General features: G+C 34.1%; 15 protein-coding genes, 1 non-coding gene and 2 pseudogenes across 19 annotated transcripts; 5 read left to right on the top strand and 13 right to left on the bottom strand.

Annotated features, from left to right (window-relative positions):
• Positions 1-21,188: 21,188 nt before the first annotated feature.
• Positions 21,189-22,670, bottom strand: LOC107405748 (polygalacturonase). Its single transcript, XM_016012836.3, has 4 exons — positions 22,233-22,670; positions 21,858-22,147; positions 21,531-21,759; positions 21,189-21,407 (listed from the first exon to the last, which is right to left on the bottom strand). Exons 1-4 carry the CDS (start codon positions 22,668-22,670, stop codon positions 21,189-21,191), a joined length of 1,176 nt encoding a protein of 391 aa, XP_015868322.3.
• A 3,273-nt stretch (positions 22,671-25,943) lies between these two features.
• On the top strand, positions 25,944-30,932 carry LOC107430950 (26S proteasome non-ATPase regulatory subunit 13 homolog A). The gene is made up of 6 exons (XM_016041824.4): positions 25,944-26,230; positions 27,645-28,091; positions 28,714-28,794; positions 29,521-29,717; positions 29,798-29,897; positions 30,362-30,932. The coding sequence occupies exons 1-6, from the start codon at positions 26,081-26,083 to the stop codon at positions 30,545-30,547; spliced, it is 1,161 nt and encodes a 386-aa protein (XP_015897310.1). The 5' UTR covers positions 25,944-26,080; the 3' UTR covers positions 30,548-30,932.
• An 862-nt stretch (positions 30,933-31,794) lies between these two features.
• Positions 31,795-31,866, top strand: TRNAC-GCA (transfer RNA cysteine (anticodon GCA)). The gene has a single exon. It is a non-coding gene; the product is annotated as a tRNA-Cys (tRNA).
• Positions 31,867-32,139: 273 nt separating this feature from the next.
• LOC107430957 (extra-large guanine nucleotide-binding protein 3) lies at positions 32,140-38,652 on the bottom strand. 2 transcript variants are annotated; one of them, XM_060818459.1, is made up of 9 exons: positions 38,129-38,652; positions 36,318-37,812; positions 36,043-36,180; positions 35,599-35,703; positions 35,325-35,504; positions 34,896-35,073; positions 34,118-34,365; positions 33,430-33,602; positions 32,140-33,043 (listed from the first exon to the last, which is right to left on the bottom strand). In XM_060818459.1, the coding sequence occupies exons 2-9, from the start codon at positions 37,290-37,292 to the stop codon at positions 32,443-32,445; spliced, it is 2,598 nt and encodes an 865-aa protein (XP_060674442.1). In that variant the 5' UTR covers positions 37,293-37,812; positions 38,129-38,652; the 3' UTR covers positions 32,140-32,442. The 2 variants fall into 2 exon arrangements, with proteins under 2 accessions (XP_060674442.1, XP_015897315.3); XM_016041829.4 differs by having other exon boundaries at positions 36,318-37,467.
• Positions 38,653-43,005: 4,353 nt separating this feature from the next.
• Positions 43,006-45,383, top strand: LOC107405750 (pentatricopeptide repeat-containing protein At1g31920). The gene has a single exon (XM_016012838.4). It carries the CDS (start codon positions 43,473-43,475, stop codon positions 45,318-45,320), a length of 1,848 nt encoding a protein of 615 aa, XP_015868324.3. The 5' UTR covers positions 43,006-43,472; the 3' UTR covers positions 45,321-45,383.
• Positions 45,384-46,132: 749 nt separating this feature from the next.
• On the bottom strand, positions 46,133-51,596 carry LOC107430958 (phosphomevalonate kinase, peroxisomal). Of its 2 annotated transcripts, XM_016041830.4 has the most exons (10): positions 51,383-51,592; positions 51,108-51,258; positions 50,438-50,535; positions 50,062-50,171; positions 49,912-49,964; positions 49,203-49,583; positions 48,227-48,331; positions 47,715-47,942; positions 47,113-47,235; positions 46,133-46,630 (listed from the first exon to the last, which is right to left on the bottom strand). In XM_016041830.4, exons 1-10 carry the CDS (start codon positions 51,388-51,390, stop codon positions 46,364-46,366), a joined length of 1,524 nt encoding a protein of 507 aa, XP_015897316.2. In that variant the 5' UTR covers positions 51,391-51,592; the 3' UTR covers positions 46,133-46,363. The 2 variants fall into 2 exon arrangements, with proteins under 2 accessions (XP_015897316.2, XP_048319868.2); XM_048463911.2 differs by lacking the exon at positions 47,113-47,235 and having other exon boundaries at positions 51,383-51,596.
• Positions 51,597-52,489: 893 nt separating this feature from the next.
• Positions 52,490-55,913, top strand: LOC107430959 (vacuolar protein sorting-associated protein 25). Its single transcript, XM_016041831.4, has 7 exons — positions 52,490-52,757; positions 52,994-53,067; positions 53,241-53,380; positions 54,280-54,333; positions 54,425-54,513; positions 54,607-54,682; positions 55,680-55,913. The coding sequence occupies exons 2-7, from the start codon at positions 53,009-53,011 to the stop codon at positions 55,799-55,801; spliced, it is 540 nt and encodes a 179-aa protein (XP_015897317.2). The 5' UTR covers positions 52,490-52,757; positions 52,994-53,008; the 3' UTR covers positions 55,802-55,913.
• Positions 55,914-58,906: 2,993 nt separating this feature from the next.
• Positions 58,907-60,929, bottom strand: LOC107405753 (methanol O-anthraniloyltransferase-like). Its single transcript, XM_016012841.4, has 2 exons — positions 60,358-60,929; positions 58,907-60,034 (listed from the first exon to the last, which is right to left on the bottom strand). Exons 1-2 carry the CDS (start codon positions 60,811-60,813, stop codon positions 59,099-59,101), a joined length of 1,392 nt encoding a protein of 463 aa, XP_015868327.3. The 5' UTR covers positions 60,814-60,929; the 3' UTR covers positions 58,907-59,098.
• A 1,432-nt stretch (positions 60,930-62,361) lies between these two features.
• On the bottom strand, positions 62,362-65,094 carry LOC107430956 (methanol O-anthraniloyltransferase-like). The gene is made up of 2 exons (XM_016041828.4): positions 64,513-65,094; positions 62,362-63,730 (listed from the first exon to the last, which is right to left on the bottom strand). Exons 1-2 carry the CDS (start codon positions 64,969-64,971, stop codon positions 63,017-63,019), a joined length of 1,173 nt encoding a protein of 390 aa, XP_015897314.3. The 5' UTR covers positions 64,972-65,094; the 3' UTR covers positions 62,362-63,016.
• A 1,649-nt stretch (positions 65,095-66,743) lies between these two features.
• On the top strand, positions 66,744-68,800 carry LOC125421169 (chaperone protein dnaJ 15-like). Of its 2 annotated transcripts, XR_009639436.1 has the most exons (5): positions 66,744-66,944; positions 67,078-67,172; positions 67,248-67,352; positions 67,502-67,552; positions 68,295-68,800. XR_009639436.1 is itself a non-coding variant. In XM_060818511.1 (4 exons), the coding sequence occupies exons 2-4, from the start codon at positions 67,119-67,121 to the stop codon at positions 68,304-68,306; spliced, it is 297 nt and encodes a 98-aa protein (XP_060674494.1). In that variant the 5' UTR covers positions 66,747-66,944; positions 67,078-67,118; the 3' UTR covers positions 68,307-68,800. The 2 variants fall into 2 exon arrangements, 1 of the variants encoding a protein (XP_060674494.1); XM_060818511.1 differs by having other exon boundaries at positions 66,747-66,944; positions 67,078-67,352.
• Positions 68,801-78,206: 9,406 nt separating this feature from the next.
• On the bottom strand, positions 78,207-79,792 carry LOC132803981 (uncharacterized). The gene is made up of 6 exons (XM_060817854.1): positions 79,752-79,792; positions 79,567-79,662; positions 78,886-79,440; positions 78,679-78,774; positions 78,470-78,598; positions 78,207-78,389 (listed from the first exon to the last, which is right to left on the bottom strand). Exons 3-6 carry the CDS (start codon positions 78,946-78,948, stop codon positions 78,207-78,209), a joined length of 471 nt encoding a protein of 156 aa, XP_060673837.1. The 5' UTR covers positions 78,949-79,440; positions 79,567-79,662; positions 79,752-79,792.
• Positions 79,793-80,336: 544 nt separating this feature from the next.
• Positions 80,337-81,506, bottom strand: LOC132804345 (uncharacterized). The gene is made up of 3 exons (XM_060818627.1): positions 81,303-81,506; positions 80,935-80,986; positions 80,337-80,663 (listed from the first exon to the last, which is right to left on the bottom strand). The coding sequence occupies exons 1-3, from the start codon at positions 81,495-81,497 to the stop codon at positions 80,602-80,604; spliced, it is 309 nt and encodes a 102-aa protein (XP_060674610.1). The 5' UTR covers positions 81,498-81,506; the 3' UTR covers positions 80,337-80,601.
• Positions 81,507-82,971: 1,465 nt separating this feature from the next.
• LOC132804277 (alcohol acyl transferase 1 allele RGa-like) lies at positions 82,972-85,193 on the bottom strand. The gene is made up of 2 exons (XM_060818450.1): positions 84,621-85,193; positions 82,972-84,161 (listed from the first exon to the last, which is right to left on the bottom strand). The coding sequence occupies exons 1-2, from the start codon at positions 85,074-85,076 to the stop codon at positions 83,241-83,243; spliced, it is 1,377 nt and encodes a 458-aa protein (XP_060674433.1). The 5' UTR covers positions 85,077-85,193; the 3' UTR covers positions 82,972-83,240.
• Positions 85,194-86,630: 1,437 nt separating this feature from the next.
• On the bottom strand, positions 86,631-89,331 carry LOC132804274 (methanol O-anthraniloyltransferase-like; annotated as a pseudogene).
• A 1,759-nt stretch (positions 89,332-91,090) lies between these two features.
• On the bottom strand, positions 91,091-93,276 carry LOC107430942 (alcohol acyl transferase 1 allele RGa-like). Its single transcript, XM_016041816.4, has 2 exons — positions 92,676-93,276; positions 91,091-92,217 (listed from the first exon to the last, which is right to left on the bottom strand). The coding sequence occupies exons 1-2, from the start codon at positions 93,135-93,137 to the stop codon at positions 91,297-91,299; spliced, it is 1,383 nt and encodes a 460-aa protein (XP_015897302.3). The 5' UTR covers positions 93,138-93,276; the 3' UTR covers positions 91,091-91,296.
• A 2,321-nt stretch (positions 93,277-95,597) lies between these two features.
• On the bottom strand, positions 95,598-97,632 carry LOC107430955 (alcohol acyl transferase 1 allele RGa-like). The gene is made up of 2 exons (XM_016041827.4): positions 97,046-97,632; positions 95,598-96,745 (listed from the first exon to the last, which is right to left on the bottom strand). The coding sequence occupies exons 1-2, from the start codon at positions 97,502-97,504 to the stop codon at positions 95,822-95,824; spliced, it is 1,383 nt and encodes a 460-aa protein (XP_015897313.3). The 5' UTR covers positions 97,505-97,632; the 3' UTR covers positions 95,598-95,821.
• A 10,151-nt stretch (positions 97,633-107,783) lies between these two features.
• LOC107430940 (alcohol acyl transferase 1 allele RGa-like) lies at positions 107,784-109,736 on the bottom strand. Its single transcript, XM_016041813.3, has 2 exons — positions 109,225-109,736; positions 107,784-108,960 (listed from the first exon to the last, which is right to left on the bottom strand). The coding sequence occupies exons 1-2, from the start codon at positions 109,681-109,683 to the stop codon at positions 108,037-108,039; spliced, it is 1,383 nt and encodes a 460-aa protein (XP_015897299.3). The 5' UTR covers positions 109,684-109,736; the 3' UTR covers positions 107,784-108,036.
• A 3,660-nt stretch (positions 109,737-113,396) lies between these two features.
• LOC107430951 (methanol O-anthraniloyltransferase-like) lies at positions 113,397-115,332 on the bottom strand (annotated as a pseudogene).
• Between the last annotated feature and the right edge of the window lie 11,050 nt (positions 115,333-126,382).

The raw sequence follows: 126,382 nt of genomic DNA, 5'->3' as shown, positions 1-126,382 counted from the left end.
TGGATAAAGATTAATGTATTTTTATAGTTTTAAGGTTAAGGAAGCATATACATACATTGAAATATGTATTAAATTGTGTATATATATAATGCACATACATGGATGACCAAACTAAGGCATGCTGCGGTAGAGCCAAAGCTAGTGGTTTGAATTCTACTCTTTTATGTGTTCCTGTTTCTCGTTGTAAGTATAACAATTCTCACTTTTATGTGATTAGTCAACCTCTTATAACATGCATTATAATTCACACATCATATATTCCTTTTTTATTTATTTATTTTACATAATAACTAGGTGATCACAACCATATTATAAAAAATAAGGTAGCTAAAACGATATGATTAATGAAAACATGTCATTTTAAATAAAATTTTGGCATTGGTAGAATGACAATGCTTCATTTTGACATTGGTAGAATGACAATGTTTGCTGGGTTATCAAAGTAATGTAATGGCTCTATTGCCACGTCAACAGAGTTTTTTGGGATCACTTAAAAGAGGCGGCATCGTATTAGTTGGTTTATACTGTTTGTAGCAGATTTCAAAGTCAAAATGGTGTGTTTTTTTGTTTCTTGCTTTGGACCATGCATGGCGCTACAAAACACAAACCAAAATCCTCGAATATTGACCCCTAATTGCTCCGATGGTCAGCCTGTTAGGATTCTTTTTCACGCTTTCTCAACATGTATAAAAATACTCGCTTATTAGTTTTTTTTTTTTTTTTCAAAGTGTTTGTGATCATTTTTGGTGGTAGGATAGAGAATGATAAAGAGAGTACCGTATTTTCATTATAGTTGACTTATCACTGATTCCCAAAGCTTATACTGATGGAAAGTGAGATTTTTTATTTCATTTATATTTTTCCCTAACATTCCCCCTCAAATGTATGCTCACCTCTTTCTTTATCCTTATATGTGTCCTCACATATAGTTTGTCAGGACCCGTCCAGAATTCCTTCCCCAGAACCCTAGACAAGCCCTGATCCCAGGGAAATACCACCGAACCTTCCAACGGAAAATCCGGCAGCACCTCCCCTAAGGGTAGGACTAACCAAAAAATTACCTGCACTGAAAACACACTTCTAATATCACCCCCTTATTCCTCCCACAAAACTACAAGTTGTTCCACAAATTTCAGCACTTCTCAATATAACAACAGTCCAGTGCATAAATAAAACATAAGTGTCCCAATAGTATACAGAGCTTTAAGAAGTGCTAATCAACAGAAATACAACAAGGATGAAAGAAATAATACACTGAAATGAAAGAGTACAAAAGTACTTCTCGAAACATGATAGCAGCGAAAAATTTGGTTCGCTCCGGAAGAACGCCTACCACCACTTGCACCTAAGGAAACGGAACTTAAAAACGTGAGATGCTGATCATCTCAATAAGTGACCCTAACTACTGAACACTTTTAATGATAATAAAATAATAATAATAACAATTAAGGGAATTGAATAAATACCAACAATAAGTAAATAAATAATAATAACTGTTGGAAATAATAATTTCCCTCAAAACTCTCACCAATCACTCCGTTTGAAATGTTCCCTTTTTAAAACAATTTCACAAAATCCGATGTACATACTTCCCGAAAACCAAAGGATTAACCCATTTGATAAACAATAAATAAATAAGTATATACGCCAATATATACTTTAAATTGTAATAATTTATAATAAATAATTTTTGAACACCTTTGGGGTCTGAACCATTATTTGAAAATTACACTTGACTTGACGCACCACACCATATACCAGTGATGCCCTCCGATACCCAGCGTTCTGAGCATCGACTGGCGGGGGGATTAAAGAGAGAAACTTGCAAACGGCACTTCGGCGTCCCGACAGTACCGCTGCTGAAACCATCATCCCTGCCAAGGAGGGGGGCGGCTGTGTGCAGTATATAAGACTTGCCTGCCCACGGTCCAATGGCAACTCACGGATGAAATAATACTTGCGCGCTAAACCACATATACATATACCAGAACACCAATACTGTGTGAATACGTCTAAAACAATTATTAAACCAATCGTGCAGTTTTCCAAAACTACCATGGGAAATATACCAAATTTTTCACAAAATACCATCCCACATATTTTTATTTAACAACCGGTACGAAACATCGATAATCAATAAACCACAATTTTCTCGTAACACGAGGTGCAACAATTAAAATACCGCGGGCATAATTTATAAAATTAAACCACCAACTTACACAAATATTTTTATAAAATATTTACCCAATTATGCCCGGAAAATAACACTTAAAACCACGTACGATTATTACTGAAACATACTTTGCTCATGCACAAATAATAAATTAAACCACAATAAAACCATAATTAAATTGTATCACATGAGCATAATTTAAATACCAAATAAACATAATTAATTGCCCAAAATATTTTTGAAGGTGGGTCACTCACCTTAAGCGCGTAAATCAGCTAAGATCCTCTGCAGGATCAACTCCACTACTCGTACGTGCACCTAAAACAACCACAGTGTACCAACCAAAAATATTAATATTTTATTCGGGTAATTCCCAAATGGGTACCCGGGGAGCGAACACCAAAACGATATCTAAAAGTTACGAGTTATATACCAAATCGAAGCTCGAGTGATGAGGATCACGGATTCGGTCTTACTTTCCGGTGATCGGACCCGACGGGATCGGAATCTCGTCGGAAAGCTTTTCGGGTTTCGACTCCGCAATTTTCCTAAACCGTCGCGAATTGGTGGAAACGGATGCCGGATTGGGTTCAGGAGGTCGAACACAGTGGACTGGGGCCGACAGGGAGACTAGGTACTCGCCGGAACAGTAACTTCCGGCAAGCCGCCGCGGTCACCGGCAACCGTCGCCGGCGGCGGCGCATGCGGTGGCCGTTGGCTGTGATTTTTTGTAGATTTGTAGATCGAGGGGAGAGCAATCCAACGGGACCGGCGGTGAGGCAAACGGAGGCCGGACGGCGAAGAAATCACGGTTTGAAGAATTTCGGCCCCTCGCCGGAAAAAGCTCCGATCCCGGTGCGTCGGTGGTCCGGTGGCCGTGAAATTTGGTGGGTCGGCCGGACTTGAGGAGGTGGTGATGGCTAGCTGGCGCGTGTGGCCGGAAAATGGCCAGAAATGGGTCAATCGGCGGTGGCCAGCGGTGGAGGGAAAAAGTCGCCGCCGATCTTCGCCGCCGATCTTCGCCGCCTCGATCCGGGCGCGTCCGGCGGCCAATGGCAGTGAAATTTTGGGGTTTTGCCGGAAATTGGGAGGGGCTTCTTGCTGGCCGGTGCGTATACAGTGAATCGGCTGGAAAATTTGAAAAACCCCGGTGGCCGGTCGGACTCTCTCTCTCTTTCTCTCTCCTCTCTCTTTCTCTCTCTTCCCCGAGATTTTTGTCAAATAAAAGCCACAGTGATGACATTGTTCATCCACGTGGACCAATCAGGTGACGACACGTGATATTTTACTGTTCATCGACTCAAAAACATTAAAATATTACGGTATCCGGCAAACTTCACGCGTTCATAACTTTTTAATCGGATGTCCGTTTTAAACGTGCCGCTAGTCTGTGAACTCATATCGACGAGCACTTCACAACCATGCATGAGTTAAAGCTCATTTCCCCATAAATAAAAAGTCAACTCCGGCCTCAACTTGTTCTGCTCATAACTTTCACAGCGTAGCTCCGTTTTCAACATGCTACTAGTCTACGAACTCAGGGCATCGTGCACTTCGCCACGGTACCCTGGTCAACTCGAAATTTCAACTGGAACAAAAAGTCAACTTTTGACCCGCTCGGTCAACGATCAACCTCGGTCAACGTGCACGATTTCCGATGTGATTTGGGATGGGGTGTTACATAGTTCCACCTCCTTTTAGGTTTTTACATGTATTTCTATTTTTTATTTTTTTATTTTTTGGATGAAGTTGTTGACTTTTGGATCCTTACACGTGTTTCTATGTAAGCCTGTGTTTTTTCTAAGTCCTTAGTTGTGTTTCTATTTTTATTTTATTTTATTTTTGGATGGAAACATGTAGGCCCGCCTCTTTATGGCATCTTTTTCAATCCTTACATGTGTTTCTATCTTTTTTATTTTTCATTTTATTTTATTTATTTTTGGGTGGAGTTTTTAACTTTTGGATCCTTACATGTGTTTCTATGGAAGCCCATCTCTTTTTAGGTCCTTACATTTGTTTTTATTTTTTATTTTGTTTTATTTTTGAGTGGAAACATGGAGGTCTGTCTCTTGTTTCTATGTAAGCCATCTCTTTTTGAGTCCTTATATGTGTTTCTATTTTTCATTTTATTTTTGGGTGGAAACATGTAGGCCACCTTTTTCTAGGTTCTTACATGTGTTTTTCTTTTTTATTTTATTTTATTTTTGGGTGGAGTTGTTGAGTTTTGGAAAGTGAATTTTTTGTGTCATTTATATTTTTCATTGACACTCTCCCTTATATGTAGGACTAGACCTTTTGGATCTTTAAAACTGATGAAAAGTAGACTTTTTTATTTCATTTATATTTTTTAAAGATATAAAAAGAGATAGAGAGAGAGTTGTTTTGCATTGATTTTCCAACTCACAGAGAGAGAGAGTTAGTTGGTCTACGGGAATGAAGGAGAACCTAGCAGCTCCTTCATTTTCCAGTTCTTCATCTTCCGGTGACACAAGTGAAGGATGCAAGAATCTCTTATGCATCGCCAACAATCCAGCTGGGCCACCACCCCCAATAGTAGCGCAACAATATCATGAAGCCTCTTCCAGTGAACTTATGGCGTAGACATTCTCAGGGAGTGGAGTTCTGGCTATAATCCAGCAGCATCATCGATTGAAGTTCAAGAAGAAGAAATATTGGATGTTGAAGGTGGCAATCAAGAACAAGGTCAATACGTGTTAGTGGGTGCGAATAATAATCAAGAACAAGATCAAGAAGAAGCCAAAAATGAGTTGGTACGAATAATAATCAAGAACAAGATCAAGAAGAAGCCAAAAATGAGTTGGTAGAAGTGCCAATTGTATACACGCGGCAAGAATCTCTTTCGCATCACCAAAAATCCAATTGGGCCACCACCTCCGACGGTAGTGCAACAATATTGTGAAGCCTCTTCCAATGAACTTATGGCATAGACATTCTCAAGGAGTGGAGTTCTGGCTATAATCAAGTAGCATCGTTGGTTGAAGTTCAAGAAGAACAAATCTTGGATGTGTGCGAAGAAGCCGAAAATGAGTTGGTAGAAGTGCCAGTTGTATACAAGCAGCAAGAATCTCTTACGCATCACCAACAATCCAGTTGGTCCGATGAACTTATGGCGTAGACATTCTTAGGGAGTGGAGTTCTGGCTATAATCAAGCAGCATTGTCGATTGAAGTTCAAGAAAAAGAAATCTTGGATGTCAAAGGTAGCAATCAAGAACAAGATCAACAAGTGTTGGTGGGTGCGAATAATAGTCAGGAACAAGATCAAGAAGAAGCCAAAAATGAGTTGGTAGAAGTGCCAGTTGTATACTAGCAGCATGTCAAAGGTGGCAATCAAGTACAAGATCAACAAGTGCCAGTTGTATACTAGCAGGATGTCAAAGGTGGCAATCAAGAACAAGATCAACACGTGGTGGTGGGTGTGGCAATCAAGAACAAGATCAACAAATGGTGGTGGGTGTGAATAATAATCAAGAACAAGATCAAGAAGAAGCCAAAAATGAGTTGGTAGAAGTGCCAGTTGTATACTAGCGGCAATGCGGGTGTCATTGAGTTGCACAACTGTTGAATTACCACTAATCCAGATTTATTGTATTTTTTGTCCTTACAAGTGTCAATTTCTTAAATGGGTGGTAATATGATAGTGGTGGGATTCGAACCTAGGTTTTTAGGATTTTGTGCTCTGATACTATATTGAATTACCACTAATCCCAAAAGCTTAAGCTCGTAGGATGTGGGTTTATTGTGTATATCAAGCATTTTGTGTCTGACAACAACAATGACAATGACATGCTGCTACTGCTTTGGAGGTGGTGTTGTTCGCCGACAATAACATCGTGGTGGAAGTTCCAATTGTGTTCCAACAGCACCTGCCTCCTGATGTTATTGCACAAGGACCTCCATCATTGGTCGATGCCAACCAAGAATTGGTTGACATACATGTCGCATTTGCTCCACTGTTGTCTATCCCCAATCATGAGCAGTTGGTCGATGTTCCTCTGGTGTATGACCAACACATGCCTCTGATCCACCAACAGGTGCATGTTCCAGCTAAAGAACTTGAATTAGCTCACAATGAAGGTGATCCTTTGGTGGAAGGACAAGCGCAAAATAATGAAAATGTTGCTGATTAGGTCAAAGCTATCAAACAACAAGTGGAAGAAAATCAAGGAGTACAAGTACAGCAAATACAGAAGAATACCATAGGGGTTCTTGGAAAGAGAAGGAGGGTTTGAAGAACTTTATGCGAGGTATACCATATATGAAATTGTGATATTAAGATTTGCTTTGGTTTGAAATGCTTGGAACTTTCTTTAGTTTGGTGCATGTGATGATATATGAAGGGCAATATTGTTCATCGTTTTTGTTTTTAAGAGGTTTGAAAAGTGTGCTACTTTTTTGTAATTTTTGCTGATATTGTGGAATATAAAAGTGGTATATGAATGCCTGTTATTATTATTATTATTTTTTTAAAAAAAACTGTGCTAATTTATTGAGAATTAGTTTTTTTTGAAAATTAATATGCAATGAATTATTTTTAGAGTGTTTGTGAATATTTAGGATCTATAAATAATTAATTAATTTGTGCTTTAAAAGTTGAGGATAATTTTTTAATTAAATATATAAAACTATTTTCCTCAAAAAATTCTAAATAACACTTTTTTTGAGTGATTGTGCATGGTCACCCATGTATAAATTGTGCATGGTCCGCTTCCAACTATCATGCCTTTCTGAGCATCAGAAATATATAGAACAAGTGAGTTTTTGAATGAGCCGAGAGAAAGAATTTCTTTCTCATCATCATATACTACTGGCATCTGTAGTTGCCTAAATTTTTCATCACTAAAATCAAACCATATCATCATCAATGTTGAACTAGTACTAGATGTCCTTAATGGTATCCAATAGAGTGCTCCATTAAAATATGTATGGCAGCGAGAAGGAAATATAGAAGGATGATACTTCTCTCTAATCACTTTCCAAGAATTAGTTTTTAGAGAGTAAACCTGATGTTTTATAACATAATCTTCTTGCTTTCTTAATTTCACACGGACAATGTGAAACACCTTGTAGTCATTAGTTTGTCTATCAAAATCAAATGAAGAAATACAAAAAGTGCGTTCAATGATCTCATTATGTTCAAAATGGTGGGTGGTATCTGGAAGCTTGTTCAATGATCTAATGGAAGGATTCCAAAGATATGTAGAGGGAAAGAGTTTACCTTTATTAAGGCAGTGTCTCAAGCAAAGCAAACCATCAATGGAACCAACTAAGCTAAATTTATATTGATTGTTGTGGATTGGAAATTCCATTCTTTCTAAGAAATTAAACCCCTTATCCAAGTGTGAGATTTGGCAATTAAATATCCATTATGATTCTTAGCAAACAACTCTGCATGCATAGAAATAAAGCGAGTACTGGTGACGATTTGATACCAGATTTTGCATACACATCTAAGTTGGAGAATAGTTTTCGCCGAAAGTCTGCAAAAGATGTTCTCTAAGAGCTATGTTTGTAAATGACACAACCTTGTTCTCTGTCTATGTCGTTTCCTTTACACAACCTTGTTCTCTGTCTATGTCGTTTCCTTTACACAACCTTGTTCTCTGTCTATGTCGTTTCCTTTCTTCTATAGAGAGTATCAGTGCAGATTGAGATTTATACCGGAATTAATATTGGCATTTACATACACCATACGTATTGACTAATTTGGCAGCGAGCAAACTCACCAAAGTATCAAACACTTATTTTCCTAATGCAACTCATATTCTTTTAGAATTCTTCTTTTGGATAGAGCCTCGAGTAGATTATCCACATCTTTCAGCATATTATCCTATCAAAAAACTAGGGGATACACATAATAAAGTGATTGTTAAAGAATATTCAATCAATCCCCTAAAATCAGCCTGTAATTGTGAATATTATTCATTGTGTAGTTGACCGGTTGTATTGTAAGGAAAGAACAAAAACAAATCTCTATAAATTTAAAATTCCAATAAATTTGTGAATACTATTCGTTGTATGGTTGACTGGTTATATTGTAAGGAAAGAATAAAAAACATATCTCAATAAATGGGCATTGTCAATTATATAGTTTTTTATTGATCAGAAACTATAATATATATTCTAAACTAGAAGAAAAGAGAAGAACGTAGAGGAGTGATTGAATATACTGTAACTCTAACAATAATAGGTTGGAAACTTGCTGAGTTGTCTCATTTGGGTTTGTACATGGCTTGTTGGTTGAGTTGAGACGTAACAATCAATAAGGCCCAAAGAAAACACTCTGGCAAAGTTTGGAAAAACACAGGCAGCATTTCCTTAACGGCCTAATATGCGTCCTGGTACCATAAGGTATCGGTCTTTTTTATCCTTTTTTTTTAAGATTAAGGTTTTTTTTTTTTTTTTTAAATGAGATTAATAAGAAACTAGAAAAAAATGAAAAAGAAATAATTACTGTTAAAAAAAAGCCCAAAAAAAAAAAAATATATATATATATATATATTTGGCAAATAACTTAATCACCGGTATGGTTTGCCTTTTTCAAAAGGAAAAATTAATAAATTATAAACATTTCGAATGAATTTGAGTCTGTTTAGAAAAGCGTGAGTTTGATTATGGTTACATCTAAATTCTATATTATATGAATTATTAAGTAATTGTAGACTTATGTAAGTATATATGAGAATTTTTTTTTTTTTTTTGTTTGGAAACTTAAAAATATGAAGTTTCCATAAATATATTAAAAATTTTTATCGAAAACTTGAAATATACAAAATTTTAATGAGTTATTATGAATAGATATTTGCACATTAATTGCATGTTTTTTATAGTGAATTATTATGAATAGATATTTACAAATTAATTGCATGTTTTTTTATAGTGATATAGACTTGTATATTTTTTATATAATCAAAATAATTATAAAAATAGCAAAACGCCTTATTATGTTTAGGCCTTGCTTAGGCACACCTAAACTCGTAAGATTTGAGGTTTACCTTTGCTGTCTTGCCACTCCTTAACTCTGATATTTGGTCCATCAGTTAGAGATGTTTGTTTACATACGGAGTTCTTGGTGAGAAGATAAAAAAATATATAATAATAAAAAATAAAAAAATGAATGATTGTATTTAGTAATTTAGATTTCTTCATTCATAGTGAACACATTTATCTCTCCCTAGAGTGCTGAGAATGTATCTCTCCCTAGAGTGGATGTAGGGTTCTAGCCCTCTAGGACGTTAGCCAATTTATATTTGCTTTTAACCTAATTTATATTTGCTTTTTAGTTTTCAATATGTTCTTTTCCTCTTTCTTATCTCCTCTTCTCCTTTTGGTGTATTCATCTTTTAAATTTTCTTTTTCCTGTTTTGTGTGTGATTCTTTTGTGTACAATCTTGATTGGTTATTGAGAAAATTTCACAATGGGCTTGCTTTATTTTGTAATTCTCTCTTTTTTTTCAACCTTTTGAATTTCAACCACAATGCATATATATATATATATATATATAGACACACACACACACACACACATATATATAATCAACGATGGGTGTATAAATTATATATACACACAAAGAATAATATATTACATACATATATATATATATATATGCGCATTAAATTTCCTCATTCTAGCTCTTAATTACAAACAATTATTTGGTTGAACAATGCCAAATGCTTTTCCATTCGCATTGACATAGGATATATGATTGAGCTCTTGCTTATTGTATGTTAGCTTTACATCTTCTAATATTGTCTAGAGCATGGATTTGTAGTACTGCAATCGAATTTTATTGCAACCGATGTAGCCGATGTTCCTCGAATGTTTTTGTATATCACATTGCTAATTTTCACACCCAATGCCTAATGATCATAAATTTAACTTTGCCATATAAAAATGAAATTAAATAACAAGATGAGAAAAAAATTTCTCATCTGACCCGGACAATTGATGTTGCGTGGACAATAATTTTGATCGATTATAATGGGATTTTGTACATTTTACATAAAGGCATAAATGATTTGTACCCCTTGGACAAATCCTTTGCTAGATCTTGTCCATGACTTTATTCTAAAACCATTTTCTGTCCCAATAAAAACAGCCCTCTTTACTGTCACATTTTGGACCCTTTCCTTTTCTAAGTCCTGTCCTAGACTTACAATGCTGCAATTCAATGTTGTGGTTCTCTGACCACTTTAGAGAAAAAAAAAAAAAAGAATTCTATTTCTCTCTTGGAAATAGAATACAAAACACAAAACTTCTTTCTCTCGGATTCTCACATGGAATCTCTCTCTATTTACTATCAAACTCTCTCTGAAGTTTTAACTCTTCTCTCAAGCTCTCTCTGGAGCCTTTACAATGCTCTCAATGCTCCTCTCTTGGGATTGAATTGAGATTTCTTGGCTTTTAGATGCAACGAGATGGAGCCTATTTATAGGCTCACAAGGTCGGTTGCATGGCTAGCATTTTCAACTGACTCTAACAGTTGCCCACAATTGTTAAGCAAGTTATTTTTTGGTGTTAAATGCAGCAAACATTGTCAACAATGGTGAGCTCATGGCAGTGCAGCTGGTTTCACATTGTTGGTGTAGTGTGGTGCGGCTGGACTTCACAATTCTCCCCCTCCAGCCGCATTTAAACTGATGGTCATCTGCCATCCATTCCAGTTATGTCTCTGCACAGTTTCTCTTGAGCAACGACTTTTGTTAGCATATCTGCTGGATTCTCTTTTGTATGGATCTTCATCAGTTTCAGCAACTGTTGCTCTATTACTTCGCGTATCCAATAATAGCGGATGTCAATGTGCTTTGTACAGGACTGATACATTGAGTTCTTACTCAAATCTATGGCACTTTGGTTATCATAATGTATCTTGTAGTCTTCTTGCTTAATGCCCAATTCTGTGAGAAAACGCTTTAACCACAACATTTCCTTACCCGCTTCCATTGCGGCAATGTATTCTGCCTCGGTAATGGATAAAGCAAGACACTTCTGCAATCTTGACTGCCATGACACAGCTCCCCCCGCAAAAGCGTAGAGATAACATGATGTAGACTTTCTATTATTAGTGTCTCCGGCCATATCTACATCTGTATAGCCTTCTAAGACTGAGCCACCTCCCCCGTAGCACAAATATAGCTTTAATGTACCTTTAAGATACCTGAGATTTGACTTCTTTCCAGTGTTCCTTTCCAGAATTTGAAAGAAATCTGCTCACAACGCCTACTGCATGAGCAATGTCTAATCTGGTACATACTATAGCATACATCAGACTTCCTACTGCTGAAAAATATGGTACTAAAGCCATCTCCTCTATCTTTTCTTTGGGTGAGGGGCACAATCTCTTGCTCAACTTGAAATAATTTACAAGTGGAATGCTAACCAGTTTGGCTTTATCCATGTTGAATCTCTTTATCACCTATTCAACATACTTCTCTTGAGATAACCATAACCTTCTATTCTTCCTTTCTCGGATTATTTGCATTCCCAAAATTTATTGAGCTGGTCCTAATCTTTCATATCAAAGGACTTAGACAATTCTTCTTCAGCTGACTAATCTTCATTGCATCTTGTCCAACGATCAACATGTCGTCCACATATAGCAAAAGTGCAATGAAGTTTCCATCTAGAAATTTTTGAATATAAACACACTAGTCTGCTGCAGTCTACTTATAGCCTTGACTCACCATAAATGAGTCAAACTTCTTCTACCATTGTCTTGGTGCTTGCTTGAGGCCATATAAACTCTTCTTCAGCTTGCATACGAGGTTTTCTTTCCCTAAAATCTCAAATCCTTCTGGTTGCTTCATGTAGATTTCCTCATGTAAATCACCATGAAGAAATGCTATCTTCACATCCATCTATTCAAGCTTCAGGTTTAAACTTGCTACTAAACAAAAAATGACTCGAATCGAAGTCATTTTTACCACTGGTGAGAAAATCTCGTCAAAGTCAATTCCTTTCTTCTGAAGAAATCCTTTGACCACCAATCGAGCTTTGTGTTTCACCACCCTTCCGCTGCCATCTTTCTTGAGCTTGAACACCCATTTATTCTTTAATGCTTTCTTACCTATTGGAAGCTCAACCAACTCATAAGTATGATTTTTCTACAAGGATTCCATCTCATCTTACATTAATTGAAGCCATTTTTCCTTATCTTGATGAGAAACATCTTCTTGAAAACTCTCTGGCTCCCCCTCTTCAATAAGCAGAATATACTCAGACTCTGGAAATCTGGGCTTTCCAGATTTCGACAGTAGAACTACAATTAAGAGACATTCTGGGCTTTTCGATGTCTTCCATTGTCTAGTTTGCTATGTTTTTGGGTCCCATAACCTGTATCTGAATTCTTCATATCCATATCCTATAAAGATGCATGGAGTAGATCTTACATCGAGCTCCTCTTTGAGCTCTTTGGATACATGTGCATAAGCTAAACAACCAAACACTCTTAAATGATAGTAGGAGGGAATCTTACTCGACCACACTTTCTCCAAAATATCAAAAATCAATGGTGCGGATGGTGATCTATTGATTAAATAGCAGGCGACACGAACAGTTTCTCCCCAGAATGGCTTTGGCAGCTTAGCCATACTGATCATACTTCTGACCTTTTCCATAATGGTTCGGTTCATCCTCTCAGCTACTCCATTATGTTGTGGGGTGTGAGGGACCATCTTCTCATGTCGAATGTCGTGTCTTCTGTAGTAGGCATCGAACTCCTTCGAAGTATACTCACCTCCATTATCTGAGAGGAGACATTTTAGCTTCTTTCCTGTTTCACGCTCTACCATGGTATGAAACAATTTGAAGTAATCCAATACCTGGTCCTTTGTCTTCAAGAAATATACCCACACCTTTAGAGAAGCATCATCAATGAAGGTCAGGAAATACCTATTGCCACCTAATGATGCCACCTCCATGGGACCACAAACATCAGAGTGCCCCAGACTAAGCAACTCTGATATTCTCGATGCAGAGGAACTGAAAGAGACTCTATGTTGCTTACCAAACAAGCAGTGACTACAAGGATCTAGCGCAGCATCCTTACAGACAGTGATAAGCTTCTTCTTTCCCAAAGTAGACAATCCTTTTTCACTCATGTGATCGAGTCTCTAATGCCATAGATTTTGAGATGCCTCACTTTCCGCAATGTTGAGGCTATCCATACATATCTTCACATGAGTCTTGTACAGTGTTCCACAATTATTTCCTCAGGCGACAACTATGGCACATTTCGTCATTTTTCATGTGCCTTTGCTGAAATGGTTGTCATAGCCTTGCTTGTCTAAAGCTTCTCTCGAAAGTAGATTAAGCCTAAGGTCTGGAACATGATGAACATCTGTCAAAGTAATTGTACAACCAACATTTGTTTTTACCTGAATATCACTAGTTCCCACAATCTTTACGAAACTGAAATTTCCCAACTTTATCGTACCAAAGTCTCCTGCTTTGTACGTTTTGAAGAAATCTCTGTGTGGAGTGACATGGTAGAATGCTGTAGTATCAACTATCTACTCAACATCTTGGGATGATACATGAAGGCATGTCTCTTCTTCGGTGGAGCAGAGCGCCACTTCTCCTGTAATAGTGACTAGTGTCTCTCCATCCTTCTTCGGCTGAGTACCTTGGAGTCTCTGCTCTCTCAACAACTTTTTGCAGTTCTTCTTCATGTGACCTTCCAGGCTACAATTGTAACACCCCGTCCCAAAGTACAATGGAAATTTTCCAACTTTGATCGAGGTTGACCGTTGACTATTGACTTTAATCGTTGACCGTTGACCAAAGGGATCAAAAGTTGACTTTTTGACTCAGATGGAATTCTAGGTTGACTGAGGTACCGTTACGAAGTACACATTAGCACGAGTTTGTAGACTAGTAGCACATCAAAAACGGAGCTACGGTTTGAAAGTTATAAGCAAAACAAGTTGAGGTCCAAATTGTCCAAGGGTGCCGAAGTTGACTTTTTATTTATGGGGAAATGAGCTTTGACTCATACATGGTTGTAAAGTGCTCGTCAATACGAGTTCTTAAACTAGTGGCACGTCCGATTTGGAAATGTGGTTTGAAAGTTATGGACCTGCAAAGTTTTAAAATACCGTATTATTTTAATATTATTTTTAAACGTGTAACAATGTGGCACGTGTGACTTAATAAATGTGACCATGTGTCACCATATTGAGATGCCACATGTCAACCATGCTTAATACCATATTATTTTATTATTGTTATTTTATATAATAATATTATTTTTAATATTATTTAATTATTTTTATTTTATTTTCTTTTTATTTCTTTTTCTTTTCTTTTTTCTTTTTTTTTTCCTTTCCCCCATGTGGGAAAAAAGGCCATGGGCCCCTCTTTTCTTTCTTCTTCTTCTTCTTCCTTCTTCTCCTTCTTTCTTCATTTTCTCCTTCCCGCTGATATATCTCTCTCCCTGCTGCACATTTTCCGGCCACCACCTTGTTACACGCGTCGGCCAGAGAGGAGCAAAGGGAGGAGGCGAGCTCGGCCCTAAAATTTTCCGGCCACCAGACGCCGGACGCGCCCAGATCAAGCAGGCGAAGCTCGATGGCCGGAGTTTTTCTCTCTCCTCGATTTGTGTGTTTTCCAACCAACCCAGCTCACCCCATACCTCTATCCCACCATTTTTGACCCCTCTGAGTCCATTTCCGGGGTTAGATTGTTCAAAATCCCCACCGTTTGAGAGATCCCTCAAGTTTAAACTCGGCCGAAGCTTTCCGGCCAAATTCCGACCACCGCCGGTTGAATTGAGCTCAACGGAGGTTGGTAATGTGATCCTCATCTCACAAGCTTTCCATAGACATATAATTTGTCAATTTTGGTTAACGTTTGTGTTAGACCCCTGGGTACTGGTATTATTTACCCGAATAAAATATTATTTTATTTGACTGTGTGTGAATTGTTGTTCTAGGAGCACGTGTGCGTCGTGGAATTGATCCCATGGAAGATCTTAGGTTAATTGCGTGCTCCAGGTGAGTGACCCACCTTTAAACCTATTTTGGGATAATTAATTATATTTATGTGGTGTTAAATTAATATCTGGAATTTATGCTCATGTGGTGGAATTTGAATATAATCGGGAAAAAAGATTATTTTATATATATATATTTACCCATTGATGCTAAACAGAATTTTGGGTTACTAAGAATTTCCCGATTATTATTTTATTGTGATTCAATTGTATTTATTACACATGAGCAAAGCATTTTCATTAATTAATTGTATTTGGATTTTAATATTATTTTTGGGCATAATTGGTTTAAATATTTTAAGGAAATTATTTGTTTAAATTGGTGGTTTAAATTTTATAATTATGCCCGTAGAATATTATTTGTTGAACCTCGCGTTATGAGAAAAATTATTTTTATATCGTTATCGATGGTTTCGTACCGGAAATGTTAAAGGAAAATGTGGGATGGTGAATTTGAAAACTAGTATATTTCCCACGGTGATTTTGAAAAATCGGTACGGTAGTAATTAATTTAATAACTATTTTAGACGTACTCATACAATATTGGTATTCTGGTTGTATATGTGGTTAGCGCGCAAGTTATTATGTCTCCCGTGAGTTGCCATTGGACCGAGGGCAGGCAAGTTTTATATAGTGCACGTAGCCGCCCCCCTCCGTGGCTGAGATGACGGTTTCAGCGGGAGTACTGTCGGGACGCCGAAGTGCCGTATGCAAGTTTCTCTCTTTAATCTCCCTGTCAGTCGGTGCTCGGGATGCTGGGTATTGGAGGGCATCACTGGTATATGGTGTGGTGCGTCAAGTATAAATTTTCAGATAGAAACTTCAAACCCCAAAGTGTTCAAAAATTAATTATTATATTTTATTACATTTTATTTATATTTGGGGTATTTATCTATTGTTTATTAAATTAATTGATCCTTTGGTTTTCGGGAAATACGAATATCGGGTTTTGTGAAAATGTTTTAAAAATGGAACATTTCCAACGGAGTGAATAGTGAGGGTTTTGAGTGAAATTATTACCTTCAATTGTTTATTATTTATTTATTCATTTAATTGTTATATTATTAATATTAAAAGTGTACAGTAGATAGGGTCACTCACTGAGATGATTAGCATCTCATATTTTTAAATTCCGTTCCCTTAGGTGCCAGGGGTGGTAGACGTTCTTCCGGAGTGAACCAAATCTCCGTCGCTGTCGTAGTTCGAGAAGTACCTTTGTCTTCATTTATTTCAGTTGTAATATTTCTCTCATCCTTGCTGTATTCTATTCTTAATAGCACTTCATGAAGCTCTGTATACTGTCTTGGACACTTATGTATTATTTATGCACTGGATTACTGTTATTCTTTTGGAGTGCTGTAAATTTGTCGAATCAATTTGTAGTATTGTGGGAGGAATAAGGGGATGAATATAGAAGTGTGTTTTCAGTGCAGGAAATTTGTGGTAAGTCCAACCCGTAGGGGAGGTTCTGCCGGATTTTCCACTGGAGGGTCCGGTAGGGTTTCCCTGGGATCAGGGCTTGTCTAGGGTTCCGATGAGGAATTTTGGACGGGTCCTGACAACAATGATAGCACTTATATGATGATTTCCCACCGTCTGTAGATCTGCCTCTACTTTTACTCCTGCCTCTCCCCCTATCTCGACCATCTCTTTGCTGTCTTCCTCTCTCCGTGATGAGGGCATGTGACTGGTCTATGCCAATGTCTTTTCTCCTAGCCTCTTCATTAAATAGGACATCCTTAACCATAGACATAGTAAGTTTGCCATTCGGGGCCGAATTACTAAGAGAGACTACCAGCATCTCCCAGCTATCTGGAAGAGAGCCTAGAAGTAGGAGAGCCTGATCTTCATCCCCTAGTTGGTAATCCACAACAGATAGTTGATTTACCAAGCTCTGAAACTCACTGGTATGCTCATCTACAGAAGTTCCACTCTGTAATTTTAGATTTACCAATCGCTTAAGCAACAGGATTTTGTTCCGAGCAGTCTTGGCCTGGTACATGTCCTCCAATTTTGTCCAGAGGGCATATGCATCCGTTTCCTTCACTACATGATAGAAGACACTATGGTTGATCCATTGCCTGATCTGACCGATCGTTTTCTTGTTTGATTTCTTCCATTTTGCTTTTTTGCTGGGATCGGGGTTTACTCCTTTAGCTTCTATAAGATCAAACAAATCCTTACAATTAAGGAGATCTTCCATCCGAGGTCTCCAAAATGTATAATTTGTGGCAGTGAGCTTAACCATAGCTCTCGAAGATGATTCTTCCATTGACATTATGTCTTGACAAAAAACGGAGCTGAATTTAGCAAAACGGAGTTAATCATTGCGTCCAGAACGGCCGAAAATGGTGGACTTGACTCTTTTGGAGTCAAAATATAATTACTAGAAATTTTGGGGAAAAAAGCAATTTCCCAACATTTTGGGGTCAAACTGTAAATACAGAAACTATAGGGATCAGTCTGTAATATCGGTAAATACAGGGGCTGTTCCGCAATTTTAGAAACTTTTGATGACATGGCAGAATGTGATGACGTGTAAACACATCGCAGATGATATGGCGATTATGTGGCTAAAGACGTGTCGGGTCGTGTGGCGGATGATGTGGCTGCCTGTGGTGATGTGGCAGATGACATGGTTGTCTTCAATCTCCAGAAGGCGTACACGGCGCATGATGTGCATGATCTACTGCAGAAAACTTTGTGTGGCGCATGAGGGCGCATTCGGAGTCGCGTTTCTCTCTGGTGAACTTGGTTTTTCTCATGTCGTCGAGTTATTTCACCTGGTATCCTCAAATTGTTGATTTAAGTAACTTTCCGAAATACCAACTTGAAGAACAGTAGCTCTATTTCTTCAAATTTGGAACCCAATCTCTCAACCTGGAGCTTTAACCACTTTAGAGAAGAAATATGAGAAGAAAAAAATAAAAAGAATTATGTTACTCTCTTGGAAATAGAATACAAAACACAAAACTTCTCTCTCGGATTCTCACATGAAATCTCTCTCTATTTACTATCAAACTCTCTCTAGAGTTTTAACTCTTCTCTCAAGCTTTCTCTGGAGCCTTTACAATGCTCTCAACACTCCTCTCTTGGGATTGAATTGAGATTGCTCGGCTTGGCTTTTAGATGCAACGGGATGGAGCCTATTTATAGGCTCACAAGGTCGGTTGCATGGCCACCATTTTCAACTGGTTCTGACAGTTGCCCACAATTGTTGAGCAAGTTGTTTTTTGGTGTTAAATGTAGCAACCATTGTCAACAATTGTAAGCTCGTGGCAGTGCGGCCGGTTTCACACTGTCAATGCAGTGTGGTGCAGCTGGACTTCACATTCAACATATTCCTCATCTAAGCTTTAAGAAATTATACGTGTCATGAAAACCAATTACAAAACTTAATGCCTGAAATCACACACATATAATTAACATAGATCTTATTAAGAAAAACAAACCAATAAAATATATCGAAGAAGAAAGTATATATAGCTTATAGCAACTTACGGTTGCTCCACTTGGACAGTCTTTGCCAGAAGCTTTGCAAGGCCACAAGGCATTTCCTTTGACATCTTAACCAATTTAGGGTTAAAGAAAAGTGTAAATGCATGTTCATGAAGATGCCTAAAATAAGAAATTAAGCTACGGTAGAGATAATTAAGATCACCAGTTTGAGAGCTACTCTTTTTTTCATGTTACTTAATCATGAGCTATATTTCTATAATATTAAATGCGGTTTCACTTTTTACTTCATGGTTTGATTATTTTGATCATAATTAATAAAAACAATTTCATGTCACTCTTTCCACATGTAATTGATTTTTTTTTTAATTAGCAATATTTTATTTGGGGAAAACAGATCTTGCAGAAAGTAGTTTGTATTAGTATTATTAGTATTTTTTACTACTCGTGGCTCGCGATTAGAAAAGAAAAATGATAATATTAAGCTTTTCTAATTTTATTTAAATGTATCGCAAAGAACATGAATTGGTTTAAGACAATATTATTATTCAACCAAAAACACATTTGGCAAAATTATAGTGTGGTTTTTCCACAGGCATCCCACCAGCCCCATATATTGTTGCATGGTGTTTCATAAATTATAGTGCGAAGCAATTCATGATTAATAAAGTTCATTAATTATCAATCTAAAAAGTCATCAAGCTGGTCAACCCCTTATCATAATATATTTATAAGGTAATAATATGGTGATGACACTTTTTCTTGTGCTCTAAATGCTTTGACTGCAATCACAACTATTCAAGAAATTAATTTTCAAGGGAAAGTAAATAATTATGAATTACCTACTAATTACTTAATAAGTAAGAAAATTCCCAATCACCAATGTTGGATTTATATTACATATATATTAACTATAACTAATTCTTTTCAGGAAAAAAGAAAAAAAAAAAAAAAGCAACAATAACAAAAACAAGTAATTCGCTTAGCTTAGTTTGGATGTATTACTAGGGACAATATATTTATATATCATGTTGCTAGTTTTACACTTAAATCCCGCACAACTTTTTGGCCGCACTGGATGCGTATTAATTCATTTTGGTAGTCAAAATGGATTGCTTCTAATGAATCGAGCTTTAAAACAAAAATCGTTGTCAGATTATGCTTATTTTAAAGAAGTTTCTATTTCCATTTAATAAAAAAGGGAAAAAAAATAGAAAATATAAATTAACTTTCCGGTTGACTTGGCTACATAATTAAACCAAACTAATACCAATGAGGACACTAGGAAGAACAAGAATTGTCAATCTCAAAAAAACATATTACAAATTAGAGAATAACATACACATATAAAACATATATAAAGCGACATTATCTAAAATAACGATCATAATCTGTTTGCCTTATTTGACTAGAATGACAAGGATGGTGATAAGGTAGAGAAGCATTTTAATAAACAGCTAACTCCAACTACCACTCATTCAGAATGAATACTGCTAAATAGACAAACTAACCTATCAAGATATTTATCAAAATTATGCGGTAAAATGTCATTCTTTTAATTTGTTTTTTTGGTTGAAATTTTAACATTTCTGGGATAAGTAAATCTTTTTAAAAAATAAAGCATGAGTACTACTAAATATAAATCAATAACATAATTGGCACTTATCACTTCGTAAACCTCTTGGTAGATTAGGCACACCTCTAACATTATTCATTAAGAATTGGATTAATATGAATTACTATGTCTTCAAGGAAATTAAGTAATAGTTTTTATATACATTCAAATTTTTTTTCTTTTTTTCTTTTTTTTTTCTTTTTTATAGCTACATGCATTCAAATGTTAACTACTATTCTAAGAATTGAATATAATAGGGAAGACTTTAACATTTAAAATGAACTGAAATAAAAATAACGAATTCTTATGTTCCACCATACGTGTAAATGATGATCAAAATAATTTAAAATAATAATAATAAAAGAAGCCCAAAAAATAATATATCAGCTGCCACATAGGAAATAACTAATTGTTGGGAGGGCATTAAGCCTATTGTTTTGGCCAGTAATTAAAGATGACCATAGAGAGTTATTGGAGAGTATCAAAACTGACTCTTGAAACTCGTTGAGTGAGGGTGAGGAAAAAACAGCGAGTGATTGTACTTAGATTCGTTTTCTTAGTGAACACTTTTATCCTTCTAATGGTGGATGTACAATGATTTTATATCACTAAAACCACCAAGATCTTGGTGTGTTCTTCCTATTAATTTTACTGATTTTCTGTGTTGTTTGTGTTCTTTTTGTGTACAATCTTGATTGGTTGCTGAGAAAATTTAACAATGAGCTTGCTCTGTTTTGAAATCCTCTGTTTTTGCAACTTTTTGAATTTCAACTATAATGCATATATATATATATATATGATCAAAGATGGGTTTACAAATTATATACAGAAAGAATAATAAATACATAAAGAGATGTATATGTGTGTATACATATATATATATATATATATATATATATGCATACGTCCTGTATCTATATTCTAGTTCTTGATTACAAACAATTGTTTGGTTGAACAATACCAAAGGCTTTTCCTTTTGCATTGACACAGGATGATTGAGCTTCTTGCTTTTTGTATGTTAACTTTACATCTTCAAGTCTTATCCCCGAGCATGGATTCGTAGCACTGCAGTCGAGTTTTATTGCAACCGAAGTAGCAGATGTTCCTCGAATGTTTTTGTATATTACATCACTGATTTTCAAACCCGATGTCTAATGACCATAAATTGAAACGCCAAAAAAAAAAAAAAAAATGTTTTTAGCCACATACTTTTCTAACTTCACCATGTAAATGTGTAACTAATACTAAGATTAGAAAAAAAAAAAATTTCTCACCTGACCAGGGCAATTGATGTTGTGTGGACAATAATTTTGGTCGATTATAATGGGATTTTGTACATTTTGCATAATAGCATCAATGAATTGTACCCCTTGGACAAATCCTTTGCTAGGTCTTGCCCATGACTTTATTCTAAGTCCATTTTGTGTACCTATAAAAATTGCCTTTGTTACTGTCACATTCTGGACCCCATCCTCTTCCAAGTCCTTTGCTAGACTTCCAATGCTGCAATTTAACGTATGTCCCCATATCTTAGATTTAGAAATTATATGCATAGTAAAAACTTGTTACAAAATTTATAAAATGGGAAAATTAAACCTCACCTAATGCCATGGCCAGGACCGCATACTATGCGTTCAATCCACAAGTTCTTGGTGCCAGGGCCAATGGACACACAATCATCCCCAGTTCTAATAGACGTGTTAACGATTGCAACATTTCTTGATAGCTGAACATGTATTCCATCAGTGTTCGGGCTGTTACCATTAGCTATGATCTTCACTCCTTGAATATGCACATTTTGGCACCGATTAATAACAATGTGGAACATCTGGCTGTTTAGTGACATTAATCCGTCAATCCTAATGTCGCTGGAGTCTGTAAAGCTCAGCGTCTGAAATCAGACACATAACAAATCCATGATATTAATATAAGAAAAAAAAATTAATAGCATATGTAGATGAAAACAAAGTACTTACAGTTGCTCCACTTGGACAGCCTTTGCCAGAAGCTTTGCAAGCCCACAAGGCAGGTCCTTTTGCGTCTAAAGCCCCTCCAACAATAGAAACTCGGCTAACTCCTTCGAAACTGAACCAGTTTTCAAACTGGCCTAGAATTCGATAATCAGCCGGGGCAACTAGCGTTCCATCAATCTGAAAAGTGATATGGAGGCTTTTACAGTCACCTTTGAAGGACATGGAACTAAGCAAATACCTCCCTTTCGGTACTACAATAACAGTCGAATCACTAGAAGAACACGCTGCGGACCATGCATTTAGGAAAGCTTGAGTAGAGTCTTTTAAACCGTTTGGTTTTGCTCCAAAACTCAGGACATTATATGTTGTTGTTGCAGTTGCAGGAGAGGATAGGCTTAGCATACACAGAATGATGGAAATAGATGTGCAAAACTTGGCCATTTTTGTGTTTGTTCTTTCTTTTTTTTCCGTAGAGGAATGAATGTTTTTGTGTGATTGTGGTTTTGGTGGTTAAATGGTACTAAATGATTGAGCAGTTGATGAAGAATTGTGGGAAGGAAAGATTGATGTGGAGAAGCAGAGTGATTGGGAGCTTTTATAGTAGTGTTTCCAAGTTATGCAGGATGGGTGAGATTAATGTATTTTTATTGATTGGGGTTTAAGAAAGCACATAGTTGCCGAAAATATATATAATATATGTGCATATAATGCACATACATTGATGGTCAAACTAAGAAAAGCTGCGGCAGAGCTAAAACCAGTAGATTCAATCCTACTCTTCTCCGTGTTCCTGTTTCCTATTATAAATATCACTCTTTTCCTCCATATATATATATATATATATATATATATATATATATATATATATATATATATATATATATATATGTATAGATTGTTTGAATTCTCACTTACCAATCTTTGTAGATACATCTGAAATTTTGGTTTGAAGTAATTGATTATGATTAGTGAACCTCATATAATATATATTATTCTTCATCTATCATATATTATTTTATTATTATTATTATTATTTACAATATCATATATGAATAAATAATATATATTAATAAAATGGCAAGGAATCAAAGCTCACAATTTTTTGTGGTTTAAAAGCTTTGACGGCGATCAATTTTCAAGCCATTAATTTTCAAGGGAAAGCAATGAATTAGATATATATTTATATATATTATATGTCACTTAGTAAGTAAGAAATTGGAAGCACCACTTTTGGAATTGGAATGTACGATAATGTATTAGTGTATTATACATTACCTATGACTAATTAACATGACTGCATGGCATATCCAATTTTGACCATTACTTCTTTATATATTGCTTGAGATATGCCACAAGTACTCGTTCTTACAACAAATGCATCACACATAGTCATTTTAGCAGCCAAAGACATTTTATGTTTCGATTTTTTATTCTTATATATATAAGGTGGCTAGTCATTTCCAAGATATCAATCTTGTGTCTATGCATCGAAATTCTTTCTCACTCTATTTTGTTTGCTTCTATTATTCTTTTTAATTATTTTTTTCTTATCTCTGGATCTGCAGAAATAATTATTTTGCTTTATTATTTAATGAATTTAATCATTTAATTAGAACTTGTTCCAGAACTTATACTCTGAGAAGGGACAACTTTCTAACTAAAGAACCACATAGAAAATATTTAAAATTGAACATAAGAACAAAATACGCAGTAATTTGACTATAATTCAGTTAAATTGACAAAACAACCATAGTATTTTCAACTTGCATGATTGGTACTGTGACTGTCTCTTTCTCAGTCTTATGTATCTTTAAGTAAACACAATGTTTTGCACCCGAATTGAAGGTAAATATAAATGTATACTCTACATATTTCTCAATTGTACGTAATGGAACATTTTACTTTCCTAAATTCGAATGATTACCAAAGGATTTATACAGAGAAAGCAAAAATAAAGTATAAAAAATAATAAAAGTGTTCTTGTCTAGTTGTTCAAATATTTAAAAAAATAAATAACAAAAACATAATATTCACTAGGAATCCATCTCCATCTCCATCTCTGCCATTTTTTGTAGCAGCTTACAGTGAAGAGCAGCGACATTGTTGTTGAAATCATGGACTTGCAGTCCATGCTCCATTTTTAAGCGAATTTCCCAAAGCTCGAAATATAAAACATACGCTCAACCATCCAAAGCGGGTTAATGGAAAGTATGTTCAAAATCATGAATAATATATACGTGTATATATATATATATATATATATATCATAGTCATCAAATTTGTTCTCATATTGTTCTCACCCAAGGCTAAACTTGGTTTGGAAATTTCTGAGTTTTGTAGAGATTGAACACAAACCGACCATCATCATTTATAGTCTCTAACAAAAAATATAATTTTGCATGGATTTTTGAGAAATTTGAAATAAAATAATTATTTATTTAGTCCTAGCATTTGTTTTTAGTTGAATAACAAGGTATATTTTATGGATTTTTTTTTTTTTTGGTGATTTAAATATTTTGGTTAGATAAGTAAGGTGGCTTTTTAAGCTTTGAATCGCTTATTGATGGTCAAATTCACGAACCTTTCGAATCGATCTTAAGAAATTTAATTAGTTTTTTTTTTTAATTTTAAAAAGAAGAGTTGAATTTTGCTTGTTATTTATTTTTTGTTTTTTTTTTTCCCCCTAATTCGACCGAATTATTTTTTTCTATTGTTTATTATATTTTTTTAAATGGATTTAGCAACTCTTGATGACAAGGGTAGTTTTTTTTTTGTTTTTTTTTTTTTTTTTGGGTCCCTCTCCTAGACATAACATGTTAAGCCCTTTTGGATTTAGGATTACCTTTAATTTTTAGCAAGAAAAAATGATCACCCTCATGTTTACTACTGCACTATATGTTTTATTAAATTAAATAATCCTAATAACCATTATTGATATTGAATTATTTTTTTATTCACTTATTTATTTAAAAGTTTATTTATCCATATTTAAATTTTATATATAGATATCAACTAATAAAATATAAACGCACATCATTTAGTAAATATTTTGATATTTATACTATAACACAAAATATTAAATGCTTAAAATTTTTATAGAATTTTTTTTTTGCTCCTTGTTTTTTTATCTATTTTTTTTCAATACTTTTCTTTTAATACTATTATCTTATTATTCCCAAACACCTTACCTATTCTAAAATTTATAATTTATTTATTTATCTTTTTAAGAGAATATTATTAAAGGAAAAAGATTCATACAAATAATTTGTAAAAAATTTTACAAGCGAGAATCAAAAATTCAAAAAGATAACAAAAAAATTTCTGAAATCTTCTCGATCATTAAATTTTGAAATGGGTATATATTTATTATTGATATTAATTTTTTTTTCCCCCTAGTGCGTATATAGTACCATATTGGATAAAAACGAAAAAAACTAAAAACTAAAAACAAAAACAATACAAAATGAAAATTACAATACGGGCCTAGGCAAAGAAAAGTAATGAGTCCAGGGAAAATGTAGATTTGGGCTTTTAGTATTGAAGTTGATTTGGGCCATTAAATTCAAAAGTTGGGTCTCATGAAAGGATCCTCCGAACCGGCCCGCCGATCATAACAAATTTAAAAAAATGCGAAAAAAAAAATTAAAATAAAATAAAATAAATATACGAAGCCAAAATTAATCGACCCCGTTTCGATTCTTTTCTTTGGGCACAAGTCAAAAGAGAAGGTATTTTCCAGATTCGTATAAATAGAAACAAACAAGGCCTTGCCTTGGAACTCTCTCTCTCTCTCTCTCTCTCAAACAACTCTCTCTCTCTCTCTCCTCTCCTCTTTCTCTCTGTAATCAGCCATGGCCGCTCTGCAATACCTGGAATCGCTGCGCAACGCGCATCCGGAGCTTTCCGATTGGTACAATTCGCTAGCAGATCTGTACGAGAAGAAGCTCTGGCACCAACTCACCCTCAAGCTCGAGCAGTTCGTAGCTCTCGCTGTCTTCCAGGTCTGTTTTTCCGTACCAATTACTCCTTTTGAATGCTTTGAATGTGTTTTGGTGTGTATGTGTAGGTGAAAGTTAAAGAACTTTTGGTGAATTATTCTGGAATGTTAGGGTTTGTGAATCTCGAAAATTTTGCTGTTTGATGGGCGCCCTTTTTGAATTAGATGGCGTAATTGGGGTTTTTTTAGGTGGGGAGAGGATTTGGGAAATAGGGTTTTGGTTAGAGGGACTAGGGTTTTGTGGTGGGATTAGGGTTTTATGTGTATTGTGTACTGAAACACTGAGGAGATATTAGTATATATTTGTTGTACCCTTAATTTTGTTTGCGAGATAATGAAAAAGGGAGCAAAAGGAATAGAAAGTTTGGATCTCGTGCTTTAAACTTTATTAGGCATGGAGTTAGTGAGGAAAATATATCTGTGAGTTCCGTGGGCGATAATGTTCATATGTCTCAATACACATTAGACTTGTATTCTGATCATATATCACTTTATTTTGACAAGTGTTAACAATTGGTGATGTTAACATTATGCTTTCTACTTGCTGCTTGGTATTTATGATTTATGGTGTGTTTGTGTAGTACATACTTGTGGTTGTGGTTTTTAAGGTCTTTATTATCTTATGAAGTTCACATAGTGAGTTTTTTGGTTAAGTTGTATCTCATGAAATGGCCAATTTAGTTTCTTTTTCCCTCCATTTGCAATCCAATGCTTTGTTAACTGTTGTATACTGCCATTCTGATTCCTTTTGTTGGTGGCCTTTAAATTAGACATGGATTGTTCTTTTTCATGTTTGAAGACCGGGAGTATGTGGTTTGTTGATGAAGACTATGCATAATATAAGTCTAGATTACTGTGTTAATGTTAGCACTTCATAATCAAGACCATATGAGACTGTTGAACAACTTAGATGAAACAAGAAATGGCAATTTATATATTAGTATCATCCAGTTGACAAAGATGATCCTTTTTTATTAAGATGTGTATCCTATGATGATACTTACTGATAGCATAATACTATGCCTGTTAATACAGTAGCAATAAAGCTTTCTTAATCTATGTGCTGTCGGGTGTTGTAGCTTTGTTAAATTCAATTCATATTTTTCAGCATGTTATTAGCTTGTTGGTCTTGTTACATTTCCCAAATTTTTGCCTGTTTTATTTAGGCTGCTCGTAATTTAAATGGGAATAGAAATGTAAACTTCTTTGCTTAGAATCGGTCTCTATTGTTTACATTCTTTTTTTGCTGTTGCTAATTATGCATGATACTTATCTCACTTTTTTGTTATTTATTTATTTTATTTATTTATTATTATTATTATTTTTTTTTACATATAAAGTGGCAAGTAGATATATCTTTATAATATTTTCTTTCTATCTGCATCTGACATTTTAGCTTTTATCCTTTTAAATTACAGGCTGGTGATGCTTTGATACAGTTATATCATAATTTCATCACTGACTTTGAGACTAAAATCAACCTTCTCAAGCTCGCACACTTTGCAGTTATCGTTTCTCGACAGTATTCAGAGAAAGATGCAGCCATTAGTTATCTTGATGGGGTGATTGAGAAGCTTAGAGCCACTAGAGAGCAGCGCATAGAGGAGCCAATCCTTTATATTAAGATGCAAATAGCCATATTCAAACTTGAGCAAGGTGACCAAAAAGAGTGCAAGAAACTTCTAGAAGATGGAAAAACTACACTTGATAGCATGACAGATATTGATCCATCTGTATATGCTAACTTTTATTGGGTATCATCACAATACCATAAATTTCGACAAGAATTCGCTGAGTTCTACAAAAGTGCTCTTCTTTATTTGGCATACACCTCAGTGGAGTCTCTTTCTGATTCATTTAAGCTGGTACGTGCTATACTTGTATAGGATAACTATCATGTTTGTTTAGCAGCTATTGTATTCTGTAATAGATCATGTTTTACTCTTATTCAGTGAGATTGTTTGAGGTGGCATACCAATATAAGGCCAAATTATCATTTGTTAATATAACCTATTAAAATTCCCAAGTTCAATGATAGTTGATTCAAATGATCATGTATGCCATGAATGCTATTAGTCCTTCCCAGGATTTTCCTTGGTAATGCACGTCTCTTAGCACCTTGCATTGAAAGTTTTAAATATTTTTGAGATGATGACATCTGAATACAACTCAACTGCTTGGCTGAAATGTCTGTTATGACATGCTATGACACTGCTATGAAATTAGAGCTATTCTTTTAATTCGTCATTGTGTAACTAGAGAAGTTTATTCGAGTTTCTTCAATTATTTTGATTTAGATAGGATTTTTTGAGGTACTTGTAATTGTAATTAGGATACATATAATAGCACATTTATTGACAGTAATTTTAAGTTGCAAATATTTATGAATTTATTTTACACGGTTCAGTCATTTTTACTGCTATTTGACTCAGAATTTTTCCTTTGTATGATTCCTTGTGTGACTTAAGACTTTCTAATTTTGTTTAGGATTTGGCTTTTGACTTATCTCTCTCTGCACTTCTGGGGGATAACATCTACAACTTTGGAGAGCTTCTTGCCCATCCTATAGTAAGAATATCTTGCCATTTCTTATTACTATATTATCTTTTCACTGTAAGCTTGTATTAATTAAAATTTTGTTGAGTTTTATTTTTACATTAGTGTGTCTATCAGTGTGAAGTTGCATGAGCTAGTTTGCATTAAAAGCTTAGGTGGTGGTTAAATTAAGTGGTAAATTTCAGATGATGCTAGCCAGTGAACAGCAATAAATGTTATATGCTTATCAGGACTAGGCTAACCTTAGTTTGTGAGAACTGACCATATACATCCTGTTGCAGATTTGACCTAGTATTTTACTTTCATTTTGAATATGCATTTGGTTTTGATTAACATCTCTGCAAGAGTGGAAGGGTTTTACTGTTTCTCACTCTTCACTGATATCCATGAGATGTATAGGGTTTGCCAAATAAAGAGTTTCAAAACCTTTGATGACTACATGTGTGCATTACGCAATTATTATTATTAATAATTTTTACATAAATTGCCATTATAATTTAATGGGATCCGGAACCTTTTGGTCTAATTGATCAGATTTTTCTCTGCCTGGTACAGCAGGTTGGCTGCACTCTCACATCCACTAGTGTGTTTATATTCTGTCTTCTATATGTGTTTTAAGATCAAAATTCTAATTTTCTAGGCTGTGTGAATTTTGGCATCACGGTTTATGTTGCATTCACACTAAATTCTTGTATTGCTCCTATTTTTTGGTTTGATAACATCTTTTGGCAACTACAGATTAAGTCTCTTCTGGGAACGAAGGTTGAGTGGCTCTACTATATACTACAAGCATTCAACTCTGGTGATTTAGTTCGCTATCAAGAATTATGTCGTGTGCACAATTCTGCTCTTAGGGCTCAACCAGCACTGGTTGAAAATGAGAAGAAGCTGTTGGAAAAGATCAATATTCTATGCTTGATGGAAATTATCTTCAGGTTTGTAGTGCATGGCGGTGTCTTTTCCCAGATTATAGCTATAATCTGTTATTTCACTAACTTGTTATGTTCTCTTGCAGCCGATCATCTGAAGATAGAACTATACCATTGAGTATCATTGCAGAGCGTACTAAACTTTCTATTGAGGATGTGGAGCATCTTCTTATGAAGAGCCTTTCTGTAAGTCCACTTGCAATCTTGAAACATAAATTAATCAAAATTCTTTGCCACTAGTAATTACCAGTTGAACCTCATCTCTGTCTGTATGATGTACGAGTTAGACATAGTAAAAATGATGTTAGTTTTTTTACCTTGCCTGATCATAGTGTAATAACAAGGAAGGTACTAGTTATCCTCACATATGACTGGATCCAACAGTTGTATTACTGGAAAGCTCAGGCTTTGTGAGAAACTTACCTTAGAGGGTGTTAGTTTGGAATTAACCGAGAACAAAGCCCAGTAGTTGTTTTCTTTAGATAATTATATTTAAGAAAATAGTTGGCTTACTTTTGCATGGATGATATTCTTTCTTTCTTTACTTAGGGCCTAGTTTCACTACATTCGAGCACCTGATTTTTTGTTTATGAAGAAGTCATCTTTGAAACTGTCTATCCAATAAAATACCGGGTGGAATTTGGGTGCAGGTTCATCTGATTGAGGGCATAATCGATCAAGTTGAGGGGACGGTACATGTTTCCTGGGTGCAGCCTAGAGTTTTGGGAATACCACAGATCAAATCCTTGCGAGATCGGCTGGACAATTGGTTGGGTAAAGTGCATACTGCCTTGTTATCCATTGAGGCAGAAACACCCGATCTGGTTGCATCATGAGTTCTTTTCTGTTCTGTTTCTTATTTTGTTTTTCTGCCCATTGTAACATTTTCTTGAGGAAAAAAGAAAGGGGGTAAAAAGACAAGGGCAGCCGGAAAAGAAACCCATCTCATTCGCTTGGGCACTTGGGCCAACTTTGTATGCTGCTGTTTTTTCATATTTCCCGCTTTTTATTGAATCATTTTTATGAAAGGAGCAGCCTCTTGTACTCCACTTTGGAGTAGTCAAATTCTATATGGTGGCATGCCTACTAGGACATGATGATGATGAATTAAAATTAAAAAGACATCTGTTTTTATTACTCTTTTAGCGTGGTTATTGAAGTATGTATTCGGAATTTTTTCTCAAATAGTTAAACAGTTATGTGATCCACTTTTTTTATTTATTTATGCAGAGCAAACCTTTAATTTGTTTTTTTTTTTTTCCTCTTTGCATGTGGAAACCTTCTTCCTATTTTACTGTCATATGATCATATACAGGCATTATTTACACTCGTTAATGTGTAATTTTACTTTGTGCACCACTTGCTGTTTTTAAGACTTGTTTTGAATGTTCATATTTTGAGCCGTTAGAATTGTTTTACCTTTGTTTTGGTGCCTGAAAATCGGAAGAAATATTTTGTCTTTTTTTATTGAATGGGAGCTACCTGCGCATGGACGGATAAATTACATAAATAAGCTACTTGATAAAATTTTTATTCGGTAAAAACGCATAATCTCTTTAAGATTTTGAGGTAACCCACAAAGGGATATTTGATTAAAGAAAAATATTTGGTATATTTTGAAATATGTTTGGATGCAACAATAAACAAGGTTTTTTTTTTTTTTTTTTTTTTTTTTTTTTGGGTTTGAATCAATAAATGAGTTCTTGGGTAAAGTTTTGGATCGTTGAATGGCATTAATTGAGGAGAGAGGTTGATCCAAGCTCCATCATTGTGTAGGATATTCATGTCCCTACCAATCATAACACTAGTAAATGTTTGTTTTTAAGGCACGCACTCCACTTTTTTTTCCCTTCTATTTTTTTTTTTTTTTTTTTTTTTTTTGAATTTAGGTTCAAGTTTTTTTTATAGTTTGATAGCACTTCATTGTCTAATGTAGGAAAAACATCATATTGCTTTAACTGTAAATTGTCAAGTCGAATGAACTTACCAAATTAAACATCAACAAAGTTGAAGATTTAAATCGCAGTAAGGACAGTAATTGCTACGTATTTGAATTATGATTTTTTAATATTGCACCTGTACAGGGTCCATAGCTCAGTGGTAGAGCATTTGACTGCAGATCAAGAGGTCACCGGTTCGAACCCGGTTGGGCCCTTTTTGTTCATCAGAACTCGAATCAAAACTTTCTTTTGTACATATATTATTTTTATTTCGTCAAACCAAAAAATAAACCTTCATTTCATACGAACACAGTCTTGGTAAAACGTTTAGATGGAAATTTGCTTACTTCTGTTCTCGTTCATTATATCATTATTGTGTTTCTTATTACTGTAAATCAAGACCCAGAAACTGAATACCATTTAGATGCTGTACAAGCTTCATTTACTTTGCTATTATTCATAAATAGACAAATCTAAAGATCAAATCAGAAAAAATTAGCTTGATTTTTTACTAATTCAACCTCTCAATCTCAAAGCAAATCCCCATAATTCTAGTCTACCATTTGCCTAGACCGCAAATTGGCACAGTAAAAAGTACCTACCTGCTCATACAAGTTAACTTTGGATACACCCATCCCCACCATCAATAACATTGTAATTGATGTACAGAAAATTAAATAACACAAGCAGACCTTATTTGAATGAGCAGTGGACCACTGAGCATGTTATATTTTTTACCCCCTTAAAATTTTTCAGTTTGTGTAAAAGGAGTATTAACTACAAGATCAATACTACACAGCATCTTGCCTGACAAATGGTGAGGAGCTCATATCTGTACTATAAAATGAATCCTCTGCTCCTGCATAGTAGTTGTCCTCTTTCTCCTCATCCCATTTGAGAACTTCCCTTATGAACTTGAATGCTTCATCGATTGTCACCCGATCCCTAGCCCGAGCTTGCCACACGAAAAGCTTGCGATCTGTCATGGAATAATACAGGTCCTTGAACTTCATTGCAACATAGAAATATGCCTGATGGGCCAGTGACTGATTGTTGTGGTGGGGTCGTACTGGACTAAAATCATTGAACCATTCACAAGTGCTCAATGGCACCCGGTTAACTTTTTCTTCAAATAGATCATACTTGTTTAGTATCAAGACAAATGGGGTATCTTTAAAGCATGGGTGTCTGATCATACTCTCAAAAAGTTCCTTGCTTTGCATCATCTTGTTTTGAAGTAGGGTTCCACTACCATTACTTTCTGGTGCAACCCAAATCTGATCATAGTCACTAAGAGAAACACAGAAAACTACAACACGCACATCTTCAAACATTTCAACCCATTTACAGCCCTCATTCATCCCCTTGGCATTTACCCTTATAAGTTGGTATCTGTACCAATAAAGTAGAAGTAAAGGCTCAGAATCAAAGATAACGGATCAGAACCAGAAAGAGTAGATGACCAACTCAAAATAATGGAAAATGAAATAATAATTTTGACCCTACTTTTGTGATGAATTGATCAGATAGGTGGTAATTGGATTGGATTTGAAAATCTGTCTAAATCTTACTTGTTAAAAGATAAAAGAGTGGGGTGGGTGATGTTTGTGCCTAATTGATCTCTGCAAGTAGAGATGGAAACCTTTCATGCAATGCTTTCAATCCTATGCATAGTATCAAAGCAAAACAATTCTTTTTCATATAATAAAAGCTAACACAATAGAAATTTAGAAGGGTTAGGTGGGGGACTTTATATACAAGAAAATAAATGTTATTACTTGGTTAGAGGCGGTGGTGGAGCATCTAGGTTGTCTGTGTAGGTTTCAGACATAGGACTTCGATCATCAAGTGAGAATTCAATGAAAGCCAAACCATTTCCTTGAGTGACCCCTTCTGCATATAGTATGTCTCGTTCTGAAGGTTCATATTCATTGCTTGATATCTCAACAGCCTGAAGAATAATAAAACATAAAAAAATAAGAAACCAAAAAGTAAAAAAAGAGGACAAAACTAAGCAATCACACAGGCACACAAACTGTTCTTCATCTGCCTGATGGCCACTCCAAATTCCCCAACATTGACCCATGCAGAGAGGAAACACCAAGAACCAAGGTTGAGACATATATATATATATATATATATATGAGGGCATGTTATTCTGTTAATGTTAATGAGCTTAACTAGTCCTGCCCCAATACCAAGGATGCATAATTGCTTTATTCTCTTGTAGTGTCTTTAAATGATTATGCAGATCCTCATCAATAGAGAAAAATGCTTTATAGAGCTGCATATGTTTATTTTACGCAGATAATGATTAATAGAAGGAACTCAAGTAGTACAATAACAACAACAACAATAGCGGTAACAAGTTGGAAAAAGAGTTCCAACTGATACCCAAGAATGCATTCAAATGGCAATGATAAGGTGGATTAAAAATGGATCATGTTGTGATGAAAAAGGAAATACCCGGCTTAAAAAGTATTCTGAAACATCTGGGAGGAAATGAAGCTCGTCTTTTCTTCTATATGTTTCCTGGATAGCAGGATCCTTCCACACCTCTTCTACCAATGGAGCATACTCACGTGTTGCAGCAGGGAAGAATGCATCCAAATCTCCAGTGGCTATAATGTCCAAAAGCCAGTCAGAGAAATGCTTCAACCTCGGGTTGATGGAATACTCACATGGAGTTGTTTCACTGACATCAACTTCTCCACCTGAAACAACACTGCAATCAGATATTGCATACATGGACCTGCTTTAATGCAGTCAAACAAAACCTTCCTTAGCTTTGCAAGCAGGCTAATAACCATCTCAAATATTCAGAAAACATTTCTATAGCCTTCCAAAATTAACATCTAATTTTAGAAGCTTTAAAATTTATCATATTGCAATATATAATCACATAAGATCTGTTATGAAACTTTCAGTATGATATCACATAGCTTCTTTTCTAACTCCTGCTCTTCAACTAATTATTTATTGAAAGTGAAATAAACTCTGTTAAGTGATTTCAATTTTAGAAAGAAAGAATCTCCTGGGTCAAAATCTCCCAGTGAATGATATAAAAATAACAATAGAAGAAAATAAATACGAATATTTTATAGCTAGCAAAACTCATGACACAATTAGGTGGATACTCACTTTGTAGAAACTCTAAACTTTATGGTTATACATTCCATATCAAACAAGCAAAAATGAAAAAGCAGCCACAATGACTCACTTGACCGTTTTTGTGTTTGTTTACCTGGTTCAGAGGCTTGATCATTGGAACCTAGTGCTTTCATCCTAGCCACCGCCTCCTCCTCAAAGCGCTCTCGTCCATCAAGTAAAATGCTAAGGTATTTGTACATGTTACTCTGGATCATTAACTTGATATCCAGAAGTTCTTCTGCAGTGAACCTGTTCCCATATAAAAACTTGGCCTACAAAGTAGTGACAGGAAAATATTGAGCACCAAGAGTAAAGAAAAGCAGTAATAAAATAGTCCTGAACTCATAAACCATCAATGACTGACCAGATACAAAACTAAAAAGGGTACTAAAAAATATGGTCAGTGTTCAGTATCATACAGCTCCTTATAACTCTCAGGGCACACTTTCAACCACTCAATCAAAGCACTATAGTTTTTATAGAAGCTACAGCCTAACTGATGTATGTATAGAAGAGGCCACACCTGCTTGAAGATAGTGCTGGTTCCAGAGCCTTGAAGTCCCAGAAGAAGAAGTTTCTGAATCTTTTTCGGCTCCAGATAATTTGGGACAGTAGTATAATTGCTAGCTTCATCCCTTGGACCATTAGGTTGACCATGGGGCACCGGCAACGAAAATAGGGAACAAACAAACCTTGTTGTCGCCTGTTAGCGAAACCCAATTAAGACTTTTTGCATGAAAATATCAAGAATTTAATATGGATTAGAAGTTTCCAGCTAAGATTTTCTGATCACATACCTTCTCCCAAATATTTCCTCTAATATTGTTCTGACCTTCTTCCTCATAACGACCATCATCATAGACCCAAAAATGAGTGTCACGTGGACATTGCACCTTTGCCAGCTGACATATTAGGAACTATGTTAGTAAACAAGTCAGGTTGAGATTGACTACATCAAAGAATAGGAACAGACTACATCAAAGACTAGGAACAGACACAGGATCAGAGGAACTCAACATTATTATGTAAAAGCTTGATCCCACTCAAACTACGTTAATACGATAAAACTATAATCTTGGTATATGGAAAGTGGGTTGCAGAAAGATCAGTCAATGCAATATATGTAAGGCGTGCAAATAAAGAATATTACTGGTAATTGGCATATTATCTAATATTTTATATCACGAAGAAAAGATGAAACTACAAGATGAGATTCCATATTACAATGTCAAGAGGCTTACCCTTAGCACCCTCAATTCAAGTTTTGTAATTTCTCGGCCATTGATATAAACTTCAGTATTCCCATTGCTTGCACGAGGGCTAAGTTTCCCAGTGAAATTCAAGTTTGAACTTATGACTATATCTGGTTTTTCTCCCTCCTGCCAGATTGCAGATAGAGCAGTTTATAATGATTGGTTAGGATTAAAGAGAGGTTAAAAGATCTGTCACATGTTGGCACATAAAAGAACAAGGAAAAAGAACTTGATTGAGAAACCACTATCAAATATGAACTCACCTTTCCCCAGAGACCGGATTCTTTATCATACCAATATCTACCAGGCTTCAACTTCCGTGGAGGTAAAGCACATCCAAGTAGTTCTGCCATTTCTTCTGGTTTCAGAGGGAATCCATTCACTATCAGCTGCTCTGGCCGAAGCTGATTAGCAGAACATTCCTTTTCTGCTTTCATAATCTGCTTCACTTCCAAAGGACTGAGTAACCTGGACAAGACTCTTGAATGCTTACCCAATTTTAGTCGCTTTGACTCATCAATCGGCTGACCTATGCATGTAACACATTTACGCCCCTCGGGCATGGATCCCATTGCCCTTAGCACACAATTGCTGCAATATTTAGCATCACAAACCAAGCAAGACTCTTTAGTTTCCCACTTTCCCTTTCCACACCGATAACAAACTCTACTCTTTTTCTTCTTCTTTTCCTTAAAGACCCCAACATACTCAGGATAAACAGGCTTCTCTATCTCAGCCTCTTTTTTCTCCGACCTTTCAACGGTATTAAAAGTGACAACCGGTGCTCTCTTCACCTCATTAACTCCGCATTGAGGAGGATGATTATTTGGAGGATTATGGACTGAAACAGGAGAAGCCGAAGGTGAAGCTGAAGAAGAATCAGGGTTTTGCAAAACAGACACCACAGATTCCGAACTTCCTGATACCCTGGCACTTTGTGTAGGTGAACCTGTTACACCACCAGCAATACAAGACACAGGCAGAGGAATGGGATCAATTACCTGCGGACCCATATTACCAACCGACCTCCGTGATTCAGATAGCGGTTCAGCAGTTGGGATGGAACGTGAATTAACATCAAGAGGTTCAACTCTAGGTACATCATAAGCTACAGGTGGCCCTTCATACTCCATCGCTATGGAGTAATCAAGATAAGAAGCATCCTCAGGGAGAGAAGCACCTGGTGGGAGCATCTGTCTCACCAATTCCCTCCAGCTCTCTCCCTCGTTTTTCTCCATTTCTTCCAAGAATAGTATCAAATTATATCATCAAAAGGCAAGGCAGACTCCTTAAAGTATCAACAACACCATAACAACTTAATATCGTCCAAACTCCAAAGTAAGGACCTTAATTTCGTTGTAACTTGATCAATAGGACACCATTAACAGATAAACGCAGTACCGTTTCGATCACCTAGAGATGCACCAAGAAGAATCAGCAAAACCAAGTTTTTAAGTTTTTGACTTATATCGGATCTAGACGATGCGAACTAGCTTTTAGAAACTTGAATGGTCACCGAAGCAGCCGCAATAGAATGGTCGTACTTTAAAATCATTCAAATGGGAGAAAATAAATTAAAAACTAATCATAGTTTTGAGCTAACTGCAAACAAAATTCAACCTTTTTTTTTTTGAGAGTTTGATGCGAAACTTTCAAGCCAGCCAGACGAAACCCATGTAAGATTGGATCGGGTTGCAGTCAAAAACAGCACCCATCTTTGAAATCACGAAACTTCATAGAGTTTGGAAACTGTAGGAACTATGAAGACCATTTTTTTGGATTTTTTGGTAGTGTTTCAAAGTGTTGAAAAAATCAGAGTCAAAACATATTGCAAGCAAAAAAATACAAAAAGATAAGTCCCAGCATACCCACCATAAACGTGAACACAGAGACTGATTCAAAGCAAAAAATTACCTCACCAAACACAAACACAAAATAAATAAATAAAAAGAATACGATAAATTAACTTTTAAGAAATATTCGTGGAGGAAAAAAAGAATAGCTTTAGAGGAGAGGAAAAAGAGAGAGAGAGAGAGAGAGAGAGAGAGTAAAAAATAAATAAATAAATAAATACCTGGAAAGGGACAGCAAATGAAAGAGAATCTGAGCTTAAATCTATGAAGCATTTGCTTTTTGAGCTTCAAGCTTAAAAGCTAAAGCTTTCTTCTGCAAATCGACCCAGTACTTAAAGAGAGAGAGAGAGAGAGAGAGAGAGAGAGAGAGAGAGAGAGAGAGAAATGGTGAAAACCAAGCAAAGACAGAAACTTGGAGTGTTTATCTGAGACAGCCATGGTAGAGAAAAGTGGGTCCCACAGTCGTATGTGTCTCAGGCATATTTAAACTGTGCAGAGTGAAAGAGGAAGAAGAGAGAGGTGGCGAGATGACAAACAAGAAGACAGGCTTGCCCGTGGGGAGGAGAGAGAGAGGGAGACTTTTTATTTTTCTTTTCGTGATTTCCACGCGTCCATTCGGCGAGTTGTAAGAGCTAAATACCCCCACGAGGCCTTCATTTTCTTTTTCGTTTTTCGTTTCTATTTTTTATTTTTGTTTTGTTTTACTGTTTCTTTCCACGCGCTCTCTTTCCCACTTAGCAAAATCCTCCTCTTTCTTAGCTGTTAACTCCTCTCCTAACTGTGGGCCCATTACAAAAAAACAAGATATTATTGCCAATCGGACCAACATGGACCTAATTATTTATTGTTATAATTAATAAAATAGTCCTTTCTTATATAAATTCTAGACTCTTTCTTTTTAGGTTATTTCCACAATTTTAAAATAGTAAATTTTACTATTTAAATATATAAAATAATTTTATATAATATTTTTAATATATAAAATATTCACATTCTATTTCATCTAATTAAATTAAAAATACAGTTGTTTTAATAAATTAAACACAATTTCATGAGAATTAGTATTAGAATCAAAATGCTTTTTAACAAAACATATAGTTACGAAAATATATGAATTTTTTTTTTCTAGTTAGAATGATTTGGAATAATGGAAAGATATATTCATTAAAATATTCTATTTCAAATCATAAATATATTTAAAGATATTCATTGTTGATTTTTGAATACATTTAAGATGTTCTTGTCTAAAAATATTTTGTTTCATGTTTCTGAATATATTTAAGATATTTAATTCAATATTTCTGAATACATTTTAATATATTCAATCATATACTTCTAATATAAATATAATTAATTATTAAATATCTTTAATAAAATTTATAAATGAGAATAAAAATATAACTTTATAATGAGATTGCATAGAATTTGCTTGGTAGTATAACTAATTTTTCTGTTTTTATTGGAATAATTCTTTGAAGAATTACTTCTTCCATTTTTAAAATACGGTTCCTAAAATTTTGACTGAGGCAGGACATTTATCAAAGCCTTTTGCTATTTGTCACTATGGAATATGGTTATCAGTAATAGCTAATTATTAATTAAAGCATTTTAATTTTTTATTTTAAAAATTTAATATAGAAGAATAAATATTTTAATAATAATCAATTATATTGTTACCTAGCATATAAATCTCATTAGTGTTTCGTTACCAATTGAGATAAATAACATTTTTCTTTATGATTTTGCTTTTTTTGTAATTAAATAAAAGTTGGTTTTACTTTTCTAATAACACATTGGATTGTTTTATGATAGATAATTTTACACGTTACTTTAATTATATAATTGTACATACATCTCCGACAATACTCAGTATACCACATGCATATAATTGAAATGCCTATAATTATTTATAGAAAATAATAGACACAATAAATTAATGTTTGATTAACACCTTGTCTATTATGGAATAAGCAATTTGATCTATTATTAGTATCTTTTACTTCATTTAACCTAAAAATTTTCAAAATATTAAATTGAAGGTTTTTGAAAAAATGAAAAACATATATTATTTAGTATATTTCTAATCAAATCAAGATAAAAATTGAAACTACATAATGAGAATACTTTAAAAAAATATATATATGAGTTTTGAAATGGTGCACGCGCTTTGAAGTTGCAAGTGGGTTTAGATTTTGATGTTTCAGGATGGTTAAAGGGTAAATCACAAAACAATTTGGAACATTTTCTTATTTTGGCCCTTAAAAAAATATATAATAAATTTATTTGAACCTCCCATAGACAATTCAAAGGATTTAGTGGCGGTAAAAACTTAAAAGGTAAAAATTTTCATTACGCTTAAAAAAAGGAAAAAAAAAAAAAAAAGGATTAATATTATATTATGTGTTGTAAAGTGTAAACCAGTGTGTGGTATATGTGAAACCCATTACGTGGAGATATCGGATTGAAGAACCTTTTATCATCTAGTTCTGGGCTGTCTATAAGTTTCCACGTATTAAAAAGTTTTTTATTTTTATATATGAAAATTAAAAAATAAATAAATAAATAAAGTTTGCAGATTTCAAGGTGAGTTTGGGTAAGTGAGCAAAACATGGAGAGGACAGTGGGTTTAATGAGAAGTGGGGCCCACTTAATTGTGGTCCGAAACCCGAATAAGACACTCAATAAAACCTGGTTTCTTGTGGAGGTGGTGCACTTGTTGCGTCCCCATACTTTTTTTTTTTTTTTTCTTCTCTAATTTATTAATTAATTAATTCATTCATTCCTGTTTTTTTTCCTTGTACAATAAAAAAATATACATTCATGCATATATTTTTCAAAACAAATATTATTTATGCTATTAATTTGGTCATTATTGTTACTTAACGATATAAAAAAATAAAACTTTATAGTTAAGTAAATTAATAACGAGTAACAATGATTTTGCCTTCACTAAAAAGGAAGAAAGTGTTGAATTTGTTGAGGATTAAAACAAAAAATTGGCAAAATCTTTTTATATTTAAGTATGTGATAAAAATGGAAAGAGAGAGAGAGTGAATGAGTGGTATGATTGAATTGCTTTTGATTCAAAGTGAGTGGTTTTGTAATTGGATTAGTTTTGTTTGGGTCAAAGCAAAGCCAAGCAATTAATTTATGAAGATTATCTGTATGGGAGTGCATGTTGTGTTGTATAGATTGGTTTTGGTGGGAAATTGACCACCACTTTTTTTTTTGGGTAATAGGAAAATGACCACCCATATTCATAATGAATAGGTGGTGAAATTTCCTGTTTCTTCATTTTATTTTTAAATTTATACCTTGAAAGAGATCATTGGGCATTTTTTCATTTCTCATTCATTATTTTTGGGGCTTTATTCTTCTTTTGTTCTTTTTTTTGGGATAAATTTTCGGGGCTTTATAATAATTTGTTAGTAAAATATAATTTTTAGCAACTTAATTTATTATTTGGAATTTTTAATAGTGATAGTCAAACATTTTATTAATATAAAGCTTTCTCTTTTGCATGACCGGATTAAAATTGATTTGAGAGTAGGTGCAAAATTATTGTAACCAACATTTGTTTATGTATTACCAATGGCCCCTTTTTTTTCCCATCTTATTATCAGTAGCTTTTTTAAATTGCTTGAATTTATGTTGCATACAGTTATGTAAAAAAAGTTGATATGCTTTAATGTTGTAGTACCTCAGGGTTGATATGGATATTCTAAGGCAGTAAGGGTTTTTTTTCCTACATTTTTTATAGTGGTGCAAGAATATTGAATAGTTTCAATTTGTTACATAACTTTTTGAGAGAACAACAATGGAACTGAAAATTAATAAATGCTAACTAATAGTGGATATAAAGCATGACATTGAAATTCATGACCCAAATTTGTCCTTTGCAACCCATATTTCTTAGGCAACCTGTGGTATAGCTTTTCCTTCTGTTTATGTTTTTCTTTTCTATTTTTTTTTTTTAAAAGTATCATGAGAAGTTATTTTATATTGACTTTTGTTAGAAGCTTCTTTTTTTTTTTGTTTATTTATTTATTTATTTTTTAAAGATTTGAAACATTTTTGAAAAATTGTCTAAACATTTTGAGAATCACTTTTAAATCATAAAAGCCAAAATATAGCTTTTTAAACACTATACCAAAACAGGATTTAAATCTACCCTATCCACAAAATACATACATTCATCTAACCAAAAAAACAAAAAAAAAAAGGAGTAAAAAGAAAGTAATGGGAATATGCCCTTTTCATCGACAATAAAAAATATATGGAAATAAAATTGCATAATTGGGTTTGGGTATTTTGTATTTAGGTAAGAAAGCAGTAGAGGGAGGGAAGTGAGTTGACAAGTAAAAAAGCAAAGGGAGGAAGTGAAGCATTTGCTGTGATTGCAATGATGGATGTAGAGACTTTGGGCATGTAATAATTATTTATTAAAGGGGGGCCCTTTTAATTTCTAAGATATGCATATATTACAAAAAATTAAATGTGTCAACTGCTTTTATTTTGACCAGTCAACTAAATGTGGCTGCTAAAACTTGATGGAACTACTCAACTTTTTTTAATGTCAGCTTCAAGTTTACCTAAATAAATTCCAGTTTACAAAATGGTTGGACTTGGGCTCATCATGTAGGCTTAAATGTCCATTTCTTAGGCCTTAAAAAACCCAATGTTTTTATAGAGCACTTTACTTTAATCTCTTTTTATTTGTTATTTTATTCTTATACCAATTTCTATATGCTAAGAAAAATGGTCTTCAAAATATTTGAGAATTGTATATTGTGGTGGCAAACAGCTTGTATTGTCTTTTGTAAGGACACTTTAATGGCAAAAATTATTATTTTTTTTTTAGCAATAAAAAAATTACTTGCTTTGTCCATGGCCTAGGAGTTGGAAATGAATGCTATATTAAAAATTCTAAATTTTCTTATCACGTGCAATGAATATGAAATCTATACATGAATGGCATATGATAAGCTCCTTATTCATTTATTTATATATTTATTTTTGCTCTTGTTATCAAGAATAAAAAAATCCAGTAGAAAATCTAGGAACACCACTAAGGCTGACATGGCGAGATATGAGAGGCTAAAATTCTAAAAGGAGGAATCTCATTTAGCCGGGCCATTCCTAGACATTATCCTATCCAGAATCTGGTTGTCCCATAACTGTGACATAGCTTTTTTCTGGTTCAAATTCTCTTTCCAAATTCATGGATGAGATTCAAATCCTCCAAAAGAATACTTCCCTAACTATTTCCTACCTCAACTATCAAAATGTTTCAGAAAAGCAAATACTTTTCAGTTTTCACATTCCTTTCCATCTCACTAAACATCCCAGCTGGGTTTCACAGATGAAGAAGATTTGTACATGCCCAGCTTCACAATTTTCTTGCTTTGTTGCCCATCTGGTTGGTTCAGTTTATCCACCGTCTTCCTTAAGCATCCTTTTGTTTCCATGGTTCCGTTTTCTTTCACTTAACTTTCTCTATATTTTGGAAGGAAAAATTGATAGTTTTGGCAAATGAAAAATAGTGGGTTTCTTCCATGTTGATTTATGTTTAGCAATCATGGTGGTGATGGCAGAATGATTGGGACAACAGTCCTTAACCAAACCCATCTTTTGTTACCCACAAAAGATCCACCTCAAAACCCAGAATTCAATTTGAGCTTGAAAGAGCAAGAATGTTTGTCATTGTTGAAAAGATGCAAGAGCATAGAAGAATTCAAGAGAGTTCATGTCCATTTCATAAAGTTTGGTCTCTTTTGGGGTTCTTTTTGTGAAGGCAATCTTGTAGCCACTTGTGCTCTCTCGGATTGGGGTAGCTTGGACTATGCCTGCTCAATTTTCCAACAAATCGACGAACCTGATACTTTTCTATACAACACCATGATCAGAGGACATGTCAAGGGTATGAACTGGGGTCAAGCTTTGCTTCTTTATCATGAAATGCTTGAGAGAGGGGTCGAACCTGATAACTTCACATATCCAGCTCTTCTGAAAGCATGTTCTCTGTTAAGGTTTCTTGAGGATGGAAAGCAAATTCATGGACATATTTTTAAGCTTGGGCTTCAAGATGATGTTTTTGTGCAGAACAGCTTGATAAACATGTATGGAAAATGCAAGGAAACAGATCTTTCTTGTGCTGTTTTTGAGCAGATGAATCAAAAGACTATTGCTTCTTGGAGTGCTATTATTGCAGCTCATGCCAGTTTGGGCATGTGGAGTGAGTGTTTGATTCTGTTTGGAGATATGAGGAGCGAGGGATTTTGGAGGCCTGAAGAGAGTATATTGGTTAGTGTTCTCTCGGCTTGTACCCATTTGGGTGCACTTGATTTGGGTAAGTGCACTCATGCGTCTTTGTTGAGGAATATTAATGGACTCAATTTAATAGTGAAGACTTCCTTAATTGATATGTATGTGAAATGTGGGTGCTTGGAGAAAGGGTTGTGTCTCTTCCAAAAGATGAACAAGAAGAACCAATTGTCCTACTCTGTGATTATATCTGGTCTGGCTATGCATGGACATGGCAGAGAAGCATTGGAGGTGTTCAAAGAAATGCTCAAGGAAGGTTTGGCACCGGATGATGTTGTCTATGTGGGTGTGTTGAGTGCTTGTGGTCATGCCGGCCTTGTTGATGAAGGTCTCCAGTTTTTCAATAGGATGCAATATAAACATGGGATTGAGCCCACAGTTCAACATTATGGTTGCCTGGTCGACCTCATGGGTCGAGCAGGGAAGCTTGATGAAGCCAAGGAGATAATTGACAGCATGCCAATCAGACCCAATGATGTAATATGGAGGAGCCTTCTTAGTGCCTGTAGAGTTCATCAAAACATGGAAATAGGTGAGATTGCTGCAAAAAACCTATTCCATTTGAACTCACAAAATCCTAGTGACTATTTGGTGCTATCAAATATGTATGCACGAGCACGAAAGTGGGACGATTTTGCCAGGATTCGCACAGAATTGATTTCCAAAGGCTTGAATCAAACTCCTGGATTTAGCTTGGTTGAGGTACAGAGAAAGGTGTACAAGTTTGTTTCACAGGATATGTCACACCCACAGTGTGATGAGGTCTATGAAATGATACACCAGATGGAATGGCAATTGAGATTTGAAGGCTATGCCCCTGACACATCACAAGTTTTGCTTGATGTAGATGAAGAAGAGAAGAGAGAGAGGTTGAAGCATCATAGCCAGAAGTTAGCAATTGCTTTTGCACTTATAAATACTTCTCAGGGGTCTCCCATAAGAATAGCTAGAAACATCAGAATGTGCAGTGACTGTCATACATACACAAAATTTATTTCAACGATCTACAAACGAGAAATTATTGTGAGAGATCGAAATCGGTTCCACCATTTTAAAGATGGAATTTGCTCTTGTAGGGACTATTGGTAAATCAATTACTTCTCTTTCACAGTATTCTGATTTATGGGGAAATTTCTTCCCTCTTTTCTCTAATGATTCTTTTCCAGTACATACTGATATAATCATAGAACTGAAACTGTTTTTTGAAGAAATATACACTGCAGTTGTTAAACCATATATCGTTTTGTCAAATGCTGTGCATAGTGATCATAAGTATAGCTATTATTGTGAGTGAAATATATTGGAAAATATGCTTGATATACATTATTGTGCCTGCTTCCTAGTATCTATAACTTTTGGGATACTAGCTTACATAATTTCTGAGCTAGGTTACCTATAGGTCTTGTGTTCCTACTAGCTATGGCTTTTATAATAGATGGTAATTTAACAAAATATAGTGGCCTCAACAAGATATTTTAAGCTATGATCATATATTTTCTTCCTCATTCCTCTTATTCTTTAATAATATAGGCAGGGCCTAAACATAGGTACCATCCAATTTTCTAGGGAATGTACATTTTGCAATCACCAGGCAACGGTAAAAAGCATACAAAAGTTCATAAGATTTTCTTTGACGGTAAGCTCTATAAAAGGTTTTAAAAAGATAGTACTACATCAAGAGATAAATGCACATTAAGATCTGAGCTGAAAGAAAATATGCTGCTGAGTTTCAAATTTGTTTCACATTGACAAGTTTATGATTAGATCCAAATGAACAATCTGACATAATATTGCAGAGGCTTCAAAATGCATTTATTTACCCTTCACTAGAATAAATCAAACAGCAAGAAGAAGAAGACATAAAAACGCCTGGGTCTAGAAGTTAAAGATAATGGTGCTCGTGCAGAAAAAACTTGGAATTGGCAACTTTATTGAAAAAAAATTCAAGGAGATTATAACAGGTGAAAACCTGTTTCCATTGTCCAGTGAAAGTATTTCCACTTTTTTCCCTCACACATTCACTAATTTATTAGTCTTTTCTACTTTTTTCCCTCACACATTCACCAATTTATTACTCTTCAAAAGAAAATAAAAAAAATCTAACTTCTAAGAAATAATTGAAGGATAAAAGTTTATTCAATTTTAACTTCAGAAATGGATGAAGTAATTTCCTTTGCTCGTGGATCAGCACTCTCTAAAGAAACGCCACGAGGATCTTCTCTAACTAACATGGCTAGAACGTTGCGGGCACTCCATGATTTTATCAAATGGCTGCTAGAATCTCCAAATGTAACAGCAAATATTGCATCAAAACCACCTGCTCCTGGAACTCCAGCCAACAATACCCCTTCCATATTCATAGTAGCATCCAAAAGTTGTGTTTGTGAATGTGGTTCAATCTGAAAATTTGGAATCCAAATAACATATTAGCATTATCATTAACTAAACTCTATCATCATACTTCATGATGAAATATGGAGATCCACTATAAATCTACTATATACTTTCATAAATTGCAGACCAAATTCGCATTTTCACAATAAATATACCATGGCCAGCAATATAACAAGCTAAAAGAGAGTTAATGAAATACTCAACGGTGATTAAATTTTAAGATCAATACTCAACCCAGAAAAGACAAAATTAGAAGCACTTGCTCTACATAAAGACCTACGCCTGAATTTCATGACTCTGAAAACCGAGTTTATCAGCTCTTGAAGTAGTTCACGTAGCCAGTAAACTTGTCGAGTTAATATTTATCTATTTTTTGAAAAATTTAGTGTCATAATAATATCTTTTTTTCTTCCATTTAATGTATCTATGTTAAAAGAAAAAAATATGTAACACAAACATTCATCTGACCAAGGAAAAAGGAACATACAGGAACACCTGCAGCCTCGCCCATCAAACGCATATGATACCGGATCCTAAGCATAGCATCTCTTGCTCCTAATAATGCTTTAGTGATTGCCTCTTGGCTTTGTTCAGTGGCTTGCTCCACCCACTGTCCATACATTTCATAAAATGGTCTCAAACATTAAGTTAGGAAAAATGTTTATGAAACTTGACCAGTAGAAGTATCAATAAAACCAGTAGAAGTATCAATAAAACTAAGGTTTTAAATCACATTAGTTTGCATAAAAGCAATGTATAGCTGGATGCAATCCTCATGGATGTGAATCTTTTCACCACTTTCTAAACCTACTGAATTCAGGAACTAGTCCTGGGGACACGTGACCTCATACATGCTCAGGTTTCACTTCCCATTATTTGTAAACTAAATTGATTTACATAAATACCACAGATTGTCAAATTATGGGCAAAAATCAAGATGAAAACCAAGGCAATTAGCCAACCGCAGGGTGTCACAAGGATGCAGTCCATGGGAAATTCTCGGATTCTGTTTCTATATGGGAGAATAGCTAATATCTGGTTTCTGCTATTTACTCCACAAATTTATGCAAAAGTGAACTAAAGAAATACCTTCTCTGGTTTAAGCGTGCTATAACGGTTTATTATGCTTTTATATTGATCCCAGTGTTTTTCTGCCAATTTACTTAATGTGTTGAGTTGCGTTTCCAGATCTGAATTAGCCTCTGACAGCTTTTTCCATGTGTCCAAGGATTTTTGAGGGTCAGCCTTCTGCCATTTTTTGACAGCACCTACCATTGATGGTGTGGATGATCCTCCAGTTCCTGGTTCTCCCAGTATCTGCAAAAGCACCATAATCACTAACGAGAATTTCCATCCCTTTTGTGAATAAAAATAGACTGACAAAATTACACCAAAATTCTTTTTTACTTCAAAAAAATAAAAAGATGAAACCAGAATTAACAGAGAAAGACAAAAGGACAGAGTATGTTGTGAATTACGATTGATAGAACTGATATAAAGATGACTAAAATGTGAAATATCATTTTATGCATGCATAGAAAATCATTCTAACAGACAAATAGATATTAAGTGGCAATAATAACAAATGCCATTATCCTTACAAGATTCATCAATGGTGGCAAGGAAAACTTAGTCCTCTCATGATCCCACTTTCCTTTTAGGATTTCAAGAATGACTTCTTGCAGGGGAGCTCCCTTTATTGCAACCTGAAATATAATACAGAACCTTCTACATGTGATTTATATAATTTTGAAAGGAGAACATACCAAGGCAAGCCACTGATACTTGTGTCAAAGAGGCAAAATATTATTTCTTAAAAATTGAGAACTATAAGACAATCTTAAAACTATAATTAATTACTCCAATCTCAAAACACAAATTGAAGAAAATGAAAAATGATAAAAGAGAAAAAGCATGGTCTGGGGGAAGCAGGTCGCAAACAGTTTAGACCACCACCAAAGACATTTTGGACAGTTGCAGATTGCTCTACCAGCATGACAGGCCTGTTACATTGGCAGTCATGAGTATTTTCGGCAGGGCCACTAAATCTGCCTGATTGCGGACTCAGTCTGGATCATTATCAAAATGTGGCATTAAGTCCACGAAAAGCCTCAGTTTAAAACCTTGGATTGGAGAATAAGACACTAAGTAGCATTTTGCCATGAAAATGCAAAAAGCATCACAATCAACCTCAACATATAATGCATATATATATATATATATATAATTTTATCATATACAATAATTTCCCTCCTCGCTCCAAAGTTTCGAACCCACAATCTCGCAGTTGTAGATATGAGTGACTTACCAACTAAGCCAACATCACTTGACAATCAACCTCAACATATTGAAAGGTAGAAATGGAATCCATAAATGGACAGAACATGATTAAAATAGTAAATGGTAAAAGCCAAGGAAGTTTTTAGCCATTTCCTAAGCATTCATGCAAGCCAGAAGAACTTATACCAAACTCTTTTAGTTAGCAGTTAAAATATGGACAAATATGAATAATCGGGGATTCCCCTGATACATTAAATGAGTAGCAATGGGATGCAATAACCAAGCTGCAAGAGATACCTGAGCAGATGAGATCACTTCTGGTGAAAACCGAACATAACGTTGGCTACCATAAACAGCAGAGGCAACATCAAATCCACTGCCAACCTTCCCTTGTGCAATGCAGTGAGCAGTTTGAGCTATAATATGCACTGTATCCAGATCCCCAGTATCATTTTCTTGTTGTTGATCCTTAGGTGACGAAAGGTCAACAACACCCAAGTAATGAAGCAAAGCAGCAACAACAGCCGTTGTCATAGCTGCAGATGAACCCAATCCAGTTTTTGCAACTTCAGGCTTACAATTTTCACCATTTGATTCCTCAGCATTAAAGGTAATTGACGCAAAAGGAGGAAGAGCAGCCAATGCATCTGGCGTCAAAGGGAGGCCACGTGCTTCAATCTATGAGGAGCACAAGTCATCAACCTTTGAATACGCAATTCATAATGAAACTAACTGAATGAGAACTCTAAAGTTTTAGCAAAATCTCCTTGAAAGGAAATGCTTATATATATTATTGGATGCATAAAAAAATAAATAAATAAAAGAAAAACAAGGGAAAAAAAAATCTATTAAAATTTAGAGCATATTATGTTCAAATTCACGTGTAAACTGAACCAGAAGGCTAGAAAACGTCTTTTATAGTAAAGAAAGCACAAAGACACCTGTAAAACATCGCCCACCTAAAATGCAAAAAATATTTAATATAAACAACTAAAAGGGTAGATACCTGATTCCGATATGAATAAAAGTCATTGCTACCTAAAATGGTGATATCAAGACCTGCATGAACAATTCTGATGAAACATCAGGTTTTTGAGTTTCAATTTTTCTTTCCTATTGAAAAAGAACGAGAAGCACATGACAAATCAAACATTACCTTGCAATAGTAGTTTGTGTAATGAATCCTTCTTGCTCTCATCAAATGTTGCATGTGCTGCTGCGACAGAGTATTGCACTACTTGTTCCACAAAAGGGTTCCTTGACTCACTGAAATTTGAAATCAATTACAGTAGAAGATATCTTAATGATATATTTAGGTGAACGTTTCATCAATCATTAAACCATCAGTTATAAAGTAAAGAATGTCATTCAAATCTGGCATCGCTGAACCAGTCAAAGCTTTCTATACAATTCCAGAATGAGTTAAATCATGATGATAAATACTGGCAGGTTCAAGTCAATGAAATTGATTATACAAATTCTTGGGGACTATGCATTAGAAAACACACAAGGGATAACAAAGAAAAACTTACCTTGAAGAGGCAGGTTGAAGCGTAAAATTTTTCAGTGACAGTTTAAACATGCTTTCTCTGGAGAGCTGAGGAGATGTTAGTTTCACGTCTGTCCATGCCTGAAGGTGGCACATAAACAAGGGTCAAGGAACTCACGTTACAATTAAAACACTTCCCAAGAAAACAAGCTACTCATGGTGAACAAACTATGAATGTGTTTAAGCTAGTATAAGCCCAGAAAGATTACACAGATGCAGAATAATAACATACAATGGTTCTTAGTTTCCTAAAAAGGAAAAGAGAAAAAAGGAAAATGGATTGTAGAACAAAATATATAATCATTTGGACAAGTTCAAAAGTCTTTCATATTATCATTTCCAAATCTAATAAAAAATGTCACCCTTCGTCAGCCAATTTGATTCGTTTTCAGTCAAACTTTTATAGATTTAGAACCAAAACTGCCAATATATGTGCTTTTTCCATGCTCAAGGTGCACATACCCAACTAAACCAACCCAACTAAAGATCAAATAGCCATATATTACCAAGTTAAACACTTAGTGAAAAAGTTCACCAGGTAGCAACAAAGTCATAATAGTCTTCAAAGTTGGATAGATGGATTCTAGATAGTGTATACTAAAGAACAAAACAAGGAAAACAAGTTCACCGCAAAAATACTAAAATTCACTGACCCAGGCCCAGCTATCGGGCTTGATATCATCGTAAAGAGGTTTAACAATGGCGTAAAAGCGAGCGTTTGTACTGAGCACAAGCCCAGCATTCGGTCTCTCCAAAATCAGATAGCCTCCGGTCATCAAAACCTTCCCTGGAGCTGAAGCAACCCTGCAAAACCAACATATTCCGGTAAAAAAGGAAATTCCAACGAAATATTTCCAAAAAGAAAAATCACCCAGTTATTAAAATTCCAAAATCTTGATGAACAGGAAATGAAGTAGAGATGACTTACACTGCCATTGCTTTTTTTTTTTCTCTGCAAAATCTGTATGGAGTTTGGTTGTGAGTGAGAGACTTCAATGGGGTCAAAACTCGCCCAATTAGATTTAGCAGACTCAGCTGACACTAAGGAACCCCACCAATTTATATGTGTTACCGACTCAGTTGTCTTGTTTTGACGTTGGAGTTTTCAACCCACCTACCCAACCTCCATGTTTGGACTCCAATGCTTGACCCTTTTTTATTTTTTATTTTTAATTTTATTTTATACTATTATTATTATTATTATTTTCTTCTTCTTTACCAATAATAATGAAAAATAAATAATTTTACCAAAAAATAATGACAATAAATTAATATTTATTTATTTATTTTTTGTCAAAGGAAAGCAACTAAATTAGTATTTAGCAACAATATCTTTACACTAAAAATAACTATAGTAGTGATGATTATCTTTTATTTTTTTTGAAGAAAAAGAAAATTAGAATTCAAAGTGATATATTGATATTCTAATAACCCCTTAAAATTATAATGTGTTTTTTTCGGTTCTCAAATTTTAAAAGTGATATTGTTATTCTAATAACCCCTTAAAATTATAATGTGTTTTTTTTCCGTTCTCAAATTTTATCATTTGAGTCAAATTGATAAATGGATGTCCAATAAAATAATTAACAGAAATTGAAAAGGAAAAATGGCCATAATAAAAAAAAAAAAAATTGGACAGAAAGGATGTCCATTTCGGTTCTCACATGTGACAAAAAATAATATTGACAAATATATATTTTATTTAATTATTTTATTTATTAAAAAAATTTAAAATTGAATCTTATTTCTTTAACTTTATCAATTTAAAAATTAAAAAGTAAAAATTTTATTATTTAATAATATGGACTTTATAAATTTTATTATGTAAGACCTATAGAAAAAAAAAAAAAAAATACTAATTAGAACTTTTTATGTCAAATTTAACATTAAAATTTTTTATGCAATATTCCATACAAGCTCACAAGGAGCACAACTATCCTAAAAAGTGTGTTTAACGCCAAAAGTCACATTTTTTAATAAAATTTATTACAACTGTAATTGAAAATTACTGTCTGTTTTCATTTGAAATGCAGAGAAACTAATCAGCCTCTAGGGGTTATTCGGATCATTTATCAGAAAGACCATCGAAAACCCATCATACAATACAAAATTCCACTTCTCCACAACATATTCAGAGGATGATCGGAGAACTAAGTTGACGACGACATTGGACATATAAAGAGAGAAAACCCATTTCTTGTGACAGTCGCTTGAGAAGAAAAAACTGAAGCTTTGAGGGTTGTTGAAGCTCCTTCCAATTGCAGCTTGAAAGGGTTCCTTTTTCACGGATTTGTAGACAGAAGGTTTGGGTTTCGTTTAAATTTTACAGTTTGGTTTTGCATTTATTGTATCGGATTCATTTTGATGCAACTTTTATTCAAATATTCCACTTTTAGGCTCGAAACCTATTGTTGATGATAACCTTTAATAGCTATATGCATCTCAATATCAAAACGAGAAGGAAAATTCAGTTTATGAAAAGCGATGCAGAATTTTATTTTTTTCAGTCATGGAGTAATTTTTTGTTTCGTGCTCTCAGAGGAGGACTATAGAGATGCAGAAATTGGGTGATTTTAAGCTGCCCCATTTCTTCAATTACCCACCTTACTTCACGTAATCTCTTGCTGTCTTTGAACTTTATTTGGCTTTTTATTTCTTGCTATAATCTGTTTTCCAGCATAGGTGGGTGTGAGATTTTTCAGTATGATCTTTCTGTGTCTTTGTTCTTTAAAGTCTTATCAGTATGAATATTGATCGTTTGGAAAATGAACGGTTTCTATTTTCAGTTTGCAGCCAGTAAGAGACACCCGTGAGAAGCAAGTACAGCTTTGGAAAGAGCTTATTCTTGATTATTGCAGGACCCAAAAAATATTTGTCATTGGTTTGGAAGAAGAATTTCCTCTATTTTCAAATCCTGTTATTGAAAGTAGGTTTCATTTTCTAGTTCGGTTCTAGTTATAGAGTTGAATTTTGACTGAACAATAACATTTTCGATAAATTCTGGTGGTAATGTATAGATGCTTTGCAAATGAGCTTAACGATTGGTGTACAGGAAGATAGTGTAATTGGTTTAAGGGCATGTTCATAATTCATAGTTAGGGCCTGCCTTCCTGTTATCTGAATTACCACAAGAACGTATGAATGAATGCATGTACATTCTTAATTCTGTTTCGTGATTGTCTCTTCACTTGCTGATATTTTGAAATTTAATCTATGCACCTGCTACTTTAAGAAACAACCCGCTTTGTTAGATGTGAGAAGACAGTAGAATTAGGTATAAGGGTGAATATTTGAGAAGTTGGATGCTTTATCTGTAAATCATTTAGGTTTCTCTGAATTTTCTGTTTGCATGTTTTGTTCTATGAAGTTCGCTTTATTCTAAGGAGTACACAAAAAAAAAAAAAAAAAAAAAAAAAAAAAAAAAAAAAAAAACTGAAAGTTGGTTGCATATACTTTCCATGAGAAATGGAATAAAATTAGGTTGCATTTGGGCTCAGAGACTGATTATTCATCAGTATTTCAATATTTTATGAATGGAAAGTAAGTTTGGTCTTAAAGGTAATTTGTTTTTGTCTGCAGTGGGTTTTATTACATTTTGGTTTGTTAGTTAGGAATATCAAGAAACAACTGTTCATTAAATTAACAGAATTTGACTTTTTAGTAAACAGTCCTTCAATTACTAATATTACAGTGAAGATTGCTAATATACAAGCACCCGGATAGGATTGGACTATCATCTTGTAGTCACATGATATGATTGAGTTTCTTCTACTCCATGTTTTGCCTTATTGTTTTGGTTCCTTATGCTTGCTTGTGATAGTTCAGGAACTCTCAGTCATGAAGCAAGGGAAGCTTTCCTCTCAGCCTTAGTTTCAGAAGGTTTGTTCTGGTCCACTGGCTAGAGTTTTATATATTTTTTTTATCCTGTTTCTTAATAGATTGTTTATAAAATGCCATTCTTCTCCAACAGGACGTGCAGAATGGTTAGATAAAGGGCATAGGAAATGTCTTATTCTCTGGCACAGGATTCAAGAGTGGGCCGATATAATTCTAAACTTTGTAAGTTGAAAAAAGTGGTTTCTTATAACTGTTTGGATGCTAGAAACTAGTAACTACTTATTTTTGAATGAATATTATTTTTTGCATGATTAGGTGAAAGATAATGGCTTAGAGGACAGCGTTATGACAGTTGAGGAAATACGTTCAGGGACCGAATCAAGAGGAACAGGTAGATTTTAATTTCATTAATCACTTACATGAAGTATATATATTGCATTTGGTATTCCCTGCTGATGCATGATTGTGTTGCAATTACTGTTAGTTTCTGTATTAGGTGATGGTTGGGTTATAGGTCCATGCTTTTGGTTGGAACTTGGGGTGGGAGATGTTAGGAAACTGATTTTTAATGGGAAACGCAATATCTTTTTCTCATTCTAGATTGTTTTAAGAACTTATCATGGTGAAGTTCTAATCCTCTGCTTCAAGTACAGTGCTAGTGGGAATGGGGACTGTAAGTCGAACTGGAGCTTTATTTAGCTCAAAGAAATATATTCACTACGTATATCCAGAAGATGAAATTATTGGTGATTTCTAGGATTGTAGAACTAATGCTGCTAGGCCAAAAACTTCTTCCATTATACCTTTAAAATTAAGGTGCATAAATAAATTGATTTAAGAGGAAAACCTTTGTGGAAGATCTTGCTCTTAGATTTGATGCTGACTTTAGCTGGGGAAGGTAGACTTATATAAATATATGCTAATGTATATAATATTTCATGTGTATTGTTTTATGGTTCCCATGGAGCTACACTGCAACAATCTTCTTTATCTGCAGCATTGCTTCTATGATCTTAGGGGCACTGACTGCCATGGCCATATGAAATTCAAAAGGCCTCTAGTCATAGCCCAATCGAACTTATAGGTTGTTTTCATATTTGTCTTTTCATGTGGAACCATGGAAGGAATATTAATAGTTAGTATGTTTTTTAATGCCTCAATGTGATCGATTCATTTGCTAGTCCATCACTTCATTTGCCTTTGTGGACTAGCTTATTCACACATGAAGGTAGAGAAGATGTATGCATGAGCTCTTAATTCTGTTGAAACATTTCATGACTATGGATGCAAAATCATCTTCGTTATCATTATCATCCTCATATCTTATCATTATTATTGTTATTTTCATTTTAAAACCCCATTCTTACCTATATGCTCTTTATACGCAGAGCTTAGTGGTATTGACCGGACAATTCTTATGCGAGCTTTGAAGCTCCTAGAACAAAAAGGGAAGCTTGCAATTTTCAAGGGCACTTCAGCTGATGATGAGGGTGTTAAATTCTCCATCTAGACCTTCTAGGAGGAACTAATTTACATGATACATTTAATTGTCTCTATAAGCATGATTGTTCTATTTTGTCTGAAAGATTTTTGCTGATTTAATGCATAAAGAAGTATTCTGATACTGTTGGCTTGATTCAGTCTTCTTAAACTGCATAAATCTTTCTATATTTTAGAATCTTTAATTGTTGCCCTTATGTTAGATTTTTAGGTAGAGGTCTATGTCAACCTCTAGCACAAGCAAGACATCAAAGGCCTAAAGTGAATATCTAAGTTTAGTGTTAAAAATGCAATTAATCTAACATAAATCTCCTTGACTTTCCTAATTATGACCCTTTTTTATTTTTTATTTATTTTTATATATTTGTTCACATATCGTAATCAGTTGGGCAAATGTATTTTACAAAATCCAAGCATGTTCCTTGAAAAACTGCAAAAGGGATTACAATATGGCCCTACCAAACGCATCTCATAATCATGAAGAAAAGAAGATTGACTAATTAACATATGTCTTAATTAACGTGTCACTTTGAACGATTGATTAGCCAAGCTAATTTATTAATTGTTTACAGACCAGACTAACCTGAACAATTGCTTCGGGTTTAGAAATATATATATGTCCACAATAACAAGTCTCATTTATTATTATTTTTTTTATTTCATTTTTTAATCGTTTTAAAAAATTATTTCGTCGATCCATCAATTCTCCAAATTATTAATTTTATATACATACATTAGACTAGTGAAGAAAGCGATTTACCAAGCATCATCACACGTTGTGGAGGTTCTTCACTTCCACGTCCGAAACATATGTTATATTACATTTCTTTAAAATTTCTTAAAATATAAGCTATTATAGTCTATTAATTTTTATGTTAAATTGAAATTTTAAAAATGTAAATAAAATTATCAAAAGGGTCGTGTTAGATAAGTGATGGGTTTGCATATGATGGGGGAGGTTGCCCAAATTATGATGTGTGGCACATATCCTAAAGTGGTGAGGGACGTCAGAGAGTATGTATGCATCTGATGGATGAAGGAAGTATCAGTTGATTTGCCAAAATGAGGTTTGACATCCCCAGTAATTATAATAGAGCTATATATATATATATATATATATAGATATAGTTGTGTTATGATGAGCGATAGTTATGCATGTCAAGTTGAAAGGAATACAAATGAAGAAGAACAAGATTGATCAAGAACAAATGAGAAGGAAAGACTATGAAGTAGCTAGGAAGAGAAAACATATAAATATATATATATATATATATGGAATTATTATTGTGGGAGAAGTTATTAATGAAGTGGTATATGAAATATATTCAGTAACAGTAGAAAATTTTTGTTGCATAAAATTTCACAATATATTTTAAAATGTGTTTCGCACATCATTCAATGAACGACTTCCCTTATAATTATATATATATGTGTATATATATATATATATATACATACGTACATAGGAGAGTTATTTGATGTGTTTTGGATAACTTGGCTAATTTAAAATAAAATCAGAAACGACAAAGAGTTATTATTTGTTTGACAGTACTTTTTTAATTCCTAAATTTTATAAATTAACAAACTAATAATTTGGTGATATATATGACAAATTAAGTACTGGTTGTTGACTTTGATTATCCTAATTGTTGAGATGAGAATTCATTTACATGCCTCCCACACAAACCGTTTTTTATGTTACATATTTTATTTTAATTAACTCTCTTGTCATATATATATATATATATATATATGATCAATCAATGAGAACTCATTTACATGTTTCCCACCAAAACCATATTTTATATTTTATATTTTATTTTAATTTACTCTATGATATATTTTTTGGTAAAATAATTAAAGAAAATTTTTTCCTCTACGTGAGGCAGTCTATCTTATTTTGATGAAGCGTGAAAGTTTTATTTACCTCCGTATTATTTGGTGGATCCCATAAAATATAATAATTAATAATTAAATATGATTATAAAATATGTGGTTCATATAAATCAATTTTAATTGGTTATAAAATTTAAATTGAATTTAATAGTATACCATATTGATGTAAAAAAGAGTGCTTCCACATGAGTGTGGACGTTGTCCTTTAATTAATTAAAAAGTAGATCTTGTTTCCAAATATATTCAGTCGACAATGCCAGGTTAACAAAACAATAAAAAATAAAAATAAAAATAATATTGGATCAGCATTTACAAACCGTTTACATACAAACTACATTCAAAATCGATTTTTTTTTTTTCAAAAAATATCGATTTTGGATAAGATTTACATACAGACATATATATACATTAAATGCTGATGTATTAGATTCCGTCCAGAGAATCATTTCTGAGATCAAATTGTCTGCGGGTTCATTTTTTGTACCAATTAAATGTTGAAAATACTCATAATTTATAATTTTATCGATAACACATTCATTAATATTATTTTTTTAATTATAATTTGGGAGATAGAGAATATTTTTATTAAGGTTAAGGTCTAAATATTTTTATCATCAATGATTTTAGCATTGGACTAAATCTACTAATATCATTCAATAATATTATTGTAAATATTTGATTTTCAGCTAGATTAACCTTTCTTATTTGTATTTCTAACTCTCTTTTGCCTTAGCACACAAAAAAAAAAAAAAAAAAAAGAAAATCTTTTTTTTTTTTTTTTTTTTTTTTTTTGGCTTTGAACTCTTTGTCAATTCTCATGTAAATAAATTCAAGCCAGGAAGGAGAAAATACACAAATATAAATATATATATATATATATATATAGAAAGATAAATTAAAAACAATCAACAATTTGGTTAACATATATTTATTAACCTAAAGATTAACATACTACTTATAACTTTGCGTCAAAGAAGAAATATAAATAATAATAATAATAAAATGCCATACTTATCCCCGTCCTGAAGTTTACCATCTAGCTGAAATCCACTTATGGACTGCATGCCATGTGGCAATACGTGGGTCCCTCTCATTATTAACACTGAATGAACGGGTATCCCTGAACCTCAATCTTCGGCTAGAAACTATATAATAATAAACCACATCTCCTCTCCCTATAAACACTAAATTACAACACGCAAAAACTTATAAAAAAAAGTAAGATAAAATTACAATATTTTAACCAACCATAGAGATAAAATTACAATATTTTAATCAACAATAGATATCGCATTGACTTTTTTCCAAATGAATACATCATTGAACATTTCTTCTTTGACAATTTTTAACAGCAGTTGGACATGCAAGGAAGCAAAGCAAAAGGATAATTCATACACATTATTTAAAACTATTACAGCATGGATTTAATATTATTCTTAACAGGTTGATTAATTGTTTCATAAGTGTTAGTGGTCCCATCAATCATCTTCTTCATCTCTTCTTTGAATCTTTCCATATCCAACAATGGCAAACACATTGGCACTACAATCTTATCACCCACATTATTGTCACTCCTGTGGTGTTCATAATGTGTCACCATAGGATATGAACGGGGATTTCCACCAAATTCAGCTAAACCCCACCCGAAATCAACTTCTCCTAATCCAACTTTTGTTAAATCCGAAACAATAAAGTTCCCTTTGATCTTATAATTAGGAGGTTGTTTCGTTACAATGAAATCGGTAACCGATCTTATGTGCCCTTCGTCCATTTCCGACCTTGCTTTCTTCAACAACTCCACTGCATATCCCAATGGATTTTTGCATAAAACTCCAGCCTTTGAGATTGCATTCAGGAAGAAAACCGCATTGCCATAGTAACCTACAGGCAGATTTAAACCGAAGTTCTTGCCACGTCCATTGAACGCGCATGTAACTTGAACAACCTCTTCAGGATCCAAATTTAGTGCAAGTGTTCGACATTTCCATATGCAAGCTGTTATTAATTCGAAGCGCGAGCAACTAGCAAGGTGTGGTGGAAGATGTTTTCGAATGGCCTTTATCTGATCAGGACCGAAGACGAAAGAGAGATAAGATAGGTTTGTCATATCAATGTCTAGCTTAGCATCATTGATATCTCTTTGGTATTCATGGTGGATACGAGTTACTCGTGGAGGTTTTCGAGCATCTAAGAGCTCTCTATGCCACACAGGCACAACAGATGGGTATTGTGCACCTCTTGCCATCTCCCCTACTGCGTTCATGAACAGACCGACCCCAAATGCATCGACCATCGTGTGGTTATGAGTTGTTGCCACAATGAAACCTCCACATCTTAAACGAGTCACCTACATATATATATATATATATTTGTTTATATAATAAAGTTTTTATTAATCGTCGATATATAAGAAGCTTAATTTCTTTCTTTTTCATATGTATGTGTAGAGAGAGGGAGAGGATTTATAGAGAAAGATATTTCATACCACTTGCTGTATAGAAAAACAAATTTCATTCAATAACCTAGAAGTAGAATCAATCAATAACAAAAAGAGATATTATGATGGCAAGATCATTAAAACCTTTACTACCGACTTTTTATTCGCATCACAGAATTTCTATATATATATATATACATACTAGCAGGAAAGCAAAGCAAAAGAAGACACACCTGTATTAACCACAAAGGAGCATCAACAACTTTATTAGAGCCAGGAACACTATAAAGAACCTCATGAAGATATGGAAATGGTGGTTGAATAATTTTGTGGCCTAGTTGCTCAAGGTTGACATCGGCATCAGCCTCGATGAAATACACTCCTTTGGCATTACAATCCACCATAAGTTTGCCATTGGAGTCTTCCTTGAGCCGTCCAGCTAACGGATAGTAATACACAAGTGCTTTACCAATTGCTTCCCTGATCACCTTAACGGGGTCTTTCCCTTCCATTGAAGGACTATTCTTGTAAAACCAGACTGCAACAGTGTGAAGCCTCAAGGCTTTCTGGTTATCAACATCCGAGAGTTTCTTAACTTCATGAGGTGTTGGCTTTGAAGGAACAATTAGATCTGGCTCACGCCTTTTCACCTTGAAGGTGAGGTTGGAAATTGGTGTTACCGTTTCCATGGTATGGAAAATTGAGATGTATAGAAAGCAAAGCAAAGAGGAGAGGCTCAAAGAGAGAATGATATTTTCATTTTGTGGGAAATATGTGTTTTAGAGTTGATACTTATAGATCCAGGAATCTACCTCTCAATCCCAATTTCAATAGTAAAAAAATTATACATAAGTCGTATGTTTGAAGTATAATATTATAAATAGTACTGCTAGTGGGTCTTTTATTTATTTTTTTGTTCCCTAGATTAAGCAAAGGGATTATATATATGTATATATGTCTTACCAAACACATATCATAATTAAGGTCAGTATGTATACAGTTGAGGTTCAAGAGTGACACTTCCATTGAAGAGTATAAATTAGAGCAAGGTTTGAAAAGCGATAAGTGATTTTGATGAAAGTGTAGGATAGTTTGATACTTACACAAGAGGAGAAATTAAATTTTACACTTTTTTTTTTTTTTTTGGTCAAGGATAATTCTGATATACTTGCAAATAAACCATTTGACAAATAAGATTGACCGAATGCCCTCACATTCATATATTTGAGGCTGTGGGTTCATGTTACACTCTCTCACTTAGATTGAAAATGGGTTGTAAATTATAAATCCAGGCTATGCGTTTTCTGATTAAATAAAGAAAACCTCACATTCCCAAAGTCAACGAATCGTCATTTAAAAAAAAAAAAAAAAGTCAAGCTGTTTACAGATCAGACAGTCTGTTGCTTCGGAGGGTGATCCAACCTTTTTAAATAGGGAAAAAAAAAAAAATCTCGTCAAACCATCAATTTTCTGAATTACTCCTCTTATGTATATATATGAGAACGAATGAGAGGATGTGATGACAAAATGAACTTATAAGACGACCACACACTGCACCTTGTGGAGGTATATCTTCATTTCCATGTTACATCGGACAAAAATATTATATATAATCCATTTCTTAAATTTTCTTAAAATAGTACAAATTAATGTATTTTATTTATTTTTTAAAATAATGCATAGTACCGTATTCTTTACACAATATTTTACATATATTTTTCAATGCGTATATAAATTACTGAATGTTTATTTAAAATGAGTATATATCCATACACACATAATATATATATAAGCTAATATATATTGAATGAGAAATTTGAAATTTTAAAAATGCAAATAACTTATTAAACGGATATGGTATGTATTGATATACAAAGTGCAACATGTTAATCTATTTTTGATTAAATTCAACACGTTCACAAAATAAATAATCTGATTAACATATAAATATGCCCAAATAATTTTATTATAATTATAACTTCTCCAACTAAATTAATTTATATTTTAATTTTCTTTTCCTATCAAACAGGTGGTCATAATTCATAAATTTGAATAGGTTTGATTTACGGGTAAAACCACTCTAATTCAACCAAACTTAGTCAAATCTTTTTTATATATATTTTTTTAAATTTTGAATATATTGTAATGTTTGACAATATATATATATATATATATATGTATATATAGGTCGTCGGGATGAATCTCAACACGAAAAAGCAAATCTTGCAAATCAAAGTTGGGAATATTATTCTATTCGTGATTAATTAATATACAAATTATATATCAACATTGAAAGATCAATCAGGATTAAAAGGGAAACCGAATTGCCTATTGACTACGACCATATGGAAAACCACATCTCCTTTCTTTGAACACCAACCGACAACACAAAAAACTTACAAATTAAATAAGATACAAAAAAATACATACTCAATCAACAATTAATCTTCTTTGAGTGTTACATTTACCCAAAAAAAAAAAAAAAAAAAAAACTTCTTTGACTTTCCCATAGACTACAACATGACAATTTCTTGTTTAGTATTCATTTAATACAATAAACTTTGGCATCATTCAAGAAGGCAAATTATTACTTTTCTTCCTAGACCAAGCGAAAGGATTTTCAATATATCTGCCTTTACCAAACACATTATTAAAATTCCTAAAGCATGGATGTAATCTTACCAGGCCGAACCGTTTCATAAGCATTATAATTAGGCCCCTCAATCATGTTCTTCACCTCTTGTTTGAACCTTTCCATGGCCAGAAATGGTATACAGATTGGCAATATAAACCCATCCTTATTGTTACTACCATGGTGCATATAGTGTGTAATTATAGGATATGAACCGGGATGTCCAGCATACTCCGCGTAACCCCACCCGAAATCAACTTCTAACCCCACCCGAAATCAACTTCTCTAAATCCAACTTTTGTTACATCCGAAACAATAAAGTTCCCTTTAATCTTATAATTTGGCGGTTGTTTAGTTGCAATAAAATCGATAGCTGATCTTATATGCTCTTCACTCATTTCTGACCTTGCTTTCTTCAGCAACTCCAATGCATATCCCAATGGATTTTTGCATAGAACTCCAGCCTTTGAGAATGCATTTAGGAAAAAAACTACATTGCCATAGTAACCTGAAGGCAGATTTAAACCGAAGTTCTTTCCTCGTCCGTTTATTGCACATGTAACTTGAACAACCTCTTCTGGATCCAAATTTAGTGCAAGTGTTCGACATTTCCATATACAAGCTGTTATTAACTCGAATCGAGAGCAAGTAGCAAGGTGTGGTGGAAGATGTTTCCGAATAGCCTTTATCTGATCCGGACCAAATACGAAAGAGAGATGAACTAGGTTTGTCAAATCAATGTCTAACTTAGCATCATTGATATCTTGTTGGTATTCATGGTGGATGCGAGTTACTCGTGGGGGTTTTCGACCATCTAAGAGCTCTCTATGCCACACAGGCATTACCGATGGGTGTTGTGCACCTCTTGCCATCTCCCCAACCGCGTTCATGAATTGAGCAACCCCAAATGCATCAACCAGCATGTGGTTTTTACGTGTTGCCACAATGAAACCCCCACATCTCAGTCGAGTTACCTACATTGTTGTATAATTAAGTCTTGATATATCTAAGGAAAAAGCTAAGAGAGGCTAAATTAGAAATAAATCCCATTAATCCATATATCCATATCAAGTTTTCATATATATATATATATATATATATATATATGTGAATGCCTTATATAAGACAACATTTTGTGGGATAAAAATGTTGAATAACATATTATCTGGTGTGAAATATCTATTTTAGTATTATATGTATATATATCATCAAGCTCATAATAGGATTGACTTGATAATTTTAACATCAAATTTATTTTTATTAATTCATAAATCACATTAGGTGTTAGAATTTAAAATTGTAAAAATAGTTAAATATGAGTTTAATAGCATTTTAAAATTCTATTTTAAAAATGTAAATTCTGTTGTAACTCATTCATTAATAAATTTGATTTTATATCTTATGTAATTCAAAAACTAAAACAAATAATGACATTAATTTTAATATTAAGAATCTGACCCTCGGATATCATTTCTTGTACCAATAATTTTGATAAAGATTTTTAACAAAACATTTAAACTTTTAAACTAATATAATTTAATAATGAACGCATATGCTCATTTAGTATGATATATATAATTTATTTCCATTTTATAAACAATATTTATTATATTTACCAAAAAACAATATTTATTATGATAAAAATAATACAAAATCTCAAATATTCTCTCTTATCATATTGACTTTACTTTTACCACGGTGGTCGAATATATTCATATAGTGGAAGGAATGCAAAAGTAAAAAGATAGATACTGACCTGTACTAACCACAAAGGACCATCAAGTGTTCTATCAGAACCAGGAATATGATAGAGAACCTCTTGAAGAAATGGAAAAGGAGGTTGAATTGTGTGGCCAAGTTGTTCAAGCTTGACATCTGCATCAGCCTCAACGAAACTCACTCCTTGAGCATTACAATCCACCATAAGCTTGCCATTGGAGTCTTCCTTGAGCCGTCCGGCTAGCGGATAGTAATAAACAAGTGCTCTACCAAGTGCTTCCTTTATCACCTTAACAGGGTCTTTTCCTTCCATTGAAGGACTATCGCTTTTCTTATAAAACCAGATTGCATAAGTTTGCAATCTCAAGCCTTTCTGGTTATCAACATCTGAGAGTTTCTTAACTTCATGAGGTGTTGGCTTTGCAGGAACAATCAGTTCTGGGTCACACCTTTTCACCTTAAAGGTGAGGTTTGAAATTGGTGAAACCATTTCCATGGAGTGTGAAAAAATTTGAGATGTATAGAAAGCAAAGCAAAAGAGTAGGCCGAAAAAGAGAATGCCTCTCCCTTTTTTTTGGTTAATTAATGGGACATATGTGTGTTTGAGAGTTGATACTTATAGAAAATATCTCATAAGTGCTGCTCAGATAATGGGCCTTTTATTATTTATTTTTCCCCGAAACTGTTAAGTATTTTTCATAAAGCCGTACCAATAAAGCCGTACCAAACACATATCATAATTAATCTATTAAGTTTTATATTTTTTTAATATTTTAAAGTTAATAATTTTTTGAATATTTTAATATTTTAAAAATTTATTTTCATTGCATGTAATTAATTTTAACAAACATTTATAAAATATTAAAATTGAAGTTGAATACCCTTAACTTATAAATACATTTTTTAAAAATCTAAATATTCCCCTATGTTTTTAAACTCTTTTAGAGATTTATATGATGTAATTTAGAACTTGAAGGATCATTGGTATAAACACGAACATCGAAACGTCCAAAGTAAAAGTCTCAACTGGACTCGGATGAAGTCCGAAAGGTGAAAGAGCAAGTGCCTTCATTCCATAAGCCCATACAGTAGAAAAATATCATGAAAACTGTAGTAATGTTTAACTGCTACGTAGGAAAGGATCCTATCCAGACAAGATGTATTTTCCAGTTATTTTGTATTTATTTATTCTTTTTTTTATTTTTTTTTTTATGAACTGGCATATATTTACTCCTTGTAATAACCCCAGGATATTTATTAGTATGAAAGCACCGATGATTGGAAAGGCGCTGTCATTCGATTTTCCATCAAACCTTTTTTTTTTTTCTTGTACATGTCGTTTATGACTTTGCATGAGCAAAGATTTAGGCCAATCTTGATCACGAATATTGTACCGCGCTCCACTTATATATATATATATATATATATATATATATTTCCATCGGCACTACGTGGGACCCGTCGATCTTGCATCAATCTTCGTGTACATGTCCTGTAATTTGTATAAACTAGTTGTCTTTCAAGTTGCAAGTTTGCATGAGCAAGATTGAGCCCAATCTTGATGTGTGACCAATATTGGACTGCGTTCCACTTATATATTGCCATCGGCACTACGTGGGACCCACCCTCAAAGGCGCCATTTTTTTTTTTTTCAATTCTTTAATTCACATATGGGTGTGATTGCATATACTTTATATACTTAGAAAAAAAAAAAAAAACCTTAATTTTATTAATTTATTTTTTTTAATGCAAAAATAATGCATCCAAACACCAAAATATTCATATATTTGTCTTAGTGGTAAAATTATTGATATATATTTTTAAATTTTTGGTTTAACTATATTTGGATAAAATCTTTGATCCTTTAAGTTTAGAGTGAAATCTCAGCTTTTCAATTATAATGGACTATAATATTGACAATGTAACACCATACCTATATAGTCTTTAATTTAACCACCGAATAATACTCGTCTTCATAGATAATTTTTATTTTTTATTTTTTTAAGCACCACAAAGGAAACGAGGACAGAGTTGGGAAATATATTATTTTGTTCGTCGTCAACTATTTTTGTTTTTTTTTTATTATGACAACGGTCAACTAATATTAATTAGACCATTTGGGTAATATATATTAGGGGGGGAATTTGGCCCAATACCCCTGTAGGACCGAGCTTCATGAATTTTACCCTCTCAATTCATTTCTTTTTTGATCTACCCCTCCAATCTTTTAAAATTCCAAAATACCCTTATGTGTTATTTTTTTTATATGTTTTTTTCTTTCCTTTCTTCGACTTTTCCCCTCCATCTCTTTATCCATAACCAGACCTTAGGAGCCATCTGTTTCCTTTCATGAATCGGCCGGATTGTAAGCGTGGAGACTGCGCGTTTTGAAGGAGATGGTGAAGAGGCGACTCAGAGAGAAAACTGCAGGATTTTAGAGAGCCCTAGGAGCAGAAGCAGAAGCAACAGGTAGGCAACAGCTCTAATTTTGATTTTCTGTTAGTGGTGTTGGGAATATTTTTTTTTTGGGAGAAATTGTGAAAGAGAAATTGTGAAAGTTGTGTTCTGGTTTTTTTTTTTTTTTAAATAACGGTCGTGGGAGGCATTTCTTGCTGAGAGATATGTATGATGATATGATGCTGGATGGAGTACAGCCAAGTAGGGATACATTCCATTCTGTCATCAGTTAGTGGAAAGGTGCTTTCATGTTTGTTATCATGGACTTTCATTCTTTCTGGAATTTTCCGTTTGGTTGATTTTGTTTTGTTGCAGGTGGATAAGCAAAATGCTCATTTCTTTGGTGTTACGATCAACGAGCAACAAGCCGAGTGTGGTATTGTAGTAAGAGTTACTTCAAATGCACAAAGCAAATTTAAGGTATGTATATTTCATATTTTTGCATTTAAATTGTTTATATACCATGTTTGATGACTATGAACTCTCTCTCTCTCTCTCTCTGCATCTGCATTTTCTTTTGTGTTGCTGGTGTGATATTAAATTTATAATCTAATTGCTTTATTTTCCAGTTACTTTATTTCGAGCAAGATGTGAATGGCGGTTATGGTTTGGCCCTACAGGTACCATATCTTCTTTCCTATTGTGTCTCCAATCCATTTTCCATTTTATAGTGCATATGGTTTTTGCATTCTGAAAGCTGTCATGGTTGTTTAAAAAATTTGAAGCATAGATGGAGTCAACAGTGCCAATGATCATATACAATTGGTAGAAATGTTTTGTAATAATCTTGTCATGTTAAACTGTCTGCTGTTATATCCTTCAAATTCTAAGTACTATGCGTCTCTAATTTATTTTCAAAGCATAAAATTGTGGCTGTGAAATTGTGATTTTGAATATCACACATGGGTAGAACTTAAAATTAGTAACCTACCTGTGAATGTGACAATGATGCTCAACTTCTCTTTTCAAGTGAATGTCATTGCATTGTTTCAAGTGGTCAAGTGGTATTGGTGTGGCATTTCAATGTATTTCTGTTCAGTCCTCTGACCTCATTCCCAAGGGCTTTCTTACTTGCAATTTGACTACAATCCTTTAAACAATTGACTTATATAATTGTACTATGATTTTATGTAGCATGCTTCTTTTTATTTTACTTTGGTTCAGCAAATCTTTACCTTTAGTTAATAATTTTGTCATATGGAAATGCTTTTTTCCCCCCACCCCTCATCAAGCCATCTAAATTTCAATATATATCATTGACATACAAAAATCATGACAGTCAATTGCCTATTTAATTAAAATTCATTTAGCAGAATCTCTTCCTATGCACATGCATTTGACATTAGTGTGGTCTCTTTACAGATGGATAATTGATCCTCCTCTGGATGTCAATGTACCATCAAAACGCACACCATGGCCTGATGCCCCTCCTGAACTCCCTACCAATGAAAATGTAGTGTTGGGCATCCAAGAGCATGCTGTAAAGCATCCTACAAAGACCCGCACATCTAGATCAAAGAGACGAAGCAAGAGAAAGCATGACACAAGAACGGTGGACACATAGGTTGCTTCAAAGCATTCTGAACAAATTTGAAAATCTTAGCACGAAGACGGCTAGAGATGCATGCTGCTGTGTGAATTTTAGGCATCATTCTTCAGCATCATAAAAAAATTTGAATTGCAAAGGCTTATTAGCACAGAGGCAGATGGCCTAACCTGGTATATGTGAAAAGAATCCTTCACGCTGGGCCAGTTGATAACAGGCATTGGAGTTTGAATTTTCACTTAATTTTTCACAAATTTTTTCTTTCTTTTATATATTTTTGTTTGGGATATCAGGATTTTGGTTCAGCATGCGGTATGCCAGCAAAGTCTTGCCGTGTCTGCTACCTTGTAGGACTTTGTATCCAATATGTTTTGAATCTTATACATAATCTTGGAACATAGGAATTATATAGTTGTGTTCAGCTGGATTTTCGTAGAAAAAAAGATACCAAAATGTAATAAACAAAAAAGAAAAAAAAAAAAAGGAAACTTCCATATTTGTGAAAGGATCCAATTTCTTCCATATTCAGATTTTGTTTTTAGTTTTTGTACTTGATTCTCGTGTCAATATGATGTGTAAGGAAGGATGATAATTTAAATGGATGGTATCAATCACTTTTACATGAATGGCTCCATGGTAGTATGTCCAAATGATACTTGTTAGGAGGGAATTAATTGTCTGGCTTTTGTAAACTATTTAAATACATGGATACCTATGAAAGTGTCAAGTAAAAATAACAGTTTTCTCATTGACTGTCTCGAATACAGGTGATAATATTAAAACAACTTTTTTGACCATCCCTCATTTCTATCTACCCCATTAACTTCTGTCCTGCTACCACATTAAATGTATACTGTGTCTTCCTCTCTCTTTCTCTTTTGTTGGTTGTGTACCTTTCAGCCTTCTTTCTTTGCATTGACGAACATTGCAGAAAATCCCAAAATCTCTTCAGTTCAGTCAACTCTCCCTGCATCATCTGAAAATATTCATTGTGGAGCCCATACACTTCAAAAGTATGTAATTAAATTGTACGTTTCTGCAGATCGGAGTTAACGATTACCTGGTATGTGGATATATAAACATATATATATACATAATTTGGCTTTATGCTACTTCTTTACATAATTTTTTTTATCATTTATAATAAATTTTTTCCATCTTAATGTTTTGAAATCATGAACTCCCAATAGTAAACATAAATGGGTTAATAAGTAAGCCAAAAAATAAATACAATATACTTCATATTAATTTTGTTAATTGATTTTACGAAAAAAATTTCCTAAAATATATTTTACGTATAGGTGATAGATAAAGTCAAATATATTAGCCTAAGAATAAGAATTTAATTAGTCAATATTGTATTAAAAAAATAACATTTACTATAATTCATATGGAAATGGTCTCAGTGATCATTATTTTCCTACCAATTTACATGTAAGGTCATTGTTGACAGCTCCACTTAATAATGAATAAAGAAAAGGAGCAAAGGTTTTTCGCCTGGACCATCTCCAAAAGACCACAAAACTTTCTTTTTTTTTTTTTTTTTTTTCCCTAAAGCAACTGGGTTTCAAATTTCAAACCCATAATTTATTTATTTATTTATTTATTCCCAATTCGGTTCTGGTGAAAATTTGTTGTCCAGTTAACCAGATAAGTGAAAATTCGCCGAATGAGCATGGATATGTACCTTCTGCATTGGAAAGGATCGAATAATAGGACTCCTTAAGTCAAAACTTTGTACCACAAAAAAAAAAAAAATAAATAAAAAATAAAATAAAAATTGGCAAAAGGTACGAACTGTACACTTACCGACGAAACTGTCGGTAATTTTTCCAGAGGGCATTTGTAGTTTCCTGACAGTTTCGTCGGTAATTACCCGAGGGTGAACAGTGTAAATATTTTTTGCAAACTTTCATACACTTTTATGAAATTTTTTGATTTTCTCTCCTTAGTACAATTATAGAATCCATGTTTTGCATGTTTTTTCATTCAACACACCTTAGAGGGCTTGTGGGGTAAAAAAAAATGGCAAAATATGCGTACTGTACACCCTCGGGAAATTAGCGACGAAACTGTCGGTAAGTTATCCAGAGGGCATTTGAAGTTTCCCGACATTTTCGTCGGTAATTTCCCGATGGTGAACAATATACATATTTTTTGCAAACTTTGATACACTTTTATGAAATTTTTTCATTTTCCCTCCTTAGTACAATTATAGAATCCATGTTTTGCATGTTTTTTCATTCAACACACCTTAGGGGGCCTGTGGGGTAAAACATATTGGCAAAATATGCCGTACTGTACACCCTCGGGAAATTACCGACGAAACTGTCGGTAATTTTTCCAGAGGGCATTTGTAGTTTCCCGACCGTTTCGTCGGTGGTTTCCCGAGGGTGAACAGTATACGTATTTTTTGCAAACTTTGATACACTTTTATGAAATTTTTTGATTTTCTCTCCTTAGTACAATTATAGAATCCATGTTTTGCATGTTTTTTCATTCAACACACCTTAAGGGGCTTGTGGGGTAAAAAAAATTGGCAAAAGATACGTACTGTACACCCTCGGGAAATTACCGACTAAACTGTCGGTACTTTTTCCAGAGGGCATTTGTAGTTTTCCGACAGTTTCGTCGGTGATTTCCCGAGGGTGAACGGTGTACATATTTTTTGCAAACTTTCATACACTTTTATGAAATTTTTTGATTTTCTCTCCTTAGTACAATTATAGAATCCATGTTTTGCATGTTTTTTCATTCAACACACCTTAGGGGCCTTGTGGGGTAAAAAAAATGGCAAAAGATGCGTACTGTACACCCTCGGGAAATTAGCGACGAAACTGTCGGTAAGTTTTCCAGAGGGCATTTGTAGTTTCCCGACATTTTCGTCGGTAATTTCCCGATGGTGAACAATATACATATTTTTTGCAAACTTGGATACACTTTTATGAAATTTTTTCATTTTCCCTCCTTAGTACAATTATAGAATCCATGTTTTGCATGTTTTTTCATTCAACACACCTTAGGGGGCTTGTGGGGTAAAAAATATTGGCAAAATATGCCGTACTATACACCCTCGGGAAATTACCGACGAAACTGTCGGTAATTTTTCCAGAGGGCATTTGTAGTTTCCCGACAGTTTCGTCGGTAATTTCCCGAGGGTGAACAAAGTACTTATTTTTTACAAACTTTGATACACTTTTATGAAATTTTTTGCTTTTCTCTCCTTAGTACAATTATAGAATCCATGTTTTGCATATTTTTTCATTCAACACACCTTAAGGGGCTTGTGGGGTAAAAAAAATTGGCAAAAGATACGTACTGTACACCATCGGGAAATTACCGACTAAACTGTCGGTAATTTTTCCAGAGGGCATTTGTAGTTTCCCGACAGTTTCGTCGGTGATTTACCGAGGGGGAACAGTGTACAAATTTGTGTACAAATTTTTTGCAAACTTGGATACACTTTTATGAAATTTTTTGATTTTATCTCCTTAGTACAATTATAGAATCCATTTTTTGCATGTTTTTTCATTCAACACACCTTAGGGGGCTTGTGGGGTAAAAATAATTGGCAAAATATGTCGTACTGTACACCTTCGGGAAATTACCGACGAAACTGTTGGTAATTTCCACAAAAAGGATTATTCACCGAAACCGTGTATTATTATTATTATTATTATTTTTTGTTGTTGTTCTAGATGGGAGAATAAAGTTGCAGAGAGAAATTATTAGACAGAGAGTGTGATTTATGAGTTGACAAGTACTTCTGGCTTAAAGTGTAGCAAATTCACAATGAATTTGGGAGGAGTGAAGCGGGACAATTTACAAATTGACAAGGAACACCTCAGGGTTATAGGAAAGATAAGATCATTGGTTTCCAGTCAAGATTTTGGATGACTCAATTGGACTTGGATTTTGGAACACAAAATTTCATTTAAATTTAATGAGTGTAATTTTCATTATTGGGGCTTGCAAACCATGACTTTTTTTCCTTTTTTTTTTTTTTGGATTTCATATTTTTGTTTCAGGAAAGACTATTAACATATTTGTTTCCTTTCTTTTACAATTTTCATATCAGTCAATTTCATATACCTACATGAAAACGATATATTTATGTTAAATATTACAAATACTAAATTTAAAAAAGCCAGTCATCTTCAAGTAATTAGATCTCAGATTGTATAAGATTACGAAGCTAGGTAATAGGGTTCCTTTTTTAGTAGCACTTTAGTACCAAGAAACATGTTCTCATTGTAGGGTCCTCAAAACTCGTTTGTCTTCTCTATCCAGCAGCTAGTACCTTCTATCAGATTTCACAGGGTGTGTTATAAATATAAAAATGTGTACATATATGGCAAAATTTTTCCCTTAATCAGCATTTGTACTCATTTACATAAAATGCATTCCTATTTTATCTTTACTCATTTACTGAAAATGCATTTGTATTTGTATTTAAAATGCTATTCCAGTAGGCGTTAATAACATAATTGTTTGGCTTATTTTATGTACTCATTTACTAAAAATGTATTTGTATTTTTTCATTACTTTTGCTTCAGGATTATAGTTAAACCTTCCAGCAAAGATTCTACGATTGCAGAAGTAGATACTTAGTATGTTTTGAATTGGTAAACTCTTTGTGCTCAATGTCACAAATTTCAGTTTTACTGTTCTACGATGGAACATGGAGTGTATGTTCTGAAGGTACCTGGAGATACCAACGTCAAAGAACGAAGATTATACGTATCAAAAGGAATTGTACGTTGGCCGAACTTGAAGATGTTGTCTACAATGCTCTCAACTTAGATTCTACACAACATCAATTAATCTTCAAGTTCATATACCATGTGTGTTTGTCATGTGAGCCGTACGTTGTGGAAAATGATGAAGACCTACAAAGTTTTATAGAAGAGTATAGTTCACACAGACCTCAAGACAGATCTCCACTTATTGTTGATGTGTTATCCAGGGTTCCAAAGAGTATTGATAGTGCTGGATGTGTGGTGAATAGGATACCTACAAGTTCTGGATTTACGACTATTGCCCCACTATCTGCAGTTCTCTAGGCTACTTATACCTCTGATGCCGACATGCAGTCCCCAGCGACCGAAATTCATGTGCCGGAAACTCAACCTGGATTCTCTGAAAATCAAATGTGTGAAAACAATGTGCAATCTGCGGAACATGATCATGATAACGAGCACTTCGAAATTAATGATTTGAATGAATATCGTGGACATGATTATGATCAAGATGAACAATTTGAGGTTGAGGTCAACACTGATCGTAGTGAAGATGGGTTACGAGACATTTTACATACCCAACATTCGGGACTTTCAGCTGGTGATAGTCCACATGGTGAGTCTCCTTATGGTAGTACTCCAATTGATAATGTGAATGATGATGTGCTTGCCTCCTCCTTGTACCGAAAACCATTTGGACCTTCGACAGGATTCGACGGCAACCATGGCTGAACGTAGGGTCAACCATCGCTTCTCATCCGTCAATGCCCATGAAATCATTCGAATCAACCAAATCTTTGCGAGTAAGAATGTGCTACAGAAGAAGATTAGTCTTTATGCACTAAGGAGAAACTTTGAATTCAAGGTCAAGAAGTCGGATAGAGTCCGATATGAGGTTGTATGTGCAAACGACAATTGCGTGTGGCGAATGCGTGCTACCAAACTACATGGTGATAATACAGAGGCCTTCATGATTAGGGCCTTCAAAGATGAGCATATTTGCTCTTTAAATATCATGAAAAGGGATCATCGTCAAGCAACAAGTTCAGTTATCGGAGACATCATCCAGCCAATGTTTGATGGGATTTCAAGGCAATACAAACCTCGAGATATCGTGCATGACATTCGCTCTAATTACGGAGTAAACATAAGCTACAACAAAGTATGGGCCGCTAAGGAAGTTGCACTATCGGGTTTGTGGGGCACGCCAGAAGATTCATATGCAAAACTTCCTTTATGGAGTCACGTTTTGAAGAGCAAAAATCCGGGCACGTTTACTCGAATTGAAACTGATGATCAAAACAGATTTCTATATTTTTTCATGGCACTTGGAGCTAGCATTAGAGGGTTCCAGCATATGCGGAGAGTCGTAGCTGTCGATGGAACTACACTGAAGAATAGATATAGAGGTTTGTTATATATTGCATCATGTTTGGATGGGAACAATCAAATTTATCCACTTGCTTATGGAATAGGCCCTGGGGAGACGGATGCGGCTTACACATGGTTTTTTGAGAGCTTTAAAGAAGCATTTGGGGATGATCCGAATATAGCTTTTATATCGGATAGACACAAGAGCATTGCAAAAGCAATACGTACAGTTTTCCCTAATAATCACCATGGCCACTGCACATATCATCTTGGTACAAATTTACGTGCTAAGAAGTTTAAAGGTAATGTCAACGCGATTATATCAACTTTTAATGATGCAGCTAGAGCATATATTGTTGAGGATTTTGATAAGGCCATGCAGCTTTTAGAAGGGGTTAGTATTGAAGCTGTACAATATCTCAAGGATGCAAGTCCTTCAAAATGGGCTAGATCACATTTTCCGGGCAATAGATACAACATAATGACAACTAACATTGCAGAAAGCATGAACTCTGTGCTTATTGATGCTAGGGATAAACCTGTTTTGCCATTACTAGATCACATTTGTGATGTCTTGCAAAGGTGGTGGTATGAACGTCGAACTAACGCTGCTGCAATGCAAACTCCTATTACTAATTGGTTGGAAAAAATCATGCAGGACCGCTCAAATATTGGCAGAGGCTTACGTGTTATGCCAATGAACTTATATGAGTTTCAAGTTGTTGGCCATGGCATGTTCGTTGGAGTTGTTAACTTAGAAAATAAGACGTGCTCATGCAAGGAATTTGACATTGATGGATTTCCTTGTGTCCATGCAATTGCAGCATGTAAGCATCGACATATTTCTCCATATTTCCTTTGCTCGACGCATTACTCAGTTGACTCACTCCGTTATGCATATTCGGAAACCATATATCCACTTGGAGATAAATGTCAGTGGCATGCTCCAGATGATGTCATAAACCAGGTTGTACTTCCACCTCAAATTGGCAAACAGTCAGGAAGACCGAGAAAGAAGAGGATTCAATCTCAAGGAGAGGAGCGTCATCAATATAGATGCGGGAGGTGCAAACAGGTTGGTCACACCAGCCGATCATGCTCCGCCGCCGTACCTCTTGATAGCACTAACAACCAACAGCACCACTGAAACGAACTCCCATCAATCGCATGATGCTATATTCAGACAATGAGGCCATGTTATGTGGTATGCGTGTGTATGAAATGTAGTCAGGAATGCAATTAGTTGGTCAACCGTGTAACATGTGTTTTGGCGTAATAGACGTTGGCTTTATGTGTTCTTTTATTGTCAAATTCATCTGTCGTATTGTTTTGATAACATATCATTCCATCTTCAATTTAACTGATAACAGTTATTTGTATGTTTCTTACTATTGCATGGATGATATTACTGCCCAATGGTAATGACCAATGCATCATCGGTAATTTTGCCAATTTAACTGATAACTGTTCACCCTCGGTAATTCCCGAGTAAATCGTCGGTAACCACCAAATTCCCTCTGGCAAATTTACCGACAGTTTCGTCGGTAAATACCGAGGGTCTACAGTATGGCATATTTTGCCAATTTTTTTGACCCCACAAGGCCCCTAAGTTGTGTTGAATGAAAAAACATGATAAACATGGATTCTATAATTGTACTAAGGAGAGAAAATCAAAAAATTTCATAAAAGTGTATCAAAAGTTTGCAAAAAAGTGATGACTGTTCACCGTCGGGAAATTACCGACGAAACTGTCGGGAAATTACAAATGCCCTTTGGAAAAATTACCGACAGTTTCGTCGGTACTTTCCCGAGGGTGTACAAACAGCATATTTTGCCAATTTTTTTGACCCCACAAGGCCCCTAAGGTGTGTTGAATGAAAAAACATGCTAAACATAAATTCTATAATTGTACTAAGGAGAGAAAATCAAAAAATTTCATAAAAGTGTATCAAAAGTTTGCAAAAAAGTGATGACTGTTCACCGTCGGGAAATTACCGACGAAACTGTCGGGAAATTACAAATGCCCTCTGGAAAAATTACCGACAGTTGCGTCGGTACTTTCCCGAGGGTGTACAAACAGCATATTTTGCCAATTTTTTTGACCCCACAAGGCCCCTAAGTTGTGTTGAATGAAAAAACATGCTAAACATGGATTCTATAATTGTACTAAGGAGAGAAAATCAAAAAATTTCATACAAGTGTATCAAAAGTTTGCAAAAAAGTGATGACTGTTCACCGTCGGTAAATTATCGACGAAACTGTCGGGAAATTACAAATGCCCTCTGGAAAAATTACCGACAGTTTCGTCGGTACTTTCCCGAGGGTGTACAAACAGCATATTTTGCCAATTTTTTTGACCCCACAAGGCCCCTAAGGTGTGTTGAATGAAAAAACATGCTAAACATGGATTATATAATTGTACTAAGGAGAGAAAATCAAAAAATTTCATAAAAGTGTATCAAACGTTTGCAAAAAAGTGATGACTGTTCACCGTCGGGAAATTACCGACGAAACGGTTGGGAAATTACAAATGCCCTCTGGAAAAATTACCGACAGTTTCGTCGGTACTTTCCCGAGGGTGTACAAACAGCATATTTTGCCAATTGTTTTGACCCCATAAGGCCCCTAAGGTGTGTTGAATGAAAAAACATGCTAAAAATGGATTATATAATTGTACTAAGGAGAGAAAATCAAAAAATTTCATAAAAGTTTATCAAAAGTTTGGAAAACATTTATGACTGTACACCCTCGGGAAATTACCGACGAAAATGTCGGTAATATTTCCAGAGGGCATTTTGTAATTTCCCGACAGTTTCGTCGGTAATTTCCCGACGGTGAGCAGTCATCAATTTTTTGCAAACGTTGATACACTTTTATGAAATTTTTTGATTTTATCTCTTTAGTTTTCATTATAGAATGCCTATTTGCCATGTTTTTGCATTCAACACACATTATGGAACTTGTGGGGCCCAACAAATTGGTAAAACTTGATGGACTGTACACATTCGGAAATTACCGACGAAATCGTCGGTAATTTTTCCAGGGTTTATTTGTTGGTTACGAAAAAGCGTTTCTGTAATTACCGATGGTGAATTGGGAATTATCGATGCACCATCGATAATTATCTTTCCTTTAATTTTTACCACAACCGAGGGTTTTTTTTTTTATCTTTTATCTTTTATCTTTTTTTTCAACGGTTGTCATTAGTAAAGATAGGTTCAGCATATTAAGATAACATTAGTATAACATTAGTATAGACCGTCATAACATTAAACATACGATCTACATTGAAAGTTTATTAAAGTACAAATCAACAGCATATTTTTTTCTAAAAAACATAATGTCTTGCGGACCAAATGAAGGGTTCTCCTCACTACTCATGTACTTAATAAATTTCAGAGCGTAGACTCCACAATCACCCCTGCAGAATAGCATTAATGATTACCATTAATGAAAACCAACTACGTGTATTTTCACACGTAACCACAATAAAAAACAGCAGCAATACAAGTTGTTTGAAATGACAACACATTCATACCCATTATCTTGGCGGGGTGCATCTTTGATCATGGTCATCGTGAATGGATCTAAAGTGGGAGACACATCCGGATTCTTCCCTTAATATCCCCCATCCCTCAATAGGTAAGGCAGCATATACGCAAGGCATTCCGCATTCTTCAACTCTCTATTCTGGACATATTTATTTCCCATATTTGGATCGTATAAATCAATATGTCGGGCCTTCAAGTCCACACATGCTGCCAACCAATGCGCGCCTCCATTGTTGACAGGGATGTACACCTGCAAATTAGAACATAACCTCATTATCCACAAAATGGGAAACTTAGTGAGAATTTTTTTCAATATATGTATGGACTTACATAATCACATATCCGCCACGACACACTAGGTTTGGGTGACCTCCCACGCACATAGTTACAAAGGGTCGCATCACATGAATATGTGCTACGAGATGCGCTCCATATGGGATAACGCCCTTTGATGGATGACTGCCAAATAATGAAATATATACAATATAAAATATCATCAATATAACATTAAGCAATGCAGTAGCATCCCATCATCTTACCCAAAATAACACGTCTAATATGGCACAGGTGTTGGTGAACATCTTCTCATTATCAAACCGTCTTTTTCGTATGAAATACAAAATAGTGTCAATATGCTGCAAAACCACATTAAAGGAAATAAGTAACAAGTGTGAGGTGATAAATAAAACATCATTCCAAACATAGGACCACAATGATTTTGCATGAACATAAAACATATAACTTACATCGGAATTCAACCATCCTTCATCGGTCAGTAGCTCAGCAAAAAATTCCTTTCCCACCGTCATATAAGATGTACACACGGTTGCTTCCTTCGGTGCCACCCTATACCACTCATCGAACGCCCTCTCCTTTGATGCATCAATAGGTCGAGTAAGATTAAATTTGACCTTCTTTTTACACGGGTCGGTGTAAGGAGAGATGACGCGATGTGACTGGTGGTAAACTCGACCGAATCGGCTTGTATCACCAACGTTATGCTTCCGATCTTCCACCTCAATCTCAGCTGATTGGTCATGATGTGGACTGTCAGCTGAAGCACCGATATCCCACCCGAAATGTAAAGGCCGATATGGCACCAAAGCCTAGGAATCCTCCACATAGGGTCCTCCAGGTACGATAGGCTCAACCGGTGTATTACAATCATCATCCTCTTTCCTACCATTGGAACCGTCTATGGGTGCATCAAATTCTTCAGCTTGCTCTCCAACAGACGGTGCCACAGGGGATGATGGTCTAACCGAAGATGACGGTGAATGGCTATGCATATGATGCTCGGCCTGCAAAACACAATGATTATTTTTGCAGTTCCCAAACTCTAACAACAAATAATTGCTGAATTACAATATGTAATTTAATAATGCTGAAGCACTAAAGTAAAGTATACTAAGTTGTCTAAATGATACCTGATGCTTTTGTTGGTCAATAACAGAACTAAGCATCTTCCTTAACGCTGCCATCTCTTTATTTAATTCATCAACTTTTGCCTCCAAGCAAGCAAGCTAATCATTATCAATATCCAAAACATAAGTCAACATATATTAGTACAACATATGAAATACAAATTTGCATGCAAGTAACAATTGCATACCCTGAAATTAGAATCTGGAGGGCCACTAGAATGCTCCCCAGCTTTGGATGCATCTTTAGCTCTAACATCTTTAGCGCCAACTATTGGTGCTACAATTGGAGGTGACGTGTAGCGAACTTCATGTATGTCAACTGCTATTGTTCGCCAGTAATCCATAGTCTTTTCCTCATCGGTAGCATCTAACGTCCAGTGCACAACATACTACATGCAATGAAGAAAGGAAAAAAAAGTAAATTTGGAAACTGACTATGGTAATGTAACTTGAATGTAGTCGTACCATGTAGTCTAAACAAAATTTGCCTTACACTGCTATTGGAGGAGAACCAATTATGGACAGCAAAATGGTTCGGTTGCCTTGGAGTATGCCATCCAAGGATCCTCGGACAACGGGTTTCCAACCGGTCGGCAAATTGGTTACCAAAATCAGGGATTGCTTCAAACCCCCACACCTACAAAATACAAATTATAGGTTATTAAATATAAATTTTAAGTAAACGCTACATGTATTAAATATATTACCGTACCTGAAACACCAATGGAAAACCTTTTAGGTCATAATACTGTGATATATTCTTTACTGCACGTCCTCATCCTCGTAGCTGGAATGCATTGTGGAATGAGTTGATCGTCTCCTTGTAGCTCAGAATGCCCCAAGGGTAGGAATTAAATACGTCGAGATCAGCAACCAAATCAATGAATTTTTTTTTTATTTGAACCTTCGGATCCATTCCGAGTACACCATGAACTAAGAAATATAGTAACGCAATTCTAACAGCATCCCAATCATCCACAAAAAGTGTATCCTTGAATAGTCGTTCCAGTTCGGGCGGTTTCAAGTCACTCCTGTCATCTAGCAACCTCGTGCGCAGCTCATTTCCTTTGGAAATTTGCAAATCATACATCGAAGGGTACCTACAAAACTTTAACCCACTAATGAGTGCGAATTCCCACTTCGTAAACCGCACTGCAGATCCGCCGAAGTTAAACTCCAGTACTTCTGGATTGTTGGACTCAACTTGTCTGCAAAGCAGGTGATGCACTAACTGACCAAAGAACCGGAGGTTCTTCATGTCAAGTAAGTGTCCAAAACATGTTTGTCTATACTTTTCGAGCTGCTCACTTATGAGGACACTTGTAATTACTTTGTTCGCCCCTATTGGATTCCCGAATGAATGTGCCCTACCTTTATTTATATCGGCATCCTGCAACATCCGTTCCTTTGGAGCATCGATGGGCTGCAATATAAATTACATAAATGGAACTGACATCAACGATTTAATCATACCCTATTTTTCCACCCTAACTTGATAATAATAATTTCCAACTAAATCTTAAGACATATGGGTTCACATTTTTGAACTGTCGAGAAATTACCGATGAAACCATCGGTAATCAACCTACAATGAACTAAAAAAAAAGCCCGATGGCCTATCGGCAATTACCGATGGCCATCGGGTGAAGTTTTTCTTCAGTTTTCACATTCATGAATAAATACTGTCACATGTCTTATCATTTACTGCACAAAACAACCTAAATGAATATAAAACTTACCGTATCAGATGGGGGAGAGGAAAGTGGAACGTGCCCTCGAAGTTTGGTGCTTTCCGTCTCAGATTTGGATTTCTTCCTAGTAGTACGTTGACGCTTAGAGTCGGGTGCTGCTGCTGTGCTACCACCGCGTCTCTTACTTTCCACCTTCTTAACTCCCTTCTTCGGTTGACGTCGCAAGTTCCTCTTTGGTGCCATTATAAAGTACAACCTACAAATGTACATTGACAACATTAATAAACTTTTATCTACCTTTAACAACATTGTCAACTATGTATACATACATGTATAAATATCCGCAATCCTCAATTTCATACGCTCTCTTCCTAAGGATGGGTATGTTGATGTTGCTGCTTGTAAGGGTCCTTTTGGTCTTAGTCAACAACCGTTAAAACATATTACCTTTATCTAGACAGGATGCTTTTATGCTTTTTGGATCAAATAAACGCCACCCTAGTTTTCATACATATTTGTGACCCAAAATTCATAATATATTTCATTATTTTGTATATGAATACAAGGAAAAAAATCTAATAGGGAATTCTTGACGGTATTACATTCCTTTATGAATTACTATTAATTTCTCTCTCTCTCTCTCTCTCTCTCTCTCTTTCTCTCATTCTTTCCCAAAAAATACCCAAAAAAAATAATCATAAAGTATTTCTCTCATTTTTTCTCTAATTAATCTCTCTCTCTCTCTCTCTCTCTCTTTCTCTCTTTCTCTTATCTTCAATTCTATATATATATCTATACCCAAAAAAAAGCATTTTTTATAAAAATTAAAAAAAAAAAAAAAACGACGTGTCGTCTGGGTGTTGTCCATCCCAGACGACATGTCGTTCAATCCATCTTCAACCCTTGTCCGGGTTGACCCGAACCCGCCTAAACCAGCACGACCCGATTCTTGACCCGTTTATTTCTTCCACCTCCGGCCACCGATCAAGGCCAAACCGGTCCTATTTTTTTCCTCTCTTCATTTCCTACTAATTCCCAATATCAATCTATCCTAAATCTTCAAAAAATAAACCCACCTAAACCACTACCGACCCGATTGTTCACCGGCCTATTTCTTCCACCTCCGGCCACTGATCAAGGCCAAACCGGTCCCTTTTTTTCCTCTCTTCATTTCCTACTAATTCCCAATATAAATCTATCATAAATCTTCAAAAAATATAAACACAAAAATTATAAATAAAAACCCACTCCACGGCAACGAAAGAAATAAACATAAAGCCAAATCCACACAAAAACAACCCACACCGGTCCCACGGCAACAAATAAAGAAAGAGATTCAACCAATTACCTTATTCCCTGTACTGAGATGAGATCCTAATGTTTGCCTTTTCCACGACAGCTTCGGTTTGGTTGTTTGTATTTGTGTGTTCGTGTATAAAGCCGTTTGTTTTTGTTTGGTTTTAAAAATAAAAGGATATGTAAGTAATTGTTTTTTGTTTGAGGGTTATAAGGGATATTAAGGGGTAGATCAAAAAATAAATGAATTGAGGGGGTAAAATTCATGAAGCTCGGTCCTACAGGGGTATTGGGCCAAATTCCCCTATATAATTATATTCGTGTTCAACTAATTGATTAGGCCATTTATTAACGTACACTGAAAGACCAATGCTTGAACCTTATCAGGATATCAATGAAAATCTAAATACACTGCGCCCAATTGCCTAAAATGGTAAACGACATCCCCTTTCTCTATAAACACCAAATTACAACACACAACAACTTATAAAATAAGATAAAATACAATATTTAATCAACAATAAACCTCCTTGACTTTTTCCAATCAATACAACGTTGACCATTTCTTCTTTGACATTATCTTTAATAGCAGCAAGGAGTCAAATTACATACACAATACAACTTTCATATATATCCTAGACCAAGTAAAAGAATTTTCCAAGCACAAATTATTCAAAACTAGCCAGCTACTTATAGCATGGATAATATCTTAGCAGGTTGAATAGTTTCACAAGTAATGGGCCCCTCAATCATCTTCTTAAGCTCATCTTTGAACCTCTTCATGTCCAACAATGGCAAACAAATTGGCACAATAATCCCATAATCCACATTGTTACTCTTGTGGTGTTTATAATGTGTCACCATAGGATATGAACCGGGATTTCCAGCAAACTCCGCGCAACCCCACCCTAAATCCACTTCTGCGAATCCAACTTTTGTCAAATCCGAAATAATAAAGTTCCTTTTGATCTTATAACCAGGAGGGTTTTTAGTTACAATAAAATTGGTAACCGATCTTATATGATCTTCATCCATTTTCGACCTAGCTTTCTTTAGCAACTCCAATGCATATCCCAGTGGATTTTTGCACAAAACTCCAGCCATTGAGATAGCATTTAGGAAGAAAACTGCATTGCCATAGTAACCTAAAGGCAGATTTAAACCAAAGTTCTTGCCACGGCCATTGAACGCGCATGTAACTTGAACAACCTCCTTAGGATCCAAATTTAGTGCAAGTGTTCGACATTTCCATATACAAGCTGTTATTAACTCGAAACGAGAGCAAGTAGCAAGGTGTGGTGGAAGATGCTTTCGAATGGCATTTATTTGATCAGGACCGAATACGAATGAGAGATGGGCTAGGTTTGTCATATCAATATCTAGCTTAGCATCATCAATATCTCGTTGGTATTCATGGTGTATACGAGTTACTCGTGGCGGTTTTTGAGCTTCTAAGAGCTCTCTATGCCACACAGGCAGAACAGATGGGTGTTGTGCACCTCTTGCCATCTCCCCGACTGCATTCATGAACTGACCAGCCCCAAATGCATCGACCATCGTGTGGTTATGACGTGTTGCCACAATAAAACCCCCACATCTTAGACGAGTCACCTACATATATTTTTTTTAAAGTCTCTTTCAATCTTGCATGGATATATAGAAAAAAAATTAAGAAAAGCAAAATTAGCAACAAATTTAAAAAAATATATCCATTATATATTTTTCTCGTCGATGCTTTTACGGTAAATCTTTTATCAGGAAAAAAAAATAAAAATCAATCTTTCCTTTTTCCATAACGGTTAGATATATATATATGTATGTTATACGACTCAATGAAAAAGTTAATTTAAACATATCATGAGGATGTAGATTCTGCAATATGTTGTAGGATGACTCCTACAACATGTTGCGAGATGTTATAAAATTTGTATCCTCACGGTGTCTTCAACTTAGTATTCTCATTGGATATATTTATATATAGTAATCCTCTGGTTTAGAAATTCTGAACAAAATTTTGTTGGAGCAAAATATCATATACTAGAAAGAAAGCAAGAACAAAACAAGACTAACCTGTATCAACCACAAAGGACCATCGATAACTTTATCCGAGCCAGGAACATGATAGAGAACCTCTTGAAGATATGGAAATGGAGGTTGAATAATTTTGTGGCCTAGTTGCTCAAGCTTGACATCGGCATCAGCCTCAATGAAATACACTCCTTTGGCATTACAATCCACCATAAGTTTGCCATTGGAGTCTTCCTTGAGCCGTCCAGCTAACGGATAGTAATACACAAGTGCTTTACCAATTGCTTCCCTGATCACCTTAACGGGGTCTTTCCCTTCCATTGAAGGACTATTCTTGTAAAACCAGACTGCAACAGTGTGAAGCCTCAAGCCTTTCTGGTTATCAACATCCGAGAGTTTCTTAACTTCATGAGGTGTTGGCTTTGAAGGAACAATTAGATCTGGCTCACGCCTTTTCACCTTGAAGGTGAGGTTGGAAATTGGTGTTACCGTTTCCATGGTATGGAAAGTTGAGATGTATAGAAAGCAAAGCAAAGAGGAGAGGGTCAAAGAGAGAATGATATTTTCATTTTGTGGGAAATATGTGTTTTAGAGTTGATACTTATAGATCCAGGAATCTACCTCTCAATCCCAATTTCAATAGTAAAAAAATTATACATAAGTCGTATGTTTGAAGTATAATATTATAAATAGTACTGCTAGTGGGTCTTTTATTTATTTATTTGTTCCCTAGATTAAGCAAAGGGATTATATATATGTATATATGTCTTACCAAACACATATCATAATTAAGGTCAGTATGTATACAGTTGAGGTTCAAGAGTGACACTTCCATGGAAGAGTATAAATTAGAGCAAGGTTTGAAAAGTGATAAGTGATTTTGATGAAAGTGTAGGATAGTTTGATACTTACACAAAAGGAGAAATTAAATTTTACTTCTTTTTTTTTTTATTTTTTTTTATTTTTGGTCAAGGATAATTCTGATATACTTGCAAATAAACCATTTGACAAATAAGATTGACCGAATGCCCTCACATTCATATATTTGAGGCTGTGGGTTCATGTTACACTCTCTCACTTAGATTGAAAATGGGTTGTAAATTGTAAATCCAGGCTATGCGTTTTCTGATTAAATAAAGAAAACCTCAAATTCCCAAAGTCAACGAATCGTCATTTTAAAAAAAAAAAAAAAAAGTCAAGCTGTTTACAGATCAGACAGTCTGTTGCTTCGGAGGGTGATCCAACCTTTTTAAATAGGGAAAAAAAAAAAAAATCTCGTCAAACCATCAATTTTCTGAATTACTCCTCTTATGTATATATATGAGAACGAATGAGAGGATGTGATGACAAAATGAACTTATAAGACGACCACACACTGCACCTTGTGGAGGTATATCTTCATTTCCATGTTACATCGGACAAAAATATTATATATAATCCATTTCTAAAATTTTCTTAAAATAGTACAAATTAATGTATTTTATTTATTTTTTAAAATAATGCATAGTACCGTATTCTTTACACAATATTTTACATATATTTTTCAATGCGTATATAAATTACTGAATGTTTATTTAAAATGAGTATATATCCATACACACATAATATATATATAAGCTAATATATATTGAATGAGAAATTTGAAATTTTAAAAATGCAAATAACTTATTAAACGGATATGGTATGTATTGATATACAAAGTGCAACATGTTAATCTATTTTTGATTAAATTCAACACGTTCACAAAATAAATAATCTGATTAACATATAAATATGCCCAAATAATTTTATTATAATTATAACTTCTCCAACTAAATTAATTTATATTTTAATTTTCTTTTCCTATCAAACAGGTGGTCATAATTCATAAATTTGAATAGGTTTGATTTACGGGTAAAACCACTCTAATTCAACCAAACTTAGTCAAATCTTTTTTATATATTTTTTTAAAATTTTGAATATATTGTAATGTTTGACAATATATATATATATATATATATGTATATATAGGTCGTCGGGATGAATCTCAACACGAAAAAGCAAACCTTGCAAATCAAAGTTGGGAATATTATTCTATTCGTGATTAATTAATATACAAATTATATATCAACATTGAAAGATCAATCAGGATTAAAAGGGAAACCGAATTGCCTATTGACTACGACCATATGGAAAACCACATCTCCTTTCTTTGAACACCAACCGACAACACAAAAAACTTACAAATTAAATAAGATACAAAAAAATACATACTCAATCAACAATTAATCTTCTTTGAGTGTTACATTTACCCAAAAAAAAAAAAAAAAAAAAACTTCTTTGACTTTCCCATAGACTACAACATGACAATTTCTTGTTTAGTATTCATTTAATACAATAAACTTTGGCATCATTCAAGAAGGCAAATTATTACTTTTCTTCCTAGACCAAGCGAAAGGATTTTCAATATATCTGCCTTTACCAAACACATTATTAAAATTCCTAAAGCATGGATGTAATCTTACCAGGCCGAACCGTTTCATAAGCATTATAATTAGGCCCCTCAATCATGTTCTTCACCTCTTGTTTGAACCTTTCCATGGCCAGAAATGGTATACACATTGGCAATATAAACCCATCCTTTTTGTTACTACCATGGTGCATATAGTGTGTAATTATAGGATATGAACCGGGATGTCCAGCATACTCCGCGTAACCCCATCCGAAATCAACTTCTCTAAATCCAACTTTTGTTACATCCGAAACAATAAAGTTCCCTTCAATCTTATAATTTGGCGGTTGTTTAGTTGGCAATAAAATCGATAGCTGATCTTATATGCTCTTCACTCATTTCTGACCTTGCTTTCTTCAGCAACTCCAATGCATATCCCAATGGATTTTTGCATAGAACTCCAGCCTTTGAGAATGCATTTAGGAAAAAAACTACATTGCCATAGTAACCTGAAGGCAGATTTAAACCGAAGTTCTTTCCTCGTCCGTTTATTGCACATGTAACTTGAACAACCTCTTCTGGATCCAAATTTAGTGCAAGTGTTCGACATTTCCATATACAAGCTGTTGTTAACTCGAATCGAGAGCAAGTAGCAAGGTGTGGTGGAAGATGTTTCCGAATAGCCTTTATCTGATCCGGACCAAATACGAAAGCGAGATGAACTAGGTTTGTCAAATCAATGTCTAGCTTAGCATCATTGATATCTTGTTGGTATTCATGGTGGATGCGAGTTACTCGTGGGGGTTTTCGAGCATCTAAGAGCTCTCTATGCCACACAGGCATTACCGATGGGTGTTGTGCACCTCTTGCCATCTCCCCAACCGCGTTCATGAATTGAGCAACCCCAAATGCATCAACCAGCATGTGGTTTTTACGTGTTGCCACAATGAAACCCCCACATCTCAGTCGAGTTACCTACATTGTTGTATAATTAAGTCTTGATGTATCTAAAGAAAAAGCTAAGAGAGGCTAAATTAGAAATAAATCCCATTAATCCATATATCCATATCTAGTTTTCATATATATATATATATATATATATATATATATATGTGAATGCCTTATATAAGACAACATTTTGTGGGATAAAAATGTTGAATAACATATCATATTATCTGGTGTGAAATATCTATTTTAGTTTTATATGTATATATATCATCAAGCTCATAATAGGATTGACTTGATAATTTTAACATCAAATTTATTTTTATTAATTCATAAATTACATTAAATGTTAAAATTTAAAATTTAAAAAATAGTTGAATATGAATTTAATAGCATTTTAAAATTCTATTTTGAAAATATAAATTCTGTTGGAACTTATTCATTAATAAATTTGATTTTATATCTTATGTAATTCAAAAACTAAAAAAAAAATTATGATATTAATTTTAATATTAAAAATCTGATCCTCGGAGATCATTTCTTGTACCAATAATTTTGATAAAGATTTTTAACAAAACATTTAAACTTTTAAACTAATATAATTTAATAATGAACGCATATGCTCATTTAGTATCATATATATAATTTATTTCCATTTTATAAACAATATTTATTATATTTACCAACAAACAATATTTATTATGATAAAAATAATACAAAATCTCAAATATTCTCTCTTATCATATTCACTTAACTTTTACCATGGTGGTCGAATATATTCATATAGTGGAAGGAATGCAAAAGCAAAAAGATAGATACTGACCTGTACTAACCACAAAGGACCATCAAGAGTTCTTCAGAACCAGGAATATGATAGAGAACCTCTTGAAGAAATGGAAAAGGAGGTTGAATTGTTTGGCCAAGTTGTTCAAGCTTGACATCTGCATCAGCCTCAATGAAACTCACTCCTTGGGCATTACAATCCACCATAAGCTTGCCATTGGAGTCTTCCTTGAGCCGTCCGGCTAGCGGATAGTAATAAACAAGTGCTCTACCAAGTGCTGCCCTTATCACCTTAACAGGGTCTTTTCCTTCCATTGAAGGACTATCGCTTTTCTTATAAAACCAGATTGCATAAGTTTTCAATCTCAAGCCTTTCTGGTTATCAACATCTGAGAGTTTCTTAACTTCATGAGGTGTTGGCTTTGCAGGAACAATCAGTTCTGGCTCACACCTGTTCACCTTAAAGGTGAGATTTGAAATTGGTGAAACCATTTCCATGGTGTGTGTGTGAATAAACTTGAGATGTATAGAAAGCAAAGCAAAAGAGGAGGCCGAAAAAGAGAATGGCTCTCCCTCTTTTTTGGTTAATTAATAGGACATATGTGTGTTTGAGAGTTGATACTTATAGAAAATATCTCATAAGTGCTGCTCAGATAATGGGCCTTTTATTATTTATTTTTTCCAGAAACTGTTAAGTATTTTTCATAAAGCCGTACCAAACACATACCATAATTAATCTGTTAAGTTTTATTATTTTTTTAATATTTTAAAGTCAATAAATTTTTGAATATTTCAATATTTTAAAATTTTATCTTCATGTAATTAAATTTTAACAAACATTTATAAAATATTAAAATCGAAGTTGAATACCCTTAACTTATAAATACATTTTTTAAAAATCTAAATATTCACCTATGTTTTTAAACTCTTTTAGAGATTTATATGATGTAATTCAGAAATTGAAGGATCATTGGTATAAACACGAACATCAAAACGTCCAAAGTAAAAGTCTCAACTGGACACGGATGAAATCCAAAAGGTCAAAGAGTAAGTGCCACATTCCATAAGCCCATACAGTAGGAAAAATATCATGAAAACTGTAGTAATGTTTAACTGCTACGTAGGAAAGGATCTTATCCAGACAAGATGTATTTTCCAGTTATTTTGTATTTATTTATTCTTTTTTTTTTTTTTAATGAATTGGCATATATTTACTCCTTGTAATAACCCTACGATATTTATTAGTATGAAAGCATCGCTGATTGGAAAGGCGCTGTCATTCGATTTTCCATCAAACTTTTTTTTTTTTTTAATGGAAAATATGACCAATATTCTTGTACACGTCCTTTATTTCTTTGCGTGAGCAGAGATTTAGGCCAATCATGAAGTGTCACGAATATTGTACTGCGCTCCACTTATATATATATATATATATATATTTTGCCATCGGCACTACGTGGGACCCGTCGATCGTGCATCAATCTTCGTGTACATGTCCAATCTTGATGAGCAAGATTGAGCCCAATCTTGATGAGCAAGATTGAGCCCAATATGTATAAACTAGTTGTCTTTCAAGTTGCAAGTTTGCATGAGCAAGATTGAGCCCAATCTTGATGTGTCACCAAATTGGACTGCGTTCCACTTATTTATTGCCATCGGCACTACGTGGGACCCACCCTCAAAGGCGCCATTTTTTTTTTTTTTCAATTCTTTAATTCACATATGGGCGTGATTGCATATATTTTATATGCTTAGAAAAAAAAAAAAAACTTAATTTTATTAATTTATTTTTTTTAATGCAAAAATAATGCATCCAAACACCAAAATATTCATATATTTGTCTTAGTGGTAAAATTATTGAAATATATTTTTAAATTTTTGGTTTAACTATATTTGGATAAAATCTTTGATCCTTTAAGTTTAGAGTGAAATCTCAGCTTTTCAATTATAATGGACAATAATATTGACAATGTAACACCATACCTATATAGTCTTTAATTTAACCACCGAATAATACTCGTCTTCATAGATAATTTTTATTTTTTATTTTTTTAAGCACCACAAAGGAAACGAGGACAGAGTTGGGAAATATATTATTTTGTTCGTCGTCAACTATTTTTTTTTTTTTTATTATGACAACGGTCAACTAATATTAATTAGATCATTTGGGTAATATATATTATTATATTCGTGTTCAACTAATTGATTAGGCCATTTATTAACGTACACTGAAAGACCAATGCTTGAACCTGATCAGGATATCAATGAAAATCTAAATACACTGCGCCCAAGTGCCTAAAATGTAAACGACATCCCCTTTCTCTATAAACACCAAATTACAACACACAACAACTTATAAAATAAGATAAAATACAATATTTAATCAACAATAAACCTCCTTGACTTTTTCCAATGAATACAACGTTGACCATTTCTTCTTTGACATTATCTTTAATAGCAGCAAGGAGTCAAATTACATACACAATACAACTTTCATATATATCGTAGACCAAGTAAAAGAATTTTCCAAGCACAAATTATTCAAAACTAGCCAGCTACTTATAGCATGGATAATATCTTAGCAGGTTGAATAGTTTCACAAGTAATGGGCCCCTCAATCATCTTCTTAAGCTCATCTTTGAACCTCTTCATGTCCAACAATGGCAAACAAATTGGCACAATAATCCCATAATCCACATTGTTACTCTTGTGGTGTTTATAATGTGTCACCATAGGATATGAACCGGGATTTCCAGCAAACTCAGCGCAACCCCATCCTAAATCCACTTCTGCGAATCCAACTTTTGTCAAATCCGAAATAATAAAGTTCCTTTTGATCTTATAACCAGGAGGGTTTTTAGTTACAATAAAATTGGTAACCGATCTTATATGATCTTCATCCATTTTTGACCTAGCTTTCTTTAGCAACTCCAATGCATATCCCAATGGATTTTTGCATAAAACTCCGGCCATTGAGATAGCATTTAGGAAGAAAACTGCATTGCCATAGTAACCTAAAGGCAGATTTAAACCAAAGTTCTTGCCACGGCCATTGAACGCGCATGTAACTTGAACAACCTCCTTAGGATCCAAATTTAGTGCAAGTGTTCGACATTTCCATATACAAGCTGTTATTAACTCGAAACGAGAGCAAGTAGCAAGGTGTGGTGGAAGATGCTTTCGAATGGCATTTATTTGATCAGGACCGAATACGAATGAGAGATGGGCTAGGTTTTTCATATCAATATCTAGCTTAGCATCATCAATATCTCGTTGGTATTCATGGTGTATACGAGTTACTCGTGGCGGTTTTTGAGCGTCTAAGATCTCTCTATGCCACACAGGCAGAACAGATGGGTGTTGTGCGCCTCTTGCCATCTCCCCGACTGCATTCATGAACTGACCAGCCCCAAATGCATCGACCATCGTGTGGTTATGACGTGTTGCCACAATAAAACCCCCACATCTTAGACGAGTCACCTGCATATATTTTTTTTAAAGTCTCTTTCAATCTTGCATGGATATATAGAAAAAAATTAAGAGAAGCAAAATTAGCAACAAATTTAAAAAAATATATCCATTATATATTTTTCTCGTAGATGCTTTTACGGTAAATCTTTTATCAGGAAAAAAAAAATAAAAAATCAATCTTTCCTTTTTCCATAACGGTTAGATATATATATGTATGTAATACGACTCAATGAAAAAGTTAATTTAAACATATCATGAGGATGTAGATTCTGCAATATGTTGTAGGATGACTCCTACAACATGTTGCGAGATGTTATAAAATTTGTATCCTCACGGTGTCTTCAACTTAGTATTCTCATTGGATATATTTATATATAGTAATCCTCTGGTTTAGAAATTCTGAACAAAATTTTGTTGGAGCAAAATATCATATACTAGAAAGAAAGCAAGAACAAAACAAGACTAACCTGTATCAACCACAAAGGACCATCGATAACTTTATCCGAGCCAGGAACATGATAGAGAACCTCTTGAAGATATGGAAATGGAGGTTGGATAACTGTGTGACCCAGTTGTTCAAGCTTGACATCTGCATCAGCTTCAATGAAACACACTCCTTGTGCATTACAATCCACCATAAGTTTACCATTAGAGTCTTCCTTAAGCCGTCCGGCTAACGGATAGTAATACACAAGTGCTTTACCAAGTGCTTCCCTGATCACCTTAACAGGGTCCTTCCCTTCCATAGAAGGACTATCATTTTTCTTGAAAAACCAGACCGCAAAAATTTGCACTCTCAAGCCTTTCTGGTTATCAACATCCGAGAGTTTCTTAACTTCATGAGGTGTTGGCTTTGAAGGAACAATCAGTTCTGGTTCACACCTTTTTACCTTGAAGGTAAGGTTGGTAATTGGTGATATCGTTTCCATGGTGATGGAAAAATTGAGATGTATAGAAAGAAAAGCAGAGATGAGTCTCAAAAAGAGATAGAGTGATATATTTTTTGGCGGGAAGTATATGTGTGCTCAAAAAGAGATAGATTGATATATTTTTTAGTGGGAAATATGTGTGTTTTAGAGTTGTACTTATAGACCCAGAATCTATCCCTCAACCCCAATTTTTAAGTAATATAAAATTTAGATATTTTCTAGCACTGCTAGTGGATCTTTTATTTATTTATTTAATTTTCCCAGAAGCTGCCAATGTATATTAATATGGTTCTACCAAACACAATAATGCTAATGGTCAGTAAGTGGTCCAGTTGTTGAAAGTGGCATTTACATTGAATTGATACAACTTAATGAAGGTTTGCAAAGAGATAAGAATAGAAAGGAAAGAAGAATATTGGTGTCAGATTGTAGGAGAATTTATATTACTTTTAAACTCAAACCAACCCAAGAAGAGAAATTCTTTTTTCCCCATGATGATCCTAATCCTCTCTGCAAACCTTACATGCCCAAATGTCAACATCATTATTCCAAAAAAAAAAAAAGTCAATTTGTTTACAGACTAGAAAAACCGGTCGAACAATTACTTTGGAAACGGTGCATTGGGAAAAAAAGTCAAATGGCAATCACGTTGGAATTAATTCCATAATTCTGGATTGGTTGAGAATTGAGGATGTAGGTGTTAAGTTAATGTCTATTTCAAAAGCTATGCGGATAGAAAATGTACATATATATAGATATATACACACTTATTCTCCTTACATACACCTTACGTATGTATGGTCAGTTTCGTACGGGAGCTCATTAAGCACAGTACAACACAGGTACAAATTTAAATTGAAGCATCAAGGATTAAACACAAAATATGAAGTACATATAAAATATTTGAACATAAATATCTTAGTCATTAAAACTCTGATATCAAAATCATGTTACTATCTATTCTAAAACTATAACTAGTTAAAAAGGGACCAGTGATATATATCAAATATATATATATATATATATATATATATATATATTTTCCATTAGAAAGGAGAGTGATCCAGCTTCTTCTTTCTTTCTTTTTCGTTTAAAAAGGTTAAAAGAAATTAAAAATCTCGTCAAACCATAAATTTTCTGAATTATTTAATTTACAAGTTGGCAAATTGATGACAGTTGCTGCTTTTCCTTATGATCAATGTTGTAGCTCTTTAATTGTGGAATTAATGGCCATCTACAATGCTATTTATGTAATTCCGAGTCATCTTAGTAAATAATTTCAGTTTCTTTGGTGGGATAAATATGCAAACTAAACACACAATCGCCACCTGTCCATCCTAGGAGGAGAAGGTATTGCATGGTTGATTCAGAAAAAAGTAAGTGGGCTCTTCACGTAATAACCAAATCTGTGAGAAGTGGAAATTAAGAGGGTAGGTTCCAACTACCACCTCAGTTAAAAAATAAATCGGAACCCAGAAACATAAAGATGGGATTAATTAGGCCAAGTAAGAAATGATCTGAGCCAAAAACAATAAGATGAAGACTGGACGGTACAGATGAGGAAAATGAACAATATAAAAAGAAGATACGAGTTCTTTGGAGGACAATTTTGAGTGTATTAACAATATATACATACATATATATATATATATATATATTTTTTTTTCCAATACAAGGGAGAGTGATCCAACTTTTAATTTTCTTTCTTTTTTTTTTTTTTGGGTTAAAAAAAGTCAAAAGAAATTAAAAGTCTCGTCAAACCATGAATATTTCTGAATTATTTAATTTACAAATTTCCCACGTTAGCATCTCTACGTACATGCAAGAGAAGGAGGGGATTTGAGGAAGAAAGCGTCCTACCACATACCCCCAAACGTTGTTCCAAGTAAGTCCGAAATATATTAAAACATAATTTCTTTAATTTTATTTTAAAATACGTATTATTGTACACCATGTTTTTTAAAAATTTATTCATTTATTTATTTTTATTTATAAACCAATGCAAAATTACTTATCACCTGTTTCTGAACAAATTACTTATCCTATAAACTGCCCAAAATTCCTCTTATCTTTGTCTGCATGTACTCAACTACTGAAGCACCCACTTCATCACCTTTTTTGGAAAGCTAATTAGATATGATTATTTATTTAAATTTTTGATTGACTCTATTCTAGAAATTAAAGAAATATTAATGTGTCTCTCTCTTTCCAAAAAGATAAAACAAAAGTACCATATATAACACAACAAATAATTTTTTTATGTAAAAAATACATATAATTAATAAAAAAAAAAATTTTAGGAGGCTCTTTTCATTGTGGGGCCCTAGTCAGAAGCCTCATTTGTCTTACCCTTAAGCCCGCACTGATTAGGCGAATTATAGACCACATCTCCTTTCTCTAAACCATCAAATTGCAACAAAAAGAAAAAAAATAAAAAAACTTATAAAATAAGATAACCATTCATTTAATTAACGTACAATTCATCTCCTTCAATTTCCCAATTTATCAATACAAAAGTTGACAATTTCTTCATTGACATTCTTCAATACCAAGTTGGGCATCAAAGAGAGAGACAAATTACAGCACAACTTTCTTCCTATAGACCAAGCAAAAGGTTAATTCTTCAATATTATGGTCTCCACCAAAACACATTATTTATATATAAAAAAAAGACAATTAAAATACTATAGCATGGATACAATCTTAACAGGTTTAATTGTTTCAAAAGTATTTGTTGTCCCTTCAATCATTTTCTTCACCTGTTGTTTGAACCTTTCCATATCCAACAATGACAAACACATTGGCACTATAAACCCATCTCCATCGTCACAACTATGGTGCATATAGTGTGCAACTACAGGGAATGAACCAGGATGTCCAGCAAATTCCGCACAACCCCAACCGAAATCGACTTCGGCGAATCCAACTTTCGATATATCAGAAACAATAAAGTTCCCTTTCAACTTATAACCATCAGGTTGTTTAGTCACAATGAAATCTGTAACCGATCTTATATACTCTTCATTCATATCTGACCTAGATTTCTTCAGCAACTCCAATGCATATCCCAATGGATTTTTGCATAGAATTCCGGCTTTCGAGATTGCAGTGAGGAAGACAAATGCATTGCCGTAATAACCAACCGGCAAATTCAAAGCGAAGCGCTTGCCTCGTCCGTTGAAAGCGCACATCACTTGAACAACCTCTTCGGGATCCAGATTCAGTGCCAGCGTTCGACATTTCCATATACAAGCTGTTATCAACTCGAAACGAGAGCAGCTGTTAGCTAGTTGTGGTGGAAGCTGTTTCCGGATGGCCTTTATCTGATCAGGACCGAATAAGAAAGAGACGTGCGAAAGGTTGGTTAAATCGATGTCTAGCTTAGCATCGTTGATATTCCGTTGGTATTCATGGTGGATATGAGTTATTCGCGGCGGGTTTCGGGCGTTTAAGAGCTCTCTGTGCCACACAGGAAGAACAGATGGGCGTTGTGCACCTCTTGCCATCTCCCCCACTGCGTTCATGAACTGGGCAACCCCAAATGCATCGACCATCGTGTGGTTGAGACGTGTTGCCACGATGAAACCACCACATCTCAAACGAGTTACCTATACATATGTGTTTTTGTATGATAAAAAGTCTTAGTTAATCATGATGTACATAAGATTAAAACTATGATGGGTGCCTGCATTAATAGACGCCTATTAGCATTTGTAGGCAGTACGAAGCCTAGCATGTTGTGCCTTGTGACACCCAGTAGAATATTAATTATGCTATAGTCGATTTGTATGCCGCACTACAGTGAATATTACATGTGTTCAAGCTTGTGTTTCCCCCAAAACAAAAAAAAAAAAAAGAAAAAAAAAAAGAAAAAAAAAAGAAAAAATAAGGAAAAGAACAAGACTCACCTGAATTAACCACAAAGGACTATCGATAACACTTTCAGAGCCAGGAATGGCATCGAGAACCTCTTGAAGAAATGGAAATGGAGGTATAATAGTATCGCCAAGTTGTTCAAGCTTGATATCTGCATCAGCCTCAATGAACAACATTCCTTTGCCATCACAATCCACCATAAGCTTTCCATCTGTGTCTTCTTTGAGCCTTCCAGCTAATGGATAGTAAAACACAAGTGCTTTACCAATTGCTTCCCTGATCACCTTAACAGGGTCTTTCCCTTCCATCGACGGACTACTACTTTTCTTATACAACCAGACGGCATACGAGTGCTTCCTCAAGCCTTTTTGGTTATCAATATCTGAGAGTTTCTTAACTTCATGAGGTGTTTGCTTTGCAGGAACAATCAGTTCTGGCTCATACCTTTTCACCTTAAAGGTGAGGTTTGAAACTGCTGATACCATTTCCATGGTGTGTGTGAAAAAAATTTGAGATGCATAGAAAGCAAAGCAAAAGAGGAGGCCGAAGGAGAGAACGTTTTATTTTATTTTATTTTTTCAATTTGTTAATTAATGGGAAATATGTGTGTTTGAGAGTTTATACTTATAGAAAATGTATCATATGTACTGCTTAGCTGATGGGTCTTTTATTTATTTATTTTTCATAGATACTGCGCAAAATTATTTTCACGCAAAGCCGTACAAAACACATATCATAATTTCTGTTCGTGGATCAAATTGTTTGATAATGACAGTCATGATATCAAAGTAAGGGATTAAGATGCCATGTTCAAAAACTTTTAAAAAAAGTGGGGGCAGTAAGAGTGAAATATTAATTATAGTGTGAAAGTGTAGAAGAGTTGAGAATCCTAATCTACTGCTGGCAAACCTTACATGGATTCCGAAGTCAATACTGTTCTTTTCTTTTGAGAAAAGAAAAAAAAAAAAGAAAAAAAGAAAAGAAAAAGAAAAGGTCAAGCTGTTTAAACAGATCAGACGGACTGGAACAATTGCCTCGGAGAGTAGTCCAACCTCTATTCTTATAATAAAAACAACAACAACAACAACAACAACAACAATATAATCAAACAACCAATCTTCTGAATTAAATTTAGCTGCTTTTGACGTTGGGCGAAAAACATATATATATATATATATATATATTAAATTTTTGCACTATATATAATGCATAAATATGTAAATTTTATTAATATAAGCTCGCTGAATTTCATTACTTTTATTGATAGGATAATTTGATATATGTGCACGTAATTGGGAACCTGTCAACTCAATATGTATTGGCTTTAATTTGTATTGGGTTTACTTTGTAAATTGATATATTTAATTTAGATTTTAATAGATTTAAAAGAAATTATAAATTTGATAGTTTGTTATATAATTTTATAGATTTCTTATAAAATTTAAAATAATTCATTGAAATCTAATTTATTAAAAAAAATTTATTAAAATTTTTGAAAATGAGATTAGATTTTATTGGGACATTTTTACATATAATATTTCTATTTAAATCTTATAAAATCCATTAAAATTTCATTATTTTTTAATATTTTTAAATCAATAAATTTTTAAATTTCTCAAGAATTTTTAAAAAATTATTTTAATTAAATACAATTAATTTTTAATAAATTTTTATAAAATATATTAAAATCTAGGTTTAATACCCTTTAATTTATATATATTTTTAAAAAATCTAAATAGAATACCCTATGTTTTTAAACTGTTTTAGAGATTTATATTAATACTATGTATTTCATAAATTGAAGGATCACTGGTATAAAGACGAACATCAAAACGTCCAAACAAAAAGTCTCAACTGGACTCAGATGAAGTCCAAAAGGGTCCAAGAGCAAGTGCGTCATCCCATACGCCCATACGGTAGAAAAGTATCATGAAAACGGTAGTAATGTTTTTCTGCAACGTAGGAAAGGATCCGATCCAGACAAGATATATTTTTTATTTTCTATTATTATTATTATTATTTTTGATGAATTTGCATATATTTATTCCTTGTAATAACTATTAGTATAAAAGCATTGATGATTAGAAAGGCGCTGTCATTCGATTTTGCATCGAACTTTTTTTTTTTTTTTGTTTTGGATGGAAAATATGATCAATCTTCTTGTACATGTCCTTTAGTTTGTATAAACCAGCAGTCCTTAAAGTTGCAAGTTTACATGAGCAAGATTTAGCCTAATCTTGAAGTGTCACCAATATTGGACTGAGCTCCACTTATATATTCCCATCGGCACTACGTGGGACCTGTCGATTTTCCATCAAACTTTTTTGTTTTTTTTTTTTTTTTTTGATGGAAAATATGACCAATCTTCTTTGTGCATGTCCTTTAGTATGTATAAATTTGCTGTCTTTCAAGTTGCAAGTTTTCATGAGCAAGATTCAGCCCAATCTTGAAGTGTCACCAATACGTCAGTTTGCATCAGCAAGATTAAGGGGGTAAAAGTAAAAGTGGGCTCTTGAAGTAATAACCAAACCTGTGACAAGTGGAAATTAAGAGAGTAGGTTCCAACTACCACCTCAGCTCACAAATAAACCGGGACCCAGAAACATAAAAATGGGATTAATGAGGCAAAGTGAGAAATGATCTGAGCCAAAAACAATAAGATGAAGACTGGACGACACAGATGAGGTAAATAAACAATATAAAAGGAAGATACGAGTTCTTTGGAGGACAATTTTGAGTGTACTAACAACATATATATATATATAGATATATATATCTTTTCCAATACAAGGGAGAGTGATCCAGCCTTGAAAAAAAAAAAAAAAAAAATTAAATATCTCGTCAAACCATGAATATTTCTGAATTATTTAATTTACAAGTTTCCCATGTTAGCATCTCTCCGCACATGCATGACAAGGAGGGGATTTGAGGAAGAAATCGTCTTACCAAACACCCCCTCACGTTGTTCCACGTAAGTAAAAAATATATTAAAATATAATTTCTTTAATTTTTTTTTTAAAAAATACATATTACTATACTTTTAAAATTTTATTCATTTTTTTATTTATTTATAAATCAATACACAATTTCATATTTCGTAAACCATATACATATTATTGAATATTTATAACTTATGGTATAAATATTTTTAATACAACAGTTATAAATAATTAAATTCATTTATTCTTGCTTTAAAAAATTGAGATATTTTCTCTTGAATATCATATCATTGTACATACATATACACATATAATATAAGATATTAATATATATATATATTTTTTATACAAAATATAAGATATTATTTATTGAATGTTAATTTGAAAATTCAAAAATGCAAATAAAATTATTGTATATATTAAGTTTGAGATTTTATAAGAAAAAAAAAAAAACAGTATATAAAGTTTGAAAAGGTAAAGTTTAATCAAACTCTAAAAACCAATAAGAGGTTGATTTTAGTAATACGATGAGAATATAATACTAATAATAATAATAATAGTAAAGAAGGTAATTTTTTTTTTCAGCCTAACGAACGTACTCAAATCCAAGGATCTGTTTTATCTCACATTACAAAAGAAAGTCAACGTGGTAAATAAAATAATAATAATACATTTAATTAATAAATAGATTCAATCGGCAAAATGGATATGTAAACATACTACGTTGACATGGTAGATTCAGTCTAAAGAATAATTTCTCCCATCATATTGCCTGCATATACAGGTTAATTTTTACACCGATTAAACATGAACCATTCATTTTCAATAATAACAATAACAATAACAAGACCTAATATTAATATTCTAATGATCACAGATTCAATAATTAATGTAAATCATTTTTGTTTTTGTTTGTATATATAACTCTCTTTATCAATTCTCATGTAATAGTAAATTTAAGAATTCACATGATGCTTATATATATATATATATATATATATTTTGTAACATCCCGTCCTGAAGTATACCGAAATTTTTTCAAATTTGACCAAGGTTGACTGGATTTGACTGTCGTTGACCGAGAAAGGGTCAAATGTTAACTTTTTGTTCCTGATGAAATTTCACATTGACCGAGGTACTGTTAAAAAGTACACATTGTCACGAGTTCATAGACTAGTAATATATAAAAAACGGAGCTACGATTTGAAAGTTATGAGCAAAACAAGTTGAGGTCCAAACTGTCCAAGGGGTGCTCGCGTTGACTTTTTGTTCATGCAAGGTTGAGCTTTGACTCATGCATGGTTGTGAATTACTCGTCGATACGAGTTTATAGACTAGTGGCACGTCTGATTTGAACATGTGGTTTGAAAGTTATGGATCTGTAGAGTTTTTCAAATACAATATTATTTTAATATATTTTAACTTGAGTGAACAGCATGTGCCACATGTCGTATATTCAGCTAATCCCATGAGTGAATAGTATCACCCATGGGTGGCTTTTATTTTGGCCACAACACATGAGCCAGGGAAGGAGAGAGAAAGAGGGGAGAGGAGAGAGAGAGAGAGAGCTAGAGAGAGAAACCCAACTGGCCAACCGCCGTTTACCCATTTTCGGCCACCAAAATAGTACACACGCCACCCTAGCCTGAAGCCCACCTGAAAATTGGTCGGCCAGCCAAAAATCATAGCCAACCGATAGTCGACGCGCCTGGATTGAGACTTTTTCCGGGGGCGGCGCTGATTACTTCAAACCCATATTTCTCTCCATTCCGACCTCCATTTGCCTCACCATCGATCCCGTTGAGTTACCATCACCAGATCTACCATCTCACCAAGTTTCACAGCCAGTAGCCACCGGACGCGTCGCCGGTTGTGACGGATTCCGATGACCATGGCGGCTCACCGGAAAACCTAATTCCGATGAGTTTCTGATGACCCCACCTATCCTTCCCCACTAATTCGACCTTCCTAAACCCAAATCCGAGGTTGTTTTCCTCCAATTCGCGACGGATTGAGAGAATCGAGGATTTGAATTCTGAGAGGTTTTCGGCGAGATCCCGGCCATCACGGATTCGATCTCCGGGAGGTAAGCCTCAATCTGCGATCCTCGTTCCATAAGCTTCATTTCAGTATATTACTAATGAATTTTGGACACCGTTTGTGTTAAACCCTCGGTACCAGGTATTATTTACCCGAATAAAATATTAAATTATTTGACCCTATGTAATATTGTTATTTTAGGAGCACATATGAGCCGTAGAATTGATCCTATGGAGGATCTTGGTTGGATTGCATGCTCAAGGTGAATGACCCACCTTCAAAATTAATTTTGGGTGTTAAATTATATTTATTTTGTGATAATTAAATATTTGGATTTAATATTTATGTGTTAAATATTTAGCAAAATTATATTTGAAATTTTGATGGCACAATTTGAATAAATTGAAATGTATATGTGCATTAAATCATATATGGTTTTTGAAAAATTATGGAAATTTAGATTTTATGGAAATTTGATATTTAAAGGAATTGTGATTTTAATATTAATTGATTTATTGTGGAATTTATTTGTGAGTTTATTTTGATTAATAAAAATGCATTTATATGGATTTATGAATTTTGGAAATTTTATGGGATTTTAATGAAATTATGCCTATCTTGAATTTTAAGGATTTAAGGATATTATTTTAAAAATAATGCTTATGCATTTTAATATTGTGGATTGGAAAATTGATGCATTTGAAAGTTAATGGATTTGAAATTGATGAAAATTGTGCGATGAATTTATGACGATGATTTATAAAGGAATTGTGGAAAATTTACGGGTTTAATTGGATGGAATAAACCTGGTGGTATTATGCGATTTTGAGATTTGAAAATAAAAATATTGATTTTATGATTTTTAGATGCACCATACACATATTGGTGTTCTTTATACATGGATATGATTAAGGCGCAGGTGGATGTGATAAGTGCGCAGGTAGGTGTGAGTAGCACACAGGTGATTATGGGGTTGTCCTGTGGTTGTCATCGGATGAGGGTAGGCCGCTCTTCCATGGCCGGGATGTAACACCCCGTCCCAAATCGCACCGGAATCCGTGCACGTTGATCGAGGTTGACCGTTGACCATTGATCGAAGGGGTCAAAAGTTGACTTTTTGACTCGGTGGGAATTTCGAGTTGACCAGGGTACCGTGGCGAAGTGCACAATGCCACGAGTTCGTAGACTGGTAGCACGTCGAAAACGAAGCTACGGTTTGAAAGTTATGAGCGAAACAAGTTGCGGTCCAAACTATCCAAGGAGTGCCGGGGTTGACTTTTTGTTTGTGGGGAATTGAGCTTTGACCCATACATGGTTGTGAAGTGCTCGTCGATACGAGTTCACAGACTAGTGGCACGCTCAAAACGGACATCCGGTTAAAAAGTTATGGACGTTTGAAGTTTACCGGATACCGTATTATTTTAATGTTTTTGGTCGGTGAACAGTGAAACACCATGTGTCAGCTTCTGATTGGTCCACGTGGCATGAACAGTGTCACACAGGGGTTTTTATTTGTTAAAACTCTCGGGGAAGAGAGAGAAAGAGAGAGAGGAGAGAGAAAGAGAGAGAGAGAGACCGCCGGCCACCGGAATTTTTCCACTGTTCCGGTCGAGTTACTGTGCACGCCCCGGCCAGAAAGCTTGCCCTCCTCATTTCCGGCAAAACCTCCAAGTTTCACGGCGAACGGCCGCCGGACGCGCCCGGATCGGACCTCCGAAGTTCGACGGCGAGTTTTACCCCTCGACCGCCGGCCACCGCAAATCGACCCTTTCCCGGCCATTTTCGGGCCACACGCGCCATCTAGCCTTCATCCTCTCCTCAAGTCCGGCCGACCCACCAAAAATCACGGCCATCGGACCACCGACGCGCCGGGATCGGAGCGTTTTCCGGCGAGGGGCCGGAAATCTTCAAACGGTGATTTCTCCACCCTCCGACCTCCGTTTTGCTCACTGCCGGTCCCGTTGGGTTGCACTCCTCAAGATCTACAAGTCTGCAAAATTTCACGACCAACGGCCACTGAACGCGCCGCCGCCGGCGACGGTTGCTGGTGACCGCGGCGGCTCGCAGGAAAGTACTGTTCCGGCGAGTACCCGAAATTCCGGCCAGCTCCAGTCCGCAGTGTTTGACCTCCTGAACCCGAATCCGGCGTCTGTTTCCGCCAATTCGCGACGGTTTGGGAGAATTGCGGAGCCGAAACTCGAAAAGCTTTCCGGCGAGATTCCGACCCCGTCGGGTCCGATCACCGGAAAGTAAGACCGAATCCGTGATCCTCATCACGCGAGCTTCGATTCGGTATATAACTCGTAACCCTTTAGATGTCGCTTGGTGTTCGCTTCCCCGGGTATCCATTTGGGAATTACCCGAATAAAATATTAATATTTTTGGTTTGTGCACTGTGGTTGTTTAGGTGCATGCGCGAGTGGCGGAGTTGATCCCGAGGAGGATCTTAGTTGATTTGCGCGCTCCAGGTGAGTGACCCACCTTCAAAAAATTATTTTGGGCAATTAATTATATTTAATTGGTATTTAAATTTGGTATTTTAATTATGCTCATGTGGTGTGGTTTAATTATGGTTTTAATGCGGTTTAATTTAATTTATTTGTTATGCATGAGCAAGGTATGTTTCGGTATTGATTTTACGTGGTTTCAAATGTGATTTCTCGGGCATAATTGGGTTAAATATTTTACGAAAATATTTGGTTATATTTTATAAATTATGCCCGCGGTATTTTTATGGTTTCATCTCGTACTTCAAGGAAATTGTGGTTTGTTGGTTATCAATGTTTCGTACCGGGTTATTGAAATAAAATATGTGGGATGGTGTTTTGTGAAAATTTGGTATACTTCCCACGGTGGTTTTTGGAAAAACGGTACGGTTGGTTACTTATGTTTATTTTAGACGCACTCATACAGTATTGGTGTTCTGGTGTATGGTGTATGGACACGTGGTTTAGCACGCGGTTATTATATGGATTAGCGTGCGGTTTTTACTTCACCCGTGAGTTGCCATTGGACCGTGGGCAGGCAAGTTGTTATTGGCCACAGCCGCCCCCCTCCTTGGTCGGGTGATGGTTTTTTTTTTAGCAGTCGGTACTGTCGGGACGCCGAAGTGACCGCTGCAGGTTTCTCTCTTTAACCCCCCGCCAGTCGGTGCTCAGGACGCTGGGTATCGGAGGGCATCACCGGTATATGGTGTGGTGCGTCAGGTGTAATTGTCGGTGTAAATTGCAAATGATGGTTTAAACCCCAAAGGTGTTCAAAATTTATTTACTATAATTTATTACATTTTAATTATATATTTGGGGTATGTATTTATTTAATTATTGTTTGCCAAATGGTTTAATCCCTTGGTTTTTGGGAGGTATGTACATTGGGTTTTGCGAAAAGGTTTTAAAAAGGGAACATTTCAAACGGAGCGATTGGTGAGAGTTTTGAGGGAAATTATTATTTTCCAACAGTTATTATTATTTATTTATTAATTGTTGGTATGTGTTCTATTCCCTAATCGTTATTACTATTATTTTTATTATTATAAAAGGTGTTTAGTAGTTCGGGTTACTCACGGAGATGATTAGCATCTCACACTCTTAAATTCCGTTCCCTTAGGTGCAAGTGGTGGTAGACGTTCTTCCGGAGCGAACCAAGTTTTCCGCTGCTGTTGTGTTTCGAGAAGTATCTTTGTACTCTTTCATTTCAGTGTATTATTTCTTCCAGCCTTATTGTATTTCTATTGTTTAGCACTTCTTAAAGCTCTGTATACTATTGGGATACTTCTGTTTTATTTATGCACTGGACTGTTGTTGCTTTTGAGAAGTGCTGAAATTTGTGGAACAGTTTGTAGTTTGTGGGAGGAATAAGGCGATGTTTTTTTTGAAGTGTGTTTTCAGTGCAGGTAGTTTGTGGTAAGTAAATCCCTTAGGGGAGGCTCTGTCGGATTTTCCGTTGGAGGGTCCGGTAGGGTTTCCCTGGGATCAGGGCTGTCTAGGGTTCGGGGGAAGGAATTCTGGACGGGTCCTGACACGGGACGCCTGTTTGTAGCGGCGCGGTGGGACGCCATGCGACCATATGTTGGTTTCTTTCTTTTAACTTCCTGTCTAGCGGTACCTTGGGACGCTGGGTGCCGTTGGAGCCACTGATATATAGTGGGTGCATCAAGTGATTTTTGGAATATGGATTTCAAAATAAATATTTTGAAATTGTATTTAAATTAAGAATATATTTAATGTTGTTTTTATTATTTATTTCAAATGGAGGTTTTAATTTGATTTAATTTTTCCCTTGTTTTATTATTCAATAAATTGATTTATTTTAATTATTTAATTATTTCATGAATTTTTTTAATGTGATTTTTATTAATATTTCAGTATTAATTGTTATGATATGCATTAATTATTTAGTAATTGTTATAAGTTATTTTTATTTCAATTTATTTAATTATAAATTTGGATTCTTGAATTATCGTATTTTAGTAGAAAACTATTGATTAATTGTTTTCCTTGGTTTTTGGGGCATACAAATAGCGGGTTTTGTAAAATATTTTTAAAGAGGAACTTTTCCAACTGAGTGAATCGTGAAGGTTTTGAGAGAAAATATTATTTTCAATTAATTATTATTTATTTACTTATTTATTCTTAATTAATCAAATATACTATAATTATCGTTATTATTATAATTGTACAGTAGATGTGGTCACTCCCTGAGATGATTAACATCTCATATTTTTAAATTCCGTTCCCTTAGTTACAAGGATTAGTAGACGTTCGTTCGGAGGGAGCTTAATCTTCGTTGCTATCGTATTTCGAGGAGTTCTCTTTATTTTCATTTATTTCTATTGTAATATTTCTTTCATCCTTGTTGTATAACTTCCATACATAATTGTACTTTATGAAACTTTGTATACTGTTTTGGACATTTATTTATTAATTATACACTGATTTCCTATTATTCATTTGAAGTGTGCAAATTTGTGGAATTAAATTGTAGTAATGTGGGAGGAATAAGGTGGTATATATAGAAGTGTGTTTTCAGTGCAAGAAATTTGTGATAAGTCCAACCTTTAGGGGAGGTTCTGCTGTGTTTTCCATTGAAAGATCCGGTAGGATTTTCTTGGAATCAGGACTTGTTTAGAATTCCAATGAGGAATTTTGGACGAGTCCTGATATATGTTATTAAGCCCAATAATTTTATTAACTAATTTAGCTTAGCAACCAAATTCATTTTTATTTTATGTTTTTTAGCTATAATGCATCATGTTTTTTTCTTTTTTCTTTTTTTTCTTTTTTTTTTTTGTTGGTCTCGAAGGTGGTGCAAAACGCGCGAGTTGGGTATTCTATTCAGTGGTCAATTAATTACACCAATTTATTGAATACTTCTCTTGACTGCCACGTTAGTGCTTCTATCTTAGCATCATTGAATATCTAATTGAAGCAGTTGTGTCCAGCTTAATTAGTTTGTTATAGAGGTTAATCTTGTCCATGTGTATTAACAGTTTTGGTTATTTGTTAAGTAAGGCATCTCTGATATATAAATACTGTGAGGCTATGTAATTGCAATCTTATATATATAAAAGGAATCTTCTGAAAATATTCTCTCTCTCAGTGTGTATACATTGATTAAATGTTTGTTTATCTTATTTTACGTTTTTTTCTTACTCTTAAGCCCGCACTGATTAGACGAATTATACATTGAAAGATCAATCAGGATTATACCCAATTGACTATAAACTCTGTGGTACACGGTACACGACGTCTCCTTTCTCTAAACATCAAATTGCAATAAAAAGAAAGAAAAGAAAAAACTTATAAAATAAGATAAACATAAATTTGATCAACTTATACAATTCATCTCCTTGACTTTCCCAATTTATCAGTACAAAAGTTGACAATTTCTTCTTTGACATTCTTTAATACCAAGTTGGGCATCAAAGAGAGAGACAAATTACAGCTTTCTTCCTACAGACCAAGCAAAAGGTTAATTCTTCAATATTATGGATCTCTACCAAAACACATTATTTATAAATAAATAAAAAATAGACAATTAAAATACTATAACATGGATACAATCTTAACAGGTTGAATTGTTTCATAGGCATTTGTTGTCCCTTCAATCATTTTCTTCACCTCTTGTTTGAACCTTTCCATATTCAACAATGGCAAACACATAGGCACTATAAACCCATCTCCATTGTCACAACTATGGTGCATATAGTGTGCAACTACAGGGAATGAACCAGGATGTCCAGCAAATTCCGCACAACCCCAACCGAAATCGACTTCAGGGAATCCAACTTTCGATAAATCAGAAACAATGAAGTTCCCTTTCAGCTTATAACCTCTAGGTTGTTTAGTCACAATGAAATCTGTAACCGATCTTATATGCTCTTCATTCATATCTGACCTAGATTTCTTCAGCAACTCCAATGCATATCCCAATGGATTTTTGCATAAAACTCCGGCTTTTGAGATTGCAGTGAGGAAGTCAACTGCATTGCCGTAATAACCAACCGGCAAATTCAAAGCGAAGCCCTTGCCTCGTCCGTTGAACGCGCATGTTATTTGAACAACCTCTTCCGGGTCCAGATTCAGTGCGAGCGTTCGACATTTCCATATACAAGCTGTTATCAACTCGAAACGAGAGCAACTGTTAGCTAGGTGTGGTGGAAGCTGTTTCCGGATGGCCTTTATCTGATCAGGACCGAATAAGAAAGAGACGTGCGAAAGGTTGGTTAAATCGATGTCTAGCTTAGCATCGTTGATTTCCCGTTGGTATTCATGGTGGATATGAGTTACTCGCGGCGGGTTTCGGGCGTTTAAGAGCTCTCTATGCCACACAGGAAGAACAGATGGCCATTGTTCACCTCTTGCCATCTTCCCAACTGCGTTCATGAACTGAGCAACCCCGAATGCATCGACCATCGTGTGGTTGTGACGTGTTGCCACAATGAAACCGCCACATCTCAAACGAGTTACCTATACATATATATTTTTGTATGATAAAAAAGTCTTAAGTTAATCATGATGTACATAAGATTAAAACTGTATATTTTAGGATATGATGGGTGACGGCATTAATAGACTCCTATTAGCATTTATAGGCAGTACGGAGCCTAACATATTGTGCCTTATGACACCCAGTAGAATATTAATTATGCTATGTGGTTTTGTTTGCCCACACTATAGTGAAAAATGCATGTGCTAAAAAAAATAAATAAATAAAAGAAAACGAAGAATCACCTGAATTAACCACAAAGGACAATCGACAACATTTTCAGTGCCAGGAACGGCATAGAGAACCTCTTGAAGAAATGGAAATGGAGGTAGAATTGTGTGGCCAAGTTGTTCAAGTTCGATATCTGCATCAGCCTCAATGAACAATATTCCTTTGCCATTACAATCCACCATAAGCTTCCCATTTGAGTCTTCTTTGAGCCTTCCAGCTAATGGATAGTAAAACACAAGTGCTTTACCAATTGCTTCCCTGATCACCTTAACAGGGTCTTTCCCTTCCATTGAAGGACTGCTACCTTTCTTATAAAACCAGACTGCGTAAGTGTGCTTCCTCAAGCCTTTTTGGTTATCAATATCTGAGAGTTTCTTAACTTCATGAGGTGTTGGCTTTGCAGGAACTATCAGTTCTGGTTCACACCTTTTCACCTTAAAGGTGAAGTTGCAAGTTTGGGATACCATTTCCATGGTGATGGAAAATTGATAAGTATGGAAAGCAAAGCAAAAGGAGGCTCAAAGAGAAAGATTTTTGTTTTTGTGGGAAATATGCGTTTTGAGAGTTCGTACTTATAGGCCAAGGAATATAGTCTTAAGCCTAATTTCGTTAATTAGTACAATTAATTAAATCGTGTTTTTTAAGAATAAATTTGGTAATGTCAGCTGACAAAGAGGGAAAAAAAAAAAAGGAAAAAAAAGTGCATTAGTGGCTCTTTAATGATAAATTATTTAATTGTTTTTGATTAATTAAAGAATTTGGACAAAAAGGACGTGGTTTGCATGGATTATGGTAGTAGGGGTGTTTCCTTAGATTGAAGTTGGTGATAAGAGAAGAGATATAAATTTAGATATTCAGCATTTTGGCTAAATCAAAGTCAAGAAATTATATGAAAAAGAAACAAAGTCAAGAAATTATATGCCTTAGCGTGTCTTAGCACATCTTGATTAATATATGTTTGGGTGATGAAAAGTCATCATATGCATAGGGTTGACCTTTTTTTTTAAAAATGATTTTTTGAAAGAGAAGTTTTTTACCACTTTTAAGCAAAGTAGTTTTTTTTTTTCTTTTTTTGGGTAAAAATCATTTTAAGCACGTTGATAATTTTTTTTTTCTGCTTTCAAGCTTGATTATTTGGTTGAAAAACAAATTGACTAATTTTTCAGTACAAATTTACTCGATCGTTTTCCCCTTCTAATTCTCTGTTACATTGACCACGGAAAAAGGTGGTTTTTTTTTTTTATGTAATTTTGAGCAGTATTTCAGTAGCGTAAAAAAAAAAATATATATATATATATATATTTCATTGGAAAAATTTGCTTGAGTTTTATATTCTAAACAAAGCTAATAAATAACCCGAACGCATTTTTTACCTCAAAAAATTCAAAAAAGGAGCTAATAAATAACTCATAGAGGCTACAGTTTTATCTCTCTCTCTCTCTCTGTCTCAAAAAAAAAAAATTAAAAGAAATAAAAAAGTTTGCGGCTCTATTGAAATTAGTTTTTTATTTTTTATTTTTTATATTATTGTTGTTTTGGTGAACTAAGAATTTCTATTACTTTATTTTGCATTAGGAAGAAAATGCCAGCCACAAAGACGTAATAGTTTTTATAAATTGAAATTTGCGATTACCTAAGCTGTAGTCAGATTCTTGCCCAAAGGAAAAAAAAAAAAAAAAAAAGGAAAAAAAAAGAAAAAAAAAAAGAAAAGAAAAAAAAGAAGAAGCTGTAGACAGATCAGTCTGATCAGATCGTTCAGACAAATATTAATATTCAAAGAAAAACAAAAGTGTATAAACCACGGCATGTAATACATTAAGGTTTTTTCAAAAACAAAATAAATAAATAAATAAATAAATAAATAAATATATATATATATATATTCTTTAACCTCAATTTGAAATTTGACAATTTTCGAGCAACATGTATAAAGACCAAATATGAGCCAATTAAGCAAATGAAAAACAAATGATCACTTGCATGTGAATGCTTATGGGCTATGCATTTAAAACCGGCGTAATTAGGTAGAAGTACGTGCTTTTATTTATTTATTTAATTATTTTTGGTTTAAAAAAATTCATAAGAAAATCAATAAATATATTTTTTTAAGACATTTATGAAAATGAATTAATTATTGCAGTACTACTTGCCTTTTTTGTAAAAGAAATTGATAGATAAATATGACCTAGTATATGTAAAACGTCCATCGCAACCAAAAGAATTAAAGAAGTCAAGGGCTAAAATTGAATATATCCAAGTCCACTGCTTTTTTTATTCTATTTTATATGTTCAACAAGTTCAGTATACTAGTTGCATTTAAATATAATTATTTTTCTGGTCTAACCAGATTGTAATTTAATTTTATTATATTTTTTCATCAAATTGATACATTTGCACATAAATAAATAAATATATTAGTCGCAGCTATGGAATTTGTTTATATCATTTCAAAAAATTGATTGTTCTTGACGCTGAGTAGGTAACTTCAAGACTTGGACCTATATATGAAGGCCATTGTTTGGTGAATCATTTATTTTATTCATTTATTTTCGTCTCCGATGCTCAGTCTTTATCTTCCAGCCGCCCCCCCCACAAAAAAGGAAAAAAAATGCCCAGTCTTTGTCATTGAAGAAACAAAAAGTCCACCATTAAAATTCCTTTACGCTACGTTCATACCATAATTACTAATAAAGCCGACTTAATTTTCCGAGCCAAATTGGAATATCCTTTCCAACGATCCCACAATACTAAGCTCGGGCATTTTTCAAACATAAAACAAAGGAAATCGCTCGCTAGTTATATAAAACTATGGTCAGTCATTGTCAAAAAGTGAACAAATTAATGGTTACCAAAAGCAAACCCATGGGAGAGAAGATATATATATATATATATATATATCACAACTTCATCAGTACGATTTAGAAAGAGAAAGAAAGAAAAAATGCTGGGCCACTCAATTATTTGGTCAAATTTGGTTGGTACACCAAATGTTGTGTGAGAGATTATCTAGTGTTGGATAAAAGACGAAAAAGGATTAATTGCATTTTAATGGCTTGTACGTTGATATAATTGCATAATGAATTTTTAAATTTTAAATATTTTTGTTAAATCTTCAATTTATAATTTATTTTATATTAAATTTTAAATTTCTAAATTAACCATTAAAAAATTCAAAAATTGATAAAATAAACTAGTTTTTTTAATTTACAAACGAAATTAGGAAAAAAAAATTATTCATTAGTTAATGAAACTAGTCAATATTTTTAATTTTTAAATATTTAATTAGCCAATTTAAAAATTGATTAGGATTTAATGTAAAACAAATTATAAATTAAAAATCTAATATATTTTGTCTTAAATTTAATCTTTTAATGTGCAATCTAACCAAAATACAAAGTATTAAAACCTAATTAACCAAAAAACTAAAAATAAATCCTTATAAAGTAAAAAATTAAAATAGATTTATTTATAGAAAGTGAAACTAATAATCCAATAATGTTTGAATCCATAACTTTAAAAGTATTGCTAAAGTTGCATCTTGACGATCTTAATTACTTGTTATATTACCACATTATTATTATTATTATTGTTATTATTTCTGATAAATCTAATATTAAGACACTAATTTCCTAGAGAAAATATAGAGGTATTTTTTTTATACCAACAAATAATATATATACATATATATATTTTGCTGAAAAGGGGCATTGTATTAACAAAGGCAAGCGTGCTGATATTAACCAACCTGCTCACTCTGCTATATGTGACACGTTATTAAGTAATCATAGCGAACAACATGGCTTATCCTGAATATTATGGATACCTCTACCCATATATAATTGACAATTTGGTCAAACTATGCATTTATTTTCAAAAATCTCTTTTTATTGCATATGATTTTATTTTTATATATCATAAATGACTAATTTTATCAAATTCATCAGAAAAAAATTACATTAAAATGCAAAAAAGAAAAAAAAATGTTAAATTTGGTTGTTATCCGGGAAAAAATATAAAAGAAAGAAAAAGAATATTGACTTTTCACGTTTTTAGAATTTCTTACATGCTTTTCAACCTTAATGTACTGGACCCATAAAGGACGTTCAATAGGACATGCAAAACGACATTCTAAACTCCTCTCTCTGCTTCACTTATTTCACTATGCATTAATATGACATACAAAATAAATACACAAACCTTATTTCAAAATATTCAAAAACCATACCAACAATATACATACCATAAAGTTAATTATATAAAAATTAATCGCAGTCATATAACATATACAACCCCAATCCAAAGGGTCCTTTCTTACAGCATGGACTTAATATTAACATGAGCTTGTGTAGTTTCATACATACTAGACCCTTCAGTCATTTTCTTCACCTCTTGTCTAAACCTTTCCACAGCCAACAACGGCAGACAAATTGGCATCACAATCCCATCTTCTCCTCCATTCTTATACTTCACAAAGAAGCTGAGAACTGGAAAACCCATTGGGGGCCCAGCATATTCGGGTAAACCCCAACCGAAATCGAGCCTTTCAAACCCAATACTTGTTACATCAGAGACAATCAAATTTCTTTTGGCTAAAGCAGGTCGTCCTCTAATCACCATAAGATCAGCAACCGATCTTATATACTCTGCGCTCATTTCAGACTTGGCCTTCTTAACCAATTCCACTGCATACGCCAATGGCTTCTCGCATAAAACTCCGGCTTTCGAAACTGCTGCAGGGTAAGCAAAAGCATTTCCATAGTATCCCAACGGAAGATTCAAACCAATTTTCTCCCCTCTTCCATTAACAATGCCTGAGACTTGGACAACCTCTTCTGGGTCCATAGACAAGCTGTTAGTAACTCGAAACGAGAGCAAGTACTTCTGAGATGTGTTGGAAGATGGTTTCGGATTTCTCGTATTTGGTTAGGATTGAAAAAGATAGAGAATTGGACCATGTTGGTTTGGTAGAAGCCATCGGCCGAATTGGGATGTTGGTAATGATCATTGGTGATTTCTTGGTCGAATTCACGGTGGATACGAGTTATTCGGGCCGGGTTTCGGGCATTCAAGAGCTCTCTTTTCCAAACCGGTGGGACAGTTGGGTGTTCTGCTCCTTTTGCCATCTCCGCCAATGTGTTCATGAACTGATTTAGCCCAAATGCATCGCTCATTGTATGGTTTAGTCGAAGTGCCAGAATGAAACCTCCACATAGAAGACGAGTTACCTACATGTATGTATGTTATATGGTCTATGCAAAATATTAAGAAGGCAAAAACATGATAATGAGGAATTTGTTTAGTATGTTAGACTGTATTTTATTGGACTAGACTATATTAGATTTCTCTTCGACCAACTTAAATAAGCATGTTTCAATCTAATGCACTGTAGTCTAACTTTCCTATCGCTAGCCTTGAAAAATTACTTGAATTAGGTTAATGCAACAACTTTAAGGCAACCAAAAAAAGAACTTTAACGCAAAACATAGATTCATTTGGGATATTAGACTGCATACTGGACTATTTTAAAATATGCTTAATAAAAATCTAAAACAGTTTAGTCTGATTATACACAACATCTCAAACACACACACACATACACACATATATATGTGTAGATATATATATATATATATATATATATTTAGAACCAGCCTAATTACCTGAATTAACAATAAAGGACAACCAAGAATATCATCAGAATCCGGAACATTAAAGAGAACCTCGTTGAGAAATGGAGATGGAGGTTGGATTGTATAGCCAAGTTCATCAAATGTGACATCTGCATTAGCCTCTATGAACATTACCCCTTTGCCATTGCAATCCACCATTAGATTCTTATTGCAGTCTTCAATAAGTCGACCGGCAAAAGGGTAGTAATACACAAGTGCATTACCAAGTGCTTCCCTAATCAACTTAACAGGGTCTTTCCTTTCCATTGAAGGATTATTACTATAATTATTGTTCCTGTAAAACCATATTACAGGAATTTGAAACCTCAGGCCTTTTTGGTCATCAACATCTGAAAGTTTCTTTATTTCATGAGGTGTAGGTTTTGCAGGGACAACTAGTTCTGGAATGCTTCGATTTACTTGAAAGGCTAAGTGGGAGTTGGGGGATTCCATTTCCAAGGTAAAGAGAAATTAAGGAAGAAAAAGGCTGCAAAAGAATAAGTTTAAAGGAAGGGTTTATTTGTGCGGACTGTGTGGAGTCTAAGTTCAGTAAGAGTTGGTAGCCCTCCATAAGTAGTAGCAATTAGGCAGCGAATGACTTTTGTTTCTGCTTCAATTGTCTTGGTTTGAAAATATATGTATCACGTTCTTGGTCTCCCAACTACCTCAAGTGTATATGATGTGTTTGCACAAATGACAAATTTTGGATGTTGATGCACAAAATGGCACACCGTGTTATCTTTACCATGCTCAATTATTGAGGTGGTACTGCGAACTAATCTTTTGGGTATGTTCCTCATGGATAATCCATATAACAAGAATTGCTGATGATAATCCCAAAGATTTTGAATTCAATAAGGCCTGAAGTTAAGATAATTCTTATCTCCAAATTAACTTATGTCAATAACTTAAAAAAAAAAAAAAAATCACAGATTTACATGGCCATATTATTCATATGGATCTATTTGAGCAACGTACTAAATTAGAACTCGCATATGTATGCGGAAATGATGTTTTCGTCGTTTAAGAAGCTAATCCAATTGTGTATATGCAAAAAAGTGAAAATTTTTGTCATTTACCGTTGTGAGATTCTCCAAGTACTAATAAATCTGTAAGTCCGACCGGAAAAGGGCCATCTTTTCTAATGATCACACAGTACTAAACACAGGCATTTTTCAAACATAGAGCAAAGAAAAGTGGAACATGCTAGATAGGTAAAATTATTGTCAGTCATTATCAAAAGCGAGTAAATAGTTACCAAAATCAAACCCTGGAAAGAGAAGATAGATTATAAGTGCAAATTAGAAAGAGAAAAAAGAGAAACTTCCAATTAATATATATTTTATACAGTATAGTAATAGTACATGTACAAAAATATTTATTTAATTTATTAATCAAATGATACATGTTAAAATATTATTGGTGAGTATATTTATATAATCTAAATATTAGAAAAGTAAAAATTTAAATTAATAAATAAATTTAAAAATAATTAAATATTGTTAGATTTTTTGATAAATAAATTTGGTAGACATTTTTGTAACTCTAAAATTATTAGGATCATCTAAACTTTTTATTTTTTTATTTTTTTTTATTTTTACCAAACTTGGTTGGTAAACAAATGATGCATGAAAGATTAGTGGTCAACAAAAGACTAACTAGATTCATTGGAAGTAAATGACAAATAAATTTATAAAAGGGGAAGCCAATAATTAAATAATTATATCCTAACTCCAATATATAACTTCAAGGATATAGAAACAAAGTGCACATGTACAACTAAATCAACTTTTCTTTCTATTCATATTATTTGATAAACAAATTTTAATAACTTTATTGTTACATATATTTGCTAGAGAAAATAATTTATATATATATATATATATATTATTTATTTATTTTATATTGGCATGAAGGGACTGAAGTAGTTGGCCGACAAAAGAGACTAAAATAGATTCACAGAAAGTAAAAAAAGTAAAATAGATTCATAAAATGTGAAAGCAACAATCCAATAATATTTTAATTTACAATTTTAAAAATATGGATATAAAAAGTATATCATCGAATGAATCTAAACTCCCCATTCATTTTCTAATTGAAAAACTAGAAAATGACTTTTCTGATCCAACTATATATGCGTTTTTTTTTTTTTTCAAAAAAAAAAAAACTTCTTTATTGTGTTTTATTTTTTCTCGATCTAATATGAATGACTAAATTCATTAAAAAAAAAAATTACAAATTAGAATGCATAACTTTGTTAAATCCGGTTGTCATCCGCAAAAAAACAAAGAAAATAACTGTCATTGACTTTTCCACTTCTTTAGAATTTCTTGCAAACCTTTTCAACCTTTATCTTGGGCCCACAAAGGACGCTCAGTACCATGTACAGTAGCCACACTCCAAACTTTATAAGAAAATTCTATGACGAGGACGATCTGCATGAGAACTGCAGTATTAGTAACAGTTTTTCATAGTATTAGAAAATCGTCACCAATACTATGAAAAACAGTCACCAATATTGTGGTCCGTATGAGGACCGTCCACACCATGGACTGTATATATATATATATATATATATATTAAAATAAAAAATGGTCCCCTATATTATAGACCTCAAATTGAAATATTATAGTTTTATTTGATATAGTTTGTGCTTTTATTTTTGTTTTTGTTTATTCTACTTTTTTTTACAAAAATATTTTTTTATTAATTTTAATTAAAAATATTTTAAAAAAATTACTTAAGTATTTTTTAAAAATAGCTTTCTAACTTCAAAAACTATTTTTAATTTTTCAAAAACCTTTCTAAACAAAACTTTTCTCATTAGGCAATAGCTGTGTAGAATCATTCCAAGTGATAATATATTTGTCAAAACTCAAATAGTAAATTCCAAATTCACGATATAAAGATTAGTCAATTTTTTCCTGCTAAGCTAACGTCATTATGGTTGTCCTCCACTTTTTTACTTATTTCACTATGCATTAATATGACGTATAATGTAAATATACAACCTTATTTCACAGTATTGATATTGCAACAATAAATATAAAAAAATAAAAACTTATTTGAAAACATTCAAAAAACATTTAAAAGATATACAGAATTTAAAATTTAATCAAATCACATAATTGAGCTCCAATAAAATAAGGGTTATTTTTATTTACTCCCTTATATTTGAATTAAATATAATTTGATTTTTATGATTTCAAAAATGTTATTTACCTCCTCTCAAATTTTAAATAGTTTTCATTTTTTTCATTTATTATTTCATCTATATCCTTTAAAATAATTTCATCCATTATTTTTATAAAAATATCGATTGTAATTTTTAAAATTTTGAAAAATTAAATTAAAATTAATATAAACCTCAAAGTTTATATAGAATATTCCAATAAATTAAAAATTTTTTGGAGCATGGATGGGGTCCTAACATGAGCTTGTGTAATTTCATACATACTAGGTCCTTCAGTCATTTTCTTCAGCTGTTGTCTAAACCTTTCCACGGCCAACAATTGCAGCCAAATTGGCATCACAACTCCATTTCTCCTTCGTCTTTATACTTTATAATGAAGGTGATAAGAGGGAAACCCTCTGCAGATCCAGCATATTCTGGTGAACCAGACCAGAAATTAAGCTTTTCGAACCCCAATACTAGTTACATCAGAGACAATAAGCTTTCTTTTGGTACTGAAAGGAGGTCGTCCTCTAATCCAGCATAAGATCAGCAACTGATCTTATATACTCTTCGTTCATTTCAGACTTGGCCTTCTTTACCAAATTCCACTGCATATTCCAATGGCTTTCCGGATAAAATTCTGGCTTTCGAAACCGCTGAAGGGTAAGCAAAAGCATTGCCATAGTACCCAAATGGCAGATTCAAATCCTTATTACTTTTCTTTCCTCTTCCATTAACTACGCTTGAGATTTGGACAACCTCTTCAGGGTTCAGATTCAGTGCGAGTCTTCGACATTTCCATAGACAAGCTGTTAGTAATTCGTAACAAGTACTTCAGTGTGGTATGGAGGAAGATGATTTTGGATTGCTCTTATTTGATTTATATTGAAAAGGAAAGGGAATTGGACCATGTTGGTTTGGTCCACGCCATCAGCCAGTTGGTGATGATTATAAGTTGTGTCTTGGGGAAATTCATGGTGGATACGTGTTATTCGTGGGGGTTTCGGGCATGCAAGAGTTCCCTCTTCCAAACAGATGGGATAGTTGGATGCTGTGCTCCTTTTGCCATCTCTGCCAAAGTGTTCATGAACTGACATAAGCCCAAATGCATCGCTCATTGTATGGTTTAGGAGTAGTGCGAGAATGAAATCTCCACATAGAAGACGATTTACCTATTTATGTATATGTCTTATGGATATTAGATCCCTAGAACCCAGTTGAACATGGTCTATGCAAAAAATTAAGAAGGCAAAAACATATGATGTGGGATTTCTTTGGGATCCACGTTGGACTATATATGTTGTATTTAATTTATTGGAACAGACAGTATTAGACTTTTATCGGACCTAACTTAAAATAGTATGTTCCAATCCAATATAGTACAGTCCATTCCAAACGAGAGTCATGAAAGATCAAAAATGACCAGAATTTGGTTAATGCAAGAACTTTAAGGAAAAATTTACCCCAAAAAAAAAAAAAAATTTAGGCAAAACATTGATTCATTTGGGATTTTGGACTGCATATTGGGGCATTTTAAATTATTAATTCTATCCCACATATCAAGCATATATAGAGAATACCAACAAAGGATTAGATTAAGTTAGGACAGGACTATTTACTTGAATTAATAGTTACAAAAGAGAACCAAGAATACCATAGAGGTTGGACTATTGTAAAGAAACTCATCGAGAAACGAAGATGGGGGTCGAATGTATGGCCAAGCTGATCAAATGTGACATCTGCATTAGCCTCTATGAAAAAAAGCCCTTGGCCATTGAAATCCACCGTTAGATTCTTGTTACTGTCTTCAATAATTCGACCAGCAAAAGGGTAGTAAAACACAAGTGCATTACAAAGTGCTTCCCTAATTACCTTAACAGGGTCTTTTCCTTCCATTAAAGGATTATATTGCTACATTTATTGTTCCTGCAACCATATAACAAGAATTTGCAATCTCATGGTTTCCTGGTTATCAATATCTGAAAGTTTATTTACTACACATGGTGTTGGTTTTGCAGGGCAACTAGCCCTGGAACGCATCGTTTTACTTGAAATTTAGGTGGAGTTGAAAGATGCCATTTTTTTCAAGGTATAGAGAGAAATTGAGAAAGATGAAGGCTGAAAGAGAGTGAGTTTAAAGTTCATTTTTGTGGACAATGTGGAGTCTAAATTCGGTAAGGTTTCGTACTTATAGGCCTTATAGGATTCATGTCTTTGGAAGTTGTAATCCACTGAAAAATTCTCCTATCCGAATTAACTTATATCAGAACCCAAAAAAAAAAAAAAAAAAAAAAAAAAGAAAAAAAAAAACACAGCCATATCGTCTATATGGACTTTTTTTGGGTGATATAGCTCAATAGATTAGAACCAGCATCCATATCATATAAATATATATATATATATATATATATATATATGCATAAATGATGCTTTCGTCATTAAGAAGCTAATCCAATTATACATATGGGTACAATTTTTGTCATTTAAGAAACTAATCCAATTAAGTGTGTGTATATATATCCACACACATAAAAATATATATATATATATATATATTAAAAATATTTGACTGATGGCAGGATTAAAATTGGAATTCTAAAACAAATGTAAATTATGATTTAATTTCTTTATGTAAAATTAAAGTATCAAGTGGATTTGGGGGCAAAAAATTTTAATTACAGATGAAGTATTAGTTAGTAGTAGTGCTACTTGTGTTTGATAGAACCGTGCACGGGAATTAGTTGGATTTATAATTTTTGTTTGTTTGTTTTGTTTTTATTTTTGTTTTAATGAATGATTCATAATTTTTGTTGTATCCTAAAAGAGTAGTAATTGGTTTCAAAAGTAGCTAAGAACATTTTCAATAATAAATGTTGATTGCCTTTTATGTGATATAGAAATTGATATTATTTAAATATAAATAGTATAAATATACAATTAATTATAAAATTGTTCTTCAATGGCAATGTGCATAAAACATTATAAAATTTTTTTTATAATATTTAACAAATTCTTTAAAAATAAATATTTTTTTCGTTGATATCTAAACCATATCAGTTTGACGTTCATTTTGCTTCTTAGACATTACCATTGAAGAATAATTTATTTAAACACTATACATGTAACACCCCGTCCCGAACCATGTCGGAATTTTTACACGTTGACCGAGGTTGACCGTTGACCGAAGGGTCAAAAGTTGACTTTTTGATCCGGTTGGAATTCTAGGTTGACTGAGGTACCGTTACGAAGTACACGTTGGCACGAGTTCGTAGACTGGTAGCACGTTGAAAACAGAGCTACGGTTTGAAAGTTTTGAGCAAAACAAGTTGCGGTCCAAACTGTCCGAGGGGTGCTAGAGTTGACTTTTTATTCATGCAAGTTTGAGTGTTGACTCATGCATGGTTGTGAAGTGCTTGTCGATACGAGTCTGTAGACTAGCGGTACGTCCGATTTGGACATGTGGTTTGAAAGTTATGGATATGTAAAGTTTTTCAAATACCGTATTATTTTAATATTATTTTTACACGCATAACGATGTGCCACGTGTGACTCAATGAAGGTGACCATGTGTCACCATGGTGAAATGCCACATGTCAACCATGTGTAAAATCAAATTATTTTTTATTATTATTTTAAATAATAATATTTTTTATTTAATTATTTTTATTTTTTCCTTTTCCTTTTTCTTTTTCTTTTTCTTTTTCTTTTTCTTTTTCTTTTCTTTTTCCCCACGTGGGAAAACACCATTCTTTCTTTTTTCTTTTTCTTTTCTTTTTTCCTTTCCCTTTCCTTTCTTCTTCCCCGAGCCCGAGAGACCAAAAACACGCAGCAAGCTTTTTCTCCATTTCTCTCTCCTTTGACTCTCACCCTCTCCCTGTTTGACCGGCGTTTCGCCGGATTTCAATCCCCAGAATGCTACACGCGCCGGCCACCAAGGAATCCCGCCACCTCGTGACCTCGGCCACCAAATTTTCCGGCCAGCCGCCGCCGGACGCGCCCAGATCGGGCCGGCGAAGTCGCGGCGGCGAGGTGGAAATTTTCCGGCGATTCTCGCCGTTTCCGACCAACCCAGCCCGTCCCATACCTCTATCTCACTATTTTCGACCCCTCTGAGTCCATTTCCGGGGTTATTTTGCCCAAAATCCCCACCGTTTGAAAGATCCCTCAAAATCAAAACCGGCCGAAGCTTCCCGACCAAATTCCGGCCACCTCCGGCAGAATTGGGGTTGATGGAGACCGAATTTGTGATCCTCATTCCACGAGCTTCGATTCGGTATATTATTCTCATAATTTGGTTAACGTTTGTGTTTTGACCCCCGGGTACCGGGTATTATTTACCCGATTAAAATATTAATTTATTTAACTGTCTGTGAATTTTGTTCTAGGAGTACCGGTGAGTCGTAGAATTGATCCCGTGGTGGATCATGGGTTAATTGCGTGCTCCAGGTGAGTGACCCACCTTTAAAAATATTTTTGGGATAATTAATTGTATTGATGTGGTATTAAATTGATATCTGTAATTTGTGCTCATGTGGTGTATTTTAAATACAATCGGAAAAAATATTATTTTATATATATATATTTATCCATTGGTGCTAAATGAAATTTTGGGGTCATTAGAAATTCCCGATTATTATTTTATCGTGATTAAATGGTATTTATTACACATGAGCAAGTATTTTCAGTAATTGATTGTGTCTGGATTTTATATCATTTTTGGACAATTAATTATGTTTAAATTGGTATTTAAATTATGCTCATGTGGTGTGATTTAATTGTGGTTTTATTGTGGTTTAATTTATTTATTATGCATGAGCAAAGTATGTTCCGGTATTAATTGTACGTGGTTTCAGTATTAATTTTCCCGGCATAATTGGGTTAATATTTTATGAAAATATTTGGTTAAATTTTATAAAATTATGCCGCGGTATTTTTATGGTTGCATCTCGTACTTCGAGAAAATTGTGGTATGTTGTTATCGCTGTTTCGTACCGGGTTGTTTAAATAAAAATATGTGGGATGGTGTTTTGTGAAAATTTGGTATACTTCCCACGGTGGTTTTTGGAAAAACGGTACGGTTGGTTATTAATGTTTATTTTTAGACGCACTCATACAGTATTGGTGTTCTGGTGTATGGTGTATGGACACGTGGTAGTGCGCGGTTATTATCTGGTTTAGCGCACGGTTATTACTTCACCCGTGAGTTGCCATTGGACCGTGGGCAGGCAAGGTTATTGTTGTGCACAGCCGCCCCCCTCCTTGGCCGGGTTGATGGTTTTAGCAGCGGTACTGTCGGGACGCCGAAGTGACCGTTGCAGGTTTCTCTCTTTAACCCCCCCCCTCCCCCCCCGCCAGTCGGTGCTCAGGACGCTGGGTATCGGAGGGCATCACCGGTATATGGTGTGGTGCGTCGGTGTAAATTGCAAATAATGTTTTAAACCCCAAAGGTGTTCTAAAATTATTTATTATAATTTATTACATTTTATTTATATTTGGGGTATTTATTTATTTGTTTGTTGTTATTAAATTATTTGATGTCTTGGTTTTCGGGGAGTACGTACATCGGGTTTTGTGAAAATGTTTTAAAAGGGGAACTTTTCCAACTGAGAGAATTGTAAGGGTTTTGAGAGAAATTATTATTTTCCAATTAATTATTATCTATCTACTGTATTACCGTGGTATTATATTGTATAGTAGATAGGGTCACTCACTGAGATGATTAGCATCTCACACTCTTAAATTCCGTTCCCCTAGGTCCAGGTTGGAGACGTTGATTGTCCGGGGCGAGCCCAACGTCTCAGTTCGTTGCCGAAGGTTCAAGCAGTTTTTCTTCCCTTTTTCCTCTTGAACTTGTATTGTTTCTTTATCCGTCATTTTATAAATTCTACATTTGTTGTATAATGCTCTGTATACTGTATTGGACGTGTAGTTGTTCTTTATGCACTGGGTTGTTGCTGTTGTTTTATTTTTGAAGTGCTGCAATTTGTGGAATCAATTTGTAGTTTGTGGGAGGATTAAGGGGATGTTTTTTTGAACTGTGTTTTCAGTACAGGTAAATTTGTGGTAAGTAAATCCCTTAGGGGAGGCTCTGTCGGATTTTCCGTTGGAAGATCCGGTAGGGTTTCCCTGGGATCAGGGTTTGTCTAGGGTTCCGGAGAAGGAATTCTGGACAGGTCCTGACAATACATATTATTTATATGCTATGTTTGCCAAGTGAAATTGATTCATTTGGTAGTTGTTCACATCTAAACCTGAAAGGTCGTGCATTCAAAATGTCAAAATGGGATAAAATTATGGATTTGGGACACCAGAATAAAGGAAAATATTTATAATTTTTGTATGGAAATGCTCAATATAATTTCCTTATATGTATATATATATATATATATATATATATATGGAAATTCTATGGTGAGGACGGTCCGTATGAGGACCGCAGTATTAGTGACAATTTTTCATAATATTAACGACGGTTTCTTAGAAAATTGTCACCAATACTATGAAAAACCATCACCAATACTGTGGTTCGTATGAGGACCGTCCGCACGATAGACGGACTGTATATATATATATATATATATATATATATATATATATATATATATATATATATATATATATATATATATATATATATATATATATATAATTAAAATTAAAATTAATTGGCACAAATGTGGTATTTGACATTTTAGTTTTTGAACTTTCTTTTTTTTAGCACATTGCTCCCTGAATTCGGATCTGCAGCATTAGTCATTTTTATTTTTTTGGTCAATTCCTGCCTGTTTTGAGACTGAGCCAGTGGCATTCATGGTCTTTTCACCCTCTTTACAAACCAATCTCCATCTAATAGCTTACATTTTCATAGTAACAGCAGGGGATTTTTATCATTTAGGAAAACTTGAAATTTATTTTTGACTTATGTAGATGTCTTGGACCAATACATGATGATCATTCCACTAAGATACAAGGCAATTGTTCGGTGCTCATATACTTTATTCATTTACATCTACTACGTCTCTTAATTGCCCGGTCTTTATCTTCAACTATCTTCAACCAAACAGAAAGTACAGCATTAAATCCATTCAAGCTCTATTCATACTAAGTACCAATAAAGCTGTATTTCCCAAAAAGGGCCATCTTTTTCTAACGATCCATTAGCTTTTCAGGAAATTTTCAAACAAACAATCTCATTGAAATGTTTCAATTTCTTATTTTACTATGTTCAAGCTTATGTATTCCTCTATCCGTAGAGTACCATTGAATATATAAAAATGGCTATAACAGAATTTATGTTATTCGTATTAACATCTATTCTAAAAGAAATGTTTTTATATGGTGCTAACGATTTAATAACTATCTTTATAGATATTAAACACACACGCGCATTTAGCAAGCCAAAAACAAAGCAAAATGGAAAAGGCAAGATAAATAAAATTATGGCCAGTCATTTATCGAAAGTGAATAAATAGTTACCAAAACAAACTTATGGAAGAAGAGGAAATAGATCATAAATACAACTTGGCAAAAGAAAAAAGGAAAGAACTACCACTTAATGGACATTGTATATAGTATTGCTAGGGCCATCCATTTTTTTTTTTCTTGTCAAATTTGGTTGGTATACCAAATAATGTGTGAGAAATTGGTGGTCAACAAAAAACTAAAATAGATTAATAGAAAGCAAAAAACTAAAATCTAATAATATCTTAATTTGAATCATCGACTTTAAAGACACATATGTAAAAAACATACCCTAAATCAATTTCATTTAAGTATATCACTAAATCAATTTCACTTACTACTCATATTATTAAACAAACAAAATTTGATAAATCTCGTACTAAGATATTTGCTAGAAAAATTAATCTCATATATATATATATTGGCGTGAAGGGATTGGATTCAAATATAGGAGTATTAAGTAGTTGGTGCGCCCATGTTCACTGTGCTATGTTATGTGGCATGCAGGTCCTGCATATTTTGGATATCCGGCCCCTACCCATAGAAAAAAGATATGGCCGACTTCTTTAACAATTTATTGTTTGGAACACTGGAAAATTACTTTTTGGAACAATAATGCGTTTTTATTCAAAAAAATAAAAATTGTTATATTGTGTTTTATTTTATTTTATTTTTATATAATATGAATGATTAACTTTATGTCTCAAAAAATTTACATATTAGAATGCAAAACTTGCTAAATTTGGTTGTTGTCAGAAAAAAATATTGTCATTGACTATTCCACTTCTTTAGAATTTCTTACATGCTTTTCGATCTTCATATAATAGAAAAAGACTTTTTGGTAAAATTATGCGTTTTAAAAAAAAA

The sequence above is a fragment of the Ziziphus jujuba genome, chromosome 6, assembly GCF_031755915.1.
Source record: "Ziziphus jujuba cultivar Dongzao chromosome 6, ASM3175591v1".
Taxonomy (NCBI): domain Eukaryota; kingdom Viridiplantae; phylum Streptophyta; class Magnoliopsida; order Rosales; family Rhamnaceae; genus Ziziphus; species Ziziphus jujuba.
This window is presented reverse-complemented; position numbering and strand designations above follow the sequence as displayed.

Excerpts from the sequence above, each read along its gene's own strand:
- LOC107405748 (XM_016012836.3), bottom strand. The coding sequence starts at position 22,670 with ATGGCCAAGTTTTGCACATCTATTTCCATCATTCTGTGTATGCTAAGC. Across the intron at positions 22,148-22,232 it reads GCTGTCCAAGTGGAGCAACT|ACGCTGAGCTTTACAGACTC; the intron begins GTAAGTACTTTG and ends GTCTGATTTCAG. Across the intron at positions 21,760-21,857 it reads GGTCCTGGCCATGGCATTAG|CATTGGAAGTCTAGCAAAGG; the intron begins GTGAGGTTTAAT and ends GTTAAATTGCAG.
- LOC107430950 (XM_016041824.4), top strand. The coding sequence starts at position 26,081 with ATGGCCGCTCTGCAATACCTGGAATCGCTGCGCAACGCGCATCCGGAG. Across the intron at positions 26,231-27,644 it reads TAGCTCTCGCTGTCTTCCAG|GCTGGTGATGCTTTGATACA; the intron begins GTCTGTTTTTCC and ends TTTAAATTACAG. Across the intron at positions 29,718-29,797 it reads TTGATGGAAATTATCTTCAG|CCGATCATCTGAAGATAGAA; the intron begins GTTTGTAGTGCA and ends GTTCTCTTGCAG.
- LOC107430957 (XM_060818459.1), bottom strand. The coding sequence starts at position 37,292 with ATGGAGAAAAACGAGGGAGAGAGCTGGAGGGAATTGGTGAGACAGATG. Across the intron at positions 35,505-35,598 it reads GAGGAAATATTTGGGAGAAG|GCGACAACAAGGTTTGTTTG; the intron begins GTATGTGATCAG and ends TTTCGCTAACAG. Across the intron at positions 33,603-34,117 it reads CAGAATACTTTTTAAGCCGG|GCTGTTGAGATATCAAGCAA; the intron begins GTATTTCCTTTT and ends ATTATTCTTCAG.
- LOC107405750 (XM_016012838.4), top strand. The coding sequence starts at position 43,473 with ATGTTTAGCAATCATGGTGGTGATGGCAGAATGATTGGGACAACAGTC.
- LOC107430958 (XM_016041830.4), bottom strand. Across the intron at positions 49,965-50,061 it reads ACACAAACTACTATTGCAAG|GTCTTGATATCACCATTTTA; the intron begins GTAATGTTTGAT and ends TTGTTCATGCAG. Across the intron at positions 47,943-48,226 it reads TGCCACCATTGATGAATCTT|ATACTGGGAGAACCAGGAAC; the intron begins GTAAGGATAATG and ends GTGCTTTTGCAG.
- LOC107430959 (XM_016041831.4), top strand. The coding sequence starts at position 53,009 with ATGCAGAAATTGGGTGATTTTAAGCTGCCCCATTTCTTCAATTACCCA. Across the intron at positions 53,381-54,279 it reads TTCAAATCCTGTTATTGAAA|GAACTCTCAGTCATGAAGCA; the intron begins GTAGGTTTCATT and ends GTGATAGTTCAG. Across the intron at positions 54,683-55,679 it reads GACCGAATCAAGAGGAACAG|AGCTTAGTGGTATTGACCGG; the intron begins GTAGATTTTAAT and ends CTTTATACGCAG.
- LOC107405753 (XM_016012841.4), bottom strand. The coding sequence starts at position 60,813 with ATGGAAACGGTAACACCAATTTCCAACCTCACCTTCAAGGTGAAAAGG. Across the intron at positions 60,035-60,357 it reads CTCCTTTGTGGTTAATACAG|GTGACTCGTTTAAGATGTGG; the intron begins GTGTGTCTTCTT and ends ATATATATGTAG.
- LOC107430956 (XM_016041828.4), bottom strand. The coding sequence starts at position 64,971 with ATGGAAATGGTTTCACCAATTTCAAACCTCACCTTTAAGGTGAAAAGG. Across the intron at positions 63,731-64,512 it reads GTCCTTTGTGGTTAGTACAG|GTAACTCGACTGAGATGTGG; the intron begins GTCAGTATCTAT and ends ACAACAATGTAG.
- LOC125421169 (XM_060818511.1), top strand. The coding sequence starts at position 67,119 with ATGGAGTACAGCCAAGTAGGGATACATTCCATTCTGTCATCAGTTAGT. Across the intron at positions 67,353-67,501 it reads ATGCACAAAGCAAATTTAAG|TTACTTTATTTCGAGCAAGA; the intron begins GTATGTATATTT and ends TTTATTTTCCAG.
- LOC132803981 (XM_060817854.1), bottom strand. The coding sequence starts at position 78,948 with ATGACGGTGGGAAAGGAATTTTTTGCTGAGCTACTGACCGATGAAGGA. Across the intron at positions 78,599-78,678 it reads TATTAGACGTGTTATTTTGG|TCATCCATCAAAGGGCGTTA; the intron begins GTAAGATGATGG and ends ATTATTTGGCAG. Across the intron at positions 78,390-78,469 it reads CGTGGCGGATATGTGATTAT|GTGTACATCCCTGTCAACAA; the intron begins GTAAGTCCATAC and ends TCTAATTTGCAG.
- LOC132804345 (XM_060818627.1), bottom strand. The coding sequence starts at position 81,497 with ATGGCACCAAAGAGGAACTTGCGACGTCAACCGAAGAAGGGAGTTAAG. Across the intron at positions 80,987-81,302 it reads CCTCTCCCCCATCTGATACG|CCCATCGATGCTCCAAAGGA; the intron begins GTAAGTTTTATA and ends TTTATATTGCAG. Across the intron at positions 80,664-80,934 it reads GGATGCCGATATAAATAAAG|GTACCCTTCGATGTATGATT; the intron begins GTAGGGCACATT and ends AAAGTTTTGTAG.
- LOC132804277 (XM_060818450.1), bottom strand. The coding sequence starts at position 85,076 with ATGGAAACGGTAACACCAATTTCCAACCTCACCTTCAAGGTGAAAAGG. Across the intron at positions 84,162-84,620 it reads GTCCTTTGTGGTTGATACAG|GTGACTCGTCTAAGATGTGG; the intron begins GTTAGTCTTGTT and ends AAATATATGTAG.
- LOC107430942 (XM_016041816.4), bottom strand. The coding sequence starts at position 93,137 with ATGGAAACGATATCACCAATTACCAACCTTACCTTCAAGGTAAAAAGG. Across the intron at positions 92,218-92,675 it reads GTCCTTTGTGGTTGATACAG|GTGACTCGTCTAAGATGTGG; the intron begins GTTAGTCTTGTT and ends AAATATATGCAG.
- LOC107430955 (XM_016041827.4), bottom strand. The coding sequence starts at position 97,504 with ATGGAAATGGTATCAGCAGTTTCAAACCTCACCTTTAAGGTGAAAAGG. Across the intron at positions 96,746-97,045 it reads GTCCTTTGTGGTTAATTCAG|GTAACTCGTTTGAGATGTGG; the intron begins GTGAGTCTTGTT and ends ACATATGTATAG.
- LOC107430940 (XM_016041813.3), bottom strand. The coding sequence starts at position 109,683 with ATGGAAATGGTATCCCAAACTTGCAACTTCACCTTTAAGGTGAAAAGG. Across the intron at positions 108,961-109,224 it reads GTCCTTTGTGGTTAATTCAG|GTAACTCGTTTGAGATGTGG; the intron begins GTGATTCTTCGT and ends ATATATGTATAG.